Source organism: Hypanus sabinus, chromosome 2, assembly GCF_030144855.1.
Source record: "Hypanus sabinus isolate sHypSab1 chromosome 2, sHypSab1.hap1, whole genome shotgun sequence".
Lineage (NCBI taxonomy): Eukaryota > Metazoa > Chordata > Chondrichthyes > Myliobatiformes > Dasyatidae > Hypanus > Hypanus sabinus.
Genome location: NC_082707.1, coordinates 7,879,603 through 8,023,781, shown reverse-complemented (window position 1 = coordinate 8,023,781; position 144,179 = coordinate 7,879,603). Strand labels below are relative to the sequence as shown.

The following is a 144,179-nucleotide window of genomic DNA, read 5'->3' as shown; positions in this document are numbered from 1 at the left end:
TCAATCAGCAAGAGGGACACATTAGAAAAGGCCAATAAATATAATTCAGTTGCAAGCAGAGTGGCCATTCTTTCAAATATGCCAGTGTTTAGACTGGCTTTGGCTCATTTGGCTTGAGATCAGGTTTGGGAAAGTTAAATTGTCTTACAAGTGAACACACTGTGAGGTTTCGCTGCTAATGTCATGGCCTCTCTGTAATGTTCCACTGCTGAGAGAATGGTTTCTCTGTAGCAGCAATGTTTGGGTCATGACTAGAGATAACGGAGCATGCCAGCCAATGAGCGGAATGTTGTTCTTTCCTGTGTGTCTGAATTTGCGGTCTTTTGCCAGGAGAGAAGATGCAAATGGAGAGAGTTGGTAGACCACCAGGCAGACTGGTCTTGGAGCGAGGGTTCAAAGGTCAGCGATGATCGATGGAGGTCGATGGTGGACGAATGGCCTTAACAGCAAGCTCCAACGTTCGCACATTCTCACTGTTTCATGAGAATGGGCCCTTTTAACATAAGAACATTTCTCTTTTTTTGATTCTTTACTAACCATATAGTCCAATTAAGAATTACAAAGATCAATCATTTAATTGCATACTGCGTACTGTTTGTTATTTCAGTGTACTGATTTGTAACAGGGGGCACATCGCACAGCATCCACCCAAACGAGATTTCTTAAGTCTGGCCAGCCGGGGGTGACCCCCCCTATATTAAGCCGCTAGCCAGACCAGAGTTACAATTGTGGGGGCTATGGATGGGGTTGATTCCACTGGATGTTGCGTGATTACGCTGAGCATTGAACCAGGTGTTTCAAGCTGCTATTGAAGAAGTGCGTGGCTGCACTGGGCCGGATACCGAATTTAAATGAGGGTCTGTGCGGTTCGTCCAGTCAAAGTCAATGGTGGTACGGCCTGGGGAAGCAGCAAGAGTGATGGGGACACCCAAATTTCCCGGAGTGCCTGATGGTAAGGCCCTCTCAGTGGAAGACCACGATGGGGAGTTTGGATTTTCTGCAGAAGCCCTCGGTCGTACAGGCAAGCAGGGTGGCAGTGATAGTCAGGAACACTACACAGAAGGAGGTCGCCTTCAGGTGGGGGATGCCCCTTGCTCATCTGTCCCGGTGAAGATAATGTCTAGTGTCCCTGTGAGACAAGCCAGGGAAAAACTACTGGAAAAAGGAGAAAGTGACTGCGGATTCATTCAACTTTGGGGCTCCCCAGTTCCTGCAGGTTGGAAGAGGAGGTTTGCAGAAAAAATGCTGAAGCTGGAAGGTGTCTTTTCCACCGAGGAGTTTGATGTGGGTTGTTCCAAGAGCACGCGTCACACTATCCGGGTGACTGAGGACACCTCGTTCAAAGAAAGGTCATGGCGATTGGCCCCTGCAGAGGTGGAGGATGTTCCGCAGCATCTGTGGGCAGCCTGGGTTGCAGAGGGACTCTGCAGGGGAGGAAGCGGGGCTTGGCCACGGGACAGAGGGCCCCGAGTTGCAAGTGGGCATGAGTGATAGATCGGGGGAGGTCTGGCTAGGTAAACTGGAACTAACGCCAGTAGTGTCTGAACCTGAAGTGTTAGATGATAGGGTGCAGAAGTCTCAGAGAATTAGAAGACCACCGGATAGGCTGGCCTATGCAGCACCACGGGAACAAGTGAGACCCCTACCGTTTTGGGGAGCTACATATGTCACTGCCTTCTGCACCTGGGTTGGGCTTTGTGTTTTGCAGGAAGAGTTGGCGCATTATCTCAACGTCATGAGGACATGACTAAATTTGGTGGCGAGAGTGTAACACACTGTAAGGTTTCACTGTTAATGTAATGGCTTCTCTGTAATGTTCCACTGCTGAGGGAGTGGTTTCTCTGTAGCAGCAATGTTTGGGTCATGACTAGAGATACCGGGGCATGCTAGCCAATGAGTGGGATGTTGTTCTTTCCTATGTAGTCTGGGAGCCAGGAATTCGCCGTCTTTTGCCAGGGAGAGATGAGGAGAGAAGACACGAATGGAGAGAGTTGGTAGACCGCCGGACGGAGTGGACTTGGAGTGAGGGTCCGAAGGTCAGTGACGATTGGAGGAGGTCGATGGTGGACGAACGGCCTTATCAGTGAGCTCCAACATTGCACATTACACTGTTCCATGAGAATGGGCAAAGAAATGACAAATGTCGGGAAGAGTTTGCCCATGCACTTTGGAGAAGAAATTAGAGGTTTGTCTATTTCCTTACTGGAAGCGAAAAGGGACTTGGGAGCCCTTGCACAGGATTTCCTAAAGATTAATTTGCAGGTTGAGTCTGTGGTGAGGAAGGCAAATGCAATGTTGCGGTGTTAGCATTTATTTCAAGAGGACTAGAATATAAAAGCAAGGATGTAATGTTGAGACATCATGAGGTCTTACTTGGAATATTGTGAGCAGATTTGAGCCCCTTATCTTAATAAGAATGTGCTGAAACCAGAGAGGATCCAGAGGAGATTCACAAAAATGATTCCAGGTTCAAATAGCTTGTCATATAAAGAGCTTTGGATGGCTCTGGGCCTGTATTCCCTGGAATTCAGAAGAATGAGTGATGACCTCATTGAAACCTATTGAATGGTGAAGGCCTTGGTAGAGCAGATGTGGAGAGGTTGTTTCCTATGATCAGACGGTCTAAGATCAGAGGATGCAGCTTCAGGACGGAGGTGAGGAGGAATTTCTTTGGCCGGAAAGTGGTGAATCAGTGGAATTCTTTGCCACAGGCAGTTGTGAAGGCCCAATATTTCTGTAGGTTTAAAGTAGAGGTTGATAGATTGTTGATTGGTCAGGTCATGAGGGGATACGGGAAGAAGGCAGAAGATTCGGGCAGAGGGGGAAAATGGATCAGCCATGATGAAATGGCAGAGCAGACTCGATGGGCCGAATGGCCTGATTCTTTGCCTATATCTTGTGGTCTAATAGGATCAAGGATCAACTTTATTCATCATGAGAGGCATTGAAAGATGTATAAGATGATGAGAGGCATTGATCGTGTGTATAGTCAGGGGCTTTTTCCCAGGGCTGGAATGACTAGCACGAGAGGACACAGTTTTAAGGTGCTGGGGAGTAGGTATGGAGGAGCTGTCAGGGGTAAGTTTTTTACACAGAGAGTGGTGAGTGCGTGGAATGGGCTGCTGACGACGGTGACGGAGGCGGATACGATAGGGTCTTTTAAGAGACAGGTATATGGAGCTCTGAAAAATAGAGGGCTATGGGTAACCCGAGGTAATTTCTAAGGTAAGTACATGTTCAGCACAACTCTGTGGGCTGAAGGGCCTGCATTGTGCTGTAGGTTTTCTATGTTTCTATGTACACGTGGATGCGTTGAGAATGTGCCGAGGCGAGTTGGTCAGGATGTGACCTGCAACAAAACACAACATTCAACAATTATGAAGAAAAATTAATTATGTAAAATTAAAGTTAGAGTTAAAATAAAGATATGAATTAAAATATGCATAACTATATCCTTGTGTGTATTTACAACGTAAACAGTATTATAAGGAGTGGTTTAAATTGCTTACAGTGCCGTGACGGGGGTAATAGATAGAAGGGGATAGGGTAACTGGAAAGGTTGATCAGAGTAGCTGTCCAGAAAAGAAATTTTTAAGATGGTGTGAAGTTTTTGTTTTAATAGCCCTGTAGCGCATTCCCGAAGGCAGTTTTTGGAAAAGGCGGTTTGCTCGGTGGCTGGTGTCTGCAGTGACTTTTTCCTGCCCGTTTCTTTGCCCTGGACATATCCAAGTCCTGCAGAGATTATAGCCTGCAGAAGCCAGACACCTTTTCTGCTAACCTGAGAGTTTGCTGTAGGTTTTATACATTGTGAGAGGATGCTGCACCAAACCAGACAGTCATGGCTGCTGTGAGGATGCCCTCTGTGATGGCCGTGTAGAATCGCACCAGTATGTTCTGCGGAATTTTACCAGCTCCCTCTGCTGAGCCTTTTTGATATTGAAGGAGATATGCTCTCAGTGGCTTCTTCATTCAGTACCTCCTGTACTTAAAAAAGTGCCCATTAGGTGTACGTTTGTGGTCTTCTGCTGCCATAGACCATCCACTATAAGCTTTGAAGTGTGCATTCAGAGGTGAACCTCTACACACCAATGTGGTAACACATGGTTATTGTTGCCTTCCTGTCAGCTCGAACCAGATGGTCCATTCTCCTCGGCCTCTCTCATTAACAGGAGCTCACTGGATGGGTTTGTTTTGCACTGTTCTCTGTAAACTCTGGAGACCGTTGTGCGTGAAAATCCCAGATCAGCTGTTTCTGAGATACTCAAACCACCCCATTTGGCACCAACAATCATTCCCTGGTCAAAGTCACTCAGATCACATTTCTTCCCCGTTCTGATGTTTAGTCTGAAGAACAACTGAACCTCTACACCATGTCTGCATGCTGTTATGCATCGAGTTGCTGCCACGTGTTTGGCTGATTGGATATTTGCATTAGCAAGCAGGTGTAGGGGTGTACCTAGTGAAGTGGCCCATGAGTGCCGTTCTCTCATTCTGAATCCACTGATATTCATAAAGGAAAGTTCCAAGCTTGCACCACTCAGTGTGTGAAATTGTCTGCAAAGTTCAAGATGGTGCTGGCAATGTACAGTGACGTTTTGCAGACAGCTGGCAACACAAACAAAATGCTGGAGGAACTCAGCAGATCAGGCAGCATCAATGGAAGTTAATAAACAGTCAATGTTCTGGGACTGAGTGTATATTCTATGTAAGTTGTGTGTAATTTATGTTAATTCAGGCTGAGAACCTTTATCAGGACTAGAAAGGAGGGGGGAAGCAGCCGGAACAAGAAGGTGGGGAGGGAAAGGAGGACAGGCTGGGAGGTGAAGCCAGGACAGTGGGAGAGGGGTGATGAAGAAGCTGGGAATTGATTGTTGGAAAGGGCAAAGGGCTGAAGAAGCAGGAATCTGATAGGTGAGGAGAGTGAACCATGGGAGAAAGGAAAGGAGGAGTGGTGATCGGCAGAAAAGATGAAAGGACAGAGTGGAGAATTGAAGAAGAGGGAAGGGGAAGGGGAAAAAAATTAAAGAAAATTGGAGAGATCAATGTTCATGCCATCATGTTGGAAGAGTAACAACTCATGTTCTGTCTAAGTAGCCTCCAAACTGATAGCATGAACATTGACTTCTCCATTTTTCGGTAACTTTTTCCCCTTCCCCTTCCCTCTTATTCAATTCTCCATTCTGTCCTCTCACTTTTTCTGCCTCCTCCTCCTCCCCTTTCTCCTCCTCCTCCTCCCCTTTCTCCTCCTCCTCCTCCCCTTTCTCCCAAAGCTCTTAAAAGCTTTTCTAAGTATATAAGGGGAAAAGAGAGTTGAGGACCAATAGAAAATGATGCTGGAGATATTGTAATGAGAGACGCAGAGATGGTAGAGGAACTGAATGTGTATTTTGCATCAGTCTTTACAGTGGAAGACATCTGCAGTATACCGGACATTCAAGAGTGTCAGAGAAGTGAAGTTTGTTGAGTGATAATTATGACTGAGAAAGTGCTCAGGAAGCGTAATGGTCTGAGGATGGATAAATCTCCTGGGCCTGATGGAATGCACCCTCGGGTTCTGAAGGAAGTAGCTGGAGAGATTGTGGAGGCATTAATGATTACCTTTCAAAAATCAATAGGTTCTGGGATTGCACCAGATGACTGGAGAACTGCAAATGTTGCTCCGCTATTTAAGGGTGGGAGGCAGCAGAAAGCAAACTATAGACCTGTTAGCCTGACATCAGCGGTTGGGAAGATGTTGGAATCAATTTTTAGGGATGAGGTTACGGAGTACTTGGAGGCACATGACAAGATGGACCAAAGCCAGCATGATTTCCTGAAAGGAAAATCCTGCCTGACAAACCTACTGTAATTCTTTGAAGGAATTACAACAGGGTAGACAAAGGAGATGCAGTAGATGTGATGCACTTGGATTTTCAGAAGGCCTTTGACGAGGTGTCGCACATGAGGCTGCTAAGCAAGGTAAGAGCCTGTGAAATTACAGGGGAATTACTCACATGGGTGGAGCATTGGCTGGTCGGCAGAAAACAGAGAGTGGGAATAAAGGGATCCTATTCTGGCTGGCTACTGGTTACCAGTGGAGTTCCACAGGGTTGGTGTTAGGACCGCTGCTTTTTATGATGTATGCCAATGATTTGGATTATGGGATTAATGGATTTGTGGCTAAATTTGCCGATGATACAATGATAGGTGGAGGAGGTGGTAGTGTTGAGGAAACAGAGAGCCTGCAAGGAGACTTAGATAGTTTAGGGGAATGGGCAAAGAAGTGGCAAATGAAATACAATGTTGGAAAGTGTATGGTCATGCACTTTGGTGGAAGAAATAAACGGGCAGACTATTATTTAGATGGGGAGAGAATTCAAAATGCAGAGAGGCAAAGGGACTTGGGAGTCCTTGAGCAAGATACCCTAAAGGTTAACCTCCAAGTTGAGTCGGTTGTGAAGAAGGAGAATATAATGTTGGCATTCATTTCTAGAGGTATAGAATATAAGAGCAGGGATGTGATGTTGAGGCTCTATAAGGCACTTGTGAGACCACACAGAGTATTGTGTGCAGTTTTGGGCTCCTTATTTTAGAAAGGATTTACTGACATTGGAGAGGATTCAGAGAAGATTCACAAGAATGATTCCAGGAATGAAAGGGTTACCATATGAGGAACGTCTGGCAGCTCTTGGGCTGTATTCCCTGGAGTTGAGGGGGATCTCATAGAAACATTTCTAATGTTAAAAAGCCTGAACAGATTAGATATGGCAAAGTTACTTCCCATGGTAGGGAATTCTAGGACAAGAGCTCAGGATTGAATGACGTCCATTTAGAACTGAGATGTGGAGAAATTACTTTAGTCAGAGAGTGATAAATCTGTGGAACTTGATTGCCTCAAGCGGCTATGGATGCCAAGTCATTGGATTTATTTAAGACAGAGATACATAGGTTCTTGATTAGTCAGGGTATCAGAGGGTATGGGGTAAAGGCAGGGGAGTGGGGAATGACTGGAAGAATTGGATCAGCCCATGATTGATTGGTGGAGCAGACTTGATGGGTCGAATGGCCTACTTCTGCTCCTATATCTTATGATCTTATGGTCTGACAGTGACTCATTGTGGCAGAAGAGGAGGCCATGAACTGACTTGTGGGAATGGGAATGGGGTAGGAATTGAAATGGTTGGCCGTCAGGAAATTTAACTTTTTGGAAGAACCTGAAGTTCACTGTACTCGATATATTTCTCCAGAGCTGCTCTCGCTGCAACCTTTGAACTGCAGACCCGAAACTCCTGGCTGAAATTTTGACACTGTTCCAGGCTGCACAGGTTTTGAAGCTTTCTCTTGTGCTTCACAGTGACGGTGACGGGGCAAGGATTTTAATGGGGTCAAAAGGTTACTGCTTTTTTCCAAACCATGCCCCTTGTACATACCTTAAAGTTAATGATACACCAGACCTGACATCCAGCTGCAAGTGGCAAGTAAAGGCCTGAGTCAGAGATGCATTTTATTTGTTTGGTTTGCCAATCATTACTTGTCATGAGATTTTAAAAAACATTAGGTTTCTGCCTCTTTCAGCATAAAATTGGGAGTCAGTAAAGAGGCAAGAATGACATAAACAACAGGCTCTAACCTAGCAGCTTTAACGTAGCCTGTTTCAGTGGTCTCTGATTCCTGAGGGCAGAGGATCTGCTCCACTCTGGTGATGAAAGGAAATCATTGGATTTTCCTTCCTTCAGATCACCTCTTGTTCCTCGAGGCCCTCTGTTGCTCGGAGTTGACTATGGATGTCGGCCTGGCCATGTCTAATATGCAAGCCAGGCCGATACGAAACGGAGAGCAGGCAGCAGTCTCCCTTTCTCGTGGTTTAACAAGACCAGCACCCTAATTCTTGAGCCAGCGGGCCTGACCCACAGGCTCCCCTCCTCCACGCAGCCGATGAACCCAAAGGAACCACAGAGGCTGAAGCCGATTGGCACCAGCAGCGTCACAGGGGTTGCCAGTCAGCATTGAACTCACTGCCTTACGGACTCCAGCTCTGGATTTTTCCCCTGGGTATATTCTGCCCATGAGTGGGTAGCAGAGGTTTGAGATTAGAGTTTTACTTCTCCTAGATAAGTTGCCAACCATGGCAGACAAGCCCCATCTGCCCAAGGCAACTGGTTTTAAGGTGCCAGTAATCTGCCTCTGCCCCCGTCTCCCGTCAGTAGAAACGGTTCCACTGGGCTTAGTAGCTAAGCAACACGTGAAGGCCGGGAGCTGGGCTTGGTTGTCAGAAGCTATTTGAGACCAATGTTATTGACAAGTAAAGTTAAAAGTAGATTTATTATCAAAGTACATCTACATCACCATATACAACCCTGAGATTCATCTTCCTGTGGGTAATCACAGTAAATCCATGGAATAATAACCATAATAGATTCAGTGAATGACCGCACCAACTTGTGCATTCAACCAATGTGCAGAAGACAACAAACTGTGCAACTACAAAATAAGCAATGATTATCAACAACATGAGGTGAAGAGTCCTTGTAGTTAATATGTAGTAGGAGCTTATCCCCACTAACACACTCTCGCACCCCCCCCCCCCCCGTAGCGGCTGTGACAACCTGAATGATCCAGTTCCTCCATGCAGACAGCCCACAGAGATGTCCCACAGCGTCACTCGGAGGAAAAGAGTTTCTGCAAACTTCCTATATTGTCAGCAAGGAACAAGACATCGAAGAGACTTGCAGGTGAAGTTGGTGAAAAGGAAGGCAAATGTAATGTTCGCATTTGTTTGTCGGCCTAGAATGTAAAAGCAAAGAAGTAATGCTGAGGCCCTGATAAGGTGTTGGTCGGCCCACACCTGGAGTGTTGTGAGCACCCTGAGCCGCTGTCCTACGGAAGGACATGCTGGCATTGGAGAGGGTCCAGAGGAGGCTCACGAATATGAGTGCTCCCTGACCGGCACTTTTAGCACGTGTTTGTGGTGAACTACATATACCTGTCTGGACGAGCCCCCCGCTGACTGCTCCTGTGGCTCCTCCCACTGACCCCGGTATAGAGGCGACCGAGGCCTGAGCCTGGCCTCTCAGTCTCCAGGATGTAGTATGGTGGTCACTCACTGCTTGTTCCTTCTTCCAGTCAATAAAAGCCGATATCTCTCCTCACGTCTCAGAGTGAGTTATTGATGGTGCATCAGTGTTGTTCTGGGCTTCCAGCGTCTGTAGAATCTCTTGTGCTCATGTTATGAGAGATCAGTGTGCACTCCCACGGCTGAGCATTGCAAACTGTATTCCTGTGACAGCAAGGTTAATCGCTTGGGCCAGGATCTGAATATTGCTGATAAAGTCCATTCTGAGTTGCCCCTTGAAAGGGTTTTAACTCGTGCAAATATGAAGTGACTGGTTTAGAGATGCTAAACCAGGGCAGGGCCTATGCAGTGAATGGTAGGTACCGGGGAGAGACGGGAAACAATTCTGATTGAAGTGGGGGGTGGTATCAGACGGATGCCAGCTCTGCCCGGCCACTACTTGCTGTAAGACAAAACCTAACATCATGAACGGCTGTGAAGCTTCACTCCTAGCTGAGCTCTGTGCCACCTACGCACGCTTTGAAAGGGAGAATCAAACAACGAATCCCTGCAGCAGCATCCAGTGACCCTGTGATCTCTGTCTCAGGGGCCGACATCAGAACATCTTTTAAAGAGGGTGAACCCTCGCAAGGCATCAGGCCCCGATGGTGGACATAGAAACGTAGAAAATAGGTGCAGGAGTAGGCCATTCGGCCCTTCGAGCCCTTCAGTATGATCATGGCTGATCATCCAACTCAGAACCCTGTACCTGCTTTCTCTCCATACCCCCTGATCCCTTTAGCCACAAGGGCCATATTTAACTTCCTCTTAAATATAGCCAATGAACCGGCCTCAACTGTTTCCTGTGGCAGAGAATTCCACAGATTCACCACTCTCTGTGTGAAGAAGTTTTTCCTCATCTCGGTCTTAAAAGGCTTCCCCTTTATCCTTAAACTGTGACCCCTCATTCTGGACTTCCCCAACATCGGAAACAATCTTCCTGCATCTAGCATGTCCAATCCCTTTAGAATTTTATACGTTTCAATAAGATCCTCCCTCAATCTTCTAAATTCCAGTGAGTATAAGCCTAGTCGATCCAGTCTTTCTTCATATGAAAGTCCTGCCATCCCAGGAATCAATGTGGTGAACCTTCTCTGTACTCCCTCTGTGGCAAGAATGTCTTTCCTCAGATTATGGGACCAAAACTGCACACAATATTCTAGGTGCGGTCTCACCAAGGCCTTGTACAACTGCAGTAGAACCTCCCTGCTCCTGTACGCAAATCCTTTTGCTATGAATGCCAACATACCATTTGCCTTTTTCACCGCCTGCTGTACCTGCATGCCCACCTTCAATGACTGGTGTACAATGACACCCAGGTCTTGTTGCATCTCCCCTTTTCCTAATCGGCCACCGTTCAGATAATAATCTGTTTTCCTGTTCTTGCAACCAAAGTGGATAACCTCACATTTATCCACATTAAATTGCATCTGCCGTGAATTTGCCCACTCACCTATACTATCCAAGTCACCCTGCATCCTTTTAGCATCCTCCTCACAGCTAACACCGCCGCCCAGTTTCGTGTCATCCGCAAACTTGGAGATGCTGCATTTAATCCCCTCGTCTAAATCATTAATATATATTGTGAACAGCTGGGGTCCCAGCACTGAGCCTTGCGGTACCCCACTAGTCACTGCCTGCCATTCTGAGCAGTACCCAGCAGTGCTCTGATAAACCGTGACAACCAACTGGCAGGAGTTTTCAAAGACATCTTCAGTCTCTCACTGCTGCAGTCGGAGGTTCCCACCTTCACCGAAACACTGACCCCAAGAAGAGTATGGACAGAGAGGCCTGATGGTGCAAGTACTTTGTGGTTAGACAGGATTCAGGGTATTGAAGAGAGCAGCTTGCCTTCATCAACTGAGGCGCTCCGTGGATGTGATGTTCAGCAACACACAAAATGCTGGAAGAACTCAGCAGGTGAAGCAGCATCTGTGGAAATCAATAGACAGTCGATGCTTCAGGCCCAGCACCTTCACCCCAGACTGGAAAGGAAGGACGAAGAAGCCACAGCAGGAAAGTGGAGGGGTACAAGCTGGAAGGTGAGAGGTGAACCCTGGGGAGGGGAAAGGTGGGTGGGGGAGGAGGAATGAAGTAAGAAGCTGGGAGCAGATAGGTCAATGGGTAAAGGATTGAGTAAGAAGGAACCTGATAGGAGACTATTGAAGAAAGAGGAGACGGAGACAGGTGATGGGGAACAGAATGAATAAGAATGGAGCCAGAATGGGGAATGAAAACAGAGAGAAGGGTGAGCAGGAGAATATAATAAAAGTTAAAGAAATTGATGTCCATACCTTTGTTTTGACTCTGAGGAGCTTCTCCTCCAATCTGCGTTTGGCAGCAGATGAAGCCATGGATAGACGTGACGGAATGGGAAGGCACCGCGCGATCCTGCACTTTTCAGCAGACAGAGCAAAGGGACCCACAGGTCAGTCTCCCAGTGTGGGTTGGGTCTCCCATACAGGAGATGCCCCCAACAGATTCGCAGGTGAAGTGTTGCATTACCTGAAAGGAACATTTGGGGCCCTGAATGGTGGTGAGGGAGGATTCCACAGGATCCTGGCTAGACGGCACCTGGAGTGTAGCGTGCCACTCTAAGGGAAGGTTGTGCTTAACCAAGGCAGGGTGCGGAAAGAAATCACAGAAATCACTAATATGTTGCCGGGACTGGAGGGCTTGAGGTCTGAGGGACTGGATAGGCAGGCATTCTTTTCCCGGGAACAAAAGACACTTAAATTAAGCTAAAAATGGCCCAGAAAAGATTCACAAGGATATTTTCAGGACTTGAAGGCTTGAGTTATAAGAACATACACTGAGTGGCCACTTTATTGACTACCTCTTGTACCTAATAAAGTGGCCAGTGAGTGTATGTTCGTGGTCTTCAGCTGCTGTAGCCCATTCACTTTCAGGTTCAATGTGTTGTACATTCAGAGATGCTCTTCTGCACACCACTGTTCTAACGTGTGGTTATTTGAGTTACTGTCGCCCTCCTGTCAGCTTGAACCAGTCTGGCCATTCTTCTCTGACTTCTCTCATTAACAAAGTGCTTTCATGCACAAAACTCACATTTCTTCTCCATTCTGATGTTTGACCTGAACAACCACTGGACCTCTTGACCGTGTCTGCAGGCCGTTATGCATTGAGCTGCTGCCACTTGATTGGTTGATCTGATATTTGCATTAATGAGCAATGCATGTGTGTCTGAGTGTAGAACATGGAACTGTTTAGCATAGTACAGGCCCTTTGGCCCATGATGTTGTGCCAACCTATTAACCAAGATCAATTTAACCCTTCCCCCCCACATAGCCCTTCGTTTTTCTTTCATCCATGTGCCTATCTAGAATCCTTTATCTTTCCCTAATGTATCTGTTTCTACCACTACTCCTTGTAGCGCATTCCACATGTCCATCATCAAGTGAATAAAAATACCTCCCTCTGACATCCCCCTATAATTTCGTCCAATCACCTTAAAACTATGTCCCCTTGTATTAGCCATTTCCACCTTAGGGAAAAAGTCTCTGACTGTCCGCTCAATCTATACTTCTTATCTTGCACACCTCTATCAAGTTACTTCTCATCCTCCTTTGCTTCAAAGGAAAAAGCCCTACTTCACTCAGCCTATGCCCTTAAGACATGTTCTCTAATCCAGGCAGCACCCTGGTGAATCTCCTCTGCACCCTCTCTAATCCAGGCAGCACCCTGGTAAATCTCCTTTGCACCCTCTCTAATCCAGGCAGTGTCCTGGTGAATCTCCTCTGCACCCTCTCTAATCCAGGCAGCATCCTGGTGAATCTCCTCTGCACCCTCTCTAAAGCTTCCACATCATTCTTATAATGAGGCGACCAGAACTGAACACAGCTCTCCAAGTGTGGTCTAACTGGAGTTTTATAGAGCTGCAACATTACCTCGCGGCTCGTAACAGCCAAGGACGGTCTCTTTCTTCTGGAGTGTAGAAGGCTCGTGGGGCACAGATAGAGTTAAAATGTCACAATTTTTCACTGAGTCTAAAACTAAAGAACATAGGGTTAATATTTCAAACAGAAGACCATTTTAGACAAGTTCATGGTCTGTTAGAGGGTTATAGGCATAATGCCGACCAATAGGGTTAGTTTAGATAAGAAAAGGTCAGTCTATGTGAAGGGCTAACCTGAAATAGAATAGAGCTTTATTGTAATTGCTCAAGAGGACAAGATTGTGGTGCTACTCCAGTCTGTGCAAAACAGACATTTACTATGCATGTGGTATGGCTTAATTTTTAAAAAGTGAGGCAATGACTGGGGAGAGGTGAGAGAAACTAGGGAACGATAATGACAGTGATTCAAAAAGCAGATAAGACGGCCATGGATTACGCAGAACGTAAATATTGAGCATATGAGGAGCATTCAGGGTTGTATAATTCAGGGAGGGACGACCAAGTCTTCCTGAAAATGCTGAAGGAAGGCCTGAGCTCAGCCCAGCAGGAAGTTTTGTATCTGGGTATAACGGTGGAGTTGACCTTCTCTGCGATAGTTTCCTGCACCAGTGAGAGACACCGAAGGAAGTGCGAGAGAGATCGTAAAGTGGTCATAGTGGATGCAGCTGTTGTGATGTCCCAGAGGGTTTGTTTTGCTTGCCGGCAGCCAGGGCACGAAGTGAGGAATTGCTGGAATAGACATGGGAAGGTAAAGGAGTTGATGTGCTCCAGGTGCAGCCTGTTGGGACACATGGTTGGAGGCAGTGTCCAAAACAGAGGAAAGAAAAACAGGGGAATGTCACAGCAGACACACAATCTCTTTCCCCACCGGTGCCCAGTCTGACCAGTCTGACTGTCGATCAGATCATAAAGCGAGTAAAGTGGCTTCTAGGTCAGAAAAAGACGTGGTGGCGGGTCCCACTGTCAGTGCTGGTGAGCAGCGGATTTACACAACAGCAAGGTTAGGGGGACGGCAATGCAATATGTTAATGGACACGGGCATCAGTATCGATAACAGACCTACCCTTGCCAACAACCGGACAGGCCATTTGTATGAGGGGTGTCGGAGGGAAAACAGTGAAAGCAGAAAGAAGCGAGTGGCAAGTACTCGAAATCGGGGGAGTGCAGCTCCCAGTGTATTTCTGGGTATGTCCAAATATCAAGGGCACTATCCTTGGAATAGACATCCTAAGGGAAGCAGGAGCTGTTATAGATTCGGGAAAGGGAGAAATATAATGGACAAGTCAGGGGCAGCGAACACATACAACCAACAGAATACACAACCTGGCCAGCATAGTCGCAGCTGCCCCGATCCCCAGAGACTGGAGCCAGGATGGTGTGTATGGGTTAGGGCGTCAGCGGTACCCGGCAGTGTGGGCTAAACGAAAGGAAGATTGTGGTCGAGTAAAGATAAACCCAGTTAAAATAGAGGATAAACCCCAGAAGCAGTACCCTATAAAAACTGATGCACTGACCGCTGCTCAGGGTGTAGGAAAGGAACAAAAACACAGGAAAGGTGAGAGCACGAAACAGAAGGGAAATGAGTGGGCAGGTGTTGCTGTGAAGAAGGCAGCAGGGGAACCAGAGGCAATGGAAATTGCAAGGGTGCAGGAAGGAACGAGAGAAGCCAGTTTAGTAAAATTACATGAAGAGGTGGAGGCAGAAGGAAAAATGGAGGAGAAAAGGAGCAAAGGAGGGACCAGATGGGTGCTGGACAGAGGGAGGAGAGAGTCCCCATGGCCCCACCATGCATTAGGCAGATACTACTGAAGATATATCATGGGGTGAGCATGATCACAACCCTCCGGCAGGGCTGGTGGTGGCCAGGGATGGGCGGGGATGTTGAGAAATTCTGCCGCCGTTGTATCGCTTGTGCCCAGCATAACCCCGGTAAGGGCAGAAAGCTACAGCTGGCAAATCGGCCTCGGCCGAGGGGACCCTGGGAAAACATCCAGATAGACTTCACAGGGCCCCTGCCGAAAAGCATGGGGAAGAGCTACTGTCTAGTAATTATGGATCACTTCACCCAGTGCGTAGAAGCTTTCCCGACAAGGGACGGCACTGCCAGCTCTGCTGCATGGATTCTCGGTCAGGAAATCCTCCCAAGACGGGGAACCCCAGTCCAGGTGGATTCAGATCAGACAGCACATTTCACGGGGAAGGTGATGAAGGAAATGTGCCGACTGCGAGAGATTCGACAACGGTTCCACGTACCCTTCCACCCCCAGAGTTCAGGGATGGTAGAAAGGATGAACCGAACAATCAAGAATGCGTTCGCCAAAGCTATAGCCGAGACAGGAAAGACATGGGTTGATGTATTACCGGGAATCCTGGTGAGATTGCACGCAACCCCGAACCACACATTGGGTGTTAGCCCCTACAGATTACTGATGAGGCGAGCAATGGGGTAATAACGGGTTGCGGGGAGCTTGGGGATAGAACGACACAATTTCCGAAAGACCTTTGTAACCAACTTAAAGTGTTGCAGGACTGAGCGAAACAACAGCAGTGAGTCGCTGACCAGAGAGAGCCAGAGGGAAAGGACATAGTCCTCCCAGAGCCCGGCGACCAGGTCATGGTGAGGGTTTGGCCCCAGGTGGATAGGACCACAGATGATACTCTTAACCGAGGACCCATGTGTCTGTGTGCAGACTTGGCGAGGCGGCCAGTGGAAACACTGGACTCAGGTTAAAGCATACGACTCACCCTCTTGTTGCTCCCACAGACAGAGCGGGGGATCAAGTAAACCCAGTAACCATGTAATCATAGACAGCCGAAGAGAGAGACACCAGCTGGCCGTGCCAGACCTGACCACAGCTGATGAAAACATACCCGGAAGAAACGCAAAGGCAGAAGACACTGAGAGCTGTTGAAGTGTGATGATGATGGTACTCTGTAAGGAAGGCTGGTTGCTGAAGGCAGATGGTTAGTTTAATAGTACAGAATAGAAAAGTATTGGAAAATAGATGGGGAGGGATTATTAAGTTAAAGCAGAGGCAGCAAGTTCCACAACCTCGATGACGTACGGCACACGGCATCTGAATGCAGTCACCCCCAGCCTGAGGAGCTGGGCCCTTTCAGCAGTCGGGCCAGCGATCGACTGGACAGTTCGGGAGGGGGTGCCACCGGGGAGAGCTCCTTGCTGTACCCCAACTCCTTCCTGTACATCGATGAGAGGGCCTGTGGGTCTCTTGGAAAGAGGGTTTCAGTGACCAGAGAATGAAGGGCTGAAGGCAAAGGAATGTGATTCAGCTGCAATCAGCCTGCAGGGAAAGAGCTAACAGGCACACTAAAGCTGCAATTCTAAAGACTCATTCAAATTCAAACAGCCTCTCTGCTTCACATTTGGTAGGTAGCGATTAGGGAATGCTAGGGTAGATATCGAGACACTCAAAATTGAGGGGAATTTCAAGGCAGGGCGTTTTTGCAGCCTTATTTCAGTAGATGCTCCCAGGTTGGCCTTTCCGCGTACAAATTTATTTCTGTCCAGGAGGGCCAAGGGGAGGGACTGTTAGATAAATTTTTGGGTTTAGGTCATTAACACTTAGTAAATGGCTTCAGCTGTTCCTTGACAATGCATTTCCTAAAAGCTGTGAATATCAGAATCCCAGTCCATTTGTAACAACACATTCCCTAAACACTGTGAATATCAGATTCCCAGTCCATTTGTAACAACACATTTCCTAAAAACTGTGAATATCAGCCCAGACCTGCTGATGTCTGTGGGATGAATGTAATCAAGTTTGTACGTGTCTTCAAAAGAAAGCATTGTCTATACTTTGTAAATATGGAGTTGTCTTTATGTGTGTAGCAAATAAATATCGAGCCCCGCATTGGTCCACTGAAAGTGTCTCCATCCGTATGATACCTGCTGAACCCTGTTTTGTCGAATAAAGAAGCTGCTTTGTATCTACCAGTTACTCTCTCTCTGCTGATTTCATTCACACCACATCAAGTTATGAAACTTTGTGCACAGATGCCGCCTGAGCTGTTGATCTTTTCCAGCTGCTTTGTGTGATTAGATTGCAAAATAAAGTTTAGCTTTGTTTCACACCTCTACATGGAAACATGGAAGTGTACAGTGATATGCGCTGTTTGAGTCAACACAGCGTGCTCTGTCAGAGTGAGTGTCACTGTGCTTCAGGCACCAACATGGCACACCCACAATCACCAATGTCTGGACTGCGGACAGCGATGCGGTCAAACTGCTCACAGGCAGGGCGAGAATGCTCTGACATCCAGCAGCTATGGTATGCTCAAGCTGGGTGACTGGCCACTCATATTGAAGAGTTCTGGCGGGCAGGATTCAAAAAGAAGAAATAATATAAATTCTTCGATGATCTGTGTGTGAGGGGGAGGGTGGGAAAGGAATTTGTTTTACCGTTGCTGTTTTGGTTTAGCATGTCATTTTTGCTGCTTCTGTTGTTCTGCCGGGCATTGTGGACATGCTATGTTGGTGCCGGAATGTGCGGCTGCCCCCAGCACATCCTCAGGTTGCGTTGGATGTTAACGTAAATGACGCATTTGACTGCACGTCTGAATGTACTCATGATAAATAAGTGAATCTGAATCAGAATTTGATGTGCCTGTGATAAATACATCTGAATTGGAATCCAGATTTGAATCCGAATCTGAATTGAAATCGGAATCGGAATCCGAATGGGAATCTGAAGGTCTGGCCACGCACACGCTGCCTTTCCAATTGAAGATTACTGGGAATGGTGTGTTAGTCTCAGTCCTTTGACCTGCCTGTGGGCAGCCCCTGACAACCTTTGAACAACAAGAGAGCCAAAGCAAACAGATGATCTGCTGGAACACTCCAGAAGGTGTTAATTTTTAAGTGGTTTGATATTTTTGCAGTGGAGTATTCACTGTTATTTATTTAGAGATACGTTGTGGAGCAGACCCTTCAAGCCCGTTGAGCTGCTCCATCGACAACTGCTGATTTAATCCTCACCTAATCACTGAACAATGGGTACATTTAATATCAGAGAAACCTACCAACTGATTAGTAGGTTAATGACCAATTAACCTACTAACCCGAATATCTTTCAACTGTGGGCATAAACCGGGAAACCCGAGGAAATCAATGCATACGGGGAGCATGTACAGATTCCTTACAGAGGACAATGGAGTTGAACTCCAGACTCCAATAGGTGTAATAGTGTCACACCAATCGCTACACTACCGTGTCGGCCTAAATTTAGGTGTATTGTCTGAACTCATTACAAGAGAGGAATTGGTGATGCTTGGAAAACCCTCCATACCCAAAACAACTGACCCTCCCTTCCCTCCACACACCTCCCTCGATCATCAGGAGCGAAGGAGAATGAAGGATGACGATAGAGGTGTACAAGATGATAAGAGGCATAGACAGAGTGGACAGCCAGACTTTTTCCTAGGGCGGACATGGCTAATACAAGGAGGCATAATTTTAAGGTGACAGGGGGAAAGTATAGGGTGATGTCAGAGGTAGGTTTATTATCACAGAGAGTGGTGGGTGAGTGGAACACCCTGCCAGGGTGATGGTAGAGGCAGATACATTAGGGGTATTTAAAAGACTCTTAGATAGGCACACAGATGAGAGAAAACTGGAGAGTTATGTGGGAGAGAAGGGTCAGATTGGTTTTGAGGTAGGTTCAAGTGTCAGCACACATTGTGGAACAAAAGGCCTGCAGTGTGCTGTGATGTTCCATATTCTATCAGCGCACAGTGTGTACTGGTTACAAAATGCACTCTACAACTACTCAAAACCTCTTCATCCAGGATATGCCCTCTGAAGGTGCAGACACTGTTTCAGGAACAGATTCCCCACCCCTCCCCCCACATCAGAATTCTATATGGTCCATGAACCTTGAACACTACTTCACTATCCCTTGTGATTGAATTTATAACTTAGTCAATTTCTGTCTGAGCACTGTAACACTGATGCAAAACAGCAGAATTCTCTTCATATAGAGGTGCATTCCTTTCAGACAGAGATGAGGAGCAATAGCCAGAGGGTAGTGAATCTATGGAATTCATTGCCCAAATGGTTGTGGAGAACAAGACAATGTGTATATATAAAGCGGAGGTTTATATAGGTTCTTGATTAGTCAGGGTATCAAAGGTTACAGGGAGAAGGCAGGGTAATGGGGTTGAGAGGGATCTTAAATCAACCATGATTGAATGGTAGAGTAGATTTGGTGTGTTGGATGGCCTAAATCTGCTTCTATTTCTTATAGTCTTAAGTATACCAACGATAATAAACCTGATATTGTTTCAGATTCTGATAAGCTCATGTCCATGACCTCCCTGACTAAGATGGGCAGAGGCAGGGGGAACACCAGTGAGGGAGACTATCAAAGCTGGCAGCAGGATCTACGCCAGCTGAAAATACAGGCTGGAAAATAGCAGATGGAATTTCATGTAGACAAGTGTAAGATGCAGCACTTTGGAAGGAAAAAGCAGGTTAGGACTTGTAGATACTGAGGAGCATTATAGAAAAAATGGATCTAGAAAGACAGATCCTTAGTTCTTTGAAAGTGGCTGAGACTGGCTGAAGACCAGAAGATCATAAGACATCGGAACAGTATCAGGCCATTCAACTCATTGAGTCTGCCCTGCCATTCTCCTGCCTTCTTCCCGTATCCTTTGATGTCCTTATGAATAAAGAACTAAACCTCCCCTTTAAATCTACCCAATGACGGCCTCCGCAGCCGTCTGTGGCAATGAATTCCACAGATTCACCATGGGCCTCGGAGTGAAGAAGGGGAGAAGCAGGGCCTACTTGTCTTCGCTGGAGTGATGGAGGATAAGGAGAGATCTGATGGAGGTTTATAAGATTATGAGGGGCACTGATAGAATAGAGAACCAAGATTGAAATGTCTCATAGCAGAGGCTACAAACTTAAGGTTCAAAGGAGATGTGAGGGGCAAGTTTTTTTATACAGGGAGTGGTAGGTGCCCGGTTTGTGTTGCTGAGGATGGTGGCAGAGGCAGAATCAGAATGAGGTTTAATATCGGTGCCATCAGTCGTGAAATTTGTTGTTTTGCAGCGGCAGTACATAGTGTATAAAATATAAATTGCAATAAGAAATACTGTATAATACAAAGAAATAAAATAGACAGTGTAAAAGAAGAGCAAAAAAAAAAGAAAAATATATTGGGGTAGTGTTTATTTATTAATTTATTGAGGCACAACATGGAATAGGCCCTTCTGGCCATTTCGACTGCGCCCCTCAGCAGCCCAATTTAACCCTATCCTGTCACAGGACAACTGACAATGACCAGCCAACGTACTACCTATTGCGCCTTTGCACCAGAGCAGCCGGATAAAATCCATGCATCCCACATGGAGGACATAGAGAGATTCTCTACAGGCGATGTCAGAATTGAATTCAGAATTCTGATGGCCCAGGCCCCAATGGCATCATGCTTAACCACTGCACCTCCTTTATGAGTAGGTTCATTGTCCATTTAGAAATGTGGTGGCGGTTGGGAAGAAGCTGTTCCTAAAGCAGGAAGTTGCATCTAAAACACACTTTGGAAAGAGGCTCTTAGGCACATAAGTGCGCGTAAAATGGAGAGATATGGGAAATGTGCGGGAAGAATTTTAATTAGAGGTTTAATTATTAATGGGTCAAGAGGATTCCTGTAATGTACTGGTCCTGTGTTCAATGGTAACACGCCCTTTGTCCCAACTTATCTAAGTCGACAAGATCTTTATGTGAGCTAGTCCTACACTCAGTGGCCACTTTTTTAGGTACACCTGAGCATTGCTCATTATGCAAGTATCTAATCAGCCAATCATGTGGCAGCAACTCAATGCATAAAAGCATGCTGACAGGGTCAAGAGGTCCAGTCAGACCAAACATCAGAATGGGGGAGAAATGTGATCTGAGTGACCTTGACAAAGAAATGATTGTTGGTGCCAGATGGGGTGGTTTGATTATCTCAGAAACTGCTGACCTCCCGGGATTTTCACACACAACCGTCTCCAGAGTTTACAGAGAATGGTGAAAAAGACAAAAAAAAGATTCAGTGAGCGGTGGTTCTGTGGGTGAAAACTCCTTCTTAGTGAGAGAGGTCAGAGGAGAACGGTCAGACTGGTTCTGTGGGTGAAAACACCTTCTTAGTGAGAGAGGTCAGAGGAGAACGGTCAGACTGGTTCTGTGGGTGAAAACACCTTCTTAGTGAGAGAGGTCAGAGGAGAACGGTCAGACTGGTTCTGTGGGTGAAAACACCTTCTTAGTGAGAGAGGTCAGAGGAGGATGGTCAGACTGGTTCAAGCTGACAGGATGTCAACAGTAGTTCAAATAACCACACGTTACAACAGGGGTGGGCAGAAGAGCATCTCTGAATGCACGATATGTCAAACCTACAGCACCAGAAAACCATAAACATATGCTCAGTGGCCACCTCATTAGGTGGAGAAGCTATCTCATACCGTGGCACCTCACGACACCACAGCAGCATTTGCGTAAGAAACCAATCGAGTCCGAGGATGTGCTGAGGGCAGCCCACAAGAGTGGCCATACTTCTGGCACCAACATAGCATGCCCACAACTTGCTAACCTGACCTGTACATTTTTTGGAATGTGGGTGGAAATGGGAACACCTGGTGGAAACCCCTAGGGTCAAGGGGAGAATGAACAAACTCCTTCCAGACGGTAATGGGAATCGATTCTGTAACAGCATCACGCCAACTGCTACCCTAATTTTACTCAATCAGACCAAAGATGATAAGGTTCCGATTGAAGTGGCTTGTCGACACGTGCCAGCTTTTGTGTTCGTCCTTTGCTTGTACTCTGCTCTACATTCTACCAGCTCTGCTGAACCTCTCTTGATGCTTAATGCTCTGCACTTATCTTATCTTTGAGATTGGGAAACTTTTAAAAACAAATAAAAAGCAATGAAAAACGCTAAGAGGCGAAAGATGAAATGGTTCACACAAAGTACACTGCGGATGCTGGGGTCAAAGCAACACGCACAACACGCTGGTGGAACTCAGCGGGCCGGGCAGCATCCGTGGAAACGAGCAGTCAGCGTTTCGGGCTGAGACCCTTCGTCAGGACTGAAGAGGGAGGGGGCAGGGGCCCCATAAAGAAGGTTGGGAGGGAGGGTGGGAAGGAGAAGGCTGATAGGTGCCAGGTGAAAAACAAATCAGAGGAAGGATCAAGGGGAAGCGGGAAGGGGATAAGCAGGAAAGGTGAAGAAGGAATGAAAGGGGAAAGCACTATGTAGTAGAAGAAGGCAGAATCATGAGAGAAGTGATAGGCAGCTGGAGGAAGAGTGAAGGTGGGGTGGGGGAAAGGGGAGGGAGGGAATTACCGGAAGTTGGAGAATTCAACATTCATGTCAAGGGGCTGGAGGCTACCCAGACGGTATATGAGGTGTTGCTCCTCCAACCTGAGTTCAATAGCTTCATTTACTATCAAGAATGCATACAATATACAACTTGAAATATGAAGTTAAGCTAGCCAGTAATATCAAAGAGGATACCAATTGTTTGTTAAGAAATATAAAGTGAAAGAGAGGTGAGTCTAGGTGAGCTGATGAAAAGGCAGGCATAGCCCTGGACACTCATAGTGAAAATGAGACAATCTGGGCCAGGGAATGTAAAGTCATTGAAAAGATCAAGAGCATATGTGACTGCATTCCTGCACCTGCTGATATCATCAACTTTCCCTCCAACTTCCACACTGCTGTCAAGTTTACTTGGTCCTTTTCCTACGCCTTCTTTCCTTTCCTCAATCTTTCTGTAGACAGTAAATATCATTTATAAACTCACTGATTCTCACAGCTACCTTTTCCCACCCCGTCACTTGTAAAAATGCCATCTCCTTCTCTCAGTTCCTCCGTCTCTGCTGCTTCTGCTCTCGGGATGAGGTTTTCATTCCAGAACGACTGAAATGTCCTCCCTCTTCAAAGAAAGGGGTTTCCCTTCCTCCAACATCAATGCTGCCCTCACCCATATCTCTTCCTTTCCGCAACATCTACCCTCATGCCATCTTCCTGTCACCACACCAGAAATAGGGTTTCTCTCATCCTCACATCCAGCTCATAATTCTCCATAACTTCCACCATCTCCAAAGGGATCCCACCACCAAGCATGTCTTTCCCTCGCCCTCCACACTTTCTGCTTCCTGCAGGGATTGCTCCTGATGTGACTCCCTTGTCCCTACCCTCCCTACTGATCTCTCCACGGTAAAGTCATAGAGAAGTACAGCACAGAAACAAGCCCTTCTGGCCATCTAGTGCATGTCAAAACCATTTAAACTGCCTATTCCCATCGACCTGCACCAGGACCGTAGCCTCCATATCCCTACCATCTAAACTTCACTTAAACGTTGAAATCAAGCTCGCATGCATCACTTGTACAGGCAAGTTATTGCACACTCTCACGACCCTCTCAGTGAAGAGGTATCCCCTTATGTTCCCCTTAAACTTTCACCCTTAACCCGTGACATCTGCTTACACTTCCAGTAAGATGGTAGCGTGTTCGGATGCAGTGGCATCTTGGAGTCAAGCAAGGGTGTTTTTTGTAATTAAATGTGTTTTCTATGATTGTAAAACTACACTGGACTCCAAGAACTTCGGGTTCAACAGGTCTACTACACAAGTGAGCTGCTCCTTGATCAGAGTAACCAGCCAAAGTGCCAAAGGAACCAGCCGGTGTGTCGGTGAAAGAGTCGGATTGGGTTCAAAGGAGCTGCCCGCTACTTGAAAGCATCGGAGTTAGTGCATGTGACCGTGGATGATTGTCTTGGACTGATCTGTAGCAATGACAAGATGCTGTTGGACACTGATAATGTGAGATGGTGCAGGCATGCTTCCCTTGCTAGCTGGCAGACAGATGGCCCTTCAGTTGTAGTGAGGGGTAGGCCTCAAGCCGCGGATTTGCCTGCTTCTGCAGCCTAAGTGAGGAGATGCCAGAGGTGGTGCAGCGTGGCATCCGTGCTCAGTTGTGGGCCCGCTTCTTCCATGAGTGCTGCCCTCCGGTGTCTGATCAGTCAAATTACAGGCTTGACGGCATGTATCTGCAGACTGCCAACAATTTGCGGGACATGTTTCTCAGGGTCTTGGACACATAAGTGGTTTTTTTTGCTCGCTATTTTGAATATGCTGTGTATGTATTGCACCTTGGCCACAGAGGAACACTGTTTAATCTGGTTGTTTCAATGATAATTTAACTTGGCTTAATTTGCTTTGATTGATTTGATAGACCCACCCAAAACAGTGGAAACAGCCTGCTTGCAATTACCTATTGATACCCCTCATAACTTTGTAAACTCCATCAAATCTCCTCTCAATCTTTTACATTCTAAAGAATGCAGTCCTAAACTTTTCTATCTTTCCATACAAATCAGGTCCTTCAAGCTCAATGACATCCTTGTAAGTTTTCTCTACACTCTTCCAACTTTGTTTACATCTTTCCTGTAGGTAGGCAACCAAAACTGCACACAATACTCCAAATTAGGCCTCACTGACATCCTATACAAAATCAACATGACTTCCCATCTTCTGTACTCAATACTTTGATTTACAAAGGCCAACTTGCCAAAAGCTTTCTTTATGACCTTATCTATCTGTGAAATCACTTTCAATCAATTATGGAACTGTGTTCCAGATGCTTCTATTCTACCACACTCCTCAATACTCTACCATTCACTGTGTAAGACCTACCCAGGTTGGTCAAAATCTCGCACTTGCCTGCACTTGCTGCCATTTTTCCAGCTGATGCAGATCCCCCGCGAGCCATGATAGCCTTCCTCGCTGTCCACTACACCCCCAATCCAGGTGTCATCTGCAAATTTGCTAATCCAGTTAATGAGTATCATCCAAATCATTGTCGTCATCGTCATGGCTATCCCTCGAGGTCGAGGATGATGATCTTCGTTCCATTGATCTATCACAGAGCGAAGACGCCTGTGCATGTACTTGTTTAACGTGTACTTGATGTTGCACTCCAAGAAGCACACGATAATTCACAAATCAACCAACTGATTCCAATGGCATGGAAACCACGATGATTGGAGCTGATGGATTTGTTGCAGCCTTCATCCACCTTCACAGCCGTTGAGTTTGAAGTAACTTCATCCACCTGACCCAAATCATTGATATAGATGACAAACAACAAAGGACCCAGCACCGATCCCTGCGGTACACTACCAGTCACAGGCCTCCAGTCAGAGAGACGACCCTCTACTACCACTTCGGCTTCTCCTATAAAGCCAATGTCTATTCCATTTTACTACCTCATCCTGAATGTCGAGCAACTTGTTTATTCAGACAAGAGGACATGAGTTGAGAGTTATGGGGCAAAAGTTTAGGGGTAACACGAGGGGGAATTTCTTTACTCAGAGAGTGGTAGCTGTGTGGAACGAGCTTCCAGTAGAAGTGGTAGAGGCAGGTTCGGTATTGTCATTTAAAGTAAAATTGGATAGGTATATGGACAGGAAAGGAATGGAGGGTTATGGGCTGAGTGCGAGTCAGTGGAACAAGGTGAGAGTAAGCATTCGGCGTGGACTAAAAGGGCCGAGATGGCCTGTTTCCGTGCTGTAATTGTTATATGGTTATACAACTGAACCTTCTTGACCAGCTTCCCATGCGGGACCTTGTCAAGTGCCTTACTAAAGTCCATGTAGACAACATTTACTGCCTTGCCTTCATCCATTTTCCTGGTAACTTCCTCCAAGAACTCTATAAGATTGATTAGACATGAAGGACCACACACAAAGCCGTGCTGACTATCCTCCACATCCATCCAAATACTTATACAGCCATACCCTTATGTTGGGTCAGAGGGAGCACCTTGTCAGGCCCTGGGGATTTATCCACCCTGCTTTGTTTCAGGGTAGCAAGCACCTCCTCCTCTGTGATCTGTACAGGGTCCATGAAGTTGATGCCACTTTGCCTCACTTCCATAGACTCTGTGTCCGTCTCCTGAGTAAATACGGATGCAAAAGATTCTTTTAAGATCTCCTCCATCTGATTTGTCTCCACTCATGGATCATCATTCTGATCTTCCAGACGACCAATTTTGTCCCTTGCAATCCTTTTGCTCTTAACATATCTGTAGAATCCCTTGGGATTCTCCTTCACCTCGTCTGTCAGAGCGACCTCATGCCTTCTTTTAGCCTTCCTGATTTCTTTCTTCTGTTCTCTCGGATTTCTTGTACTCCATAAGCACCTCATTTCTTCCTACTTGCCTATACCTGTAATACACCTTTTTTCTCTAAACCAGGGCCTCAATATTTCTTGAAAACCATTTGTTATCTTTACTTTTTATTCTAACAGGCACATACAAGCTTTGTACTCTCAAAATTTCATTTTTGAAGGCCTCCCACTTCCCAAGTACACCTTTGCCAGAAAACACCCTGTCCCAGATCATTTCTGATACCATCAAAATGGACTTTCTCCAATTTAGGATCTCAATCCCTGGACCAGACCTATCATTTTGCTTATTTACTTTGAAACTAACGGCGCTGTGGTCACTGGATGCAAAGTGTTCCCCTACACAAACTTCTGTCACCTGTCTGTCCCATTCCCTCATAGCAGATTCAGTACCACATGCTCTCTCGTTGGGACTTCTACACACTGATGAAGGAAACTTTCCTGAATACATTTGACAAATTTTATCCCATTTCATCCTTTTACAGTATGCGGTTTCCAGTCAATATGTGGAAAGTTAAAATCACCTACTGTAACAACCTTATGTTTCTTGCAACAGTTTACAATCTTCCTCTGAATTTCACGGACTGTTGAGTGATATGTAATATTATAACCTCATTAACGTAGTCATACCTTTCTTATTCACAAATGAGAGAAAATCTGCAGATAATGGAAATCCAAGCAAAACACACAAGACTCTGGAGGAACTCAGCAGGCCAGGCAGCATCTATGGAAAAGAGTACCTGATCAGGCCCTGATGAAGGGTCTTGGCCCAAAACGTTGATTGTTTACTCTTTTCCATAGATGCTGCCTGGCTTGCTGAGTTCCTCCGGCATTTTGTGTGTAATAATTTTCTTATTTCTCAGTTCCACTCAACACCTCACTAGTCAAGTTCTCCAGTCTGTCCTTACGGAGCACTGCTGTGGTGTTTTCCCTGACTAGTAATTCCACTTCTCCTCCTTTAACCCCTCCTGCTCTCTCACATCCAAAACAGTGGAATCCGGAATTTTGAGCTGCCAATTCTGCTCCTTCTGCGACCAAGTCTCAGTAATGGCCACAACATCATAATTCTGTGTTGATGCTGATCTATTCCCTAAGCTCATTGGTCTTTTATCCTTGCACATGGAACAAGTCTCTATACCTGTCTCTATACCTCTTCCCCCACTACCATTCAGGGCCCCAAAAGGCCTTTCCAAGCGAGGCAACACTTCACCTGCAAGTGTTTTGGGGGCCATCTACTGTATCTGGTGCTCCCGTTGTGGTCTCCTGTATATCAGTAAGACCTGACAATAGATTGGGAGACCATCTTGCTGAGCACATATTCTCTACCCACCAGAAAAAGCAGGATCTCCTGGTAGCCACCCATTTCAGTTCTTCTTCCCATTCCTATTCCGATATGTCAGTCCATGGCCTCCTCTGTTGCCGCAATGAGACCACACTAAGGTGGAGAAGAAACATCTTATATTCTGTCTGGGTAGCCTCCAGCCTGATGGTATGAGCATCGATGTCGTCAACTTTCAGTAAATTGCACCACCCCCCTTTCATGATTCCCCCTCCTTCACCATACCCCATTTCCATTTCCCTCTCTCTTCTTATCTCCTGACCTTCTAATCACCTCCCTGAGGTGCTCCTTCCCTTCCCTTTCTTCCATGGTCTCCTACCCTCTCCAATCAGATTCCCCCTTCTCCAGCTCTTTATCTTTTTCACCAGTCAGCTTCCCAGCTCACTATTTCACCCCTCCCCCTCTCCCGGTTTCATCAATCACCTGCCGCCTTGCTGTTTTATTCTGAATCTCTCTTTTCAGTCCCGACAAAGGGTCTCAACCTGAAACATTGGTTGTTTACTCTTTTCCATAGATGCTAGCTGGCCTGCTGAGTTCCTTCAGCAGTTTGTGTGTGTTGCTAAAGAGAGGCAAGAGTGGGTATTGAACTGCTGGCAATGAAGCTGTAGAGTTAATAATGGTGGGTGAACTGAATAAGTATTTTGCATCAGTCTTCACTGGGGAAGGCACAAGCAGTGTGCTAGAAGTTCAAGAGTGTCAGAGGCAGAAGTGAGTGCAACTACCATTACTAGAGAGAAGGTGTTTGGGAAGCTGAAAGGTCTAAAGGTAGATAAGCCAGCTGGACCAGTTGGTGGAAACCTCAGTGTTCTGAGGGGTGGCTGAAGAGATTGTGGAGGTATTAGTAATGATCTTTGAAGAATTAATAAATTCTGGCATGGTTCTGGAGGACTGGAAAATTACAAATGTCACTCCCTCTTCAAGAAGGGAAAGAGGCAGAAGAAAAGAAATTGTAGGCCAGTTACCATGAACTCAGTGATTTGGAAGATATTGGAGATGATTGTTAAAAATGTGGTTTCAAGGTACTTTGAGGCACGTGATAAAATAGACCCAGGTCAGCATGGGTTCCTCAAGGGAAAATCTTCCCTGAGAAATCTGTTGGAATCCTTTGAAAAATAACAAGCAAGGTAGGTAAAGGAGAATCTTTAGGTGTTGACAAGGTGCTGCACATGAGATTGCTTAACAAGTAAAGAGCCCATGGTACAGAGTGCAGAGCAGTGGCTTATTGGCAGGAGGCAAAAAGTGGGAATAAAGGGAGGCTTTTCTGACAGGCTGCCGATGACAGTGGTGTTCCACAGGGGTCTGGTTGTGACTGATTCTTTTTTCATTACATGTCAATGATTTGGATGATGGAATTAATGGCTTTGTTGCAAAGTCTGCAGATGATACAAGGGGCAGGTGGGTTTGAGGGAGTAGAGTAGCTACAGCAGGACTTAGACAGATTAGGCAGAGAAATGGCAGATGGAATATAGTGTCAGAAATTGTATGGTCATGCACTTTGATAGAAGAAATAGAAGGTTTGACTGTTTTCTAAATGGAGAGAAAAGACAAAAATCAGATTTGGGATCAAAAATCACAAAGGGATTTGCAGGATTCCCTGCTGGTTACTTTGCAGGTTGAGTCTGTGGTGAGGAAGGCAAATGCAATGATAGGCTAGAATATAAAAATGAGGACAAGAGAACACAGCCTCAGAATAAAGGGTCATCCTTTCAGAATGGAGATGTGGAGGGATTTCTTTAGCCAGAGAGCGGTGAGTCTATGAAATTCTTTGCTACAGGGAGGTGTGGTGGACACATGTTTATGTATATTTAAGACAAAGTTGATAAATTCTTGATTGGTCAGGGCATGAAGGGATACAGGGAGAAGGCAGGAGATTGGAACTGAGAGGAAAATTGGGTCAGCCATGATGAAATGGCGGAGCAAGCTTGAATGGCTAAATGGCCTAATTCTGCACCTATATCTTATGATCTTATGTTGCTGTGTAGTCCTAATTGTTTAATGCTATTGTGTAGTACCTTTGGGATGATGCCAGTTGTAGATATTACTATTGGGACAAAGTATACCCTGTTCATGTTCCAAAGTCTTTCAATTTCCTCTTTTAATTCAGCATATTTCTGATGTTTTTACTTGTTGATTTTGGTATGTTGTGTGTTTAGAATGACTATATCTGTTAAATAAATTCTGCTTGCTTGATTATCCTGTATATTATATCCAGACAGTTATTATGGATTGTCCTATCTGTAATAAATATTCGGTCATAATATAATTTGTGGCATTCTGACTCTAAAACTGGATTGGGCTTCATTCGTGAGGTGTGCTTTCGTTCACGAGTCTGTATTTTAATGCAAAACTTTGATGAATACTGTTTGCCACACGATTGTGCCTGTGTAAGTAATCAGATTGTGTTAAACTGCTACAGGGTCCCTTAATGTGTTGGATTGTTTCTAGTTTTTCATTTAGCATTTTCTACGTTTATCATCTTGAATTTGTTGTTCTTCTTTTTTAATGTATTTTTGATGATTGTTGTGTTAAGCACTTGGTCCTATATTTCCACAAGCAACCATTTTGTTTCTAGGAAAAGGTCGCCAAATCTGAGCCAGGGGTTCAGTGTTTCCTTATTGACATCTGGTCTGCTCAGATCGTGGAGAGGTCTTCCCTGGAGGGCTCTACTCTTCCATTGGCTACCTTTTTCTTCAAGAGTGGTTCTGTCCTTTGTTTCAGTGACATGCTCTCATCAGAGTTAGTGGTGTGTACTTAACAGAATTGCATATGCTTGCATGGAGGGCTGAGTCCTCTTTTCATTGATGAAAGTTTAATCTGACTGTTGTGTAGGTTCTTAATGTCTGTTATTCCTCTTCCCCCTTGGTGGTGTTATTCTAAGCACAGTTGAATATGCATAATGTTAAGTGATAAGTGAAACATATCATTTCACTTTGTATTTTTCTTTGTAAATTTTCCAGATCAAAAATCATGCCAGAAGAATATATTAATATAGGGATAGAAAAAGCATTTATTGTCTTTGTCATTTTTTTACTATAGAGTTCTGTTTGGCAGCCTTGAAGTAAATTCTGTCAGAAATTTTCTCTATATCACACAACGATCTATTTTCTTTGCTTGTTGCTATCTCAGACACTTGTATGTTTGGTACGGTTGTGCTGTATCCTGCTGCTCTGTTTCGTATTCTATGAGCTCTATTGCAACTTTCTTTATGTCTCATGTTCTGCACTTATCTAGTCCAAAGTTCATGTTTACATCTTTTGAAAATAATTGAATTAATTGCTTTAGCTTAACTGATGAAGGAGCGTTCAATTTCAAATCCTCCATGTGTAGAAGGCATATTAAAGTATAGCGCATTTCGTCACTTCTGATTTGATACCCAATTTTCATCTGATTCAGAAAATTAGAGGGCTGGTTTAAAGCTCGACAGAACCAAAGTGGACTTAGAGAGTTGCCCTAGAAAATGCCTCAATTCATTTTGATAATGGTGGCTGTTCTTTTTTGGTTGTTAATATTGTGCCAGTGCTTCATCAGATGTTGCAGGAATTTCAGACAAGTAATGGGTGCAATTCATATATAGTAAGAACTTCTAATAACTATGAGTGTGGAACAGAGACTTTGGTAGCCACTACAGCGATGTGAAAGATTTTTGCTTTTCCAGAATTGCGTCATCTATTATCAGTCGTTCCTTACATCCTCTCATACCCTTTCTGCTCCTCTGTTAGTATATTGTGGTCAACTGAGTGAGTGGTGATGGGTTGCCACATATGTGACATTACAATTTCATATATAGTTTGTAAACAAGTAACAGGACAATATTTCAGAATCAGAATCAGGTTTATTATCACCAGCATGTGACGTGAAATTTGTTAACTTAGCAGCAGCCGTTCAATGCAATACATAATCTAGCAGAGAGAGAAAAAATATTAAATAAATAAGTAAATCAATTACGTATATTGAATAGATTTTTTAAAAAGCTTGCAAAAAACAGAAATACTGTATATTTTTTAAAAAGTGAGGTAGTGTCCAAGGATTCAATGTCCATTTAGGAATCAGATGGCAGAGGGGAAGAAGCTGTTCCTGAATCGCTGAGTGTGTTCCTTCAGGTTTCTCTACCTCCTACCTGATGGTAACAGTGGGAAAAGGGCATGCCCTGGGTGCTGCAGGTCCTTTATAATGACTCTCGCTTTCTGAGACACCGCTCCTTGAAGATGTCCTGTGTACTTTGTAGGTTAGTGCCCAAGATGAAGCTGACTGAATTTACAGCCCTGTAGCTTCTTTCAGTCCTCTGCAGTAGCCCCTCCATACCAGACAGTGATGCAGCCTGTCAGAATGCTCTCCACGGTACAACTATTGAAGTTTTTGAGTGTATTTGTTGACATGCCAAATCTCTTCAAACTCCTAATAAAGTATAGCCACTCTCTTGCCTTCTTTATAAGTACATTGATATGTTGGGACCAGGTTAGGTTCTCAGAGATCTCGACACCCAGGGACTTGAAGCTGCTCACTCTCTCCACTTCTGATCCCTCTATGAGGATTGGTATGTGTTCCTTCGTCTTACCCTTCCTGAAGTCCACAATCAGTTCTTTTGTCTTATTGACGTTGAGTGCCAGGTTGTTGCTGTAGCACCACTCCACTAGTTGGCATATCTCACGCCCTCTCGTCTCCACCTGAGATTCCACCAACAATTATCGTTAGAAAATTTATAGATGGAATTTGAACTATGCCTAGCCACACAGTGAGCTAAGCACACACCCCTGAGGTTAACCAGTGTTGATCGTCACCGAAGAGGATATGTTATCGCCAATCTGCACAGACTGTGGTCTTCCGGTTAGGAAGTTGAGGATCCAATTGCAGAGGGAGGTACAGAGGCCCAGGTTCTGCAACTTCTCAATCAGGATTGTGGGAATGATAGTATTAAATGCTGAGCCATAGTCGATGAAAAGCATCCTGGCATAGGTGTTTGTGTTGTCCAGGTGGTCTAAAGCAGTGTGGAGAGCCATTGAGATTATGTCTGTCATTGATTTATTGTGGCGATAGGCAAATTACAATGGGTCCAGGTCCTTGCTGAAGCAGAAGTTCAGTCTAGTCATAACCAACCTCTCAAAGCATTTCATCAGTGTCGATGTGGGTGCTACCGGGTGATAGTCATTAAAGCAGACCACATCATTCTTCTTAGGTGCTGGTATAGTTGTTGCCTTTTTGAAGTAAGTGGGAACTTCTGCCTGTAGCAGTGAGAGGTTGAAAATTTTGATGAATCTTTTGTGATTTCTCTTTTACTTTCTGTCAAAAATTCAGGTACATTGTCAGGATTTTTAAGAAAATTTGATAAATGTTAATAGGTACAGATAAAGGTGAGTAATATTTTATTCCAATAATTATGACTTACCACTTCCAGTACTTTTCCAGCTGTGGTTGTTTTTTATAACCTCTTTCAGCATAAGCATTGTAACTTCAGGTATTTGCACTTCTTCAATCGTATGAGTGCCTTCCTTTTCCTCCCTACTCCATGGTGCTCTTTGATTGTGCGTTGCCCTGTTTGTCCAGATATTAGACCAAAAGTTCATTATCTCTGTGTTTGTTGGTAGTTCTGTGCTAGGGTTGGTAACAGTTTGGCAAGTCGAATTTAGTTTCAACGTCTTGTGTAAACCTTCTTCGCTGTTCCCAAACTGATAATTCTGTGTTCTTCACGGAGTGCATTTCATGTATCTATTTAGCCTAGCTTTGCAAGTGCCCTGCATTTGTTCCACTGTGTCTGTAAACTCTACCGTGTTTTTGTCAGGTTGATCATATCGTGTATGGACCTTAGTATTTCCTTAGCTTTTCTGCTAACTCTCTTGCCCAGGTTATCCATTAGATGAGCTAAGGTTTCAAATTTGTCTTTTAATCTCTTCTGCCATTTCAATAGAATAATTTGTAATTGTTATTATTTTCTTTCATCTCTGCACATTTTGTTATCTTTTGCACTTTGGTTGTTTGTCTGTCTTAGTGTGTGCAGTCTTCAGAATCAGAATCAGGTTAATTATCACTGGCATCTGTTGTGAAATTTGTTAACTTAGCTGCAGCAGTTCAATGCAGCACACAATCTAGCAGCGAGAAAACAATAATAATAATAAATAAGTAAATCAATTACATATATTTGATAGATTGAAAAAAACATGCAAAAACATAAATACTGTATATTAAAAAAGTGAGGTAGTGTCCAAAGATTCAATATCCATTTCGGAATTGGATAGCAGACGAGAAGAAGCTGTTCCTGAATCGCTGAGTGTGTGCTTTCAGGCTCCTGTATCTCCTACCCGATGGTAACAGTGAAAAAAGGACATGCCCTGGGTGCTGGAGGTCATTAATAATGGATGTTGCCTTTCTGAGACACCACTCCCTGAAGATGTCCTGGGTACTTTGAAGGCTAGTACCCAAGATGGAGCTGACTAGATTTACGACATTCTGCAGCTTCTTTTGGTCCTGTACAGTAGCCCCTCCATACCAGACAGTGATGCAGCTTGTCAGAATGCTCTCCACAGTACAACTGTAGAAGTTTTTGAGTGTATTTGTTGACATGCCAAATCCCTTCAAACTCCTAATGAAGTATGGATGCTGTCTTGCCATCTTTATAACTATATCGATATTTGGGACCAGGTTTGATCCTTGGAGATCTTGACACCCAGGAACTTGAAGCTGCTCACTCTCTCCACTTCTGATCCCTCTATGAGGATTGGTATGTGTTCCTTCGTCTTACCCTTCCTGAAGTCCACAATCAGCTCTTTCGTCTTACTGACATTACCAGGTTGTTGCTGCGGCACCACTCCACTAGTTGGCATATCTCACTCCTGTACGCCCTTTCTCAGGTTCTACTGTGTTTCCTTGTTTTTACTGGGAATGCCTGCAAGAAAATGAAGCTCAGAATTGTATCTGGTGCTTTGATAATAGGTTTACTTTGAACCTTTAGAATCTCTGCCATTAACCGAGAATTGTTCTGATTCCAAAAGATAAATAAGGCGAGGAAGGCATAATGAGGACTGAGAACTCATCTCTTAATAATTTATCACCACCCGGGACTTTGGAACCATCTGTTTGTCCACAAAGCTGATAGTATGTTTTGCAATGAGAACAGTGATCGAAGAATTGCGTGCTTAATGTTCATGCACTCACCCGTTTGACCTCTCTGAAGCCGGCGTACTCTGGCTCTGTCTGTTCTATTTGTGCATTTCTGTAATTTTGAGATACAGCATGGTCAAGGGTCTTCCCAGCTCCGAGCCACGCCGGCCAGCGGCCCCCAATTTAACCGTAGCCTAACCATATGATGACCAATTAACCTAATAACCAGTAGATCTTTGGACCGTGGGAGGAAACCGGAGCACCCGGAAGAAATCTCTGGAAATTGCGGATGCATTGGTAATCACTTTCCAATGTTCCTTAGATTCAGGATCAGTTCCTGAGGATTGGAGAATGGCTAATGTTATCCCACTTTTTAGTAAAGGAGGGAAGGAGCAAATAGAGAACTATTGACCTGTCAGCCTAACATCAGTAGTGGGGAAGATGCTAGAGTCCATTATTAAAGATGAAATAGAGGCATATCTAGATAGCAGTGATAGGATTGGGCCGAGCCAGCATGGATTTACCAAGGGCAAATCATGCTTGACTAATCTGTTGGAGTTTTTCGAGGATGTAACCAGGAAGCTAGACAAGGGAGATCCAGTGGATATAGTGTACCACAATTTTCAGAAGGCATTTGATAAGGTCCCACTTAGGAGATTGGTGGGTAAAATCACAGCTCATGGCATTGGGGGGAAGATACTGACATGGATAGAAAACTGGTTGGCAGATAGAAAGCAAAGGGTAGCAGTGAATGGGTGTTTCTCGGAATGGCAGGTGGTGGCTAGTGGGGTACCACAGGGCTCGGTATTGGGACCACAGCTGTTTATGATTTACATCAACAAATTAGATGAAGGCATTGAGAATAACATCAGCAAATTTGCTGATGATACTAAGCTGGGTGGCAGTGTGACATGTGATGAGGATGTTAGGAGAATTCAGGGTGACTTGGATAGGCTGGGTGAGTGGGCAGATACTTGGCAGATGACGCTTAATGTGAATAAGTGTGAGGTTATCCACTTTGGGAGTAAGAACAGGAAGGCAGATTATTATCTGAATGGTGTAGAGTTAGGTAAGGGAGAAATACAAAGAGATCTAGGCGTCATTGTTCATCAGTCACTGAAGGTGAATGAGCAAGTGCAGCAGGCAGTGAAGAAGGCTAATGGAATGTTGGCCTTTATTACAAAGGGAATTGAGTACAAGAGCAAGGACCCTGGTGAGACCACACCTGGAGTATTGTGTACAGTTTTGGTCTCCAGGGTTAAGGAAGGACATCCTGGCTGTAGAGGAAGTGCAGCGTAGATTCACGAGGTTAATTCCTGGGATGTCCAGACTGTCTTACACAGAGAGGTTAGAGAGACTGGGCTTGTACACGCTGGAATTAAGGAGATTGAGAGGGGACCTGATTGTAGCATATAAGATTATTAAGGGATTGGACAAGATAGAGGCAACAAATATGTTGCAGGTGCTGGGAGAGTCCAGTACCAGAGGGCATGGTTTAAGAATAAGGGGTAGGTCATTTAGGACAGAGTTAAGGAAAAACTTCTTCTCCCAGAGAGTTGTGGGGGTCTGGAATGCACTGCCTCAGAAGGTAGTGGAGGCCAATTCTCTGGATGCTTTCAAGAAGGAGCTAGATAGGTATCTCATGGATAGGGGAATCAAGGGATATGGGGACAAGGCAGGATAGTAGATGATCAGCCATGATCTCAGAATGGTGGTGCAGGCTCGAAGGGCAGAATGGTCTACTTCTGCACATATTGTCTATTGTGTAAATCCACACAGTCACTGGGTGGAGGTAGAAACTCCTGATATAGGACATCAGAACTGAACCCCAAATTTTGCTGCAGCGTCGCACTGACCGCTGCACTACTGTGGCGCTCTGTACTGTCCCCTGTGTGGACACGATCACAGATACCACACCCTGGGTATCAATGCCATGAATATTTCAGCAAGAGCAGCCTGCATTACCAACATGCCAAGCATAAATTACAGAAACATACATTAACATTACACAACGTACATAGACTGTCCAATCCATCCTGAAACCTCAACTGTTTATTCATTTTCCTAGATGCTCTGCCTGACCTTCTGAATCTGCCCAGCATTTCTTTTGTGTGTGTTGCTCTGGATTTCCACCATCTGCAGAATCTCTTGTGTTTATACACTCAGTGGCCACTTTATTGGGTACACATAGACACCTGCTCGTTAAGGCAAATATCTAATCAGCCAATCATCTGGCAGCAACTCGATGTATAAAAGCATGCAGACATGGTCAGGAGGTTCAGTTGTTGTTCAGACCAAACATCGGAACGGGGAAGAAACGTGATCTAAGTGACTTTGACTGTGGAATGATTTTTGGTGCCAGACGGGGAGGTTTGAGTATCTCAGAAACAGCTGATCTCCCGGGATTTTCACTCACGACAGCCTCTCGAGTTTACAGAGAGTGGTGAGGAAAACAGAGAGCATCCTGTCAGTGGGCAAAACTGATAGAGGTTAGAGGAGAATGGCCAGACAGGAAGGTGACAGTAACTCAAATAACCACACGTTACAACAGTGGTGTGCAGAAGAGCATCTCTGAATGCACAACACATTGAACCTTGAAGTGGATGGGCCACAGCAGCAGAACCTATACTGGGTTGGTGGTATGGCCCTTCCTGTGTTTGCTCAGTGCTGCCCTCCACTATTCACTTGATGGACAAACAAGCTGGACAAGGAACATTTATGCACAGTCATGCCATTCAGGATTTCGGGCAAAATTATCTTTTTCTCCGTGTGACTGTTTTTCTGAAATCATAACCATATTTATGCTACGTACAGTGTGCCTTGTGCTGCTGGTAAGGCGGTTTGCACCTCAGCCCCGGAGGCACGCTGTTTCCTTCGGCTATATTCATGTATGGGTGAATGATATTTAAACTTGAACTTGAAGCTGAACTTGTGAAAGTCTCACCAGAGTGGGTGGGCTGGAGCAGGAGAAACTGGGCAGGCTGCGGGGTGGGGGAACGGAGTCAGCTGCAGACGGAATGGATATCCTACAGAAGCCAGGACGGTGGAGGACCAGGCGAAGTAGACAGAAGGGATACTGCAGACGCTGGAAATCAGAAGCAGAATCAGGTTTATACTCACCAGCGTCTGATGTGAAATTTGTTAATTTTGCAGCAGCCATTCAATGCAATACTTAATACAGATGAAAAAAAATAAAATAATAATAAATAAATAAGTTACAGGATACACATATTGAATAGATTAAATATCGTACAAAAACCAGAAATAATATATATTTTAAAAATGAGGCAGTATTCAAGGGTTCAATGTTGATTTAGGAATCCGATGGCAGAGGGGAAGAAGCTGTTCCTGAATCACTGAGTGTGTGCCTTCAGGCTTCTGTACCTCCTACCTGATGGTAACAGTGAGAAAAGTGCATGCCCTGGGTGCTGGGGGTCCTTAATAATGGACACTGCCTTTCTGAGACACCGCGCCTTGAAGGTGTCCTGGGTACTTTGTAGGCTAGTACCCAAGATGAGACTGACTAGATTTTCAACCCTCTGCAGCTTCTTTCGGTCCCGTGCAGTAGCCCCTCCATACCAGACAGTAATGCAGCCTGTCAGAATGCTCTCCATGGTACATCTGTGGAAGTTTTTGAGTGTATTTGTTGACATGCCAAATCCCTTCAAACTCCAAATAAAGTATAGCCACTGTTTTGCCTTCTTTATAACTGCATCGATATGTTGTGACCAGGTTAGATCCTCGGAGATCTTGACACCCAGGAACTTGAAACTACTCACTCTCTCCTCTTCTGATCCCCCGAAGAGGAGAAATATGTGTTCTTTCTTCTTACCCTTGACGTCCACAATCAGCTCTTTTATCTTACTGACGTTGAGTGCCAGGTTGTTGCTGTGGCACCACTCCACTAGTTGGCATATCTCACTCCTGTACGCCCTCTCGTCACCACCTGAGATTCTACCAACAATGCTTGTATCGTTAGCAAATTTTTAGATTGTATTTGAGCTATGCCTAGCCACACAGTCACGTGTATACAGAGAGAGCAGTGAGCTAAGCACACACCCCTGAGGTGCACCAGTGTTGATCATCAGCGAGGAGGAGATGTTATCGCCAATCTGCACAGACTGTGGTCTTCAGGTTAGGAAGTTGAGGGTCCAATTGCAGAGGGAGGTACAGAGGCCCAGGTTCAGTAACTTCTCAATCAGGATTGTGGGAATGATGGTATTAAATGCTGAGCCATAGTCGATGAACAGCATCCTGACGTAGGTGTTTGTGTTGTCCAGGTGGTCTAAAGCCATGTGAAGTGCCACTGAGATTGCGTCTGCTGTTGACCTATTGTGGCGATAGGCAAATTACAATGGGTCCAGGTCCTTGCTGAGGCAGGAGTTCAGTCTAGTCATAACCAACCTCTCAAAGCATTTCATCACTGTCGATGTGAGTGCTCCGGTTGATAGTCATTAAGGCAGCTCACACTATTCTTCTTAGGCACTGGTATAACTGTTGCCTTTTTGAAGCAAGTGGGGACTTTTGCCTGTAGCAGTGAGAGGTTGAAAATGTCCTTGAATACTCCTGTCAGTTGGTTGGCACAGGTTTTCAGAGCCTTACCAGGTACTCCACCGGGACCTTCCGCCTTGCGAGGGTTCACTCTCTTTCCAGACAGACTAACATCGGCCTCTGAGACAGAGATCACAGGGTCACCGGGTGCAGCAGGGATCTTCACAGCTGTACCTGTGTTCTCCCTTTCAAAGTGTGTGTAGAAGGCGTTGAGTTCATTCGATAGTGAAGCATCACTGTTATTCATGCTATTGGGTTTCACTTAGTAGGAAGTGATGTCTTGCGGACCCTGCCAGAGTTGCTGTGCATCCGATGTCGCCTCCAACCTCGTTCAAAGTTGTCTCTTCACCCTTGAAATAGCCTCCACAAATCATACCTGGTTTTCTGGTACAGGCCTGGGTCGCCAGATTTGAACGCCACAGACCTAGCCTTCAGCAGACGACGTACCTCCTGGTTCATCCACGGCTTTTGGTTTGGGAACGTACAGTAAGTCTTTGTAGGTACACACTCATCTACACAGATTTTATTGAAGTCAGTAACAACTGCAGCATACTCATCCAGGTTGGAAGATGAATCCCTGTACACAGTCCAGTCCACCGATTCAAAGCAGTCCTGTGCTTCCCTTGTCCAAACCTTCTTGGTCCTCACTGGTGGTGCTGCAGTTTTCAGTCTCTGCCTGTACTCAGGGAGTAGAAGTACAGTCAGGTGATCAGACTTCCCGAAGTGAGGGCATGGAATTAGAGCAACACACACAAAACGCTGGAGGAACCCAGTGGGTCAGGCAGCATCGATGAAAGGGAATAAAGCGTCGATGGTTTGGGCCGAGACCCTTCGACAGGATTGGAACGTTAGGGGGGAAGATGCCAGAATAAGAAGGTGGGGGAGGGGAAGGAATGCAAGCTGGAAGCTGACGGGTGAGACCAGGTAAGGGGGAAGAGGATGAGTGGGGGAGGGAGGAATAAAGTGAGAAGCTGGGAGGTGATTGGTGGAAAAAGTAAAGAGCTGAATAAGAAGGACTGTGATAGGAGAGAAGAGTGGACCGTGGGAGAAAGGGAAGGAGGAGGGGAACAAGAGGGAGATGTGCTGAAGACGAGGGGTAAAAGGGGAGACAGAATGGATAATGAAAAAGGGAAGGGAGAGAGAGGAGAAATTACTGGAAGTTGGAGGCTACTCAGACAGAAGATTTGATGTTGCTCCTCCAACCTGAAAATGTCCTCAATGTGGTAGTAGAGGGGGCCAAGTCAGAATGGAAATGGGGATTGGAAATGAAATGGATAGCCGCTGGGACATCCTCCCAGTTTGGACAGAAAGGTGTTTGACAGGATTGGAATGAGTCTTTGTCACTAACCTGTCCCCTGAGGTGAAGTGACCATTCAGAGTGAGCTAGGGCTGGCGTGGTAACTGCGTTACAGCGCTGTGTGTCAGAGTTCAATTCCCACCACTGCCTGAATGGAGCTTGTACATTCTCCCCACGACGCGTGGGTTTCCACAGGTTAGGGGTAGTAAATCGGCAGCGTGCAGAACGTGTGGCGACACTGGCGGGCTGCCCCCAGTACGTCCTCGGACCGTGTCGTCGTGACATAAATAGCACATTTCACTGTATGTTTCCACGTACAAATAAAGCACAGGTACCTAGTCTGTTCATTTAGTTTTGAGGTACAGGTCCTTCCAGACAAATGAGCCCATGCCTCACACACACACACACACACACATGTGACTAATGAGCCCACTAACCCCTACGTCTTTGGACTGTGGGGGAAACAAGAGCACTTTGAGGGCTGAAGGGCCTGTATTGTGCTGTAGGTTTTCTGTTTCTATGCCCTCTAGCAGCAGCCCCTTTGGAGATTGCTGCTGTGGACTCCCTCTGGCCCTGACAGGTACCACTTTCATGTCACTATTGACACTGCATTCTGTAGTCCTCCTCTCTGCTGACCTTTGCTAACTTGCCTGTCACAAGGGTCGTGGTGTGACTCTCCTGTTAACACTGCCAGCTCTCAGAGGCTGTGGCATACCGGGTACCTGGAACCCCAGCGCTGGGGGTGGGGGATGTCACCTCACATCCCGTACTGTACAGACCGATACAAACATACAGTACACATACACACCACCACTCTCTCTCACACACACACACACTCACTCAAGCCCAGGCACACACACATTCACAACCACGCACACACACGCACTCCACGCGCCCGCACACTCATTTGCCACTCACACACGGAGCGGTAGGAGGGACTCGGAGGTAACACGTAGTAAACCGGCCCAGTGTAGGGCGGGACAGCTCCGACAGTTAAATAGCGAGCGTTCGTCTTCCGCTCCTCCCCGCCGGCACCTGCAGCGGCTCCTCCGGCCGGCTATGGACAAGAGTGGTCAGGACAGGGGATCGCAAAAGGTAACACGGCGTTTGTCCCGCTGCGGCTGTGATCTACGCACTGCACACTGTTCCAAAGTTTCTCGAAGTTTCCTAAAGTTGCTCAGAGTTGCCTTGAGGGGCATAAAGTGTCAGCGCGCGGTTGATGATCCCGTGAGGAGAGGTATATATGGTCTTTGTCGAGGCTATAGCCCTGGATGTGGGAGCCTGCCCGTTCTCGGCGCTGGGAGACGGAGTTGCTGTCACCCGGCGCTGCCCGCAACGGACAAGCTCTGCCCTCCAACCTCCAATGAAGTGCAGGTAACGTGGCAGCTTGAATTGGGCACGGCAAGATCCCACCAAAAGAGAGGAGATGCGGCGGTTATGAGCTGGTTGATGCGGGTTGTGACGGGTCAGGGTCAGAATCTGGTTAATATCGATTAGGCTGAGGGAAACTGATAGGCCACCGGTCAGAATCAATGAAAATGAAACCTGTTGATCTGCAGCAACAGTACTACAAATTACAATGAGAGAGAGAGAGAGAGAGAGAGAGAGAGAGAGAGATATGAAAGTAAATGAGTACAGAAAGAGAGCAAAAATAAAGAAAAACAGTGAGGTGGTGTACATGGGTTCGTTGTCCATTCAGAAATCTGATGGCGGAGGGGAAGAAGTTGTTGAGTGTGTGACTTGAGGTTCGTGTATTTCCGTCCTGATGGTATCAGTGAGAAGGGGGCATGTCCTGGGTGGTGGGGGTCCTTGATGAAGGATGCCGCCTTTTTGAGTCATCACGGTTTGAAGATGTCCCAGATGCTGGGGAGGCTGGTGCCCGTGATGGAGTTTACAGCTTCCGGCAGCTTTGTCCGATCCTGTGTGGAGGCGGTGATGAAACCAGCTATCCTGGGAAGGAATGGCCTTCAATGTATCTTCTCTTCTGTTGCGGGTGGTGGGGGTGGGCGGGCAGTTGTCCATTCGGATGGGAGGCTGCGCCCCGGATAGCGAGGCGTTTCTTCAGAACAGCCCCCGTCACTGGAACGCACCCTCCACACGTGCGACGCTCCCTCGTCAATGCTCGTCCGTTGTGCGGCGCTCCCTCTATATTGTTCGTCCGCTGCGGCGCTCCCTCGACAATGTTCGTCCGTTATACGGCGCTTCCTCGGTAATGTTCGTCCGTTGTGCGGCGCTCCCTCTGTAGATGTGTCGATCTATGGAGTAAAATCCGGGACAGAGGCGAATGTACCGGGCATTATCCAGAGCGGTTGTGTGTCATGGAACATTTAAAAAATCCAGCACAGGAATACGCTCTTCACTCCACAGTAATAATAACGACATGAATGATTTATTTATAGAGTGTAATATTCCCACGTACCATGTATTTCAAAGGTGTTTTAGACCATAACCATCAGACATAGGAGCAGAATTGGGCCATTCGGCCCATCGTGTCTGCCCCGCCATTCCATGCTGGCTGATTTATTATCCCTGTAAAGCATTTTCAACGCATCATCCAGAACGTGCCCTCTTCTCACTGTTACCATCAGGAGGGAAGTAAACGAACCTGAAGACACATACTCAATGATTCAGGAACAGTTTCTTCCTCTCCCCCATCTGATTTCTGAATGGACAAAGAACCCATGTACACTACCTCACTATAACCATCAACCCCCCCCCCCCCGCCTTGTCCCCGTAACCTTTGACACCCTGTCTAATCAAGAACATATCAAAATTAGCCACCCTCCCATCAGCAGTGACTGTTCCTGAATCTATAGAACATTGGAAAATGATTACCAATGCGTCCACGATTTCTAGAGCCACCTCTTTAAGTACCCTGGGATGCAGACCATCAGGTCCCGGGGACTTATCAGCCTTCAGACTCAACAGTCTATCCAACACCGTTTCTTGCCTAATATAAATTTCCTTCAGTTCATCCTTTACCCTAGTTCCTTTGACCACTATTACACCTGGGAGATTGTTTGTGTCTTCCCTGGTGAAGACAGATCCAAAGTACCGGTTCAACTCATCTGCCATTTCCTTGTTCCCCATAATAAATTCACCTATTTCTGTCTTCAATGGCCCAATTTTGGTCTTAACTATTTTTTTTGCTATTCACATACCTAAAGAAGCTTTTACTATCCTCCTTTATATTCTTGGCTAGTTTACCTTCGTACCTCATTTTTTCTTGGCGTATTGCCTTTTTTGTTATTTTCTGTTGCTCTTTAAAAGCTTCCCAGTCCTCCGGTTTCCCGCTCATATTTGCTATGTTATACTTCTTCTCTTTTATTTTTATACTGCCCTTTACTTCCCTCATCAGCCACGGCCGCCCCTTACTCCCCTTAGGATCTTTCTTCCTCTTTGGAATGAACCGATCCTGCACCTTCTGCATTATTCCCAGAAATACCTGCCATTGTTGTTCCACTGTCTTCCCTGCTAGGGTATTGTTCCATTGAACTTTGGCCAGCTCCTCCCTCATAGCTCCATAGTTCCCTTTGTTCAACTGTAATACTGACGCATCCGATTTTCCCTTCTCCTTCTCAAATTGTAGGTTAAAACATATCATATTATGGTCACTACCTCCTAATGGTTCCTTTACCTCATGGTCCCTGATCAAATCCGGTTCATTGCACAACACTAAATCTAGAATTGCCTTCTCCCTGGTAGGCTCCAGTACAAGCTGTTCTAAGAATCCATCTCGGAGGCACTCCACAAACTCCCTTTCTTGGGGTCCAGTATCATCCTGATTCTCCCAGTCTACCTGCATGTTGAAATCCCCCGTGACAACTGTATCATTACCTTTGCGACACGCCAATTTTAACTCTTCATTCAACATTCATTACACCCTACATCCAGACTGCTTTTTGGGGGCCTGCGGATAACTCCCACTAGGGTCTTTCTACCCTTAGAATTTCTCAGTTCTATCCATACTGACTCTACATCCCCTGATTCTATGCCCCCCTCGCAAGGGACTGAATATCATTCCTCACCAACAGAGCCACCCCCCCCCCCTGCCAGTCAGTCTGTCCTTTCGATAAGATGTATATCCTTGAATATTCATTTCTGTCCGCTTGAAGCCTTGAATCCAGGCAACATCCTTGTAAATCTCCTCCGCACCCTTTCTATGGCTCCCACATCCTTCCTGTTGTGAGGTGACCAGAACTGAGCACAGTACTCCAAGTGGGGTCTGACCAGGGTCCTATTGGAACATTACCTCTTGGCTCCTAAATTCAATTCCATGATCGATGAAGGCCAATACACCATATTCCTTCTTAACCACAGAGTCAACCTGCACAACTGCTTTGAACATCCTATGGACTTGGATCCCAAGATCCCTCTGATCCTCCACACTGCCAAGGGTCTTATCTTTAATACTATACTCTGTATCATACTTGGCCTACCAAAATGAACCACTTCATGCTTATCTGGGTTGAACATCTGCCACTTCTCAGCCCAGTTTTGCATCCTATCAATGTCCCGTTGTAAACTGACAGCCCTCCACACTATCCACAACACCCCCAGCCTTTGTGTCATCAGCAAACTTACTAACCCATCCCTCCACTTCCTCATCCAGGTCATTTATAAAAATCACTAAGCGTAAGGGTCCCAGAACAGATCCCTGAGGCACACCACTGGTCACCAACCTCCATGCAGAAAATGACCCATCTACAACCACTCTTTGCTTTCTGTGGGCAAGCCAGTTCTGGATCCACAAAGCAATGTCTCCTTGGATCCCATGCCTCCTTACTTTCTCAATAAGCCTTCCATGGGGTACCTTATCAAATGCCTTGCTGAAATCCATATACACTACATCTACTGCTCTTTCTTCATCAATGTGTTTAGTCACATCCTCAAAAAATTTAGTCAAGCTCTTAAGGCATGACCTTCCCTTGACAAAGCCGTTCTGACTATTCCTAATCATATTATATGTCTTGAAATGTTAGAACCATAAAACATTACAGCACAGAAACAGGCCCTTTGGCCCTTCTTGGCTGTGCTGAATCATTTTTCTGCCTAGTCCCACTGATCTGCTCCTAGTCCATATCCCTCCAAACCCCTCTCATCCATGTACCTGTCCAAGTTTTTCTTAAATGTCAAAAGTGAGCCTGCATTCACCGCTTCATCTGGCAGCTCATTCCACACGGCCACCACTCTCTGCACGAAGAAGCCCCTCCCCCAATGTTCCCTTTAAACTTTTCCCCCTTCACCCTTAACCCATGTCCTCTGGTGTTTTTCTCCCCTAGTCTCAGTGGAAAAAGCCTGCTTGCATTCACTCTATCTATACCCATCATAATTTTATACACCTGTATCAAATCACCCCTCATTCTTCTACACTCCAGGGAATAAAGTCCTAACCTATTCAACCTTTCTCTGTAACTCAGTTTCTCAAGTCCCGGCAACATCCTTGTAAACCTTTTTTGCACTCTTTCAACCTTATTAATATCCTTCCTGTAATTAGGTGACCAAAATTGCACACAATACTCCAAATTCGGTCTCACCAATGTCTTATACAACCTCACCATTACATTCCAACTCTTATACTCAATACTTTGATTTATAAAGGCCAATGTACCAAAAGCTTTCTTTACAACCCTATCTACTTGTGACGCCACTTTTAGGGAATTATGTACCTGTACTCCCAGATCCCTCTGTTCTACTGCACTCCTCAGTGTCCTACCATTTACCTTGTATGTTCTACCTTGGTTTGACCTTCCAAAGTGCAATACCTCACACTTGTCCACATTAAACTATATCTGCCATTTTTCAGCCCATTCCTCCAACTGGTCCAAATCCCTCTGCAAGCTTTGAAAACCTTCCTCACTGTCCACTACACCTCTAATCTTTGTATCATCAGCAAATTTGCTGATCCAATTTGCCACATTATCATCCAGATCATTGATATAGATGACAAATAACAATGGACCCAGCACTGACCCCTGTGGCACACCACTAGTCACAGGCCTCCACTCAGAGTAGCAATCCTCCACTACCACTCTCTGGCTTCTTCCATTGAGCCAATGTCTATTCCAATTTACTACCTCACCATGTATACCTAGTGACTGAATCTTCCTAAATAACCTCCCATGCGGGACCTTGTCAAAGGCCTTACTGAAGCCCATGTAGACAACATCCACTGCCTTCCATTCATCCGCTTTCCTGGTAATTTCCTTGAAAAACTCTAATAGATTGGTTAAACATGACCTACCACGCACAAAGCCATGTTGACTCTCCCTAGTAAGTCCCTGTCTATCCAAATTCTTGTAGATCCTATCTCTTAGTACTCCTTCCAATAATTTACCTACTACTGACAATTTACCAGCCTATAATTTCCCGGATTACTCTTAGAGCCTTATTCATAAATCCTGCCTCTCAGGATCCTCTCCATCAACTTACCAACCACTGAGGTAAGACTCACTGGTCTATAATAGTTTCCTGGGCTATCTCTACTCCCTTTCTCGAATAAATGAACAACATCCGCAACTCTCCAATCCTCTGGAACCTCTCCGGTCCCCACTGATGATGCAAAGATCATCGCCAGAGGCTCAGCAATCTCCTCTGTCGCCTCCCACAGTAGCCTGGGGTACATCTCGGTACTGTCTGCTGAAGGGTCTCGGCCCGAAACGGCGGCTTTTTACTTTTCCTCCCCATAGATGCTGCCTAGCCTGCTGAGGTATTCCAGCATTTAGTGTTGTGTAGCAGCTGAGAAGCTGCAGGTAAGAAACTTGAGAGATGACGTGTAGATCTGGTGGTGACAGACGCGTCTCCCTGAAGGCGATCTGCTAAGGAGGGTGGGGTCCGCAATAATTTTTCCAGCTCTTTTCTTCGCTCTGGCGACGAACTGGTTTTTTAATGCCCGTAGCTGACAACCAATGATCTTGTCCGCTGAATGAACGGTTCGCTGCAGCCAGGGCTTGGAGAGGGAGGCAGCGGGAAACCAAACGGTTAGCTCCGCAGCGACTGAAAGATTATTTATATTTAAGAGACCGGCGGGAGAAGATATGAGAGCACGAACAGGATAATAAACCGAAAACGATTCTGTAATCACAAACAAGAGAAAATCTGCAGATGCTGGAAATTGCTGGAATCTGTAATCACTCCGCTCCCAGAACACTGAGAGGGTAAAAACATCGAACAGACACCACAGTGCGGTCCAGCACCCTCGGCCCACAAAGTGCTGCCAAACCAATTAAATTAATAATCAAGTGACCAATTAAACTAATCCCCTTTGCCTACACAATGTCCATATCCTTCCATTTTCCTCACATTCCTGTGCCTATCTAAACGTCTCTAATGTAGCTGCCTTTACCACCGTGCCAGGCAGTGCATTCCAGACACCCTCCACTCTCTGTGTAACAAAATGTACCCCTCACATCCTTTGAAATTACCTCCTCTCACCTTAAATGCATCCCCTCTGGTATTAGACATGCCCACCCTGGCAAAAAGACTGTCTACTCTATCTATGCCTCTCATAATCTTATAATCCCATTATGCAGCTGGTGTTTTGGGCAGCAATGAAGGTCCTCTGTCTCTCTCTGACCTTGACCAGCTTCTCTAGGATTCCTCATGGCTGTGTCCACTACAGTTTTGTTTGACCTGCCTGGCATGGTGACTCTACCAATCGCCAAAGCATAAAGCCAGCAGTCTGTAGATCTCTGGGTCATTGAGGCATGCAAGTCTTCAAACCAATTACGATAAGGTTGTTGTCCTTGATACCCTTGCTATATTGGGGCAACTAGAACTGTATGCGATACCAGGGCTGTGCAGGAGAGTTTTATAAAGCTGCAGCATAGCAAGCAAGAGAACTTTAAAATCAGTTTTAAAGATACAGGAATCTTTGTGCAGAGTGATGAAGCATTGTGCTGGGCTAATTAAAATACTCCAAGATCAATTTAACCCTTGCTTCCTGCACAGCCCTCCATTTTTCTATCATCCATGCGCCTGTTTAAGAGTCTCTGAAATACATCGAACACAAGAACAGGGACAGGCCCTTTATCCCACAAAGTTTGCTGAACTAATTAAATTAGTAATCAAATGGCCAACTAAATTAATCTCTCTGCCTACACAATGTCCATATCCCTCCACTTTCCTCACCATCATCTGCCTATCTAAACATCTGTTAAACGTCTCATGTTTCCGCCTCCACCACAGTGTGGTGAGGTATGTTGAGCTCGTGTGAGAGGTGAGGGTTTGGGAGAGGTGTGAGTGCAGAGTAGGAATCCTGCTGAAGGGTCTCGACCCAAAATGTCGACTGTACTCTTTTCCCCAAGCGCTGTCTGGCTCGCTGAGTTCCTCCAGCATTTTGTGTGTGTTGCTCGGAGTATTGTAGGGTTGTGCTGGGCTAATTAACCTAATCCCAGTTCCTTCTCTTTACATGCTATTCACATCCCTCCAGTCTCTGCACATTCATGTACCTATCCAAGAATGTCTTAAATGCCTCTTTTATATCTGCCTCCGCCACCACCGCAGGTGGCGCATTCCAGGCATCCACCACGCTCTGTGTTTAAAAAATACAACACACAAAATGCTGGAGGAACTCAGCAGGTCAGGTAGCATCGATGCAGTCAATGCCTCAGCCCGTAAGATGACTGTTTGTTTCCCTCCATAGAAACATTGGGCGTGTTGCTCAAAGTTTTCAGCACAGCAGAATCTCTTGTGTTTGTGTAAAAAATCCTTTGAATTTATTCCCTCTTATTAAATGAACACCCCTCTCAGTAAATACCCCTTTCATCATTAAAGGAATGCCCTGTAGTATTAGACATTTTGGCCCTGGTGGGACAAAGGATATGGACTGTCTACTCTATGCCTCTCTAATCTGCTAAACATCCATCAGGAGTCCACTCAGTCCCCGGCACTCCAGAGAAAAACATCCCGAGTGTGTGGAAAATTCCCTTGTGTCCAAATGACTCGCTCCACCTCCATTAGTCTGCTTGACAGTATTTCAGGCATAAAAGTGCCTCAGAAACGCACACACAAAATTCTGGAGGAACTCAGCAGGTCAGGCAGCATCTATGGAAATGAATAACCAGTTGACGTTTCGTGTAGAGACCCTTCATCAGGAGAGTTGTGCTCATAAAATGCTCCAGATTTCTTTGTGAGAGCTGCTAGGACACGGGTTTGAGTCGAGCCAGTGCTGAGATCAATCACGTAACCTAGATTACTGAAATTTATTTATTCCAAAGCAATCTATCGACAACCTTCAACTCAATCGGAATGCCACTGCTAGACTTTTAACTCAGACCAGAATGATGAAACATATCACTCCCAGTACCTCTTTACGGCCTGAGACCAGAGTACACACAGAATCGTTTTTGTTTTATAATCCTGTTCCAGATCTCAGCACTTCTTCCGATGGTCCGTTACATAAAAGCAATAATCGCTCAAAATATAATTGGTGGGCCAGCTTCTTTGAAGGATGCTTAGTGTGTCATTATTCACAGGATGTATACTAAACAGTGTCAGCATTTTCAGAGGTTCTGGGGAGTGAGTCAGTATTTACAGGGGGTCTTGGTGAGTGTGTCTGTACTTACAGGGTATGTCAGGGTTTGTGTTGGTATTTACAGGGGCTCCAGTGAGTGTGTGTGGGTATTTATTGGGTTCCCGGGGTTTGTGTCAGTGTTTTCAGGGTATCAATATTTACAGGGATTCCCAGTGAGATTGTTGGGAGGTCCCGGGGTGTGCATCAGTATTTACAGGGGTACTGAGGATGTGGGTAAATATTTACAGGAGTGTCTGGGGAGTGTGTAGATATTTACAGGGGATCCCGGGAGAGGGGTTGTCAGTATTTACAGGGGTACTGAGGATGTGGGTAAATATTTACAGGAGTGTCTGGGGAGTGTGTAGATATTTACAGGGGATCCCGGGAGAGGGGTTGTCAGTATTTACAGGGGTACTGAGGATGTGGGTAAATATTTACAGGAGTGTCTGGGGAGTGTGTAAATATTTACAGGGGCTCCCAGAATTATTTATTTTTGAGTTAGAACAGGACCGTCCAGCCCATCCTCCACACTACCCAATTACACCCATTTCACCAATTAACCTACTACCCTGCTGTGGGAGGAAACTGGAGCACTTGGAGGAAACACACTGTTAGATAATACTGAGAATATGAATTGTAGAGTCCTTGAAAGGGAGTGTGTAGGGTTGTGGTATCAGTTCAGTGTTGAGTTGAGTGAAGTTCTCCACGATGGTTCAGGATCCTGATGGTTGAGGAGTAATAACTGTTCCTGACCCTGGTGGTGTGAGACCTGATGGTTGAGGGGTACTAACTGTTCCTGACCCTGGTGGTGTGAGACCTGATGGCTGAGGGGTAATAACTGTTCCTGACCCTGGTGGTGTGGGACCTGATGATTGAGGGGTAATAACTGTTCCTGACCCTGGTGGTGTGGGACCTGATGGTTGAGGGGCAATAACTGTTCCTGACCCTGGTGGTGTGGGACCTGATGGTTGAGAGGTAATAACTGTTCCTGACCCTGGTGGTGTGGGACCTGATGGTTGAGGGGTAATAACTGTTCCTGACCCTGGTGGTGTGGGACCTGATGGTTGAGGGGTAATAACTGTTCCTGAACCTGGTGGTGTGGGACCTGATGGTTGAAGGGTGATAACTGTTCCTGAACCTGGTGGTGTGGGACCTGATAGTTGAAGGGTGATAACTGTTCCTGAACCTGGTGGTGTGGGACCTGACGGTTGAGAGGTAATAACTGTTCCTGACCCTGGTGGTGTGGGACCTGATGGTTGAGGGGTGATAACTGTTCCTGAACCTGGTGGTGTGGGACCTGACGGTTGAGAGGTAATAACTGTTCCTGACCCTGGTGGTGTGGGACCTGATGGTTGAGGGGTAATAACTGTTCCTGACCCTGGTGGTGTGAGACCTGATGGCTGAGGGGTAATAACTGTTCCTGACCCTGGTGGTGTGGGACCTGATGGTTGAGAGGTAATAACTGTTCCTGACCCTGGTGGTGTGGGACCTGATGGTTGAGGGGTAATAACTGTTCCTGACCCTGGTGGTGTGAGACCTGATGGCTGAGGGGTAATAACTGTTCCTGACCCTGGTGGTGTGGGACCTGATGGTTGAGAGGTAATAACTGTTCCTGACCCTGGTGGTGTGGGACCTGATGGTTGAGGGGTAATAACTGTTCCTGACCCTGGTGCTGTGAGACCTGATGGCTGAGGGGTAATAACTGTTCCTGAACCTGGTGGTGTGGGACCTGATGGTTGAGAGGTAATAACTGTTCCTGACCCTGGTGGTGTGGGACCTGATGGTTGAGGGGTAATAACTGTTCCTGAACCTGGTGGTGTGGGACCTGATGGTTGAGGGGTGATAACTGTTCCTGAACCTGGTGGAGTGGGACCTGATGGTTGAAGGGTGATAACTGTTCCTGAACCTGGTGGTGTGGGACCTGACGGTTGAGAGGTAATAACTGTTCCTGACCCTGGTGGTGTGGGACCTGATGGTTGAAGGGTGATAACTGTTCCTGAACCTGGTGGTGTGGGACCTGATGGTTGAGGGGTAATAACAGTTCCTGAACCTGGTGGTGTGGGACCTGATGGTTGAGGGGTAATAACTGTTCCTGACCCTGGTGGTGTGGGACCTGATGGTTGAGGAGTAATAACTGTTCCTGAACCTGGTGGTGTGGGACCTGATGGTTGAGGGGTAATAACTGTTCCTGAACCTGGTGGTGTGGGAACTGATGGTTGAGGGGTGATAACTGTTCCTGAACCTGGTGGTGTGGGAACTGATGGTTGAGGGGTGATAACTGTTCCTGACCCTGGTGGTGTGGGACCTGATGATTGAGGGGTAATAACTGTTCCTGACCCTGGTGGTGTGGAACCTGATGGTTGAAGGGTGATAACTGTTCCTGAACCTGGTGGTGTGGGACCTGATGGTTGAAGGGTGATAACTGTTCCTGAACCTGGTGGTGTGGGACCTGATGGTTGAGGGGTAATAACTGTTCCTGATCCTGGTGGTGTGGGACCTGATGGTTGAGGGGTAATAACTGTTCCTGGACCTGGTGGTGTGGGAGCTGAAGCTTCTGTATTTCCTGCTTAGTAGTAGTAATGAGAAAAGAGCATGACTTGGATGGTGTGGATCCTTAGCAGTGGATATGGCTTTCTTGTGGCGGCTGTCCTTGTAGATGTGCTTAGTTATGAGGAAGCCGACTGTGATGGACCGGGCTGTATCCAAAGCTTTTCTGTAAGTCTTTCCATTCCTGGACATTGGTGCTTCCATACCAGGCCATGAGGTAACCAGACAGGAATACTTTCCACTGTGTGTCTGTAGAAGGTTGTCACAGTTTTAGGTGACATGTCCAATCTATGCAAACTGCCTGGATTAGAGAGGGTGCAGAGGATATTCACCAGGATGCTGCCTGAATGAGAGAGGGTGCAGAGGAGATTCACCAGGATGCTGCCTGAATTAGAGAGGGTGCAGAGGATATTCACCAGGATGCTGCCTGGATTAGAGAGGGTGCAGAGGAGATTCACCAGGATGCTGCCTGGATTAGAGAGGGTGCAGAGGAGATTCACCAGGATGCTGCCTGGATTAGAGAGGGTGCAGAGGAGATTCACCAGGATGCTGTCTGGATTAGAGAGGGTGCAGAGGAGATTCACCAGGATGCTGTCTGGATTAGAGAGGGTACAGAGGAGATTCACCAGGATGCTGTCTGGATTAGAGAGGGTGCAGAGGAGATTCCCCAGGATGCTGCCTGGATTAGAGAGGGTGCAGAGGAGATTCACCAGGATGCTGTCTGGATTAGAGAGGGTGCAGAGGAGATTCACCAGGATGCTGTCTGGATTAGAGAGGGTGCAGAGGAGATTCACCAGGATGCTGTCTGGATTAGAGAGGGTGCAGAGGAGATTCACCAGCGTGCTGCCTGGATTAGAGAGGGTGCAGAGGAGATTCACCAGGATGCTGCCTGGATTAGAGAGGGTGCAGAGGAGATTCACCAGGATGCTGGGTGGATTAGAGAGGGTGCAGAGGAGATTCACCAGGATGCTGCCTGGATTAGAGAGGGTGCAGAGGAGATTCACCAGGATGCTGCCTGGATTAGAGAGGGTACAGAGGAGATTCACCAGGATGCTGCCTGGATTAGAGAGGGTGCAGAGGAAATTCACCAGCGTGCTGCCTGGATTAGAGAGGGTGCAGAGGAGATTCACCAGGATGCTGTCTGGATTAGAGAGGGTGCAGAGGAGATTCACCAGCGTGCTGTCTGGATTAGAGAGGGTGCAGAGGAGATTCACCAGGATGCTGCCTGGATTAGAGAGGGTGCAGAGGAGATTCACCAGCGTGCTGCCTGGATTAGAGAGGGTGCAGAGGAGATTCACCAGGATGCTGTCTGGATTAGAGAGGGTGCAGAGGAGATTCACCGGGATGCTGCCTGGATTAGAGAGGGTGCAGAGGAGATTTACCAGGATGCTGCCTGGATTAGAGAGGGTACAGAGGAGATTCACCAGGATGCTGTCTGGATTAGAGAGGGTGCAGAGGAGATTGACCAGGATGCTGCCTGGATTAAAGAGCATGGCTGATGATGATAGATTGAGCAACTTTAGGGCTCTTCCCTTTGGAATGAAGGAGGATGAAAGGTGGCTTGTTGCAAAAGATAAGAGGCATAATAGAGTGGGCAGGGTCCCGGCCCGAAGCGTTGAATCCTTATTCCCCTTCATCAATGCTGCCTGACTTGCTGAGTTCGTCCAGCATTTTGTGTCTGCTGCTCACAGCCAAAGTGAAGATGACTAATGAGAGAGGGCATCGTTTTAGTGTGAATGGAGGAAAGTACGTGGGATTGGGGGGTGTCACAGAGCGGTGGGTGCTCACCTTTATTATCACGTGTTGTGCAGCAGCAGTTCAATCTGATACACGATAATACAGAAAGAGCATTTAAAAAATAAATTACAGTAACTGTATATGTACTGTATATTAAATAGATTAGAAATAGTGTTAAATCAGAAATAATACATATCTTTTTAAAAATGAGGCAGTATTCACGGGTTCAATGTCCATTTAGGAATCGGGTGGCAGAGGGGAAGAAGCTGTTCCTGAATCACTGAGTGAGTGCCTTCAGGCCTCTGTACCTCCATCCTAATGGTAACAATTAAGAGTGCTGACTTGCTAGAGATGTATCAGATGATAAGAGGCACAGATCGAGTGGATAGCCTGAGACTTTTTCCCAGGGTGGACTTGGCTAATATGAAGGGTCAACTCTGGCATGTGTACTCTGCTTTCCTCCTCCCCGTGTTCATCTCCATCCTCCTGTCCTTTCTTCTTTTCTGCCCTCATTCCCATCCACTCTGATCAGTGTGCGCCTGCTGGGGCTGAATCCCTCCAGAGCCCAGGGACAAGCAGGGTTTCTGGGCTCGAGGTCAGCGGTCCGAGGTCAGTTGCCGTGTCTAGATGGTGGATCCCCGGGGACAGGAGTCAGGATAACAGGCACTGAGGTCGAAGGCCTGTGATCCCCAGGGTTCATGACCAAGGTTGGTTGGTGCACGAGGACAAAGACCAGAGGGGGTTTGGGGTGTCAGGAAGGGTTTTGTTTTGCCTTTGTTGCATCTGTCTTGTTCAATGTTGGCTCAGAGTTGTTCTGCTGACAATGTGGGCAAGCTACGTTGGCACTGGAAGCATGGCAACATTTGTGGGCTGCCCCCAGCACATCCGCAGATTGTTAGCACAAACAACCCATTGCGTACTCACACAGAATGTTGGAGGTGGTGTATGGTGACATTAAGAATATATACTTTGATAATAAATTTACTTTGTATTTTGAAATTTGAGATCTTGTGAGGACAGGATATCTCATTGGAGTTAAATCTTCATTTTCAAAAAGGCCCGGCAGGGGATGTACCTGTGGCACTTGGTAAAACTGCATCTTCCTCAGAACATAAACAAGAGAAAATGTGCAGATCACAAACAAGATTGATTTCTCAAACTTCCAATGGTGATCCCCCACCATTCCCCATCCCCTTTCCCCTCTCTTGCCTCATCTCTTCACCTGCCCAGCATCTCCCGCCGGTGCTCCTCCCCCTTTGCTTTCTTCCATGGCCTTTCTGTCCTCTCCTATCAGCCTCGCCCTTCTCCAGCCCTGCATCTCTTTCACCATTCAACTTCACAGCTTTTTACCTCCGCCTCCCCCCTCAACGTTTCACCTATCACCTTGTGTTTCTCTCTCCCCTCCCCCGACCTTTTAAGTCTACTCCTCATCTTTCTTTCTCCAGTCCTGCGGAAGGGTCTCCGCCTGAAATGTCCTGTGTGCATTTTTCCACAGCTGCTGCCTGTCCTGTGGAATTGCGTCAGCATTTTGTGTGTGTTGCTCGGATTTGCAGCCTCTGCAGATTTTCTCTTGTTTGTGAACCCATTCTGTACTGTATGGTTCAATGTGCATGTGACTAATTAATGCGTCCAGCCTGTGACTGTCCTGTGCTCTCTGCCCCCAGCCTTCTGGCCTCCTGCTCTTGTCTGTCTTCACTGCAGTACTGGGATCGCTGCAGTTTGGCTATGGAACGGGAGTTATCAACGCACCCCAGGAGGTAAGTCAGACAGGCAGCTTGTCATCACTTCAACCGGGGTCACCCGAATCTGAACCGGTTTATCACCGACATTTCACACCGAGTCTCTTTTCCGCTTTGTTTTTTTCTTTTTTTGCCACATTGGGTGTATTTTTTGAACACATTCTCTTTGTTTTGTGGCTGTCTGTGGGAAGACAAATCTCAGGGCTGTGTTCTGCAAACATACTTTGATAATAAATGCACTTTGAATCTTCATCAGGACTGGAAAGGAGGGGGAACAAAGCCAGAAAAAGAAGGTGGGGGGGGGAGGGAGGGAGGACAAACAAGGAGGTGATAGGTGAATAAAAACACAAAACGCTGGCAGAACTCAGCAGGCCAGACAGCATCTATGGGAGGAGGTAGTGACGACGTTTCGGGCCGAAACCCTTCATCAGGAGTGAAGTAACGTGGGATGGTCGAGGGGGGGATAAGAAGTGGGGGGAGGGATAAAATAGAGAGCTGGGAAGTGATAGGTTGGAGGGAAATGGGCTAGGGGGAAGGTGGAGAATTATGGGAAATAAAAGAGAAAGCTGGGGGGAGAGATTATAGTGAGGAGGGAAAAAAGAGAGAGAAAGAGAACCAGACTGAAATAATAGATAGGGATGGGGGTAAGGGTGGGGGGCAGGGGTATCAACGGAGGTTTGTGAGTTGGATGTTCATGCCGGCAGGTAGGAGGCTACCTAGGCGGGAGAAAAGGTATTGCTCCATCGACCTGCGTGTGGCCTCATCTTGTCAGTAGAGGAGGCCATGGACAGACATGTTGGAGTGGGAGTGGTCTGTGGAATTGAAGTGTGTGGCCACAGGGAGATCCCGCCACTGCTGGAGGACTGAGTGCCGGTGTTCGGCGAAACTGTCTCCCAGTCTGCGGTGGGTCTCCCCAATGTATAACTGGCCACATCCGGAGCACCAGATATCACCCCAGTTGACTCGCAGGTGAAGTGGTGCCTCACCTGAAAGGACTGTCTGGGGCCTGGGATGGTGGTGAGGGAAGAAGTGTGGGGGCAGGTGTGGCACTTCTTCCGTTTCCGGTGATAGGTGAAGGTGGGTGGGTCGATAAAGAAGTAAGAGGCTGGGAGGTGAAAGGTAAAGAGTTGAAGAAGGAATCTGATTGGACAGAAGAGTGAACCATGGGAGAAAGGCAAGGAGGAGGGGCACCAGGGAGAAAAGAAGGGATAATGAGTTGGAGGTAAGAGACCAGAGTGGAGAATACAAAAAGAGGGAAAAGGAAGGGGAAAGTACTGGAAGGAGAAATCTACGTTCATACCATCAGGTTGGAGGCTACCCAGATGAAATATGATCAGGTTTATTATCACTGACATACGTCTTAAAATTTGTTTAGTGTCAGCAGTACATTGCAAAACGTAGCAGTTTTCTGGCTGAGTTTGCAACTTTCTACAGCGTTTTCCCAATTTGGTACATTGCCAGACAGTGATGCAACCACTGAATGCTCTTCACGGTACTTCAGTAGAAATAAGCGAGAGTCTTTTGGTGACATACCGAGTCTCCTCAAACTCCTGACAAGGTGGAGCCGCCTTCTTTGTGATTGCATCATCGTGTTGGACAGTGATGCGAGGAATTGTCGGGTCTGGTCCTGCTTCTTTCGAGCACTCATCGCCTCCTTGAGTGGAGCTCTCTACAGCGCTCAAAATGCTGATGACGTGCAGCCGCACTGAAGGAAGGAAAGGTGGGACCGGATCCTGCACAGCAAGATTCCACAGTCCACAATAGCAGGCTTCAGTCAAATAACCCTGAAGAGATACTCAGTGCTTCAGGAGCAGCTCCACCATCAGACTTCTGAGCAGTCAGTGATCTCATGGCACCACTTCACTATTTTTGCAGAACTTGTGTTTTATATTTCTATATTGTACTGCACTGCTACCTCAAAACAACAAATTTCACGACATGCAGTCAATGGCCATTTACTAGCTACCTCCTGTACCTAATAGAGTGGCCACTGAGTGTATGTCTGTGGCCATCTAAGTATGCTTGTAGTCTGTTCGTGCCGCTGCTAATTTAACAATGTTCACGTCGCTTGCCGGTGATAATAAACCTCATTCTGATTCTTCTGCTGCTGTAGCCCATCCACTTCGCGGTCCGACACGTCGTGCTCAGAGATGCTCTTCTGCACACCGCTGTTGTAACGCGTGGTCATTTGAGTTACTGCTGTCAGCTTGAACCAGTGCGGCCATTCACCTCTGATCTCCTTCATTAACGGAACATTTGTCCCCACGGACCTGCTGCTCACTGGATACCTTTTGTTCCTCACACCATTCCTCGCAAATTCCAGAGACTGTTGTGCATGAAAATCCCAGGAGATACTCAAACCACCCCATCTGGCACCAGCAGTCCAAATTATATGGAGGAGTTCAAAGCAGTATTTAGACCAGAGTAACAATTATTTAATTCTCATTTGTGTACTGGAAATGAAATAAAACAATCTTGAATCTTGAATCGTGATAGAGGTGTGTAAGATGATAAGAATGAACAGCCAGAGACTTTTTCCCAGCATGGCGATTGCTAATACCAAGGGGCATAAGGTGACTGGAGGGAAATGTAGGGGGCACGTCAGAGGATGACCCCTCACCCCTGCAGCCCTGAGAGGAAAAGCACACAGACAACCCCGGTTTATGATGACCACTCGTACTAATGGACCCAGGCTTCCAAGGTCAAGAGAGTGCAGCTGTCAAGATGGGCCAAAGGGCCTGTTTCTGTGCTGTGGTTTTCTATAACTCTGTCCAGGTCTTCCAGTTTAAAAACTCTCCCCCATAGGTCTCCTGTCATTGTTGGATACAACAGACAACCAACAATCCTGAGAGAGGCTGAGAGGTGTATAAGATGATAAGAGACATAGATAGAGTGGCCTATTCCCAGGATGGAAATGGGGAGTAATTTTAAGGTGTTAAGGAGAACGTATGCAGGGTGTCAGAGGAAGGTTCGTTTTCTGCACAGAGAGTAGTGGGTGTGTAGAGTGCCCTGCCAGGGCAGACAACATAGTGACATTTAAGAAACTCTTAGATAGACACATGGCTGAGAGAGAAGTGGAGGGTTAGAGGGAAGGGAAGGGTTTGATTGATCTTAGTTAAAAGGTTGGTACAAAATTGTGGGCCGAAGGGCTTGTGCTGTCATGTCCTGTGTTACCATAATAGAGTTTGGCTTGTAACTCCTACATTATTAGAGGTTCAGTGCTCAGGGAGTATTGGCTCAGTCCTGGTCTGATCCCCTCCCCAGGTCATCGAGAGGCATTATGCCCGGATCCTCCAAGTTGACCAAAACGACACGGCGACCGGGAATCTCACACAAGCAGCGAGCCTGCAGAAGGACCGGAAAGTGGTTGTTTACTGGACCCTGTCTGTCGCCGTCTTCTGCATTGGGGGCATGTTCTCATCCTTCTTCGTCGGCTACCTGGCGGACAGACTGGGCAGGTATGCAAATAGATTATCCAATTTCATTTTATTTAGTGAAACAGTGCGAAGCAAGCCCAACGAGCTACACTGCCCAGCAACCACAGTAATCACGGAGCAATTTACACTGACCAGTGAACCTACTAACCGTCTTTGGACTGTGAGAGCACCCAGAGGAAACCGACACACATTTGGGAAAAATGTACAAACTTTCTTACAGAGGATGCTGGTATTGAACCAAGAGCTCTAATAGCATCACACCTTCACTCCTTTCCCAAATTAACCCACAGAGATTTTGGCTAAATTCACACATTCAGCATGACATCTAAAACGTTGACTAACTTCCATAGATGGAGAGTGGAGATACTCCGACTGGTTGCATTGTGGCCTGGTACGGAAACAACAATGCCAAGGAATGGAAAATCCTACAAAAAGTAATGGATAAAGCCCAGTCCATCATGGGTAAAACCCTCCCCATCATTGAGCACACCTACAAGGAACACTGTCGCAGGAAAGCAGTATCCATCATCAAGGACACCCACTACTCAGACCGTGCTCTCCTCTCACTGCTGCCATTAGGAAGAAGGTATAGCAGTCTCAGGACCCACACCACCAGGTTCAGGAACAGTTATTACCCCTCAAACATCAGGTCCCACACCACCAGGTTCAGGAACAGTTATTACCCCTCAACCATCAGGACCCACACCACCAGGTTCAGGAACAGTTATTACCCCTCAACCATCAGGTCCCACACCACCAGGGTCAGGAACAGTTATTACCCCTCAACCATCAGGTCCCACACCACCAGGTTCGGGAACAGTTATTACCCCTCAACCATCAAGCTCTTGAACCTGAGAGGATAACTTCATTCCACACAACACTGAACTGATTCCACAACCTGCAGACTCACTGTCAAGTTCTCTGCAACTCATGTTCTCAATATTTATTATTTATTTACTTTTTTTCTGTTTTGTATTTGTACAATTTATTGTCTTTTGTTTATCGGTGTTTGTCCTTGTGTGAGGTTTTTCATTGATTCATTTCAGTTTCTTTCTATTTACTGTGAATGCCCACAAGAACACGAATCTCCAAGTTGTACATAGTGACATATGAATTTTGATAATTCATTTGCTTTGAACTTTGAAACTATTTGTGTTCCTTTAAGGATTTGCCCACAGTTTCTGGGCATCTCAGAGTCTTCCAGAATTAGATTGTTAACCTTTCAAGAGAGTCAAGGCCCACTGTTCAACATGGAACCAAGGAAGGGCAACATGTCCATCTTCTGACTACGATATTAAACTTCCTGCCTGGTGGCTGGGTGCAGAAGTTCTCATAGAGCAAGATGTCCTGAACAATACTTGTCCCTAACCAACATGATAAAACAGAACAGATTTTGTACCGCCCTTTTAACCACAACTATATGCCTTAAGACAGAGGAGCAGAATTAGGCCATTCGGCCCATCAAGTCTGCTACACCATTCCATCATGGCTGATTTTTTAATCTCTCTGAATCCCATTCTCCTGCCTTCTCCCTGTGACCTTTAACATTCTTTCTAATCAAGAAACTATTAACCTGTGCTTTAAATAGACCCAATGATTTGGCCTCTACAGCCATCTGTGGCAATGAATTCCACAGAGTCACCACCCTCTGCTTAAAGAAATTCCTCCTCATCTCTGTTCTAAATGGGCATCCTTTTATTCTGAGGCTGTGCCCTCTGGTCCTAGACTACCCCAGTATAGGAAATATCCTCATCACATCACCTACCTAGGCTCTTCAACATTCGATAGGTTTCAATGAAACTCCGCCTTCATTCTTCCAAACTCTGGGAAGTACAGGCCCAGAGCCATTAAACATTCTTTATATTTTAACCTGTTCTCGTGAACCTCCTCAGGTTTCTGCCTGTGACCACAAGAGACAGAATAGAAACTGGCTCTTTGAACCATCTAGTCTGCACCAAACTATTTTTCTGCCTAGCCCCATCGACCTGTACCCGGACCATTGCCCTCCCACCCCTCCCATCCATGTACCTATCGAAACTACTCTTAGATGTTGCAGCAGGTTTGCAAATGGGCAAATAATAATGGTAATGACACAATGGTAATGGGGAACTTCATTATGCAGGGGGATGCGGAAAATCAGGTTGGTGTTGGATTGCAAGAGAAGGAATTTGTTGAATGCCTACACGATGGCTTTTTAGGGCAGCTTGTGCTCGAGCCTACTCGGGGCAAATTTATCTTTAGATTGGGTGTTGTGTAATAACTCAGATCTTATTAGGGAGTTTAACATAGAAGAACCCTTAGGAAGCAGTGATCATGATATGATTGAATTCATTCTGCAACTTAAGAGGGAGAAGCATAAGTCAGATGTATCAGTATCGCAGTGGAATAAAGGGAATTACAGAGGCATGAGAGAGGAGCTTGCCCAGGTGGACTGGAGGAGGATACTGGTGGGGATGATGGCAGAGCAGAGGTGGCTGAAGTTTCTGGGAATAGTTCACAAGGTGCAGGATGGATACGTCCCACAGGCTGTTCTCAAGTGGCAGAAGTAGATGAGGGAAGTTAAGGACTGCGTAAAAGCTAAGGAAAGGGCATAGAAGGTAGCAAAAGTGAGTGGGACATTGGATGATTGGGAAGCTTTTAAAATCCAACGAAAGGCAAGTAACAAGGCTATAAGAAGGGAAAAGATGAAATATGAGGACAGACTAGCCAATAATATAAAGCAGGATACCAAAAATATTTTCATCTATATGAAGAGTAAAAGGGAGGTGAGAGTTGATATTGGACCACTGGAAAATGATGCTGGTGAGATAGTAATGGGGGGGGGGGCAAAGAAATGGCAGATGAACTGAATAAGTACTTTGCTTCAGTCTTTGCCATGGAAGACACTTACAGAATGCCAGAGGTCCATGAGAGCAGGAATGAGTGCCATTGCTATTACAAAGGAGAAAGTGCCAGGCAAACTGAAAGGTTTTAAGGTGGATAAGTCACCTGGGCCTGATGGACTACATCTCAGAGTCCTGAGAGAGGTTGCTGAAGAGTTAACGGATGCATTGGTCAGGATCTTTCGAGAATCACTTGATTCTGGCATGGTCCCGGAAGACTGGAAAATTGCAAATGTCACTCCACTGTTTAAGAAGCGAGGAAGACAAAAGAATGGAAATTATAGGCCAGTTAGCCTAACGTGTGGTTCCAGTTCCAAATGGGGAGAAGCTTCCAGTGGTTGGTAAGTTTTGGAGTTTATTATTAAGGACGAAGTTTCAAGATACTTGGAGACTAATGATAAAATAAGTCAAAGTCAGCATTGTTATGAAAAAGGACATCTTGCCTCTCAAATTTGTTAGAATTCCTCGAGGAAGTAACAAGCAGGGTGGACAAAGGAGAGGCAGTGGATGTCATTTACTTGGATTTCCAGAAGGTATTTGATAAGGTGCCACACATGAGGCTGTTTAACAAGATAAAATCCTATGGTGTTACAGGAAAGATACTGGCATGGATAGTGGAATGGCTGACAGGCAGGAGGCAATGAGGGGGAATAAAAGGGACCTTTTCTGGTTGGCTGCCTGTGACTAGTGGTGTTCCTCAGGGGTCAGTATTGGGACCACTGCTTTTTATATTGTTTGTCTGTGATTAAGATAATGGAATTGATGGCTTTGTGGCAAAGTTTGCAGATGATACGAAGACAGGTGGAGGGGTAGGTAGTGCTGAGGAAACAATGCGATTGCAACAGGATTTAGACAAATTGGAAGAATGGGCAAAAAAGTGGCAGATGGAATACAGTGTTGGGAAATGTATGATTATGCATTCTGGTAAAAGGAACAACAGTGCAGACTATTATCTAAACGGGGAGAAGGTTCAAACACCAGAGGTGCAGAGGGACTTGGGAGTCCTCATGCAAAACTCCTAGAAGATTAATTTACAGGTTGAGTCTGTGGTAAAGAAGCCAAATGCAATGTTGGCATTTATTTCAAGAAGAATAGAATATAAAAACAAGGAGATAATGCTAAAGCTTTATGAGACACTAGTCAGGCCACACTTGAAGTATTGTTAGCAGTTTGGGGCCCCATATCTCAGAAAGGATGTGTTGTCATTGGACAGAGTCCAGAGGAGGTTTATGAGAATGATTCTGGGAATGAAGGGGTTAACATATGAGGAGCATTTGGCAGGTTTGGGCCTGTACTCACTGGAATTTAGAAGAATGTGGGGGGATCTCATTGAAACCTACTGAATGTTGAAAGGTCTGGATAAGGTGGATGTGGAGAGGATGTTTCCCATGGTGGGGGTATCCAGAACTAGAGAACACAGTCTCAAAATTGAGAGGTGACCTTTTAAAACAGAAGTAAGGAGGAGTATTTTTTAGCCAAAGAGTGGTGAATCTGTGGAATGCACTGCCATAGCCTGTGGTGGAGGCAAAGTGAAAGTTGATAGTTTCCTGATTGGTCATGTTGTCAAGAGATATGGTGACAGGACAGGTGCATTGGGTTGAAAGGGATCCGGGATCTGCCGTGATGAAATGGCGCAGCAAACTTGATGGGCTGAATGGCCTAATTCTGCTCCTATGTCTTATGGTCTTATAGTCTATAATCTAACCCGCATCCAGCACTTCCAGTGGCAGCTTGTTCCACACTCTGAGTAAAAACATCTTCCTCAGGTTTCTTGTAAAAATTTTTCCTTGGTACAAAAACTGCACTGCAGCCTGCAGGTCCAAAGCAGATCATTGGCATAGCCTGTCCGCCATCAACGACATATATATAGAAAGGTGCTGGAAAAAGGCCAGTAATATCGTGAAAGATCCCACCCACCCTGCTCATGGGCTGTCTGTCCCACTTCCATCAGGGAGGAGGCTATGTAGCATCCACACCAGGACCACCAGACTCAAAAACAGTTACTTCCCCCAAGCAGTGAGGCTGATCAACTCCTCCACCCACTGACCCACCCCTCCACACCTCAACCCACCACTACTTTATCATTTCCTAGCGGTCGTGAGGCCCTGAGAGCGGGTCCCATTTCCGCAGAGAACCAAAGTCAGGGTGTAACTCCAGGTCAGGGTCTTTAAAGGAACCTTGAAGAGGAGAAAAGAGATATCAAAGATGGAAATAAAGCTGTTTCTGAAGATGCAAGTCGTCATCATTTAGCACCATCACCTCGCTTTGCCCCTCAAAGTATCTTTTTTATTATTGTGTTCTTTATCTTACCGTGTATTTTTGTGCTGCATCGGACCAGGAGTAACAGTTATTTTGTTCTTCATTACATTTATGTTCTGGAAATAACAATCATAAGGAATCTTTGACTCTGAAGTTGCTTTCTAACCTCTGTGCTTTCTTCACTCTCCAGGCTGAAGACGATGAAGGTTCTCAACATTCTGGCAATAGCTGGTGCTCTTTTGATGGGCTTGGCTAAAATGGGCCCATCACACATCATGGTCATCGCAGGGAGAGCCATCACCGGCATCTATTGTGGTAAAGCATTGATACTCCGGAGGTTTTTGGTGGTTAGTCTCGAGCCAGGGTCACCAGTTGGCACAATGTGGTTGTGAGGAAGACATGGGTGGATGAAGGCACAGTGTAACAGATGGAGCTGTTGAACTGGAAATAGTAGCGGAGCAGTCCCAGAAACTGGAGTTTAGAACTGGCATTTGTAGATGAACATTCCCAGAAAGTGGAGTTTAGAACTGGCAATGGTAAACAAGCATTCCCAGAACCTGGAGTTTAGAAGGACAAGGCAAGAGTGAGGACACCTGGAGAATAATTCTGGTAACGAAAGGGTTAATGGATGAAGAGCGTTTGATTACTCTGGGCCTGAATTCACCAGTGTTCAGAAGAATGAGGGGGTGGGTCTCACTGAAACCTACCAAACATTGAAAGGCCTACATAGAGTGAATGTGGAGAAGATGTTTCTTACCATGGGGGGAGTCTATGGCCAGAAGGAACAGACTTAGGATAGATGGATGTCCATTTAGATGAAGAGATGAGGAGGAATTTCTTTAGCCAGAGGGTGGTGAATCTGTGGAATTCATTGCCACAGGGGGCTGTGGATTGGGTACATTTAAAGTGGGGATTGATGGGCTTGTGATTAGTCAGAGTCCCAAAGGTTACGGGGAGAAGGCAGGAGAATGGGGTTGAGAGGGATCATAAATCAGCCATGATGGAGTGACAGAGCAGACTTGATGGGCTGAATGGTCTAATTCTGCTCCTGTATCTCATGGTCTAATAAATTGGGGTTGGTGTGGGATTTATGTAAGTGGGCAGATGTTGTTGGTTCGCCTGAAGGGCCTCTCTGTGGTAAGTGCATTTTCCTTTCTCTTGTCACAGTCCAGTGGAGAGACCTCGATATCTCATGGGCACAGCAGCGTGAGAATGGCTCAGACGACTGGGCCGTGCCGGCTCGAATGTTTCAGCTGACACCAACCAAGCTCTCTGCTTCCCTTGCAGGTCTATCGTCGGGACTGGTGCCCATGTACGTCGGCGAGATCTCCCCCACCAGCATGCGCGGGGCACTGGGCACCATCCACCAGCTGGCCATCGTTACAGGAATCCTCCTGAGCCAGGTACAGTACATTGGCACACCAATGGTGCCCCACACCCCGACTATCCAAGTCTCTTGTATTTGAACAACCTCCACCATTTCCTCTGCCAGTTTCAAGATTCAACACAATCCTAATCTGGTGTGGAGGCTATGTACCTTCTACGGCTGGATTATTAGACTCAAAAACAGTTACTTTCCCCAAGCAGTGAGGCTGATCAACACCTCCACCACTAACCCACCCCTCCACACCCCCACCCAACGACTCTATCGTTTCCTGTCAGTCGCCTTATGTACAGACACTCCTGTTCTACTGTCACTTTATGGACGTACAATCAATTTATGTATATAAGCTGTCTTATGCAATTATATTCATTGTCTTTTTTAATTATTGCAGTTTTTTTTTATCTTAAAGAGTTTTTTTTTCTGCTGAATTGGATCCAGAGTAACAATTATTTTGTTCCCCTCTAAGCTTGTGTACTGGAAATGACATTAAACATCTCAAGCAATCTTAAAGAGTTTTAAAGATTAGCTTTACTTATCACATGTACAGTGCATGAAAACATCGAAATGTACAATGAATGTGTTGTCTTGCTCCACTGGCCAACACAGTCCGAGAGTGTTGTACAAGTCCCAGCACCCGTCCAGTAACAACACAGTCCGAGAGTGTGTTGTACAAGTCCCAGCACCCATCCAGTTCCAACACAGTCCGAGAGTGTTGTACAAGTCCCAGCACCCGTCCAGTTCCAACACAGTCTGAGAGTGTTGTACAAGTCCCAGAACCCGTCCAGTTCCAACACAGTCCGAGAGTGTGTTGTACAAGTCCCAGAACCCGTCCAGTTCCAACACAGTCCGAGAGTGTTGTACAAGTCCCAGCACCCATCCAGTTCCAACACAGTCCGAGAGTGTTGTACAAGTCCCAGCACCCGTCCAGTTCCAACACAGTCTGAGAGTGTTGTACAAGTCCCAGAACCCGTCCAGTTCCAACACAGTCCGAGAGTGTGTTGTACAAGTCCCAGAACCCGTCCAGTTCCAACACAGTCCGAGAGTGTTGTACAAGTCCCAGAACCCGTCCAGTTCCAACACAGTCTGAGAGTGTTGTACAAGTCCCAGGAGCCGTCCAGTTCCAACACAGTCTGAGAGTGTGTTGTACAAGTCCCAGGAGCCGTCCAGTTCCAACACAGTCTGAGAGTGTGTTGTACAAGTCCCAGGAGCCGTCCAGTTCCAACACAGTCTGAGAGTGTGTTGTACAAGTCCCAGGAGCCGTCCAGTTCCAACACAGTCCGAGAGTGTGTTGTACAAGTCCCAGGAGCCGTCCAGTTCCAACACAGTCCGAGAGTGTTGTACAAGTCCCAGCACCCGTCCAGTTCCAACACATTCCAAGAGTGTGTTGTACAAGTCCCAGCACCCGTCCAGTTCCAACACATTCCAAGAGTGTGTTGTACAAGTCCCAGCACCCGTCCAGTTCCAACACATTCCAAGAGTGTGTTGTACAAGTCCCAGGAGCCGTCCAGTTCCAACACAGTCCGAGAGTGTGTTGTACAAGTCCCAGGAGCCGTCCAGTTCCAACACAGTCCGAGAGTGTGTTGTACAAGTCCCAGGAGCCGTCCAGTTCCAACACAGTCCGAGAGTGTGTTGTACAAGTCCCAGGAGCCGTCCAGTTCCAACACAGTCCGAGAGTGTGTTGTACAAGTCCCAGCACCTGTCCAGTTCCAACACAGTCTGAGAGTGTTGTACAAGTCCCAGAACCCGTCCAGTTCCAACACAGTCTGAGAGTGTGTTGTACAAGTCCCAGAACCCGTCCAGTTCCAACACAGTCTGAGAGTGTGTTGTACAAGTCCCAGAACCCGTCCAGTTCCAACACAGTCTGAGAGTGTGTTGTACAAGTCCCAGGAGCCGTCCAGTTCCAACACAGTCTGAGAGTGTTGTACAAGTCCCAGCACCTGTCCAGTTCCAACACAGTCTGAGAGTGTTGTACAAGTCCCAGGAGCTGTCCAGTTCCAACACAGTCTGAGAGTGTTGTACAAGTCCCAGCACCCGTCCAGTTCCAACACAGTCTGAGAGTGTTGTATGCCCACAATTTACTAAGCCTAACTCGTATGTCTTTGGATGTGGGAGCAACCTGGAGCACCTGGTTGAAACCCAGATGGTCACAGGAGAACATACAAACTCCTTTTTCAAAGTTTAAAAAAATTTATTAAAATGATATACAACCGTGAGATTCATTTTCATGCAGGCATACTGAACAAATCCAAAAAAAACAATAACCATGACAAAATCAGTGAAAGACCGCACCAACTGGGTGTTCAACCAGTGTGCAAAATACAAAAAGAAAGAAATTACAACAATAAATAAATAAGAAATAAATATCGAGAACATGAGGTGAAGAGTCCTCGAAAGTGATGTGGGAGCATTTCAATGTTGGGGTGAGTGAAGTTATCCCCTCTGGTTCAGAAGCCCGACAGCTGAGGGATAATTACTGTTCCTGAACCTGGTGGTGTTAGTAGTACAGACAATGGTGGGAATCGAACCCTGATTGGAAATTGTAAAGCAAGTGCACCAACTGCTACCCTACCATGCTGCCTGCAAAAAATAATGAGTGCAGAGCAAGTTTACCAGGATGTTGCCAGGACTGGAGCGCCTGAGTTATAATGAACGGTTGAATAGACTGGGAAGATGTTCCCTAAAGCAGAGGGGAATGAGGAGATTTGATAGAGGTATACAAAATTATGAGGGGTATAGATAGGGTAAATGCCAGCAGGCTTTTCCCACTGAGAATAGACTAGTCATAGCCTGTAGGTCATGGGTTAAGAGTGAAAGGTGAAATGTTTAAGGGGTACATGAGGGGGAACTTCTTCACTCAAAGGCTGGTGAGAGTGTGGAACGAGCTCCAGCAGAAGTCATGCTTGCAGGTTCCATTTCAACATTTAAGAGAAATTTGTAAGTGGGCTACAGAGGACTGTGATCTGGGTTGGTGCAAGTTGATGAGTCTAGGCACGGACTAGATGGGCTGAAGGGCCTGTTCTGGGTATTTTTCTATCACCCTAGAGAGTGGGCTGGGAGCAGCCTGTAGGTATTGCCACACACTCCAACACCAACATGGCATGCCCACAATGTTTGCAGAACCACAGGCAGCCAACATACAAACTACAGCAGCGAAACAATCCCCTTTTCCCCACCCGGACAAACATTGACCTCTGCTCCTGTCCATGGCAGGTGATCGGGCTCAGCTCGCTGTTGGGGAACGACCGTCTGTGGCCTCTGCTTCTCGGGCTGTCAGGCGCACCCGCCATCCTGCAGGCCATCTTGCTACCCTTCTGCCCCGAGAGCCCGCGATACCTCTACATAAAGCTCGGCAGAGAGGAGGCAGCCAGGAAGGGTGAGTGATTGGCCTTGGAGGGGGGAAGGAGGGGGATGGAGGCAAGTTCAGGTCCAGGGAAAATTGATAAGTTGAGTTATCAACACAAGAGATTCTACAGATGCCTGAGATCCAGAAAAAACACACACAAGATGCTGGAGGAACTCAGCAGGTCGGGCAGCATCTGTGAAGGGGAATGAACAGTCGATGTTTCGGGTCCAGACCCTTCATCAGGGTCAGAATCAGATTTAATGTCAATGGCACATCTCATGAGATTCGTTAATTTGCTGCTTCCTCCAGCATTTTGTGTGTGTTGCTTTATATTTCCTGCATCTGCAGAAACTCCAGCATCTGGGTTTTCAATCTGCTCCCTGATTGACTGGGCAATACCTCCTGTTGTTTTCAGGCTCCGAAAGCTTGAGAATCAGAATCAGATTTAATATGTCATCAAGTTTGGTGTTTAACTGCAGCACTACATTGTAATTTTTAAAATATACTCATTGCCATCATCATTACGTGCCACATGGGTGATCATGGTCTTGAAAATAATTGCTCTTGGCAAATTTTTCTACAGAAGTGGTTTGCCATTGCCTTTCTCTGGGCAGTGTCTTTACAAGACGGGTGAACCCAGCCATTATCAATACTCTTCAGAGATTGTCTGCCTGGTGTCAGTGGTCGCATAACCGGGACTTGTGATCTGCGCCAGCTGCTCATACGACCGTCCACCACCTGCTCCCGTGGCTTCACGTGACCCTGATCGGGGGCTAAGCAGGAGCTACACCTTGCTCAAGGGTGACCTGCAGGGTAGCGGAGAGAAGGAGTGCATTACACCTCCTTTGGTATCTCCACCCTGCCAGCCTAAAGTATACTATAAATTATATTAAGAAATACATTTTAAGAAGTAATTAAGTGCTGAAAAATGAGAGAAAAGCTAATAATAATGATTTATTCCTAGCAACTGAGAGATGGGTGTGTTTGGCTTTGCCCATCCCTCATGTTTTACCAGCTTCAGCTGAGAAAGAATAAATAATAATAACTTATTTATAGAACACTTTTCATACAGACAACGTAATTCCAAGTGGTTTACAATGGGGAAGAAGTGCAAACGAAAATAAAATATAAAAAGATGTTAGTTAATAGCAAGGTAAAGTAAATACGCTTTGAGCTGGTGTTTTTAAAGTTTCAACTCTGTCTGCATCTTTATAGTTTTAGGTATTGAATTCCACAGTTTTAGGAGCGTAGTTCAAAAAAGCTCACCTGCCAGTGATCTTTTGAGTTGGATTGTTTGAATTTCGGAAACCGATAGAAAAAGAAAACTGGTGAAGGTGTTGTTTATGGGTTCAGAAATTGTTCAACCTGACAATTATTCAAGCCTGCGTGGTCATTCCCAAAGGTTTGCACTGACCTCTTGGGTCTATCTGTGGTCACAACAGGATTTTTCATGGAATAGAGAAGTGCGGGGGTGGGGAAAAGGAATTATAGTGTGATTCTAGAACACCACAACATAGTACCGGCCATTTGGTCCACGATGTTGTGCCAACTTTTTAACCTAGTCTCAGATCAATCTAACCCTTCCCTCCATGTGCCTATCTACGAGTCTCCTAAAGTAACTGTCACTACCACTGGCCCTGGCAGCGTTTTCCACTTACCCCCACTCTCTGTGCTAAAAACCTACCTCGGACATTGACCCTATACTTTCTTTCAGTCGTATTAGCCATTTCCATGTTGAGAAAAGCTCTCTGTGCAGTCCACTCAGTCTATGCCTCTTATCATCTTGTACACCTCTATCAAGTCACCTCTCATCCTCCTTCTCTCCCAAGAGATAAGCCCTAGCTCACTTGACCTATCCTCATAAGACATACTCTCTAATCCAGGCAGCATCCTGGTGAATCTCTTCTGCACCCTCTCTAAAGGACTAGAACTGAACACAAGTGTGGTCTAACCAGTTTTATGGAGTTGCAACATTACCTTGTGGTTCTTGAATTCAGTTCCCTGAGTAATGAAAGCAAACATACATACACCTTCTCAACCAGCCTATCAATGTCGAGGGATCTGTAGATGTGGACCCAAAGATGCCTCTATTCCTCTGCATCACTAAGAATCCTGTCATTAACCTAGTGTTTTCAAGTTCGACCTACCAAAGTCACACTTTTCTGGGTTGAACTCCATCTGCCAGTTCTCAGCTCAGCGCTGCATCTGGTCAACGTCCCGTTGAATCATGGAGAAGGAAAACATGGAAACGTAGTCCACATGGAACACCAACCACTTTTGTACAGGAATCTGACAGGAATCCCAGTTTTTATTCTCCCCAAATTCCTGCTACTCTCCCTAGATTGTCCCAAGCACAGACACACTAGGCAGAATTTACAGTGGTCCATTAAGACCATGATATATAAGAGTCTAATTAGGCCATTCAGCCCATCGAGTCTGCTCTGCCATTCCATCATGACTGATTTATTATTCCTCTCAACCCCATTCTCCTGCTTTCTCCCTGTAACCATTCACACCCTGACTAATGAACCCCTGCTTTGAATATACGCAATGTCTAGGCCTCCACAGTATCGGTAGCAAAGAATTCCACAAATTCAATACGCTCTAGCTAAAAAAAATCCCTGCTCATCTCTGTTCCAAAGGGATGTCCCTCTATTCCGAGGCTGTGCCCTTTGGACCTAGACTCTTTCGCTATAGAAAACATCCTTTCCACCAACCATTAACCCAAAGGTCACACCTTTCTCTAAAGAAAGCAGAATTCAGTACATCACAGAAACCGACATACCCTCTGTACTTCCTGCTTCCTCAGTAAAGCAGCCGGTTGGATTAAAGACTCCCCCCTCCCCACCCCAGACATTCTCTCTTTACCCCTCTCCCATCAGACAGAAGATACAGAAGCTTTAAATCAAATACCACCAGGCTCAAGGACAGCTTCTAACCCGCTGTTATCAGACTGCTGAAGGGATATCTTGTACATTAAAGATGATCTCCCTATTTCCCAATCTGCCACATCATGATCCTTTTATAACTTACCTGCACTGCACTCTCCCTGAAGCTATTGACATTACACTTTGCATTCCAATTTCCTTTTCTACTTCCTTGATGGACTTGAGTCTGGATGGCATCCAAAACAAAGGATTTTCACTGTATCTCTGTCCATGTGACGATAATAATTCAACTCAGAATCAGAATCAGGTTAAATACGAGCGGCATACACTGTGTAATCTGTTGTTCTGCAGCACTTTGCCAGTGATCTGGGTTCCATTCCTGCTGCTGCCTGTAAGGAGTTTGTACGTTTTCCCCGTTACAGTGTGGGTTTCCTCTGGGTGCTCTGGACATACAGTGTAGTAGGTTAGTTGGTTGTTGATCTTATCCTGTGTTTGAGTTGGGTTAAATAGGTGGGTTGCTGGGTGTTGTGGTTGTTCCGCGCTGTATCTCTGAATAGTGAATAAGTACAGAGGTGGAATACATGAGGGGCATAGATGGGGCAAATGCAGTCAGGCTTTTTCCAAGGTTGGGTGAGACTTGAATCAAAGCTCATGGTCTAAGAGTGAAAGGTTTAAGGGGAACATGGAAGTGAACTCGTTCACTCAGAGGGCGGTGAGAGTGTGGAACGAGCTGCCCTCAGAGGGTGAGAGTGTGGAACGAGCTGCCCTCAGAGGGTGAGAGTGTGGAACGAGCTGCCCTCAGAGGGTGAGAGTGTGGAACGAGCTGCCCTCAGAGGGTGAGAGTGTGGAACGAGCTGCCCTCAGAGGGCAGTGAGAGTGTGGAACGAGCTGCCCTCAGAGGGTGAGAGTGTGGAACGAGCTGCCCTCAGAGGGTGAGAGTGTGGAACGAGCTGCCCTCAGAGGGTGAGAGTGTGGAACGAGCTGCTGTGGAAGTGGTCAATGTAGGTCCGATTTTAACATTTAAGGGAGGTTTGGATGGGTACATGGATCAGAGAGGAATGGAGGGCTATGGTCCAGATGCAGATCGACTGGACTAGGCAGAACAACAGATTAGCACGGACTAGATGGCCAAAGGGCCTGTTTTTGAGCTGTGGTGCTCTATATGACTCCTTAAATTCCAGCATGTATTTACAATGTAAACAGCATTATAAAAAGTGGTTTAAATTGTTTACAGTACAGTGACAGGTGTATTAGATAAAGTAGGGGGGGTGGGACTAATTGGAAATTTTTAAGATTGTAATAGTTCTCTAGAGCTCTGCTGAAGGGAGTTTTTGGAAAAGGTACTTTGCAGAGTGGGTAGCATCTGCAATGAAATTTCCTGCCTGCTTCTTTGTCCTCGACATGTGCTAGCCCTGTAGTGATGGTAAGCTACAGCCTGACTTTTCTGCCGACCTGACAGTTTGCTGTAGTTTTTGTATCATGGGAGGATTCTGCACCAAACCAGACAGTAGTGGCTGCTGTGAGGATGCCCGCTGCGATGGCAGAGCAGAATCGCACCACTGTGCTCTGAGCACAAAATGCTGGAGGAACTCAGCTGGCCAGGCAGCAGCTATGGAAACGAGTATAGTCCACCTTTCCAACCGGGTCCCGCCGAATGGTCTCAGCCCGAAATGTCGACTGTACTCTTTTCCATTGATGCTGCCTGACCGGCTGAGTTTCTCCAGCATTTTGTGTGTTGTTTGGATTTCCAGCGTCTGCAGATTTTCAAACACACACACACACACACACACACACACACACACACACACACACACACACACACACACACACAGACACACACACACACACACACACACACACACACACACACACACACACACACACACACACACACACACAATGCTGGAGGAACTCAACCGGTCAGGCAGCATCTATGGAAACGAGTACAGTCAATGTTTCAGGCCGAGACCCTTCGGCAGGGCTGGAGAAAAGAAGCCGAGGGGGGTGGGGAGAGAGGACCACCAGGTGATAGGTGAAACTGGGAGTGGAGGAATGAAGTAAAGAGCTGGGAAGTCGATCGGTGAAATAGATACAGGGCTGGAGGGGGGGGGGGGGCTTGTTAGGAGAGAACAGAAGACCATGGAAGAAAGAAACAGGGGAGGAGCACCAGAGGGAGACGATGGGCAGGTAAGGAGATGAGGTGAGAGAAGGGAAAGGGGATGGGGAATGGGAAGGGGGGGCATTACCGGAAGTTTGAGAAATCAATCTTGTTTGTGCTCTGCAGATTTTCTCTTGTTTATGTTCTGAGGAAGATGCAATGTTACCAATGCATCCTCTGCCGGGCCTTTTTGTTAATGAAGATTTAACTCCAATGTAATGTGAGATATCCTGTCCTCACAAGACCTCAAATTTCAAAATTCAAAGTAAATTTATTATCTTTTAAGGTACATATACTTAATGTCACCATATACCACCTCCTGGTTTATTCACAGCATATAGAACAAAACAAATAATAATAAATAAATAAGCAATAAATACTGAGAGCACGAGATGAAGAGTCCTGGAAATGAGTCTATAGGTTGTGGGAGCAGTTCAGTGATGGGGTAAGTGAAGTTATCCCCTCTGGTTCAAGACACTGATGGTTGAGGGGTAAAAACTGTCCTGAACCTGATGCTTGAGTCCTGAGGCTCCTGAACCTTCTTCCTGATGGCATCAGTGAGAAGAGAACATGACCTGGGTGGTGGGGGTCCTTGATGATGGATGCTGCTTTCCTGCGACAACACTTCACGTAGATGTGCTGAGTGGTGGGGAGGGCTTTACCTGTAATGGACTGAGCCATATCCAGTACTTTTTGTAGGGTTTTCCATTCGAGGACATTGGTGTTTCCTTACCTGCCAATGTTGCAACCAGTCAATATACTCTCCACTACAAATCCATAGCTCTGCCTGCCAGGCAGAGTTTGGGTGGAAGGGCATTGTTTCTGACAGGGCAATAAGGTTATGCCCCAGGTGGCAGTGAGGGGGTAAAGTGGAACTGGTAAGTGCAGTAAGGACTGACAGTGAGTACAAAGCCGAAATGGTCCTCCGAGCATTACATAATGGCAATCAGGCTCCAGGAATACATCAAAAGCAAGTTGTTCTCTGACATGAATGTCTTGTTTCAGAACTTTGAAACTGGATTTGTGGACGTTCCCATGGCGATCGTGGGTATCCGGGTTCAGCAAGTGTGTGAATATACACAGAGTGATGAGTCACACACACTCACACCTCACGTATCCTGTGATTGGCTGAGCTTGGGGGCTTGTCTATTTATGACAGAGGGTGGGGTGCATGTTAAGTGCTGCAAGGAAACGTGTGTGTGTGTGTGAGTGGAGATGTGTCCGCGTGTGGTGCTTTAGTCCGGGTGGCTGGTTTTTATGTGTCAGTTTACGCATACCCAGTGTATACGTGTATCTCAGCATTGTCTGCATATTTGCTAATACATTTCAACGCATGTGTGTGTGTGTGTGTGTGTGTGTGTGTGTGTGTGTGTGTGTGTGTGCGTATGTGTGTGTGTGTGTCTGTCTTTCTGGGTGAGATTGCACTGGCTGTACAGCTTCTGTCTTGCCATTTGATAAGGGTGTTGTCAAGTACTTGGAGGCAGTGCAGAGAATTCAATAAAGTGAAGGTGTTGATGGACGACAAGAGGTTGAGGAAGTTGGCTCTGAATTCTGTGGAGATTAGAAGAATGGAAGATTAAAATCCTGAGGGGATTTCACAAGGTGGGGGCTGGGAGGATGTTTCTCCCGGTGGGGTTATCTAGAACTAGGGGTGGGAAAATCTACTTAAAATGGAGGCGAGGAGGAATTTATTTCTGGCAAAGGATTGGATTTGTAACTGTACGGCAGGCGCAGGAACCGCTTCAAGCAAGGCTGGGACAGGCTACTTTTGATCTCCAAGTAGTTGGACTTGGTGTTGGCTTATCATTGTTATATGTACCAAGACACAGTGAAAATCTTGTCATGTATGCTGTTCATACAGATCAAATCATTACTCAGTGATGATTCAACTTTTCACCTCATTTAGCTTCCAACCTGATGGCATGAAAATCGATTTCTCTAGCATTTGGTAATTACTCCCCCCACCCCCCTTCACTTTCTCCATTCCCCATTCTGGTTAGTTTCCCATCCCTCCTCTTCTCCTCACCTGCCCATCACCTCCCTCAGGTGAACCTCCTCCTCCCCTTTCTCCCATGGTCCACTCTACTCTCCTGATTTTTTCTTCTTCAAACCTTTTTCATTTACCATCTCCCAGCTTCTCACTTCATCTCCCTTCCCCACCCACCCACGTTCACCCTCACCTGGTCTCACCTATCACCTGCCTGGTTCACTTTATGCCCCTTCCCCACCCACCCATGTTCACCCTCACCTGGTCTCACCTATCACCTGCCTGGTTCACTTCATCCCCCTTCCCCACCCACCCATGTTCACCCTCACCTGGTCTCACCTATCATCTGCCTGGTTCACTTCATCCCCCTTCCCCATCCTCCCACGTTCACCCTCACCTGGTCTCACCTCTCACCTGCCTGGTTCACTTCATCTCCCCTCCCCACCCACCCACGTTCACCCTCACCTGATCTCACCTATCACCTGCCTGGTTCACTTCATCTCCCCTCCCCACCCACCCACGTTCACCCTCACCTGATCTCACCTATCACCTGCCAGCTTCATCCCCCTTCCCCACCCACCCACGTTCACCCTCACCTGGTCTCACCTCTCACCTGCCTGGTTCACTTCATCTCCCCTCCCCACCCACCCACGTTCCCCCTCACCTGGTCTCACCTCTCACCTGCCTGGTTCACTTCATCTCCCCTCCCCACCCACCCATGTTCCCCCTCACCTGGTCTCACCTATCACCTGCCTGGTTCACTTCATGCCCCTTCCCCACCCACCCACGTTCCCCCTCACCTGGTCTCACCTATCACCTGCCTGGTTCACTTCATGCCCCTTCCCCACCCACCCACGTTCCCCCTCACCTGGTCTCACCTATCACCTGCCTGGTTCACTTCATCCCCCTTCCCCACCCCACCACGTTTCCCCTCACCTGGTCTCACCTATCACCTGCCAGCTTGTTCTCCACCCCCCCTTTATTTTATTATTCTGGTGTCTTTCTCCTTCCTTTTCAGTCCTGATGAAGGGTCTCAGCCCAAAAGTTGGACTGTCTTGGATTGTCACAGTCACTCAAGAACTTTAATGCAGTCACTTTGAAGGAGAAGTGAGAAACAGGGAAGTTTAGGCAGAGGTTTGGGAACAGCTTCTTCCCCTTCACCATCAGATTTCTGACAGACAACGAATCAACCCGTGGACACTTGCACATTACCGTTGCTCTCTGTACGCACTGTTTATTTAATTTCACATTTATATAAACACGTTGGTCTCTGCCTTAGATACAGGAGTAAAACCCGGTTGCTGCTGTGGCCCATCCACTGCAAGTTTTAACGTGTTGTGCATTTGGAGATGCTCTTCTGCACACCACTGTTGTAAGGCAAGGTTATTTGATTTACTGTCATTTTCCTGTCGATTTGAACCAGTCTGGCCATTCTCTGATCTCTCTCATTAACACGGCGTTTTCAGCCACAGAACTGCCACTCACTGGATGTTTTTTTTCTCACACCACTCTCTGTAAACTCTAGAGACTGCTGTGTGTGAAAATCCCAGGAGATCAACAGATTCTGAGATTCTCAAACCACCCCATCTGGCATCAACAATCATCCCACTCTCAAACTCACTTAGATCACATTTCTTCCCCAATCTGATGTTCGGAAAATAAAACTTGAATCCTTATGTATGGATCAGCTGTTTCTTCTGTGGCAGACTTGAGGGTAAACTAGTACACTGAGGAGGAGAAATAGTTTGGCATGCTATCCAGACGGATAATTTCTTTATAATGGAGCGTTGAGGTAGTACAAGGTAAAACAATAACTGAATGCACAATAGCACACACAAATTGCTGGAGGAACTCAGCAGGCCAGGCAGCATCTCTGGAGAGAATGAACAGTCGACGTTTCAGGCCGAAACCCTTCATCAGCACTGGAAAGGAATCGGGATTTCCACAGCCTCTTGCATTTTCAAATGCAGAGTTAAGGGTTACAGCTACAGAGAAAGATTTGATTTCAGAGGGTTTGATGTAGACACTTATGAGAAGTTTGTTACGTACGTGGATTGAAGGGGTATGGAGGACTATGGTCATTAGAATTAGTTAGGATAACAGTTGAGAATCAGCTAGATGGGCCAAAGGGTCTGTCCTGCTGTAGTGTTCTATGACTCTGTACAGTGCAGTGCAGGCAGATTGTGAGGTCAGGAGTCCATCTTGCTGTACTAGGGAACCATTCATAACAGTGAGATAGCAGCTGGCCTTGAGCCTGTGGTGGGTGCTTTCAGACTTCTGTATTTTCTACCTGATGGGAGAGGGGAGAAGAGAGAATGCCAAGAGGGTGGAGTCTTTGGTTAAACCAGCTGTCTTACCGAGGCAGTGAGATGTGCAGACAGAGTCCATGGAGGGGAGGCTGCTTTCTGTGAGGTGCTGAGCTGTGTTTACAAACCTCTTCAGTTTCTTGTGGTCACACGCAGAGCAGAAAACTGTGATACGTCGAAAGGGGATGCTTTCTGTGATGGATTGATAACATTTGGTAAGGTGAAGAGAAAAAGCCTGAGGAAATAAAGGAGCAGCTGAGCTTTCTAGCAATCACCTACTGGCTCGAGTCTAGGGTCCCCGAGACACACCAAACAAGACACTGCCAGGAAACTCAGATGTAAGGTAGAGGGAGTCCGCCAATCAACCTCAGATTTTAATTCTGAACATTAAGGATACAACTGTGTGCTCCATCATTCTGTGCCATGTCGCATGACCTGGGCAATCATTTGCTCTTGGCAAATTTATCTATAGAAGTGGTGTGCGTTGCATTCTTCTGGGCAGTGACTTTACAAGACAAGTGACCCCAGCCATTATCAATACTTCCCAGAGATTGTCTGCTTGGTGTCAGTGTTCGCATACCAGGGCTTGTGATATGCACCGGCTGCTCATACGACCATCCACCACCTGCTCCCATGGCTTCACGTGACCCTGATCAAGGGGTTAAGCAGGTGCTACACCTTGCTCAAGGGTGAGCTGCAGGCCAGCATAGGGAAGGAGCGCCTTACACCTCATTTGGTAGAGATGTATGCCCTGCCTGGCACCCATATGACAGTATGGTACAAGAAAAATGGAGAGCTAGGTGGAGGGAAAGCATTAGACTGAGTTCAGAGCAGATTTAGATTGTTCAGAGCAGATTTAGATTGTTCAGAGCAGATTTAGATTGTCTAGAGCAGATTTAGATTGTTCAGAGCAGATTTAGATTGTCCAGAGCAGATTTAGATTATCTAGAGCAGATTTAGATTGTCTAGAGCAGATTTAGATTGTTCCGAGCAGATTTAGATTGTCTAGAGCAGATTTAGATTGTTCAGAGCAGATTTAGATTGTCTAGAGCAGATTTAGATTGTCTAGAGCAGAATTACATGTTCAGAGCAGAATTAGATTGTTCAGAGCAGATTTAGATTGTCTAGAGCAGATTTAGATTGTTCAGTGCAGATTTAGATTGTCTAGAGCAGATTTAGATTGTCCAGAGCAGATTTAGATTATCTAGAGCAGATTTAGATTGTCTAGAGCAGATTTAGATTGTTCCGAGCAGATTTAGATTGTCTAGAGCAGATTTAGATTGTTCAGAGCAGATTTAGATTGTCTAGAGCAGATTTAGATTGTCTAGAGCAGAATTACATGTTCAGAGCAGAATTAGATTGTTCAGAGCAGATTTAGATTGTTCAGTGCAGATTTAGATTGTTCAGAGCAGATTTAGATTGTCTAGAGCAGATTTAGATTGTTCAGAGCAGATTTAGATTGTCTAGAGCAGATTTAGATTGTTCAGTGCAGATTTAGATTGTCTAGAGCAGATTTAGATTGTCCAGAGCAGATTTAGATTATCTAGAGCAGATTTAGATTGTCTAGAGCAGATTTAGATTGTTCCGAGCAGATTTAGATTGTCTAGAGCAGATTTAGATTGTTCAGAGCAGATTTAGATTGTCTAGAGCAGATTTAGATTGTCTAGAGCAGAATTACATGTTCAGAGCAGAATTAGATTGTTCAGAGCAGATTTAGATTGTTCAGAGCAGAATTAGATTGTTCAGAGCAGATTTAGATTGTTCAGAGCAGATTTAGATTGTTCAGAGCAGATTTAGGTTGTTTAGAGCAGATTTAGATTGTCTAGAGCAGATTTAGGTTGTTTAGAGGAGATTTTGTGGGCTATAAGCACTGCACCGTGCTGTGCAGTTCTAGGCTTTTAATGCACCCTTAGACCCACCATGTCTGTGCCAACCATAGCAGTAGGCAGCTGGTGATCACGGGTTTTTGCCTCTGATGGACTGTGCCCTCTCCAGGGTGCAAACCTAGCTGGGAAGATTTGAAGAACCAACTGTTGCCCATGCAGCAGGTTCCCCCTCTCCACGTCACTGATGTCGTCCGAGGGAAGGGCAAGTGCAGATACAGCTTGGCACCAGTGCCGCCACAGAGGTTGTCAGAATATAGTTGTAAGCAACATCAAACTGCCTCAGGGACCCCGGCTGGCAGCGGAGGTTTAAAATCTGAGTTTTCCTTCTCTTTGGCGGGCTGCCGGCCGAGGTTGACAAGCCCCACCTGCCTGAGGCAACTGGTTTTGTGGTACCAGTGGTCCACCTCTGCCCCTTCTCTTATCAGTAGAAATGGTTCCACTGGACCTAGTAGCGAAGCCACACGTGAAGGCCAAGTGTTGGACTTGGTTGTCAGAGGCTGTTAGTGACGCACACCATTTGGAGCACTTTATAGGTAGTGGGAGCTTCTCCCCACTGCCACCCCCGGCTATGACAAGCTTAGGAAGCATGATGCCATTTTAAACATGATCCCATCTGCCAGCTCATGGTCCATGTCTGTCCATCTGTCTGTCTGAATGCCTCTTAAACATTTCTAGCTAGTCTAGAAATTACTTTTCAGGATGACAGCAGAGAAACCAGCCAGGATTCTGATTTATCTGAGCGTCACGGAGAGGGAGTGATGTGCAGTGGGGAGTGGGCAGGAGATTTAACATCTATATCCAATGTGAAGCCAAATATTGCAGCTACTGGCAAGAAAAGCAGGAAAAGCTGTTAACACTCAAGAAGTCAGGAAGCATCTATGGAGAAGCCAGGGTAGTATAGAGGTAGTGAACACAAATATTTACAGTACCAGTGACCCGTCAATGTCTAAGGAGTTGGAACGTTCTCTCCGTAGCCATGTGGGGTTCCCCTGCGTGCTCTTGTTTCCACCCTCAGTCCAGTGACATATCACTTGGTAAGTTGTAAACTGTCCGGTGATTGGGCCAGAGTTAAATTGGGGGTTCCTGGGTGGTGCAGCTCGAAGGACCAGCAGGGCTTATTCTGTGCTGTATCTCAATAAATAAAGAAAAAAATAATTAATATAACTAAATAAATAAAAGGAAAGTGCTGAACATTTCATCGAATGAAACACAACATAGAACGTTACAGCACAGTACAGGCCCTTCAGCTTAACCTGCTCTGAGGTCAGCCCGACCCTTTCCTCCTACAAGAGAAAAGCTGCAGGTGCTGGGAATTGAATTTACTTCCTTCATCCTTTACATCTTTCATATACATGAGAAATAAAAAATCTTTACATTATGCCATTCAATTGTGCAAAGTGCAATTATAGTAATTTATAATAAATAGTATGTACAACAGGACAGTCAGTATAACATAGAAATGCAGTTGTATCAGCATGAATTAGTCGGTCTGATGGTCTGGTGGAAGAACCTGTCCCAGAGCCTGTTGGTCTTGGATTTTATGCTACGGTTCCATTTCCCGGATGGTAACAGCTGGAACAGTTTGTGGTTGGGGTGACTCGGGTCCCCAGTGATCCTTTGGGCCCATTTTACACACCTGTCTCTGTGAGTGTCCTGAATTGTGGGAAGTTCACATCTACAAGATGCGCTGGGCTGTCTGCACAACTCTCTGCAGAGTCCTGCAATTGAGGGAAGTACAGTTTCCATACCAGGAACTGATGCAGCCAGTCAGGATGCTCTCAATTGTGCCCCTGTAGAAAGTTCTTAGAATTTGGGGGCCCATACCAAACTTCCTCAACCGTCTGAGGTGAAAGAGGTGTTGATGTGCTTTTTTCACCACACAGCTGGTGTGTACAGACCACATGAGATCCTTGGTGAAGTTTATGCCAAGGAATTTAAAGCCATTCACTCTCTCAACCCAAGATCTATCCATTGATGTCAATAGGGTTTAGCCTGTCTCCATTCCTCCTGTAATCCACAACCAGCTCCTTTGTTTTTGTGACATTGAGGGAGAGGTTGTTTTCTTGACACCACTGTGTCAGGGTGATGACTTCCTCTCTGTAGGCTGCCTCATTATTATTTGACTTTGGGCAACACAGATAAAATGCTGGAGGAACTCAGTAGGCAGGACTGCCAAAGAGTCTTTGCCCAAAACGTTGACTGCGCTTTTATCCATAGATGCTGCCTGGCCTGCTGAGTTCCTCCAGCACTTTGTGTGTGTTCCTCCCACAAATGCCTTGATCTTTCTATCATCCATGTGCCTAGGAGTTTCTTGAATATACCTGATATATCTAGCTTTGCGAACATCCAACACCCTCAGTGGAAAAGTTTAATTCAATTGGTTCTGCACAACATTTTGGGTGAAAGGGCCTGTACCTGTTCTGTACTGCTCTATATTCTTTCCATGTGCCTATCTAAGAGTCTCTCAAATGTCCCTAATGGATCTGCCCCTACCACCAGTCTGCATTCTCCAAAGTTCAAACTGAATTTAGATAGATTCATTTCATTGGCCAAAATGGTGAGTTGGTATCTCTCTCTGCAGATGCCGCTTGACCTCCTGAGTATTTGCAGAATTTTCTGTGCCTGGTCGGATAAAATTCCTGGCTCCCTCTTGACGTGGTTGGCAGAGGCCGCAGGGAGCTCTTGGCATCTGTTGAAATGAGTGACTCATTATGTGCAGGAAAGAGGGCGGATAAAACTCATCAGGAAATCACTTGGGGAAATAACCCAGAACATGTCTGATCGTTTATTGATGGCAATTGCTCCTCCATAATCTATAAACAGCAATTATCCCTTCTATATTCAACCATTCTTTTCAAACTTTAAATCTGTGCTGGTGGCAGTTGCCATGGCAATCACGTGGGCCTGGTTAAACTGAGTGCTCCAACAGTACGTCATACTAAACAGGGCAGATTGGTTAGTCATCAGGTTCTCTGGTGACCTGCCATCTTAGCCCCGATTGGTGGAATATGGGGGCTTGTCAAAGGTGAGGGAAAGGGTGGGGCACACCTCATGAAAAGAACTGCCCTCAATTAACGTGTGAAAGCATGAATTGGAATGTGTCTGATTTTTCTGTGTTTGTGAATGCGAGCTTTTGTGTGTCGTGCCAAGACTTTATCGGGCACTGGTCAGACCCCACTTGGACTATTGTGAGCAGCTCTCAGCCCCTTACCTAAGAAAGGATGAGCTGGCAATGGAGATGCTCCACAGGAGGTTCATGAGAATGATTCCAGGAATGAAAGAGTTAACATATGAGGAGTGTTTGATGGCTCACTTTTTTTAAATACACAGTATTTCTGTTTTTGCACATTTCAAACAATAGGCAATAGACAGTAGGTGCAGGAGTAGGCCATTCGGCCCTTCTAGCCAGCACCACCATTCACTCTGATCATGGGTGATCATCCACAATCAGTACCCCGTTCCTGCCCCCTCCCCATATCCCTTGACCCTGCTATCTATAAGAGCTCTATCTAACTCTCTCTTGAATGCATCCAGAGACTTAGCCTCCACTGCCTTCTGGGGCAGAGCATTCCACATATCCACCACTCTCTGGGTGAAAAGGTTTTTCCGCATCTCTGTTCTAAGTGGCCTACCCCTTATTCTTAAACTGTGGCCTCTAGTTCTGGACTCACCCATCAGCGGGAACATGCTTCCTGCCTCCAGTGTGTCCAATCCCTTAAAAATCTTATATGTTTCAATCAGATCCCCTCTCATCCTTCTAAATTCCAGTGTATACAAGCCCAGTCACTCCAATCATTCAACATATGACAGTCCCGCCATTCCGGGAATTAACCTTGTGAACCTACGCTGCACTCCCTCAATAGCAAGAATGTCCTTCCTCAAATTTGGAGACCAAAATTGCACACAATACTCCAGGTGGGGTCTCACCAGGGCCCTGTACAGCTGCAGAAGGACCTCTTTACTCTTATACTCAATTCCTCTTATTATAAAAGCCAGCATGCCATTAGCTTTCTTCACTGCCTGCTGTATCTGCATGCTTACTTTCATTGACTGATGTACAAGAACACCTAGATCTCATTGTACTTCCCCTTTTCCATTTAGATAGTAATCTGCCTTCCTGTTCGTGCCACCAGTGGATAACCTCACATTTATCCACATTAAACTGCATCTGCCATACATTTGCCCACTCACCCAACCTGTCCAAGTCACCCTGCATTCTCATAACATCCTCCTGTCATTTCACACTGCCACCCAGCTTTGTGTCAACAGCAAATTTCCTAATGTTACTTTTAATCCCTTCATCTAAATCATTAATGTATATTGTAAATAGCTGCGGTCCCAGCACCAAACCTTGCGGTACCCCACTGGTCATAGCCTGCCATTCCGAAAGGGACCCGTTAATCACTACTCTTTGTTTCCTGTCAGCCAGCCAATTTTCAATCCATGTCAGTACTCTGCCCCCAATACCATGTGCCCTAATTTTGTCCACTAATCTCCTATGTGGAACTTTATCAAAAGCTTTCTGGAAGTCCAGGTTCACTATATCCACTGGCTCTCCCTTGTCCATTTTCATTGTTACATCCTCAAAAAACTCCAGAAGATTAGTCAAGCATGATTTTCCCTTCATAAATCCATGCTGACTCGGACTGATCCTTCTACTGCTATCCAAATGTGTCGTAATTTCCTCTTTTATAATTGACTCCAGCATTTTTCCCACCACTGACGTCAGGCTATAATTCCCTGTTTTCTCTCTCCCTCCTTTCTTGAAAAGTGGGACAACATTAGCCACCCTCCAATCAGCAGGAACTGTTCTTGAATCTATAGAATATTGGAAAATGATTACCAATGTGTCCACGATTTCTAGAGCCACCTCTTTAAGTACCCTGGGATGCAGACCATCAGGTCCTGGGGACTTATCAGCCTTCAAACTCAACAGTCTATCCAACACCGTTTCTTGCCTAATATAAATTTCCTTCAGTTCGTCCTTTACCCTAGTTCCTTTGGCCAATATTACATCTGGGAGATTGTTTGCATGTTCGCTAGTGAAGACAGATCCAAAGTACCTGTTCAACTCATCTGCCATTTCCTTGTTCCCCATAATAAATTCACCCGTTTCTGTCTTCAGTGGCCCAATTTTGGTCTTAACTTTTTTTTTGCTATTCACATACCTAAAGAAGCTTTTACTATCCTCCTTTATATTCTTGGCTAGTTTACCTTCGTACCTCATTTTTCTTGGCGTATTGCCTTTTTTGTTATCTTCTGTTGCTCTTTAAAAGCTTCCCAGTCCTCCGGTTTCCCGCTCATCTTTTCTATGTTATACTTCTTCTCTTTTATTTTTATACTGCCCTTTACTTCCCTCATCAGCCACGGCCACCCCTTACTCCCCTTAGGATCTTCCTTCCTCTTTGGAATGAACCGATCCTGCACCTTCTGCATTATTCCCAGAAATACCTGCCATTTTTGTTCCATTGTCTTCCCTGCTAGGATATTCCATTGAACTTTGGCCAGCTCCTCCCTCATAGCTCCATAGTTCCCTTTGTTCAACTGTAATATTGACACATCTGATTTTCCCTTCTCCTTCTCAAATTGTAGGTTAAAACATATCATATTATGGTCACTACCTCCTCATGGTTCCTTTACCTCGAGGTCCCTGATCAAATCCGGTTCATTGCACAACACTAAATCTAGAATTGCCTTCTCCCTGGTAGGCTCCAGTACAAGCTATTCTAAGAATCCATCTCGGAGGCACTCCACAAACTCCCTTTCTTGGGGTCCAGTACCATTCTGATTCTCCCAGTCTACCTGCATGTTGAAATCCCCCATGACAACTGTATCGTTACCTTTGCGACATGCCAATTTTAACTCTTCATTCAACCTACACCCTACATCCAGACTGCTGTTTGGGGGCCTGTAGATAACTGCCATTAGGGTCTTTCTACTCTTATAATTTCTCAGTTCTATCCATACAGACTCTACACCCCCTGATTCTATGTCCCCCCTCGCAAGGGACTGAATATCATTCCTCACCAATGGAGCCACCTCACCCCCTCTGCCAGTCAGTCTGTCCTTTCGATAAGATGTATATCCTTGAATATTCATTTCCCAGGCCCTGTCCGCTTGAAGCCATGTCGCTGTTATTCCCACAACATCGCACTTGCCAATCTCCAACTGAGTCTCAAGCTCATCTACTTTATTCCTTATTCTTTGTGCATTCATATATAATACTTTTAATTCATTACTCCCCTCTCCTTTCATATCAATTCCTATTCACTTGGCCACACTGTATGATCTCTTCTTGAGCTTTCTACTCCATTGATTCTGTTGTCCTTTTTAACTTTTCTTATTTTTACTTTTCCTTTAACTCCATCCTTATATTTCCAGTTCATCCCCTCCCCCCCCCCCCCACTACTTAGTTTAAACACATCCGTGTTGCAGTGACAAACCTGTCTGCCAGAATGCTGGTCCCCCGCCTATTAAGGTGCAACCCGTCCCTTTTGTACAATTTATCCCTACCCCAAAACAGATCCCAGTGGTCCAAGAATGTAAATCCTTGCTTCCTGCACCAGTTTCTCAGCCACACATTCAGATCCATTATCTCTCTGTTCCTGCCCTCTCCAGCACGAGGAACTGGAAGCAAACCAGAGATAACCACCCTGGAAGTCCTGCTTTTCAGCCTTCTTCCGAGTTCTCTGAAGTCCCGCTGCAGAATGTCCTTCCTCTTCTTCCCAATATCATTTGTGCCGACATGCACGACCACTTCCGGCTGTTCACCTTCACCCTTGAGGATTCCCTGCAATCGGTCCGTGATGTTGTCCTGGATCCTCGCACCAGGGAGGAAACACACCATCCTTAAATCTCGCCTGTTGCCGCAGAAACCCCTTCCGGTACCTCTTACTATGATAGATTTTAAAAATCTATTTTAATCTATTTGAATAAAATCTATTTTATTTTAATAGATTTTAATAAACCTATTATAATAAAAATCTGTTTTAAATAGATTTTTAAAATCTAGTTAACATATGTAATTGATTTACTTGATTATTTATTATTATGTTTTGTTTTATTTATTATTATTATTTTCTCTCTGCTACATTATGTATTGCATTGAACTGCTGCTGCTAAGTTAACAAATTTCACACCACATGCTGGTGATAATAAACCCGATTCTGATTCTCTGGGCCGGTCCTCACTGGAGATCCGAAGAATGAAAGAGAATCTCACTGAATCCTATCAAGTATAGGTAGTCCTCGAGTTACGAACGTCCAATTTACGGTCAACTCGTCCTTACGAACTGGAGAAGGAGAACGGCGTCCATCATTTTAAGTTGGATCGTGATGCTGTCCGCCATTTTAAGTCATTGCTGTTGACACTGTGTTGAGTGTTTAACTTTGTATTTGGCTTAAATTTTTCTTAGTAAGATTCACCCTGACCCTGCCCCCCACCCCCCCAGTTCTGGTCGGATGGTGACACAATGAAATCAGCACTGGGCTCGAGAACGGAGATTCGATCCAGTGACAGTCCACTCCTGTGCCAGGTTGATGTCGATCCAGTGACTCCCGTACCATCCGTGCCCGGTTGATGTCGAGCTCGCAACTCGACTTCATTAAAAAAAACACTGCCACCTCCAGTTTAAATTCCTACACGGAATACTGTGGAGGATCAAATACCCAAACCCAGCACAGCCCCCACTTGTCCCATTTAACCTGTCTCAGTGTGGTGGTCCTTAGGACCCAGCGGACCTCGGGAGCCGGCGGAGTTCAGGATCCGCCACCCGCAGTGTTTCTGTTCCATTGAATTGAAGTGATCACAATTGAAAATAAAGTGGAAATAATAAAGCATTTGGAAAGAGGTGAAATGCCATCGGTCATTGGAAAAGCGTTAGGCTACAGTTGGTCAACAATCAGAACAATTTTAAAGGATAACGGATAAAGTGAGAATAATGGAGCATGTGAAAGGCCCTGCCCTGATGAAAGCTACAATTATCACTAAGCAAACCAGTGGTTTAATTTTTGGAATGCAAATGTTTCTTAAGTGTTATATATGCATAGAAAGGTAAAATATATAACATATACTAAGACAAACGTTTGACTAACTGATGCTAAATAATACTGGATGTACGTGTTCCAACTTACGTACAAATCCGACTTAAAGACGGACTCAGGAATGGAACTCGTACGTAACCCAGGGACCGCCTGTCTTGGAAGGCCGAGATAGTGTGGAAGTGGAGAGATTCCTCTATTGCGGGAGTCTAGGACCAGTGGGAACAACCTGAGAACAGAGACGAGGAGGGGTTTCTTCAGCCAGAGAGTGGCGAGTCTGTGGAATTCATTGCCACAGACTGCTGTGGACGGCAATCATTAGGTATATTTAAAGCAAGGTTCTTGATGCGTCAAAGGTTCCTAGGAGAATGCATGAGAGTGGGCTTGAGAGAGTAAATAACTCAGCCATGGTGGAGCAGACTCGATGGGCCAAACGGCCCAATCCTGCTCCATTATCTTCTGGTGTTTTGGTGTGTGGCCACAGTAACATGCACTCTGTGGCCAATTTATTAGGTACACCTGCTCATTAATGCACATAAATAATCAACCAATCATGTGGCAACAATTCAAAACATAAAATCTGGCAAACAGGAAGTAATGAGGAACAAAGAAATGGCAGATGAACTTGATGAGTACTTTGCATCTGTCTTCACTGTGGAAGACACTAGCAGTGTGCCAGAGTTCTGTGTGTGTCAGGGAGCAGGAGTGAGTGCCATTGCTATTACAAAGGAAAAAGTGCTAGGCAAACTCGAACGTCTTCAGGTAGATAAGTCCCTGGGCCAGATGGACTACATCCCAGAGTCCTGAGAGAGGTTGCTGAAGAGATTACAGATGCATTGGTCATGATCTTTCAAGAATCACTTGTTTCTGGAATGATCCCAGAGGACTGGAAGATTGCAAATGTCACTCCAGTCTTTAAGAAGGGAGGAAGGCAAAAGAAAGGAAATAATGGTCAGTTAGCCTAAACTCAGTGGCTGGGAAAGTGTTTGGAGTCTATCATTAAGAATGAAGTTTCCAGGTACTTGGAGACTAATGATAAAATAAGTTAAAGTCAGCACAGTTTCTATGAAGGGAAATCTTGTCTGACAAGCCTGTTAGAGTTCTTCAAGGAAGTAACAAGCAGGGTGGACAAAGGAGAGGCAGTGGATGTCATTTACTTGGATTTTCAGAAAGTGTTTGATAAGGTGCCACACATGAGGCTACTTAACAAGAAAAAATTCAATGGCATCACAGGAAAGATACTGACATGGATGGTGGAATGGCTGACAGGCAGGAGGCAGCGAGTGGGAATAAAAGGGGCCTTTTCTGTTTGGCTGCCAGTGGCTAGTGGTGTTCCTCAGGGACCGCTACTTTTCACATTGTTTGACAACGATTTAGATAATGGAATTGATGGCTTTATGGCAAAGTTTGCAGATAATACAAAGACAGATGGAGGGGTAGGTAGCGCTGAGGAAACAATGCAATTGCAGCAGACAAATTGAAAAAATGGGGAAAAAAGTGGCAGATGGAATATAGTGTTGGGAAATGTACGATGATGCATTTTGGTAAAAGGAACAATAGGGCAGACTATTATCTAAACAGGGAGAAGGTTCAAACATTAGAGATGCAAAAGGACAGGAGTCCTCATGCAAGACACCTAGAAGGTTAATGTACAGCTTGTGTCTTTGGTAAAGAAGGCAAATGCAATGTTGACTTTTATTTCAAAGGGAATAGAATATATAAAAATAAGGAGATAATGCTGAGCCTTTATAAGACACTAGTCAGGCTGCATTTGGAGTATTGTTAACAGTTTTGGCCCCAAATCTCAGAAGGGATGTGTTGTCATTGGCGAGTCCAGAGGAGGTTCATGAGGATGATGCTGGGAATGAAGGAGTGAACATATGAGGAGTGTTTGGAAGATTTGGGCCTGTGCTCACAGGAATTTAGAATAATGTGTGGGGATCTCAATAAAACCTGCTGAATGTTGTGTGGACTAGATGGGGTGGATGTGGGGAGGATGTTCCCTCTGGTGGGGCTATAGGTACAGCCTCAAAATTGAGGGGCAACCCTTTAGAACAAAGGTAAGGAGAATTTTTTTTAGACATTGAGTAGTAAATCTGTGGAATGCTCTACCACAAACCGCGGTGGAGGCCAGGTCGGAAGTTGATTGTTTCCTGATTGGTTGAGGCACTAAAGGATATAACCATATAACCATATAACAATCACAGCACGGAAACAGGCCTAACTCTCAAATCATGTCCTCTCGTTTTCATGGATGTGATGAGAAGGTAGGTGTATGGGGTTGAGTGGGATCCAGGATCAGCCATGATGGAATGGTGGGGCAGTCTCAATGGGTTGAATGGCCTAATTCCCCTTCTATGTCTTATTAATTTGGTCAAGAGGTTAAATTGTTCAGACTAAACATCAGAATGGGGAAGAAATGTGATCTAAGTGACTTTCAATCTGAAGTGATTGTTGGTGCCAGACGGGGTGGTTTGAGTATCTCAGATGCCACTGATCTGGGATTTTCATGCACAACAGTCTCTAGACGTTACAGATAATGGTGCAATAAAAAAAAATCCAGTGAGGGGCAGTTCTGTGGGTGGAAACACCTTGTTAATGAAAGAGATCAGAGGAGAATGGCTGGACTGACAGGAAGACAACTGTAACACAAATGACCACACGTTACAACAGTGGTGTGCAGAAGAGCATCTCTGAATGCACAACACATTGAACCTTGAAGTGGACAGGCTACAGCAGCTTTTGTCCCAGCAGCTGTTGTCTGAGTGGACGTCGTCAGAGTGGTGATCTTGAGGCTTTAGCTCCTCGAGGATTCTCTAAAGAGGGGCTTCACTCAGAGAAAGTAAAGGAAAGAAAATCTCAATTTTTTTTTCAGTCTGTTCTTTATATCTGCTCAGTTAGGACGGTAGATATGTCATGGAATGCTCCTTATAGAGTGTGGGGAGGCAGGGAGACCTCCGGTGTCCCTGACAACTACAACTTCAAGAAGTGCATCCAGCTGCAGCTGCCAACAAACCACGTTGAGGAGTTGGAGCTGGAGCTGGATGAACTAGGCGGCCTAATTCAGCTCTGTATGGTCTTATGGCTTCTCCTGTGAAGCTAATTTACTACCTCATTCTGACTGATTTTCAACATGACCAATTTTGTCTCTTGCTAACGTTTTGGTCTTAAAATAGCTGTGTATGTCTTGTGTTTGAAAAGGATATTAAGTAAATGTCAGAACAGACTTGATGGGCTGAATGGCCTAATTCTGCTTCTATGTCTTATGACTTCATGGCATGAATTCGCTTTCAGCTTGCTTGATGATTCTTTTAGAATCAATATCAGGTTTCATATCACTGGCATATGTCGCTAAGTTTTTGGATTTGTCTTAGTTTTAAAAAAAACCTTCTTAACCAGGTCCTCAATATCTCTCAAAGAAAAGGGTTCTCTAAACTTGTTGGCCTTTGTCTTTATTCTGACAAAAACATACAAACTCAGTACTTTCAATGTTTCAAGATTTTGAGTTGCTGAGAGCAATTCCAATATGCCTGCAAGAGAACGAATCTCAACAGTTTATGAAAAGCTGTGCATAAAGAAAGACTGACTAACAAACAGTACGCAAAAGAAGACAAACTGCAAAAAATACTGAGAACATGAGTTGTAGGGTCCTTGAAAGTGAGTGTTGAGGCCAGTGAAGTTATCCGCGCCGGTTCAGGAGCCTGATGGTTGAGATGTTGGTTTCACTACCTTGCAGGTCTGTGCAGACTGCTGGGGACCTCTGACACTGACAAGCAAATTGCAGAGATGCAGAAGGAGAAGGAGGAGATCGAGAAGGAGCCAAAGGTCTCCATTGCGCAGTTATTCTGCTCCTCCAGTTACCGACAGCCCATCACTGTGGCACTGATGCTGCACATCTCCCAGCAGTTCTCCGGTATCAATGCGGTGAGTGAGCTTGTCTCCGGAACCCCAACATCCATGCATCCAGGACTCCGGGTGTGCAGGCTCTTTATCTGATGTGTCTAACGTTGGGTCCGTAAGATATAGGCGCAGGATTAGGCCATTCAGTCTATCGAGTCTGCTCCGCCATTTGATCATGGCTGATCCATTTCCCTCTCAACCCCATTCTCCCGCCTTCATCCTATAACCTTTCACGCCCTGACTAATCAAAAACCTACCAACCTCTGTCAAAAGTACACCAAATGACTTGGCTGTCTCAGCTGCCCATGGCAATCAATTGCAGATTCACCACCCTCCGGCTAAAGAAATTCCTCTTCATCTCTGTTCTGAGGTTCTAAATGGGCTTCACTGTATTCTGACGCTGTGTCCTCTGGTCCGAGACTCTCTTCCTATAGGACACATTCTCTCCACATCCAATCTATCTAGTCCTTTCAACACTTGATAGCTTTGAATGAGACCCCTCCTCATTCTTCTAAATTCCAGTGAATAGAGGCCCAGAGCCATTAGATCTTCATATGATGAGCCTTTCATTCCAGAATAATTTTCATGAACCTCCTTTGAACCCTCTCAAATGTCAAAACATCCTTTCTTAGATAAAGGGCCCAAACCTGCTAACAATACTCAGAGTGAGGCCTCACCAATGCCTGACGTTCGATCTGCCCTGTACCAGACGTTCGATCTGCCCTGTATCAGACATTCGATCCGCCCTGTATCAGACGTTCGATCCGCCCTGTATCAGACGTTCGATCTGCCCTGTATCAGACGTTCGATCTGCCCTGTATCAGACCTTCGATCTGCCCTGTATCAGACGTTCGATCCCGCCCTGTATCAGACGTTCGATCTGCCCTGTACCAGACGTTCGATCTGCCCTGTATCAGACGTTCGATCCCGCCCTGTATCAGACGTTCGATCTGCCCTGTACCAGACGTTCGATCTGCCCTGTATCAGACGTTCGATCCGCCCTGTATCAGACGTTCGATCCGCCCTGTATTAGACGTTCGATCCGCCCTGTACCAGACGTTCGATCCCGCCCTGTATCAGACGTTCGATCCGCCCTGTATCAGACGTTCGATCCGCCCTGTATCAGACGTTCGATCCGCCCTGTATCAGACGTTCGATCCGCCCTGTATCAGACGTTCGATCCGCCCTGTACCAGACGTTCGATCCCGCCCTGTATCAGACGTTCGATCCGCCCTGTATCAGACGTTCGATCCGCCCTGTATCAGACGTTCGATCCGCCCTGTATCAGACGTTCGATCTGCCCTGTATCAGACGTTCGATCCGCCCTGTATCAGACGTTCGATCCGCCCTGTACCAGACGTTCGATCTGCCCTGTATCAGACGTTCGATCCCGCCCTGTATCAGACGTTCGATCCCGCCCTGTATCAGACGTTCGATCCCGCCCTGTATCAGACGTTCAATCCCGCCCTGTATCAGACGTTCGATCTGCCCTGTATCAGACGTTCGATCCGCCCTGTATCAGACGTTCGATCCGCCCTGTATCAGACGTTCGATCTGCCCTGTATCAGACGTTCGATCCGCCCTGTATCAGATGTTCGATCTGCCCTGTATCAGATGTTCAATCCGCCCTGTATCAGGTGCTTGGACCGTACACAATATCTGGTGTAGGATTCAAGTTCCAGCCCATCCTATCCTCATTCCTGATGTTGAAATCACCATTCTGGTTCTGTTCCCACCTCCTTTAGAAATTAAAGATGAGCTTTATTCATCACATGTTCATCAAAAGACACTATGGAGTATACCAACGACCAACACAGTACAAGAATGTGCTGGAGGTTGATAGGTTCTTGATTAGTTGGAGGTTCATAGGTTAAGGAGAATGAGGTTGAGAGGGAAATGGATCAGCTATGATGAAATGGTGTAGCAGACCTGATGGACTGACTGGCCTAATTCTACACCTATGTCTAATGGTCTTCTACTCCACTGTGCCCGGTTTCTCAGTCTCTTGTGAGCTGTTGATGTTGTCTACGTGGATTTTAGTCAGGCATTTGACAAGTTTCCTCTTGGGAGGCCAATCCGTAACATTAAGTTGCATGAGTTCCACTAGAGAACCTGGGAGAGGCCCACGTTGTCACAGGGAAAAAGTGCAAACTCCACTTGAACTATGTCAAAGGTCTGTATTGAGCTCAGAGGTCCTAAAACTACTCTCTGAGCCACTATTTGTCTGGGGATCAGTCTTTCCCCCTCACTCTCCATCTCTCCCTTTCTCTCTCTCTTTCACTCACTCACTTCCTCTTTCCTTCTCTCCATCTCTCTATCTCTATCCCTCTCTCCCCCCTCTCCCTCCCTCCCTCCCATTTGGAAACTGAGCCGATCAACAGAGTGGGAATTGCTTGAATTAATCATTGCCCACACACAGTTCTGACACTTTTTCCCCTTTCTTTCACTCTGTTAATGCAGAGTGGATCGGCTTCAGAGCTCAATCCCAACCTCCACCACTCTAGGTGTAGAGTTTGCACTTTCTCCCTGTGATAACGTGGGCTTCTCCTGGGTTCTCTAGTGGAACCCATGCAACTTCCCAAGAGGAAACTTGTCAAATGCCTAACTAAAATCACAAGAATAAAAGGCATGAAGCTATGAGGAAGAAGTGGGGTGGGGAGGAAGGGTCCCTGTGTCTAATTGGTTGTGTTGGCACCGATAAACTGAACTCTGAAAACTTGAACTCATTCCTCAAGCACACCTCATTTACTTGTGCACAAGGAGAACAGCAAGCACCCTGTCACTAAACTGTTCTGAAGTTTGAACACAGAAAGACTATTTTATACAGTAGTGACTAATTGGATGCAGATACTGACTGATTGGTAACATTGTGTATGTTCCAATTCCTTATTAGTGCAATCAATCACTGAGACACTACTGTGTTCATAGTCAATAGAATCTCCACATTGAGGCACTCAGTAGGTCAGGATCAACCATGGATGTTGCACACCACCTCTCTAAGTAACACACAAGCCAGTATGCAAAGTAGTATCCCTGGCTGGGGTGGTCTTTTTTTCCCTCTTGGGTGGGGGGTGGGAGGTCTTTTTCTAAATCTTAAGTTTCTTACATCAGTTTTTCTCAGTTTTTTCATTTGGGCTGATTTTGAACTACAAAAATGTCCGCGATGCCGTCACTTCTGGGTCTGCTCCTTATTTTTGTTCCTCTTCCGGGTGCATGAGTTCATAATTTGGTTAACCCTTTATTTACCAAAGGGTTGATTTCAGAAATATGGCTCAGACCATTAATTTTGTCTCTTGGGATACTAATGGCTTAAACCATCCAGTTAAATGGAAAAAGATTTTCAAAATATTCCAAAGACTTAATGCTCATATTATTTTTGTACAAGAAACTCATGTGAGGAAAGAGGATAATTATCGCTTTTTTAGGTTTTGGTGGGGTCAACAGTACCATTCGAATTCGAATGCAAAAGTAAAGGGAGTTTCAATTTTTATTGACTCCTCTATTGCATTTGTCCAACATGATATCTTTTCAGATCCAAATGGTAGATTTTTGTTAATTACTGGCTTACGTTTTAACAAAAAGGTTGCTATGGTTAATGTTTATGCTCCAAATGTGGATTGTCCTGATTTTTTTAAGTCCTTATTTACTTCTCTACCTAATCTAAATGAATATAAGTTAATAATGGGTGGTGACTTTAATTGTTGTTTAAATCCTCTGATGGATAAATCTTTATCTATTCAGACTTTACCCAATAAGTCGGCCACTTGTATTAACTCTTTTTTGACTGATAATGGAATTTTTGATATTTGGAGATTTCGGCACTCTAAGGACAAAGAGTTTTCTTTTTTCTCACATGTTTATCACTCCAACTTGAGAATTGATTATTTTTTTATTGACTCTTGTTTTATTCCATCGGTAATTGGTTGTAATTATGATATTATAGCCATCTCTGACCATGCTCCATTAAAACTTTCTATTAAATTTATGGATACAGCTTTTAATGCTAGACAATGGCGATTTGATTCTACCTTACTGCAAGATCTGGATTTTATTAAATTTTTGAAGGAACGGATTTATTTCTTCTTTTCAACTAATTCCACGGATGATATTTCCTGTGGAACAGTTTGGGACACTTTTAAAGCATATATACGTGGACAGATTATCTCTTACTCTGTTGGTCTGAGAAAACGCATTAAGAAGGAAACTCTTTTATTGGTTGATAAAATTAAAGAGATTGACAAGAAATATTCGATCACTCCTAGTAAGGAGCTTTACAAACAAAGGGTTGAACTTCAAATGGAACATAGTTTATAACTTACATCTTCGATTGAAAATCAATTAATGAAAACCAGATCTGATTTTTATATACATAGTGATAAATTGGGTAAACTGTTAGCTAGTCAATTGAAGAATGTTTTGGTTAAACGTCAAATTACTAAGATCCGTCAGCAGAATGGGGATTTGACAGTTAACCATGATGAGATAAATAAATCATTTCAAGATTTTTATACCTCCCTGTATCATTCTGAATTCCCTCATGATCATATTACCATGTGTGATTTTCTTGGGAAATTGAATTTTCCAAAATTATCATCAGATGATCTTTCAATATTAGAAACTCCTATTACGGATGCAGATATTAAAGGGGTTATTTCCTCCATGAATTCTGGGAAAGCACCAGGTCCAGATGGGTTTACAGTAGAATTTTTTAAATGTTCTTCTGCTACTCTTTCTCCTTGGTTATGCAGGGTTTTTGAAGAAGCAATTAGATTGGGCAATCTGCCACAATCTTTTTATAGAGCTTCCATTTCTTTAATATTGAAGAAAGATAAAGACCCTACTGACTGCGCATTCTATAGACCAATATCTTTATTGAATGTAGATTCCAAGATCTTTTCCAAGTTACTGACATCCAGGCTGGAGAAGGTATAACCCCAAATTATTTCGGAAGATCAAACCGGTTTTAATTAAAATCGCTATTCTTTTTTCAATGTTAGGAGATTATTGAATATTGAATATCGAATACTCCTTCACATAGCACTTCAGAATGTGTCATTTCATTAGATGCGGAGAAAGCACTTGATAGAGTTGAATGGCCTGAATGGCCATACTTATTTAATGTGCTGGAGAAGTTTAACTTTAGTCCGACATTCATTTCCTGGATTAAACTGATATTTCATACTCCAGTAGCCTCGATGCTTACTAACAATCAAAGATCTCCCTTTTTTCGTTTATTTTGGGGCACTAGACAAGGCTGTCCTCTTAGTCCATTATTATTTGATATTGCTTTAGAACCCTTGGCAATTGCTATCAGAGAATCACAGAATATTTTTGGCATTAATCGTGGGACAGATATACATGTTATCATTATATGCAGATGAATTATTATTATTTATTTCTGATCCTGAGAAATCCATTCCTGCAGTTTTATCATTGTTGGTTCAATTTAGTGATTTTTCCGGGTATAAATTAAATCTTAATAAGAGTGAATTGTTTCCTTTAAATAGACAGGTTCCAATTTATGGAAATTTACCTTTTAAATTAGTTAATGACTCTTTTATTTACTTAGGGATTAAAATCACAAAAAACTATGAAGGCTTATTTAAGGTTAATTTTTTACCCTTGATTGATCAGATTAAATGTTTGTTTACTAAGTGGTCACCACTATCTTTATCTCTGATAGGTCAGATTAATGCTATTAAGGTGGTTATTTTACCCAAGTTTTTACATATATTTCAAGCGGTACCAATTTTTATTCCGAAATCTTTTTTTGCTAATGTTGATTCAAAAATTTCCTCATATATATGGCAGAATAAAAATCCTAGGTTAGGTAAAAAATATTTACAGAAGGCAAGGAAGGAAGGTGGATTGGCATTGCCTAATTTTAGATTTTATTATTGGGCAGTTAATATCCGATATTGGTTGTTGGTTAAAGGATTGGGATTTATTGGGTGAACCTGAAAATTAAATCTGTACAAGGATTTGCATTGGGTTCTATTTTAGGGACTTCTCTTCCCTTTGCTCTTTCTAAATTGCCAAAACGAATTGACAACCCAATAGTTAAACATACTTTACGTATATGGTTTCAATTTCGGAAATTTTTTGGGTTGACTCAGTTTGTTTTAAATATTCCTATTGTATCCATATGCTTTTTTTATCCTTCTATTATAGACCAAGCTTATTCAGCTTGGAAGACTAAAGGATTACTATGATTTTCCAATTTATTTTTGGATAATTGTTTTATGTCTTTTGAGCAATTATCTAATAAATATAATTTGCCTAGATTTCATTTTTTTAGATTTTACAGATTAGGAATTTCTTAAATACTGTACTTCCTACTTTTCCAAATTTTGTGTCCAGGTATTTTGGAGAATTTGTTTGAACTAAACCCTTTTCAGAAAGGGCTAATATCAAAATTTTACAATATAATTATGAAGATACTTTCAGAGCCCTTTTATAAGACTTTTTTATAAGATTGGGAAAGAGAACTTAACCTTACTATCCCTATTGAGAATTGGGATAAAATCCTTCAATTAGTTAATATATCATCTATATGTGCTAAACATTCATTAATACAGTTTAAAGTTGTGCACAGGGCTCATATGTCCAAGGATAAATTGGCTCATTTTTATTCCTATATAAATCCTATTTGTGACAGATGTCATTCTGAGATAGCATCTTTAATTCATATGTTCAGGTCGTGTCTGCTTTTGAAAAAATATTGGAAAGATATTTTTGATATTATTTCTGCGGTATTGAACATTGATTTACAACCTCATCCTATTACTGCAATTTTTGTTTACCAACGATGGACTCAATCCATTTATCTTCTTCCGCTTGTCGAATGATTGCATTTCTTACTTAAATGGCTAGAAGATCTATTTTGTTGAATTGGAAAGAAATTAATCCTCCTACCATATTTCATTGATTTTCTCAAACTATGTTATGTCTAAATTTAGAAAAAATTAGAAGTGGTGTATTTGATACTTCTATTAAATTTGAAAAGATATGGAGACCATTTATTCAATATTTTCATATGATGTAATATGACCCTGTTCCAAGCCTATTTGATTTTCCAGTGTCGATTTATATATGTTGAGAGGAACGGAGTTGACCACACTGATGATTTTGTATTTTTGTGAGATATTATAAACAACCCTTTTTTTTTCTTTTTCCATTTTCTCTTTTTCTCTTTTTGCTTTTTTTTGTTTTTTTCCTTATTAGTTACTAGATTATTAGATTAGTTTTTTTGCATAATTGTTTTTTTCTTTTTCTTTTTTCTGTTTTTTTTATTATATATTATGATATACCTAGGTTTGCCTTGTTTATTTGTAAATTGTATCGTCCATGATTTGGGAATACCCATTTATACTGTAATCATTGCTTATGTATTCTTTCATGTTCAGTTGAAATGTGTATGTTTGTAATCCCATTATCTATGTATCAATTTTATTTCGTTGATATTAATAACAATAATAAAAAGATTGAATAAGTAAGTATGCAAACCAGTTACAAATTTGATTAGGGAGCTTAAGGTAAAGGCATTCTTAGGAAGCACTGAAATCACCCTACAGTTTAAAATGGAGAAGATAAAGTAAGATGTATCAGTATTACAATGGAATAAAGGGAATTACAGAGGCATGAGAGGAGGAGCTAGCCAAAGTTGATTGGAAGGGAACACTAGCTGGGATGGTGGCAGAACAGCAACGGAGTTTCTGGGAGCAACTTGGAAGATGCAGGATGGATACATCAAATATGAAGAAATGTTCTAAAGGCAGGATGATGCAACTGTACTGACAATGGAAGTCAAAGTCAAGATAAAAGCAAAAGAGAAGGCATATAATAAAGCATAATTTAGTGGGAATTTAGAGGATTGGGAAGGTTTAAAAATCCAACAGAATGTAACTTAAAAAGTTATACAGAGGGAGAGGATGGAATACAAAGGCAAGTGAGCCAATATTATCAAAGAGAGTACCAAAAGTTTTTTTCAAATATATAAAGAGTAAAAGAGAGGTGAGATTAAATATCAGACCACTGGGAAATTATGCTAGAGAGAGAGCAATGGGGGGCAAGGAAATGGCGTATTTTGCATCAGTCTTCACTGTGGAAGACGCTAGCAGTATGCTGGAAGTTTGATTGTGTCAGAGGGCAGAAATGTGTGAAGATGCAGTTACTAGGGAGAAGTTGCTTGGAGACTGAAAGGTCTGAAGGCAGCTAAGTCACCTGGACCTGATGGACTATGCCCCAGGGTTCTGAAGGAGGTAGCTGAAGAGATTGTGGAGGCATTAGGGATGCCTCCAGAATCTCTTCAGAAATGATCTTTCAAGAATCACTAAATTTCGGCATGGTTCCAGAGAACTGGAAAAGTGCAAATGTCACTCTTCTCTTCAAGAAGGGAGGAAGGCAGAAGAAAGGAAATTAAAGGCCAGTTAGCCTGACCTCAGTGGTTAGGAAGATGTAAGAGTTGATTGTCAAGGATTTGGGTATTTGGAGGCACATGATAAAACAATAGGACAAAGTCAGCATGGTTTCCTTAAGGGAAAATCTGGCCTGATAAACTTTATGGGATTCTTTAAGGAAATAACAAGCCAAATAGACAAAGGAGGATCGGTAAATGCTGTGTATTTGACAAGGTGCCACCCCGAGGTTGCTAACAAGATGAGAGCAGCTTAACAGGAAAGATGCCAGCATGGATTGGCTGATTGGTAAGAGGCAAAGAGTGGAAATAAAGAGAGTCTTTTCCGGTTTGGCTGTGGTGACTAGTGATGTTCCACAGGGGTCTGTGTTGGGACCGCTTCTTTGTACATTACATATCAATGATTTTGATTATGGAATTGATAGGAGGAGAAGCTTACATACAATATGAAGATAGGAGGAGATTCAGGTAGTTTTGAGGAAGCAGAGAGGCTACAGAGGGACTTAGACAGATTAGGAGAATGGGCAAAGAAGTGACAAATAGAATACAGTGTTGGGACGTGTATGGTCATGCACTTTGGTAGAAGGAACAAAAGCATAGACTATTTTCCAAATGGGGAAAAAAGTTCTAGAATGTGAGGTGCAAAGGGATTTGGGATTCTTCATGCAGGATTCCCTAAAGGTAAACTGGCAGGTGGTGAGGAAGGCAAATGCAATGTTAGCATTCATTTTGAGAGGACTAGAGTATGAAGGCAAGGTTGTAATTCTGAGGCTTTATAAGGCACTGGTGAGGCCTCACTTGGAGTAGTCTGAGCAGTTTAAAGACCATAGGAGCAGAATTAGGCCATTCGGCCGATCAAATCCACTCTGCCATTTCATCACAGCTGATCCTGGATCCCATTCAACCCCATACACCTGCCTTCTCACCATATCCCTTGATACCCTGACCAATCCAGAACCTATCAACTTCTGCTTTGAATAAACTACAGATTTGGCCTCCACTGCAGTCAATGGCAATGCATTCCACAGATTCACCCTCTTTGGCTAAAAAATACTCCTCCTTACTTCTGTTTTAAAAGGTCACCTCTCAATTTTGAATCTCTGCCCTCTAGTTCTGGGTACCCCCACCAAAGGAAACATCCTCTCCACATCCAACTTATCTAGTCCTTTCAACGTTCGGTGGTTTCAATGAGAACCCCACACATTCTTCTAAATTCCAGTGAGTACAGGCCCAGAGCTGCTAAAGGACTCCTAAGTCCCTCTGCACCTCTGATGTTTGAAGTTTCTCCTCATTTATATAATAGTCTGCACTATTGTTCCTTTTACCATACATTTCCTAATACTGTATTCCATCTGCCACTTTTTTGTCCATTCTTCCAATTTGTCCAGGTCCTGCTGCAATTAACGCACTACCTATCCCTCTACCTAGCTTCATATCAACCACAAACTTTGCCACAATGCCATCAATTCCATTATTTAAATCTTTGACAAACAATGTGAAAAGTGGTGGTCCCAATACTGACCCCTGAGGAACACCACTAATCACCAGCAGCCAACCAGAAAAGCCCCCTTTATTCCCACTTGCTGCCTCCTGCCTGTCAGCCATTCCACTATCCATGTCAGTATCTTCCCTGTAACGCCATAGATTTTATCTTGTTAAGCAGCCTCATGTGAGGCACCTTATCTTCTGAAAATCTAGGTGAATGACACCCACTGCCTCTTCTTTGTCCACCCTGCTTGTTACTTCCTCAAACAACTCTAACAGATTTCTCAGGCAAGATTTCCATTGACAGTAACCATGCTGAGTTTGACTTATTTTATTATCAGTCTCCAAGTACCCTGAAACCTCGTCCTTAATAATGGACTCCAACATATTGTCAACCTCTGAAGTTCGGCTAACTGGCTTATAATTTCCTTTCTTTTGTCTCCCTCCCTTCTTAAAGAGTGGAGTGACATTTGCAATTTTCCAGTCCTCCAGGACCATGCCAGAATCAAGTGATTCTCAAAAGATCATGACCAATGCATCCGTTAACTCTTCAGCATCATCCCTCAGCATTCTGGGATGTAGTCCATCAGGTCCAGGTGACTTATCCACCTTAAGTCCTCTCAGTCTGCCTAGCCCTTTTTCCTTTGTAATAGCAATGGCATTCACTCCTGCTCCCTGACACTCACAGATCACTGGCACACTGCTAGTGTCTTCCACAGAGAACACTGAAGCAAAGTACTTATTAAGTTCATCTGCCATTTCTTTGACCCCCCCCCCCATGTCTACCTCACCAGCATCATGTCCAGTGGTCCAATATCAACTCTCACCTCCCTTTTATTTTATGTAACTGATAAAAACTTTTGGTATCCTGCTTTGTATTATTGGCTAGTTTGCCCTCATATTCCATCTTTTCCTTCTTATAGCTTTTTAGTTGCCTTTTGTTGGATTTTAAAAGCTTCCCAGTCATCCAACTTTCCACTTACTTTTGCTACCGTATCTGCCCTTTCCTTGGCTTTCATGCAGTCCTTCCCAGTTAACCCCTGCCATTTGAGAACCTCTTTTTCTGTGGGACATGTCTAACTTGTGAACAGTTTTGGGCCCCTTATCTGAGAAAGGATATGCTGATATTGGAGAGGGTTCAAAGGAAGGTCAGGGAAATGATTACATGAATGAAAGGCTTATTATATGAGGGGTATTTGATGGCTCTGGGCCTGTAATCACTGGGATTTAGAAGAATGAGGGAGTTTCACATTGAAATCTATCAAATGGTGAAAGGCCTAGATCGAGTGGATATGGAGAGGATGTTTCCTATCGTGGGGGTGTCTGGGACCAGGGGGCACAGCCTCAAAATAAAGGGATGACCATTTAGAATGGAGATGAGGAGGAATTTCTTTAGAAAGAGTGTGTGAATCTGTGGAATTTGTTGCAACAGGTGGCTGTGGAGGCCAGATTATTTGGTATTTTTAAAGTGGAGGAAGATAGGTTCTTGATAAATCAGTGCATGAAATTTGAACTGCATCAGATCTGGAGTAACAATTATTTTGTTCTCATTAATACTGGTGTATAGGAAATGATATTAAACAATCTTGAATCTTGCATTAATAGTTTAGAATTAGTTAATTGACTGACCAATAGTAAGTGTCACTCCAGTTATATCCTTATCCGGGATTGGCATGACAAATGGCTCCTGTCCCCAGCTGTGTAAACGGAACCTATGCTCTTCCTAGTCCTCACATACCTGGGCTGACCACAAACTATATGTTAACTATCTTGCTCCTTCAACCTTCCTTCACGGGTAAAGCCCTCCCCACTGCGGGGCAGCTCTACACGAAGCAGTGTCACAGAAAAGCAGCATCCATCATTAAGGACCACTCACCATCCAGGCCGTGCTCTCTCTTCTCACTGCTGCTGTCAGGATGGAGGTCCAGGAGCCTCAGGACTCATGCCACCAGGTTCAGGAGCAGTTATTACCCCTCAATCATCAGGCTCCTGAACCAGAGGGAATAACTTCACTGACCTCAACCCTGAACTTTCAAGACTCTGCAACTCATGTTCTCAATATTATTTATTAGTATTTTTGTGTTGTACAGGTTGCTGTCTTTTGCACATTGGATAGTTGCCCTTCCTGTTGGGCAAGGTCTTTAATTAATTTTGTTGTGTTTCTTTGTACCTACTGAGAGTGACCACAGGACAGTGAAACTTCAGGCAGTATGTGGTGACGTAAACGTACTGTGATAACTCCAACACTTTGGAACTTTGATGGACTGAATGGTCTCTCCTCTGTCAAATCATTCTATCGGGCTTCTGAGAACAATCCTCGGACTGTTGCTGCATACTATGGACCTGCCCCTGTCTCGTCAGGTCCCTGTTAGATGGGTAACCTCTTTGCACGTTTACAGTCTGCTACGGCACCCGGTTTCTCTTCCACTCTGTAAGCGTTTGTCGTTCTTTACCCTCCAGATTTTTTACTACTCAACCGCCATCTTCCGCCAGGCCGGGCTCTCTCAGCCAACATACGCCACGATTGGGGTGGGGGTCGTCAACACGGTCTTCACCGTGATCTCGGTGAGTAACCAGGAGTGATAATTTTGTGGGATATGGTTATTGGGTTAATGGGACATGACAGCTGAATTAGGCCATTCGGCCCATCAAGTCTGCTCCACCATTCCTTCATGGCTGATTTATTATCCCCTTCAACAACATTAGGACCGTAAGACCAGTCTGCTCCACCATTCAATCATGGGGTGATCCAATTCTTCCAGTCATTCCCACTCCCCTGCCTTTTCCCCATATACCCTTTTGGTGCCCTAGCCAATCAAAAAACTATCTATCTCTGCCTTAAATGCACCCAGTGACTTGGCCTCCACAGCACTAGTGGCAACAAATTCCACAGATTTGCCACCCTCTGGCTAAAGTAATTTCTCCGCAAGTTGTGCCCTCTTGTCCTAGACTCCCCTACCATGGGAAATAACTTTGCCACATCTAATCTGTTCAAGCGTTTTAACATTCGGAATGTTTCTATGAGATCCCCCCTTCATTCTCCTGAACACTGGGAATACAGCCCAAGAGCTGCCAGACGTTCCTCATATAGTAACCCTTTCATTCCTGGAATCATTCTCGTGATTCATCTCTGAACCCTCTCCAAAGTCAGTATATCTTTTCTAAAATAAGGAGCCCAAAATTGCACACAATACTTCAAGGGTGGTCTCACGAGTGCCTTATAGAGCCTCAACATCACATCCCTGCTCTTATATTCTATTCCTCTAGAAATGAATGCCAACATTGCATTCGCCTTCTTCACCACCGACCCAACCTAGAGGTTAATCTTTAGGGTATCCTCCCGAGTCCCTTTGCACTTTGTATTCTCTCCCCATCTAAATAATAGTCTGCCCATTTATTTCTTCCACCAAAGTGCATGACCATACACTTTCTAACATTGTATTTCATTTGCCACTTCTTTGCCCATTCCCCTAAACTATCTAAGTCTCTCTGCAGGCTCTCTGTTTCCTCAACACTACCACCTCCTCCACCTATCATTGTATCATCGGCAAATTTAGCCACAAATTCATTAATCCCATAATCCAAATCATTGACATACATCATAAAAAACAGCAGTCCCAACACTGACCCTGTGGAACTCCACTGGTAACTGGCAGCCAGCCAGAATAGGATCCCTTTATTCCCACTCTCTGTTTTCTGCTGAGCAGCTAATGCTCCACCCATGCTAGTAATTCCCCTGTAATTTCACAGGCTCTTACCTTGCTTAGCAGCCTCATGTGCGACACCTCGTCAAAGGCCTTCTGAAAATCCAAGTGCATCACATCTACTACATCTCCTTTGTCTACCCTGTTGTAATTCCTTCAAAGAATTGCAGTAGGTTTGTCAGGCAGGATTTTCCTTTCAGGAAACCATGCTGGCTTTGGCCCATCTTGTCATGTGCCTCCAGGTATTTCGTAATCTCATCTCTAAAAATTGATTCCATCAACTTCCCAGCCACTGATATCAGGGTAACAGGTCTATAGCTTCCTTTCTGTTGCCTCCCATCCTTCTTAAATAGCGGAGTAACATTCTTCTGCCTTCTCCCCATAACCTTTGATCCGCTGAGTAATCAACCTCCACTTTCAACATACACAATGACTTTGCCTCCACAATATTCTGTCATTAAGAATGTCACAGATTCACAGCAGTTTCTGAGGTACTCAGACCACCCTGTCTGGCACCAACAAACATTCCACAGTCAAAGTCACTCAGATCACGTTTCTTCCCCATTCTTTGGACTGAACAACAACAGAGCCTCTTGACCATGCCTACATACCTTTGGCATTGAGTTGATGCCACGTGATTGGCTGATTAGATATCTGCATAAACAAGAGTTGTACAGCCCCTCTCTCGGGAGGAACCCATTCCAGGGCGCCCTGCCCTTCACAAAGAAAAGAGAACTCTTCCCGGGGCTCCCGCCGGCTTCTCTGGGATCGTTTGCGTTACCGCACTGGACGCCGCGAGGCGCCCGTCTCCGCCACTCCGGATTCGGGGATCTGAACCCGATTCCCTTTCGATCGGCCCAGGGCAACGGAGGCCATTGCCCGTCCCTTATATATACTGAATGTGTATATATTACCCATTGTAACTTACAGTATTTCATGCCTTTCACTATATCAGTGCCGCAAAACAGCAAATTTCAGAATCAGAGTCCAGTTCAATATCACTGACATATGCTGTGAAATGTGTTGTTTTGTGGCAGCTGTACAGTGCAATTCATAATGATAAAAAAACTGTAAATTACAATAAGTATATATAAAAGTTAGATTCAGTAAGTCATGCAAAAAGCATGAAGAAGTGTTTTTGTCTATTCAGAAATCTAAAGGCAGAGGGGAAGAAGTTGTTCTGAAGCCTACAGGCTCCTATCTTCACCTTCCCATTGGTGCAGGGGGTACTGAGGCGTGGGCAATCAACACTACTGTTGCCTGTGAAAGAATAAATGAAGGGAAAGGCGTGTGCCTCCAGCTGCTTGAAGTGACATGTGTGCGTCTCTCTCTAGGTCTTCCTGGTGGAGCATGCTGGCCGCAGAAGCCTCTTCATAGTGGGCCTGGCTGGGATGTGTAGCTGTGCCATTCTCCTGACGTTCGGCCTGGCTCTGCAGGTGAGCGACCACTTGGCGCTAAAAATTCGGACCCCGGGAATGCGAGGCCATGCTCTCTTCTTGCTGCTTCCATCGAGAAGGAGGTACAGGAGCCTCAGGTCAAGGAATCGTTAATACCCCTCGGCCATCTCTGGCTCTTGAACCAGAATGAATAACTTTCACTCACCTCAACATTAAACTGAATGCTTAACCTTTGGACTCACTTTCAAGGACTCTCCAACTCATCTTCTCAACATTATTCTATTTTTTGTATTTGCACAGTTGGTCCTCTTGTGCACGTTGGTTGTTTGTCCATCTTTGTGTGTAGGCTTTCATTGATTCTGTTGTGTTTCTCTGTATTTATTGAGTGTTCACAGGAAAATGAATCTCAGTGTGGTGTATGTTGACATTTATGTACTTTGATAATAAATTTACTTTGAAGCCAACTCAGCACCGTGGGAGCAAATGTCAAAGTCTCAGTGGAGGTCAGACAGAATCGGGTTTAGTATGACTGACAAGTGGCGAAGGTGCAGAGGAGATTTACCAGGGTGCTACCCGGATTAGAGAGCATGTTTTAGGATGACAGGCTGGGCAAACCAGGGCTTCTCTCTTTGGAGCGAAGGAGAATGAGAGCTGACTTATTTGAGGTGTGCAAGATGATAAGAGGCGTAGATCGAGTGTGCAGCCAGAAACGTTTTCCCAGGGAGGAAACACCTACTATGTGGGGAGATAATTTTAAGGAGATTGGAGGGAAGTATAGGGGTTTTCAGAGGTAGATTTTTTACACAGAGAATGGTGGGTACATGGAACGGGGGTCTGGTAGAGGTAGATAGATTAGGGACATTTAAGAGAGTCTTAAATAGGCACATGGATGATAGAAAACTGGAGGGTGATGTGGGAGGGAAGGGTCAGATTGATCTTGGAGTAGTTTAAAAAGTCAACACAACATGGTGGGCTGAAGGGCTTGCACAGTTCTAACTTCATAGTGGCAGATGGGAAGCCATCTCCCCCATCTCCTCCAGTGTGAGTCCCTGTCTCTGCTCTCTTCCTACAAGGGTAAAGACCCAGCGTCATGATTGTTTTTCTTTAACCCCTGGTGTCTCTGAGGCCTTCATGACCATCTCCCTCTCCTCTCTCCCTCCCTCTCTCAGCACACGTACACCTGGATGAGCTACGTCAGCATGGTGGCCATCTTCCTCTACGTCGCCTTCTTCGAGATCGGGCCGGGCCCGATCGCCTGGTTCATTGCGGCCGAGCTGTTCAGCCAGGGACCCCGGCCGGCGGCGGTCACCATCGCCGGCTTCTGCAACTGGACCTGCAACTTCCTGGTGGGCATGTGCTTCCCCTACATCGCGGTAAGTCTCTGTCGATCACAGCCGTACCTGACCCGTGTTCGAGCCCCATTCCTGCCCAGGCACAATGAGGACCAACCGAAAGGCAAAGCGGCTTAACTTGAAGGAGATTGGAGGAAAGGATGGGGGGATGTCAGCGAGTGGGGGCTGTATGGAACACACTGCCAGGGCTGCTGCTAGAGACAGATCCATTAGGGACTTTTCAAAACTCTTAGACAGGATGATAGAAAATAGAGGGCAAGAGTTTGATTGATCTTAGAGAACATTATAAGCTCAGTACACCATCATCAGGCCCAAGGCAGAGTTGTTATACAGGATGGAATGATGGAGCAGACTCGATGGGCTGAATGGCCTGATTCTGCTCCTATGTTTTATGATCTTATGGTCGAAGGCCTGTACTGTTCCATGTTCTAATGGAGCACAGTAAAGTAGAGGGCTATGGGCAACCCTAGGTGATTTCTCATGTTCAGCACAGCTTTGTGGGCCAAAGTATCTGTATTGTGCTGTAGGTTTTCTATATTTCTATATATAGTTAATGAAGGTTGTCATAGCCCGGGGGAGTGGGGTTGGAAGTGGGGATAAGCTCCCACTACCTATTAAATGCTCCCAATGCATTCATCTCAAGTAAACTCTGACACCCAGGTCCAGCTCCTGGCCTTCACATTAGGCTTAGCTACTGAGCCTGGCGGAGCCGATTCTAACAACAGGAGAAGGGGTAAAGGCGGGTTAGTGGCACCTGAAGAACAGTAACTTCAGGCAGATGGGGCTCGTCAGCCACGTTGGCAGCTCATCTGGGAGAAGGAAAGCTCTGATCTCAAACCTCCGCTGTACACACCCATGGGGAAGGCTTTGGGAGTAAACCCCGAGGAAAATTCTGGAAATGGAGTCACGAAGGCAGTCTTACGTTGAGTTCAACACTGCCTGGCATCTCTTGCAACGTTGCTGGTGCCAAACCATATTGGTGTCTGCCATTGCTTTGAATTCGTCAGTTGAGTGGGGGGGGGGGGGGGGGGGGTGGGGCTGCTACAACTTGCTCTCCGTATCGTACTGCCCTGGCTTGTACATCGTAAACAGCCAGGACACAACACCGTGGTCAACCCCAACCGATGGAGGGCCTCTCTCTATAGCTACGCTCCCAAAATCCATCGTACCCAGGACTTTCCTGGGGTTGGACGTAAAACACAAAACATAGACATACAGTATGCAGCAGGACAGTGTAGCATGCTTTACACGACCAGCGATCAGGGTTTAAAACCCCTCACTGTGTGTAAGAGTTTGACCGCATGGGTTTCCTCCTACACTCCAAATATGAATGGATTCGGGTTAGTAAGTTGTGGGCAAGCCATGTTATCACCTGGGGGCTGTGGTGAACTATGTGCCTGTCGGGACACGCCCCTGCTGACTGCTCCTGTGGCTCCTCCCACAGGCCCCTGTATAAAGGAGACCTGCGGCCTGAAGATCGGCCTCAGTCTCCAGGACCTTGTATGATAGACACTCACTCCTGGTTCCTTCTTCCAGTCAATAAAAGCCGATATCTCGCCTACGTCTCAGTGTGAGTTATTGATGGTGCATCAATTTTATTGACTGGAAGTTTTAAAACATGGAACCCGTTTTGCGTCCGGACCGGTTGGATTTGGACCCTCAAGACCCTGACGCAGCTCTCGCTTTTGAACACTGGCTTGCATGCTTCCAATCGTACTTGGCGGAGCTTCGTGCGACTGAACCCGCCGTTATGCACAGAATCCTACTCTCGAGGGTCTCCTCCAAAGTTTACTCCTTTATCCGGGACCTGCCGACCTACGAAGGGGCACTGGACGCCCTCAAATGACAGTACCTGCGGCCGGTGAACACCGTCTACGCAAGACATCGCTTAGCTACCCGGCAACAGCGGCCTGACGAATCGTGCGCTGAGTTTCTCCGAGCACTACAGACACTCGTCCGAGCTTGTGACTGCAAGACGCTCACGGCAGAACAGCATGCGGAGCTGCTGGTGCGAGACGCCTTTGTGACGGGACTGAGGTCAGTGTACATGCGCCAGCGGCTGCTGGAGAACTCGGATCTTACCTTAAGCTCGGCGATAGAGAAGGCCAACGCTCTAGAAGCTGCGCGGCATAACGCCGACGCTGTCCAGTCGCGCGATTCCCCGCCGGTTTCGTGGACGCCTCAGACCCCGCCACCGCCGGCTCCCGGGAGCGAATTCGCCAACGCCGCCGCCAGTCGCGATTCCACGAGCTCCCCGACCCAGACCACGGCTGTGGCCCGTAAGAAACTCGTGCTTTGTTATTTCTGTGGCCAAAAGAAACATCCTCGACAACGCTGTCCAGCGCGAGAAGCGACCTGCTCCAGCTGCGGAAAGCGGGGCCACTTCGCCAAGGTCTGTAAGTCTCAACCTCGAGCGGAGTGCAGCGCTGCGGGTGAAACGTGGGGGCCGCCATCTTGCATGCCGGGATGTGGGCGGCCATCTTTGTCGACGTCAGCACGCCCCGCCCCCGACCCTCCGATGCTGACCGGGTACCCCGGATGTGAGCGGCCATCTTTGTCGGCGTCAGCATGCCCCGCCCCCGACCCTCCGATGCTGACCGGGTACCCCGACGGCGACCCAACTCTGGCCACTGTGACTCTCGACCAAAGCGCCCCACACCAGCTTGCAAGATCCATGATGGACATCCAGGTGGAGGGGCACTGGACTGGATGCCTGTTTGACACGGGCAGCACTGGGAGTTTTATTCACCCGGACACAGTGCAACGCTGCGGACTTGCAACGCGGCCGGTCAGTCGGAGGTTCCATTTGGCCTCTGGGTCGCAGTCCGCAGACATCCGGGCGGGTTGTGTAGCGACTTTGGTGGTGCAAGGCACAGAATATCGGGACTTTGAACTGCTGGTCATGCCTAATCTGTGTGCACCTGTGCTATTGGGGCTGGACTTCCAGAGCCATCTCGAAAGTGTGACTATGGTATACGACGGGCCCCTCCCACCACTCACTGTCGAGAATCCTCAGTTTTGTGGGACTTCTTCACATACCCCGCTACTGACTACACACACACACGGACACACACATCCCATCCAGAACCAGGCCAACAGCTGCGCTACCGACACTTGCAGCCTCTCCACTCTCAAGATCCCTCCCCCACCGCTGTTCGCCAACCTGACCCCCGACTGTAAACCTGTGGCAACCAAAAGCAGGAGGTACAGCGCGGGGGACCGGGCCTTCATTCAGTCGGAGGTGCAGCGGCTGCTCAGGGAGGGGATCATTGAGCCAAGCTCAAGCCCTTGGAGGGCCCTGGTGGTTGTTGTTCGGACTGGGCAGAAAAATAGGATGGTGGTGGACTATAGTCAAACCATCAATAGGTTTACGCAGCTTGACGCGTACCCCCTACCCCGCATCGCGGATATGGTCAACCAGATTGCTCAGTATAAGGTGTACTCGACAATAGATCTGAAATCCGCTTATCACCAGCTCCCCATCTGCCCAGAGGACCGCCCCTACACCGCCTTCGAGGCGGGCGGCCGGCTCTATCACTTCCTGCGCGTCCCTTTCGGTGTCACGAATGGTGTCTCTGTTTTCCAGAGGGAAATGGACCGGATGGTGGACCAGTACCAACTGCAGGCCACATTTCCCTATCTGGATAACATCACCATCTGTGGTCATGACAGGCCAGATCACGACGCCAACCTCCAACGGTTTCTCCAAGTGGCCGCAGCTCTGAACCTTACTTATAACAGGGACAAGTGTGTTTTTGGTACCACCCGCCTTGCTATACTTGGGTATGTCGTGGAAAACGGGGTTATTGGGCCTGATCCCGAACGTATGCGCCCCCTGTTAGAGCTCCCTCTTCCCACCACTCTCAAGGCCCTCAGACGGTGCCTGGGGTTTTTTTCCTATTACGCCCAATGGGTCCCCCATTACGCAGACAAGGCTCGCCCCCTGGTCAAGTCTACCTCGTTTCCCCTCTCTGCTGAGGCCTGCGCGGCCTTCAACTGCATTAAAGCGGACATTGCCAAAGCTACGATGCTTGCAGTGGACGAGACCGCTCCCTTCCAAGTGGAGTGTGATGCCTCCGATTTCGCTCTGGCTGCTACCCTTAATCAGGAAGGCAGACCAGTAGCATTCTTTTCTCGCACCCTCCAAGGCTCTGAAATTCGGCACTCCGCGGTGGAGAAAGAAGCCCAGGCCATAGTGGAGGCTGTTAGGCACTGGAGGCACTATCTTGCTGGCAAAAGATTCACTGTGCTGACCGACCAGCGCTCGGTTGCGTTCCTGTTCAGCAACCAACAGCGGGGCAAGATCAAAAATGATAAGATTTTGCGGTGGAGGATAGAACTCTCCACCTACACCTATGATATCCTGTACCGGCCTGGCAGACTCAATGAGCCCCCTGATGCCCTATCCCGGGGAACATGTGCTAGCACACAGCTCGACCAGCTGTACGCCCTTCATGCACAACTTTGCCATCCGGGGGTCACCCGATTTTACCATTTTGTGAAAGCTCGGAACCTGCCGTACTCCCTGGAGGACATCAGGACGATGACCAGGGACTGCCAAATTTGTGCCGAGTGCAAACCGCACTTCTACTGTCCTGACACGGCACAACTTGTCAAGGCCACCCGCCCTTTTGAACGCCTGAGTGTTGACTTTAAGGGCCCCCTTCCCTCCACTGACCGCAATGTCTATTTTCTCAGTGTTATTGACGAGTTCTCACGGTTCCCCTTTGCCATCCCCTGCCCCGACACCACTGCCACGTCCGTCATAAAAGCCCTGCGCCAGCTCTTCACTCTGTTCGGGTATCCCTGCTATATCCACAGTGATAGAGGGTCCTCCTTTATGAGTGAGGAGCTGCGCCAGTACTTGCTAGCTAGGGGCATTGCTACCAGTCGGACCACGAGTTATAATCCCCGGGGTAATGGCCAGGTGGAGCGGGAGAATGCCACAGTGTGGAAGGCCACACTTTTAGCCCTTAAGTCCAAAGGGTTGCCGGTCTCTCGATGGCAGGAGGTCCTCCCTGAGGCACTGCACTCTATCCGCTCTCTGTTATGTACGTCCACCAATGCCACCCCTCACGAACGCCTATTCTCTTTTCCCAGGAAGTCTGTCACTGGGACCACCCTACCAGTTTGGCTGACGTCCCCGGGGCCAGTGCTGCTCCGGAAACATGTGAGGAGCAATAAATACTCCCCGCTGGTGGAGAGGGTTCACCTTCTCCATGCGAACCCCCAGTATGCTTACGTGGTCTTACCTGATGGGCGGGAGGACACAGTCTCCATCCGCGACCTGGCACCCGCAGGTGCAGCAGACCACTACCCTGAAGGCTCTCCGGTAACTGTGAACCCTGCACCAGAGGTGACACCGTACTCACCAGGCCCTACACAGACTCCTCACGACACTTGTATACCGGGCGTTTCGTACGCATTTATACCAGGCGCCTCGCACATGCATGAGGGATCACCGGCGCCTAGTGGGCAAGAACACGCGCAACCCCCGTCCCCTGTGCAATCGCCAATGTTGCCGGCACCTATGCGGTCACAGCCGGTGCTACGTAGATCGCAGCGACAGATTCGACCGCCTGATCGGCTTGACTTGTAAGAACCTTCGCTACATGAGGACTTTTTCAAACGAAGGGGGGGTGAATGTGGTGAACTATGTGCCTGTCGGGACACGCCCCTGCTGACTGCTCCTGTGGCTCCTCCCACAGGCCCCTGTATAAAGGAGACCTGCGGCCTGAAGATCGGCCTCAGTCTCCAGGACCTTGTATGATAGACACTCACTCCTGGTTCCTTCTTCCAGTCAATAAAAGCCGATATCTCGCCTACGTCTCAGTGTGAGTTATTGATGGTGCATCAGGGGCTGCCCCCAGCACATCCTCAGACTCTGGTCAATTTCACTGTATGTTTCGATGTACATGCCACTAATAAAGACAATCTCTCTGTTTATTCTCTCCAACAGTGAAACAGGAACAGGCCCCCAGCTCCTGAACTAAATAAGTTAGTGACATGTAATTAAACCAATCCTTTCTTCCTGAACGTGATCCATACCCCTCCCTTTTCGGCATACTCTGCTTAAAAACTTCTCAAATGGCTCGATGATATCTGCCGGTACCACCACGCCTGGCAGTGACAGCAACTAAAGGAATTCCTCCTCCCCTCTGCTCCAAAGGGCTGTCCTAGCATTCTGAGCTTGTGTCCACCACTATAGGAAACATACTCTCCGCATCCACTCTACCTAGGCCTTTAAATATTCGGTAGGTTTCAATGAGATTCCTATTCTTCTACACTCCAGAGAGTACATGTCCAGAGTCATCCAACACTCCTTTTGCAGTACATCAAACCTGTCATTCTTGGAATCACTGTTGTGAATGTCCTCTGGACCTCCTCCAATGCCAGCATATCCTTCCTTAGATAAGGGGTTGAAATCCAAGCAGCCTGGTAAACCTCTTCTGCAGCCTCCCCAAATCCTCAAACCCTTCGTATGGTGGGACGATCAAACTGTATTCAATACTCCGGATGTGATCTAACTGGGGTTTTATAAGTTACAACAAAACTTCAGGACTTTTGAATTCAGTGCCTCGACTACTAAAGGAAAGTGTGCCATTTGCTTCTGATGTTTTTAATCTTCTTTCTTCAGAAGTCAAGAAAGAGGCACAAATTTTGTTACTTCATGATTATTTTATTGTATTAATAGAACAAAAGAGTTGAACAGAGTGATCGAGACTACTAAACAAAGAGAGAGAACTAAGATGGCATGTAGCATAGAACAGATTTTTTTTATACCCACGGATAAGGTAAAATTCCATTCGAATTTATGGATAGAAGTTAACTAATTGGAAAGTCATTATTCAAATAATGCTGTACAAAGAAGCTTCCAGAGTGTTAAAGAATTCCCACAATTAAGGACATTTACACTACACGCTGCAACCACAAAGCAAACAGCATTATGAAGGACCCCATGCACCCCTCATACAAACTCTTCTCCCTCCTGCCGTCTGGGAAAAGGCACGGAAGCATTCGGGCTCTCACGACCAGACTATGTAACAGTTTCTTCCCCCAAGCTGTCAGAATCCTCAATACTCAGAGCCTGGACTGACACCAACTTGCTGTCCTGTTTATTATTTATTGTAATGCCTGCACTGTTTTGTGCACTTTATGCAGTCCTGTGTAGGTCTGTAGTCTAGTGTAGCTTTTCTCTGTGTTGTTTTTTTACATAGTTCAGTCTTGTTTTTGTACTGTGTCATGTAACACCATGGTCCTGAAAAAACATTGACCCATGTGTACTGTGTACTGTACCAGCAGTTATGGTCAAAATGACAATAAAAGTGACTTGACTTATACTGTGTATAACAACTATGAGGCTCTCCATTGGTCAAGGTCGACCATGGATATTGTGTAATTGCTGTGACACGCAAGCCAGGGCAGTACGATATGGAGAGCAAACCGTGTAGCAAGCTCCCCCTCTCCCCACACCTAATGAACCGAAAGGAACTGCAGAGACCGATACAGTTTGGTACCAGCAGCATCACAGGAGTTGTGAATTCAATGTAAGACTGCCTTAGGGACACCAGGTTTTCCCTCGTTTACTCTCTCGGCCTCCGTCATGAGTGGGTGTAGCCTCAAGGCAGCAGAGGTTTGAGATCGGTTTTCCTTCTCCTCGATGAGCTGCCGACCACGGCTGACGAGCCCCATCTGCCCAAGGTGACTGGTTTTAAGGCAGGGGTAACCCCTCCTTCTGTAAGGAGAAACAGTTCCACCAGGCTTAGTAGCTAAGCCACACGTGAAGGCCAGGAGTTGTGCTGATTGTCAGAGGGTATTAAAGACGAGTGCCATTGGCAGCGAGAGCTTGTCCCCACTACCTCCCTTGGCTATAAGAGCCTGAAGGAACCTTCAGAGGCACATTAAACTTGCATGTACATATTGTAGCCACTAGGAAATAGTTACCTGTATATAAGTGATTATATAAAATGCAAACAGATATTTAATTTTAAAACTGCAGTTAAAACATCAATTAAACAGTCTAACCTAGAGTTCAAGAGTCTGATCCAACACTGTAGCCAGTGTCAGGGAGCAATGGACTGCAGTATCCCTCTGTACCTTCACACTGTTCACTGTTATTTCTGTTCATATTTCAACACATTATTTAGATGCTACACAGTATTATAATATATTTCCAAATGAACTAATGATGTTTAAAGTGATTGTGGGAGCTGGTGCCGGTGTTTCACGAGAGGGTGGAAATAGCTGGGGATAAAGAAAGTTGGAGCTTGGAATAAGGAAATCATATCCCAGGCACAAAACACAGGGAATGTTGAATCATTAACATAATCCAAAACCCTGGAGAGAGAACGGAGCTGTGGGGAGTGATATCGAGTGGACTGTGGGGAGAGAGTGGGACAGAGGGATTAGTTTGGGGACTGATACAGGACTGTGGGGAGAGAGTGGAATGGTGGGATTAGTTTGGGGACTGATACAGGACTGTGGGGAGAGAGTGGGACAATGGGATTAGTTTGGAGACTGATACAGGACTGTGGGGAGAGAGTGGAATGGTGGGATTAGTTTGGGGACTGATACAGGACTGTGGGGAGAGAGTGGGACAGAGGGATTAGTTTGGGGACTGATACAGGACTGTGGGGAGAGAGTGGGACAATGGGATTAGTTTGGAGACTGATACAGGACTGTGGGGAGAGAGTGGAACGATGGGATTAGTTTGGGGACTGATACAGGACTGTGGGGAGAGAGTGGGACGGGGGGATTAGTTTGGGGACTGATACAGGACTGTGGGGAGAGAGTGGGACAGGGGGATTAGTTTGGGGACTGATACAGGACTGTGGGGAGAGAGTGGGACAGGGGGATTAGTTTGGGGGCTGATACAGGATTGTGGGGAGAGAGTGGGACAGTGTGATTAGTTTGGGGACTGATATGGGACTGTGGGGAGAGAGTGGGACAGGGGGATTAGTTTGGGGACTGATACAGGACTGTGTGGAAAGAGTGGGACAGTGGGATCAGGAATGCTACAAGACAAAGGGAAGAGACCAGGGCAGTGGGATTAAGATGAACTACTAGAATTGATCTGACAGTGAACGAGATTATATTATTGAACCCCCGAAGCATTTGATTTAAAAGATGGACTGGGATTCGGCTTCAGGCTGCTTGTCCCATTGAACTTATCTAATACATTGACACTGTCTGCTTTCTTTTCCATTCAGGAGCTGTGCGGCCCATACGTATTTGTCATTTTCGCCTGCCTGCTCGTTGGCTTCACCTTGTTCACCTACTTCAGGGTGCCCGAGACAAAAGGCAAGACGTTCGAGCAGATCGCAGAAGGTTTCCGGCGCAAGAAATCCTCGTCACGAAAGCCAAAAGCCTCCGCTACTGAACTGGAACACCTGGGCAGCACAGATGCTTAGAGGAGAGGAGGAGCCTCCAGGCTTGTTCTCGAGCAGAGTGCGGCCTGGAGCAGGAGCAGTTCAGAGAGAGACTTGGCAGAGAGCATGTTGCTTTCAAGCTACTGTTTACAATATTCCCTTGCCTCTGTGAACGACCTGCCTTGACTGCTTGTTTTGCGTGAAGAAGTACCTGATTGAAGACACTGGGGCAAGAAGACATTCCGTTCTGCCAGAGGTCTCAGTCATCAAGATGGAGCTTGGTTTGTCCAGGAATTCAAACGTGACCTCGGGGAAAGTCCTGATGAAGGATCTCGGCCTAAAACATTACCTCTTCATTCCCTTTCATAGATACTGCCCGAGTTCCATGAGCATTTTGTGTGTGTTGCTCTGGATATCCAGCACCTGCAGAATTTCTTGTGTGCAGGGGAAGCCCTGTCATTTCTTAGGCTCAGTTTACGATGTCTTTGGAGAGAGCGAGTGACAGACAGCTCAAGTATCTTTCTCAGGTCTTTAAGGACACTCTGTGTTTCACTGTGGACAGTGAAAAATGCTCACGCTTCTGAACGAGAGCTCAGTGTTGTCTCCATTGACCTTGTGGCACATTCAGATTCACACTCACTTACTTATCACGTCTACAGTGAAACGCTTCATTTGCATTACCAACCGACACAGCTGATACACGTGTCACTTGTATTGTTTACAAAGTAAGGTCCTTGGACCTGTCTCTGATAGGCAGAAAGATCCAAGCTCCAATTATCTGGTTAGAATGACAAAACTTTTTTTTTATTAGGACAGAACATTGCAACCATGACTTTATCGCTGTGTGTATGGACCCCCCCCCCCACCACCACCTCCCAATCTGCTGATCTGTGACCATTCCCTTTCATAACCAGCCCGTTAGTGAGGGCTCGAGGAACTGCCCCCAAGCCCCCCACCCCGAATGCTCTATTTTATACCCTCTCCACTGATATGAAATGCTGCTGTGAACGAACCATTACCTAACCATCTCAAACCAGCAAATTAGAACAATCATAACTAGTCACGACTCCCACCCCTGTGTTCCACTAACCTCCAGCCTCCCTCAGTTCTTCCCTCACTCGCTTAAGCCCATCACTCACAGTAACGTGGTGCTGAGAGCCACGCAAGTAAAGCTGAGGGTTTTCCGGAGGTCAGCGTTCAATCCCGGTGCCGTCTGTAAGGAGTCTCTGTCGGTCCTCCCCATGAAGTCTGTGGGTTTCCTCCGGGTGCTCCGGTTTCCTCCCACTGCCCAAAGTCGCACCAATTAGCAGGTCTTTGTACAGTGTTCGACGGTGAAGCTACGGTTAAATTGGGGGTTGCTGGGTGGTGCAGCTCGAAGGGCTGATTCTGTGCTATATCTCACTGACTTTTAAAAGAATGTTATTCTGCTAGTCCCAATGCTCTGCACCCAGACCATGTCCCTATCCAAATTTCTTTTAAATATTGAAATCCAACCCACATTCACCACTTCCACTAGCAGCTGGTTCCACACTCTCACCACCCTCATGTCCTTAAACATTACACCTTTCACCTCTGGTTCTAGTCTCTCCCATCCTCCATGTTACCCTTTCTATGCCCCTCTTATTGGGAATATGCCACACATGAGGGCCAGGAGCTGGACTTGGTTGTCAGAGGCTGTTTGAAATGCACGTAATTGGGAGCATTGAATAGGGGGTGGGAGCTTATCGCCACTACCTCTACCCTGCTATAACAACCTTATGAAACATTCCTCTGTTCATCCTGTAACTGTCAGGAACTGCGCTTCCAACCAGCTGGGGTTTATTGTGGTCATGGAACCTTGAACTATTCTCCTTAATCATTGCTTGTATGAAAAATACAAATACCTCCAGCCAATCAAAGGGGGGTTTCCATCGATTGTCAGTCCAACACTATTATCTTATGGTCTCCCATCCCATTATTACACCCTTGCCTGGTGTGGGTGGTGGGGGGGTGGGATTGGTTAGTGAGGTTGGAGGAAGGAGCGGGCCGGGGAAGGAGCGATTTCCTTCCCCTGCAACCCCTCGGTCAGGTGGTTCACTTGTGCCTGCATGGCGGACACGGGTACCCCACTAGTGTAAGACTATTAGAGCTCGGTGTTCAGATTTCAGAGTTCAATCGTGGCATCCCCTGTAAGGAGTTTTTACGTCCTCCCCATGGAACCGTGTGGGTTTCCTGCAGGTGCCCTAGTTTCCTCCCACAGTCCAAAGACGGGCAGGTTAGTAGGGTAATTGTCCTGTGGTTAGGCTGGGGTTAAATAGGTGGGTTGCTGGGTGGCACAGCTCAGGGGCTGGACAGGCACTGTTCCTCTCTGTGGTTCTAAATAAAAACAAACTGAATGAAAACATCAGGGTAGGTGCAAGGGACAACACGGGGGCATCAGGTGTTCTAGTCCATCCCTTCTCTCCGAACCCTGCACCATCTCTCCGGTAGCTACACTAGCAGAGGACACACTCCTGTGAAACTCTAGTCGGTGGGACTGTGGGTGGTGGTGGGGGGGGGGTGGGAGTGTGATGGTAGAGAGCCTCCGAGCTGTCTCTGTGTTCACGTCCTTTGTCTCCCTCCCCTCTGGACGGTGAGTGCTTGCCACACCAGGAACAGTGATGGGGAAATCCCTTTGGCCCGCAACCTCTCACCTACTCTAAAACCAAAGGCAATCCTTCCCTCCCACAGAGCCCACCATTTCTTTTCTTTTATCCATGTGCCCAAGAATCTCTTAAATGTTCCTAATGTATCTGCCTCTACCATCACCCCTGGCAGGGGTTCCACACCCCCCCCCCCAGCTTAAAAAACCTCTGACGTCCCCTTACTCTTTCCTCCAATCACCTTAAAAATTATGCTTCCTCGTATCTGTCTGGGGAAAAGTCAATGGCTGTCCATTTGACCTATGCATCTTATCATCTCGTACACCTCCATCAAGTCTCCTCTCATCCTCCTTCACTCCAAAGAGAAAAGCCCTAACTCGCTCAACCTATCCTCATAGTATCACTCTAATCCAGGCAGCATCCTCATAAATCTCCTCTGCACCCTCTCTAAAGCTTCCACATCCTTCCCATAATCAGGTGACAGAGCTGAATCCTATATTCTGATACTACAGATAGAGTATTCCAAATATATTCCCAGTAGTATCCTCACACATGTGGCCCCCTTCCAGCCTGTATCCCATCTGCTGAGCAGATGTTTGTACCCTGCCACAGGCCCACATTTCACACACCCGGTTTTATTTTAAGAATTAAAACGTCTAATTTTATTTTATTAAATAATTGAAATTTCGTAATGTAAATCAGTGGATTTTTCTGAAAGAATTTTGATTTCAATAAAGTGTTCTTTGACAGAGAAGATCTCTTGAAGAACTTTTATTCCACACCTAGGAAGGTGAGGTCAGAGGTTGAGACACGGGTTTGCTCCCATCTCATACACAAAGGGGCACCATGGTAACGTCACAGCTAGATGACGCTATTGCAGCTCAGGGCATTGGAGTTTGGAGTTCAAATTGCTGTAAGGAGTTTGTGTGTTCTCCCCTGACCATATGGATTTCCTCCATGTGCTTCAGTTTCCTCCTACCAGTTAGTAAGAGGAGAGCATTCCGATAGACTGCATAACCATCTGGTATGGGGGGCTACTGCAAAGGATTAAAGTAAGTCGCAGAAAGTTGTAAAATTAGTCAGTTCCATCATGGGTACTGGCCTCTGTAGTATCCCAGAATCTTCAAGGAGTGGTGACTCAGGAAAGCAGCGTCCATCATTAAAGACCCCCACCACCCAGGACGTGCCCTCCTCTCGTTGCTACCATCAGGAAGGAAGTACAGGAGCCTGAAGACACACGCTCAATGATTCATGAACAGCTTCTTCCCCTCTGCCAACAGATTTCTGAATGGACAATGAGCCCATGAACATTACTTCAATACTTATTTTTAATTTCTGTTTTTGCACTACATATTTTGACTGAACTATTTAATATACATATATATAATTGCTGTAATTCAGGTTTTTCTATATTTATCATATACCACTGCAGCAAATTTAACACATTTCACAACGTATGCCAGGGATGTTAAATCTGATTCTGACTCCTGGGTAATGATGGATGTCGCCTTTTGAGGCATCTGAAGGGGTTCTCGATGGTGGGGAGGCTAGTGTCCATGAGCCTACAACCCTCTTCAGTTTTTGTCCAACACTTTGCATTGGCATCTTCATACTTCATATCTTTTGTACCACTAAGTGAGCTTTAAGATGGATAGGTCCCAGGGCCTGATGGGATTTACCTTACCTTCCTGAAGGAGGTAAGAGACAAGATTGCCTGGCCCCTTATCAGTACTTTTGTGTCCTCTCTAGCTACAAGCAAGGTCCCAGAGGATTGGCGATTGGCTAATGTCGTACCTCTAGGCACAGAGTGGGATAAAGGAGGCCTTTCTGGTTGGCTGCTGGTGACTAGTGATGTTCCACAGGGTTCGGTGTTGAGACCACTTCCTTTTATGTTGTATGGCAATAATTCGGATGACAGAATTGATGGCTTCGTGGCCAAGTTTGTGGATGATATGAAGATAGGTGGAGAGGCAGGTGATGTTGAGGAAGCAGGGAGTCTGCAGAAGGGATTAGACAGACTGGAGAATGGGCAAAGAAGTGGCAGATGGAATATAGTGTAGGAAAGTGTATGGTCATGCACTTCAGTAGAAAGAATAAAGATGTAGAGCAAAGGGGGAGAAAATTCAAAATATCAGGTGCAAAGGGACTTGGGCGTTCTCATGCAGGTTTCTGTAAAGGCTAACTTGCAAGTTGAGTCAGTGGTGAGGAAGGCAAATGAATTGTCGGCATTCATTTTGAGAAGACTAGAATATAAAAGCAAGAATGTGATGCTGAGTATTGACAGCATTCTGGGCCTGTTATCTCAGAAAGGGAGTACTGACATTGGACAGGATCCGAAGGAGGCTCATGAGAATGATTAGAAACATAGAAACCTTACAGCACAATACAGGCCCTTCTGCCCACAAAGCTGTGCCGAACCTGTCCCTGCCTTAGAACTACCTAGGCTTTACCATAGCCTCTATTTTTCTAAGCTCCATGTAGCCTTCCAGGAGTCTCTTAAAAGACCCTATCATTTCCGCCTCCACCACCGCCGCTGGCAGCCCATTCCACGCACTCACCACTCTCCGCGTAAAAAAACACCCCTGACATCTCCTCTGTACCTGCTTCCTAGCTCCTTAAAATTATGCCCTCTCGTGCCAGCCATTTCAGCCCTGGGAAAAGCCTCTGACTATCCACACGATCAATGCCTCTCATTATCTTGTACACCTCTATCAGGTCACCTCTCATCCTCTGTTGCTCCAAGGAGAAAAGACCAAGTTCACTCAACATATTCTCATAAGGCATGCTCCCCAATCCAGGCAAAGTCCTTGTAAGGACATTGTCAGGGGTACTCCTTGTTAGGGGCAAGTTTTTTTACACAGAGGGTTGTGAGTGCCTGGAATGACTTGCCAGGGATGGTGGCGGAGGCTAAAACATTAGGGGTATTTAAGAGTCTCTTGGACAGGCACATGGATGAAAGAAAAACGGAGGGTTATGGGGTAGTGTGAGTTTAGTACTTTTTTTAAGGATTATATGGGTCAGCACAACATGGAGGGCTGAAGGGCCTGAACTGTGCTGTAGTGTTCTATGGTTCTATGGTTCTAAAACTCCTCTGCACCCTTTCTATGGTTTCCATGTCCTTCCTGTAGTGAGGTGACCAGGACTGAGCACATTAATCCAAATGGAGTCTGGCCAGGGTCCTATATAGATGCAACATTACCTTTTGGCTCTTAAACTCAATCCCACGATTAATAAAGGCCAATGCACCGTATGCCTTCTTAACCACAGAGTCAACCTGCGTAGCAGCTTTGAGTGTCCTATGGACTCGGACCCCAAGATCCCTCTGATTCTCCACACTGCCAAGAGTCTTGCCATTAATGTTATATTCTGCCATCATATTTGACCTACCAAAATGAACACCTCACACCTATCTGGGTTGAACTTCATCTGCCACTTCTCAGCCCAGTTTTGCATCCTATCAATGTCCCGTTGTAATCTCTGACAACCCTCCACACTATCCACAATACCCCCAACCTCTGTGTCATCCGCAAATTTACTAACCCATCCCTCCACTTCCTCATCCAGGTCATTTATATAAATCACAAAGAGTAGGGGTCCCAGAACAGATCCCTGAGGCACACCACTGGTCACCAGCCTCCATGCAGAATATGACCCGTCTACAACCACTCTTTGCCTTCTGTGGGCAAGCCAGTTCTGGATCCACAAAGTAATGTCCCCTTGGATCCCATGCCTCCTTACTTTCTCAATAAGCCTTGCATGGGGTACCTTAAAAATGCCTTGCTGAAATCCATATACACTACATCTACTGCTCTACCTTCATCAACGTGATTAGTCACATCCTCAAAAAATTCAATCAGGCCTGTAAGGCACGACCTGCCCTTGATGAAGCCATACTGACTATTCCTGATCACATTATACCTCTCCAAATGTTCATAAATCCTGCCTCTCGGGATCTTCTCCATCAACTTACCAACCACTGAGGTAAGCCCCACTGGTCTATAATTTCCTGGGTTATCCCTGCTTCCTTTCTTGAATTAGCAAACAACATCCGCAACCCTCCAATCCTGTCCTCACTGATGATGCAATGATCATCGCCAGAGGCTCAGCGATCTCCTCCCTTGTTTCCCACAGTAGCCTGGGGAACATCCCGGTGACTCATCAAACTCGATGCTTTCCAAAAGATCCTCTTCCTTAATATCTACATGCTCAAGCCTTTCAGCCCACTGCAAGTCATCCCTACCATCGCCAAGATCCTTCTCTGTAGTGAATACTGAAGCAAAGTATTCATTAAGTACCTCTGCTATTTCCTCCGTTTCCATACACACTTTTTCACTGCCACCCTTGACAGGTCCTATTCCCTCATGTCTTATCCTCTTGCTCTTCACATACTTGTAGAATGCCTTGGGGATTTCCTTAATCCTGTCCGCCAAGGCCCCATGGACCTTCTGGCTCTCCCAATTTCATTCTTAACCTCCTTCCTGCTAGCCTTATAATCTTCTAGATTCCTATCATTACCTAGTATTTTGAACCTTTGGTAAGCTCTTCTTTTCTTCTCGACTAGATTTAGAGCAGCCTTTGTACACCACTGATCTTGTACCCTCCCATCCTTTCCACGTCTCATTGGAACGTACCTACTCAGAACCACAAGCAAATATCCGCTGAACATTTGCCACATTTCTTCCATACATTTCCCTGAGAACGTCTGCTTCCAATTTCTGCTTCAAAGTTCCTACCTGATAGCCTCTTATTTCCCCTTACACCAATTAAACATTTCCCAAACTTGTCTGTTCCTATCCCTCTCCAATGCTATGGTTAAGGAGATGGAATTGTGATCACTATCTCCAAAATGCTGTCCCACTGAGAGCCCTGTCACCTGACCAGGTTCATTTCCCAATACCAGATCAAGGACAGTCTCTCCTCTTGTAGGCTTATCTACACATTGTGTTAAGAAACCTTCCTGAACACACCTAACAAACTCCACCCCATCCAAACCCATCACTCTAAGGAGATCCCAATCGATACTTTGGAAATTAAAATCTCCCAGCACAACAACTGTTATTATTACTCCTTTCCAGAATCTGTCTCCCTGTCTCTTCAGGAATGGGAGGGTTTATATATGAGGAGTGTTTATAACATATAACAATTACAGCACAAAAACAGGCCATCTCGGCCCTTCTAGTCTGTGCTGAATGCTTACTCTCACCTAGTCCCACTGACCCGCATTCAGCCCATAACCCTCCATTCCTTTCCTGTCCATATACCTATCCAATTTTACTTTAAATTACAATACTGAACCTGCCTCTACCACTTCTACTGGAAGCTCGTTCCACACAGCTACCACTCTCTAAGTAAAGAAGTACCCCCTCGTGTTACCCTTAAACTTTTGCTCCCTAACTCTCAACTCATGTCCTCTTGTTTGAATCTCCCCTACTCTCAATGGAAAAAGCCTATCCACGTCAACTCTATCTATCCCCCTCATAATTTTAAATACCTCTATCAAGTCCCCCCTCAACCTTCTACACTCCAAAGAATAAAGATGTAACTTGTTCAACCTTTCCCTGTAACTTAGGTGCTGAAACCCAGGTAACATTCTAGTAAATCTTCTCTGTACTCTCTCTATTTCAATCTCCTTCGCCTTAGTGAATACCGATGAAAAGAAATTGTTCAAAATCTCCCCCATCTCTTTCGGCTCCACACATAGCTGTCCACTCTGATTCTCTAAGGGACCAATTTTATCCCTCATTATCCTTTTGCTATTAATATAACTGTAGAAACCCTTCGGATTTATTTTCACCTTACTTGCCAAAGCAATCTCGTATCTTATTTTAGCTTTTCTAATTTCTTTCATAAGATTCTTCTTACATTCTTTATATTCCTCGAGCACCTCATTTACTCCATGCTGCCTATATTTATTGTAGATATCTCTCTTTTTCCTAACCAAGTTTCCAATATCCCTTGAAAACCATGGCTCTCTCAAACTTTTAACCTTCCCTTTCAACCTAACAGGAACATAAAGATTCTGTACCCTCAAAATTTCACCTTTAAATGACCTCCATTTATCTATTACATCCTTCCCATAAAACAAATTGTCCCAATCCACTCCCTCTAAATCCTTTTGCATCTCCTCAAAGTTAGCCTTTCTCCAATCAAAAATCTCAACCCTGGGTCCAGTCCTATCCTTCTCCATAATTATATTGAAACTAATGGCATTGTGATCACTGGACCCGAAGTGCTCCCCAACACATACCTCCGTCACCTGACCTAGTTCATTCCCTAACAGAAGATCCAACACTGCCCCTTCTCTAGTTGGTACCCCTATGTATTGCTGCAAAAAACTATCCTGCACACATTTTACAAACTCCAAACCATCCAACCCTTTTTACAGTATGGGCTTCCCAATCAATGTGTGGAAAATTAAAATCTCCCACAATCACAACCCTGCGCTTACTACAAATATCTGCTATCTCCTTGCAAATTTGCTCCTCCAATTCTTGCTGCCATTAGGTCTATAATACACCCCTGCAAGTGTTACTACACCTTTCCCATTCCTCAGTTCCTCCCAAATAGCCTCCCGAGCCCTCTAATCTATCCTGCCAGAGCACCACTGAAATATTTTCTAAGCAACACAACATCTCCCCCTCTTGTCCCTCCGATTCTATCACACCTGAAGCAACGAAATCCAGGAATATTTAATTGCCAATCACACCCCTCCTGCAACTATGCTTCACTAATAGCTACAACATCATATTTCCAGGTATCAATCAATGCTCTAAGCTCATCCACCTTTCTTACAATGCTCCTAGCATTAAAATAGATGCATTTCAGAAATTCTCTACCTCTTCCTCTCTGTTTATCTCTTAATGGTATAGAGAACTGTCTTCTTTCTCTTCCTTCTCCCATACATGTGTTCCTACACTCTGCTTCCCCTACCCCCTTGTATCTAGTTTAAATCTACTGGAGCCTCTCTAGCAAACCTGCCTGCAAGAATATTTGTCCCCCTCCAGTTCAGATGTAAACTGTCCCTCCAGAACAGGTCCCACCTTCCCTGGAAAACTGCCCAATTATCTATAAATCTGAAGCCCTCCTTCCTGCACCATGTCTTCAGCCACGTGTTGATCTGCACTATCTTACTATTTCTAAACCCTCCTGCACGTGGCACTGGAAGCGATCCTGAGATTGCTATCCCGGAGGTCCTGTCCTTTAACTTGACACCTAGCTCCCTAAACTCACCTTTCAGGACCTCCTCACTCTTTCTACCCACGTCATTGGTCCCTACATGGTCCATGACATCCGGCTGCTCACCCTCCCTCTTGAGAATACTGAGACGATCCGAGATATTGCAGGCCCTGGCACCAGGGAGGCAACAAACCATCTGGGATTCTCAATCTCTTCCACAGAACCTCCTATCTGTCCCCCTAACTATCGAATCCCCTATCACTACTGCTCTCCTCTTTTCCCTCCTTCCCTTCTGAGCTGAGGGTCCAGTCTCGGTGCCAGAGTCACAACCACTGCAACTTGTCCCTGGTAGGTCATCCCCACCAACAGTATCCAAAACGGTATACTTATACTTAACTCCCGTCTATTTCTGCCTCGGCCTCCCGAATGATCCGAAGTTCATCCAGCTCCAGCTCCAGTTCCCTAACATGGTTAGTCAGGAGCTGCAGCTGGATGCACCTTTTACAGGTGTAGTCATCAGGGACAGCTGTGCTCGCCCTGACTTCCCACATACTGCAAACGGAGCACTCAACTGCCCTAACTGCTGCCCCCATTACCTACTTAATTACCTATTTAATTAATCTAATTAGATTAATTAAAGGAGTTTACCCGGCCTTACCTCACCTGAATTTTGATTTCTCTGCTCTTGTACTCAGTGGAGATTAGAAGAATGAGGGGTGATCTCATTGAAACCTTATTGAATGTTGAAAGTCCTAGCTCCAGTGGATGTGAAGATGATGTTTCCTGTAGTGGGTAAATCTAGGACCAGAGGATGCAGCTCCCAAATAGGAAAATGTCCATTTAGAACAGAGATGGAGGAATTTCTTTTGCCAGAGGGTGGAGAATCTGTGAAATTCATCGGCTGTGGAGGCCAAGTCATTGGGCATATTTTAACCAGAGGTTGACAGGTTCTCGTTTAATCAGGGTGTCAAAGGTTACTGGGAGAAGACAGAATAGGGTTGAGAGGGATAATAAATCAGCTATGCTGGAATGATGAAAGAGACTTGATGGGCTGAATGGCCTAACCCTGATCCTTTGCCTTATGGTCTAAAGTCCTGTGTAGGATCTACACACTATCGCCATGAACTTCTGTCCTGAAGAAAATTCAATTCCTAATCTCTGTCAGTTTGCTCCTTGGCCTTTTAGTTCAAATGGCTGATAAAGTTGCAGACATTAACTTAATCTATTTATGATTTATTTACATGCACTTTGAACAGGACACGAGAGCAAACTCAACATTTCACAAGCAAAATGGACATTCAGACTTGCAAATTCCAACACACTGCCTCGCTGACGATAAACACAAGGGATTCCGCAGGTGCTGAAGGAAATCATCAGGTCAGGCAGCAGCCATGAAAATGAATAAACTGTCAACGTGTTGAGCTGAGACCTTTCTTCGGGACTGGAAAGGAAGGGGAGAGATGCCAGAATAAGAAGGTGGGGGAGGGAAAGGAGGGCAAGGTGATAGATGAGACCAGGTGAAGGGGAAGGTGGGTGGTTGTCAGAGAGGGGATGAAATAAGAAGCTGGGAGTTAATGGGTGGAAAAGGTAAAGGGTTGGAGAAGAAAGAATCTGATCAGGATAGTGAGCCACGGGAGAAGGGGAGTCAATGAGAGGTGACTGGCAGATGAGGAGAGGTGAGAGGGGAGCCAGGATGAGGAATTGAAGAAGAGGGAAGGGGGAGAGGGGAGAAACTACCGGAGGCCTGAGAAATGAATGTTCATGCCATCAGGTTGGAGGCTACCCAGACAGAGTATAAAGTGTTGCCCTCCCATGATCCGCTCTCCTCTCCTATCAAGTTCCATTGTCTTCAGCCCTTCCCCTCTTCCACCTATCACCTCCCAGATTCTCACTTCATTTCCCCCCCCCCAAATCATCTGGTTCCACCTATCACCTCCCAGATTCTCACTTCATTCCCCCCCCCCAATCATCTGGTCATCTGGTTCCACCTATCACCTCCCAGATTCTCACTTCAATCCCCTCCCACTCACCTGGTTCCACCTATCACCTGCCAGCTCCTCGCATTGTCCCTCAGTGTGGCTTCTTCCCCTCACTGATTAGCTGGCAAATGGTTGAAACTGAAAATCAGCATGAAGTACATTTGGTAATTCTGAGAAATTGTTCCCATGTACTGGGCATTGTGGCAGTGTGGCAGCAGGAAATTTCAGTCCAGAGCAGGTCTCAGGGGCCCTTGCTGAGCTGGTGGTATCTGCCATCTAGAGAACTCTCTGCTGAAAATATGCTGATCTTGCCGTGCAGGGAGATGTCACTTGTACATTGAAACATGGCGCAAGACAGTGGTGTGGCAGCCCCCATACTAAACAGTGACACAGCTGGTTAGAATCCTCTCCATGGTACGTTTGTAGAAATTCACCGGTGCCTTTGGTGATATACCAAATCTCCTCCAACTCCTAATGAAACAGCCTTTTATGTAATTGCATTAATATGTTGGACCCAGGATAGATCTTCAGGACTGTTGACAACCAGGAATTTAAAACTGCTCACCCTTCCAACACAGACCCCTCAATGAGGACTGGAGTGTGTTCCCTCAAATTCCCCTTCCTGAAGTCCACAATTAATTTCTTGGTCTTACAGATGTTGAGTGCAAGTTTTCAAGTTTGTTATTGTGACCCCACTCAATCTGCTGATCTATCGCTTTCCTGAATGCCTCCTCATTGCCATCTGAGATTCTGCCAACAACCGTTGTGTCGTCAGCAAATTTATAGATGGAGTTTGAGCTGTGCCCAGCCACACAGTCATGGGCGTAGAGAGCAGAGCAGTGGGCTTAGCACACACACCCCTGAGGCGTGCCGATGTTGATCGTCAGTGACTGTGGTCTCCCAACGAGGAAATCAAGGATCCTCTTTCAGAGGGAGGTACAGAGGCCCACATTTTCATGTTTCTGAACTGCAGGCCACTAAAACAGGATAAAGGCTCTGCTGCTGATCATTTTGCTGATGGAATTATGTTGTTTTAAATTTGTATTTCAGCATGGCTTTACCTCAATTCAACATGCTATGACCTCTATCAGGGTTAAATACCTGGATGGAATTCCTCCTCCACAATATCATGGTCCAATTATCCTGTGCAAAATGGTTCAATTGGTTTATTACTGTCACATGTACTGGAATACAGCGAAAAAATTGTTTTTCTTGCAACCCTGACAAATCATTTCATTACAATACTCGGTACGGCAACTGTAACTGCAAGAAACTGCAGAGAGTTGTGGGCACAGCTCAGCACCTCAAAGAAACCAGCTTCTCCTCCATGGACTCTGTCTACACTTCCCACTGCCTGGGTAAACCAGCCAGCATAATCAAACACCTCACCCATCCCAGGCATTCACTCTGCTTTCCTCCTCCACCAATCTTGAAAACACGTACCTCCAGGTCCATCCCACTGTTACCAGACCATAAGATATAGGAGCAGAATTAGGCCATTTGGCCCATCATAGCTGATCCAATTTTCCTATCAGGCCCAATCTCCTGCCTTCTCCCCATATCCCTACATGCCCTGACCAATCATAAGTTTGTCAATTTCTGCCTTAAATATACATAAAGATCTGACCTCCACAGCTGCCTCTGGCAAAGAATTCCACAGACCCTCTACTCTCTGGCTAAAGAAATTCATCCTCATTTCTAAAAGGATAAACCTCTATTCTGAGGCTGTGCCCTCTGGTCGTAGACTCTCCCACCACTGGAAGCATCCTCTATCAAGGCCTTTCAATAGGTTTCAATCAGATCAGACCTCATTTTTCTGAATTCTAGTGAATACAATCCCAAAGTCATCAGACACTCTTCATATATGACAAGCCATTCAATCCTGGAATCATTTTCATGAACCTCCTTTGAACCCTCCCCAGCTTCAGCACATCCTTTCTAAGAGGCCCAAATACTCCAAGTGAGGCCTCACCAGAGCTTTATAAAGTCTCAACATTATATCCTTGCTTTTATATTCTAATCCTCTTGAAATAAACGTTAACACTGCATTTGCTTTCCTGCAAATTAACTTTTAGGGAATCCTACACAAGGACTACCAAGTCCTCTTGCACCTCAGTTTTTTGTACTTTCTCTCTACTTAGTAAGTAGTCTACCCTTTCATTTCTTCTCCCAAAGTGCATGACCATACACTTCACAACACTGTATTCCATCTGCCATTTCTTTGCCCATTCTCCTAAACTGTCTTAAGTCCTTCTGTAGCCTCTCCAAGTCCCCCAGACAACCCGTCCCTCTACCAATCTTCATATTGTCTGCAAACTTTGCAACAAAGCCATCAACTCCGTCATCCAAATTATTGACATATAATGCAAAAAGAATCGGTCCCAATCCAGACCCCTATTGAACACAACTAATCACCGGCAGCCAGCCAGAAAAGGCTCCCTTTATTCCCACTCTTCTCCTCCTGCCAATGAGCCACTGCTTTATTCATGCTAGACTCTTTCCTGTAATACCATGGGCTCGTAGTTTGTTAAACAGCCTCATGCGTGGCACCTAGCAAAGGCCTTCTGAAAATCAAAGTACACAACATCAGCCGATTCTCCTTCATCTATTCTGCTTGTTATTTCTTCAAAGAACTCCAACAGATTTGTCCAAGTATCACAAGACCTCATCCTGAATAGTCGACTCCAACATCTTCCCAATCAGAGGTCAGACTAATTCACCTATAATTTCCTTTCTTCCACCTCTCTTTCCTCTTGAAGAGTGGAGTGACATTTTCAATTTTCCATTCTTCAGGAACCATTTCGGAATCTAGTGATTCTTGAAAGATCATTACTAATGGCTCCACAATCTCTGGGTTATACACCATCATGACCTATCTACCTTCAGACATTTCAGTTTCCCAAGAGCCTTCTCTCTGGGTTACAGTAAAACTTCACACATTTCTTGCCCCTGACACTTGGAACTTCCACCATACTACTACAGTGAAGCCTGATGCAAAATATTTATTCAGTTCATCCACCATTTCCTTGTTCCCCCATTACTACCTCTCCAGCATTGTTTTCCAGTGATCTGATATCCATTCTCACCTCTCTTTTACACCTATTGTATCCTCTTTAGTGTTATTGACTAGCTTACTTTTGTACTCCACCTTTACCTTCTTAATGACTTTTTCAGTCTTCTGTTAGTTTTCAAAAAATGCCCAAATCCACTAACTTCCCACTAGTAGTCGCTCTGTTGTATTCCCTCTCTTTCGATTTTATGTTGCCTTTGACCTGTTGTTAGCCATGGTTGTGTCATCTTGCTTTTAGAATATTTCTTCTTCTTTGCGATGCATATATCACATATATTCCCAATTGCTTCCACAAATTCCGGCCATTACTGCTCTGCCATCATCCCTGCCGGTGTTCTTTCCCAATCAGTTCTGGCTGACTCCTCTCTCACGCCTCTGTAATTCCCTTTACTCCACTGTGATACTGATACATCTGACTTTAGCTTCGACGTCTCAAATTTCAGGGTGTAGTTGATCATATTGTGATCACTTGGCATTAGGTGTTTTTAACAAAAGCTCTCTAATCAATTCTGGTTCACTGCACGACACCCAATGCAGAATAGCTGCCCCCATAGTGGGCTCAACCACAAGCTGCTCTAAAAAGCCAACTCTTAGGCTTTCTGGAAAATCCCTCGCCTGGAATCCAGCACCACCCTGATTTTCCCAATCTACCTGTGTATTATAGCCCACATGACTATTGTAACGTTGGCCATTTGCCATTCCTGCAGTTCCCCACACACTTTCCTGTCTGTCCTTTTGAAACAATGTGTGTCCTTGGATATTAAGCTCCCAGCTGTCAGCCATGATTCAGTGATGCCTACAACATCATACATGCCAATCGGTAACTGTGCTACATGTTTATTTATCTTATTCCCTATACTGTATGCATTGAAATATAACACCTTCAGTCCTGTATTCACTCCTGATTTTGTCTCCTTTTACGTTGCAACTCATCCTGCTGACTGCAATTTTACCCCATCGTCAGCCTCTCGGAGTCTCACTGCACGTTGCCTGTTTGTAAACGAACTCCCTCATCTTCAGCACGATCAGTCCAGTTCCCAACCCCTGCCAAATTCATTTAAACCCTCCCGAACAACTCTAACCAACCTGCCCAGAGGGATATTGGATCTCGGTTTTAGGTGTAACCCGTCCCTTTTGTACGGGTTGTCCATTTCCCAGAACAGATCCCAATGAGCCATAAATCTGAATCCCCGCCCCCTGTACCAGTTCCTCAGCCACGCATTCACCTGCCAAATCATCCTATTCTTACCCTCATGTGGCACAGGCTGATTACTGCCCTGGAGCTCCTGTTTCTCAGCTTTCTGCCCTGCCCCCTGTACCAGTTCCTCAGCCACGCATTCACCTGCCAAATCATCCTATTCTTACCCTCATGTGGCACAGGCTGATTACTGCCCTGGAGCTCCTGTTTCTCAGCTTTCTGCTTAGCTCCCTACTTCCACCATACAGCTAGTGTCTTCCACAGTGAAAACTGCTGCAAAATACTTATTCCGTTCAGCTGTCATTTCCTTGTCCCCTATTACTACCTCTGCAGCATTGTTCTCTAGCAGTCCCATATCCACTCTCAGCTCTCTATTACACTTCATGTATCCGGAGAAACTTTTACTATTGTCTTTAATATTATTTGCTGGTTTACTTTTGTATTCCCTCTTTACCTTCTTAATTACTTTTTTGGTTTCTTTCTGTTGGTCTTTAAAAACGTCCCATTAATTTTTGCTCTATTATATGTCCTCTCTTTAGCTTTTATGACTTCTGTTGTTAGTCATGGTTGTATCATCTTGCCTTTTGAATACTTCTCCCTTTTTGGGATGCACATATCCTGTGACCTCCAAATTGCTTCCAGAGATTCCACCCATTGCTGCTCTGCTGTCATCCCTGCTAACTCAGTTCTGGCTAACTCCTCTCTCATGTCTCTGTATTCTCCTTACCCCACTGTAATACTGATCTGACTTTAGCTCCCTCTCAAACTTCAGGGTGAATTTGATTATATTATGATCATTTTCCCTAAAGGTTCTCTTACCTTAAGCTCTCTAATCAGTTCTGGTTCATTGCACAGCCCGCAATCCAGGATAGCTGATCCCCTAGTGGACTCAACCACGAGCTGCTCTAAAAAGCCATCTTGTAGGCACTCTAGAAATACCCCTTCTGTAGTCCAGCACCAACCCAATTCTCCCAATCTGCCTTCATGTGGAAGTCCTCCACGCCATTGGAACACTGCCCTTTGGCATGCTTTCTCCATCTCCCATTGTAATGTGTAGGCCACATCCTTACTACTGTTTGGGGTCTGTATACAACTTCCAGCAGGGTTTTTTACCCTTGCAGTTCCTTAGCTCTTTTCACAATGATTCATCACCTTCCCACCCTATGTCACCTCTTTCTAATGATTAGATTTGATTTGATTTCTTACCAACACATATTAGCCATGTATTAAAATGTATTATCGTCCCAGTTCTGGCCTCACTTGCACATGGCATAGGGAGCAATCTTGAGCTCACAACCCTAGAGGCCCTGCCCTGTAGTTAGCACCTAACTCCCTGAACTTCCGATGCAGAACCTCGTCACTCGTCCTTCCCACGTCATTGCTGTCCTATCTATCACCCCCTCAGCCTCCCAAATGATCTTCTCTGTGGATTATCATCTTGTCGTGGTGGAGAAGCTTGTGTGGTCCTGAGATCCCAAGAGCGATGCCATCTGGAGCTATGCTCCTGGTAGGGTCACCCATGGCGGTAAGGTCGAGGGTGAGGTCCCTGACAAAGAACAATCCAACCAAGACCTCAACGGTGGAACAGGCAGATGAAGTTACTTCGAACTCAACGGCTGTGAAGGCGGATGAAGGCTGCAACAAATCCATCAGCTCCAATCATCGTGGTTTCCATCCCAATGGAATCAGTTGGTTGATTTGTGAAGTATCGTGTGCTTCTTGGAGTGCAACGTCAAGTACACGTTAAACAAATAACATGTGGAAACAGAACAAAGCCCATTATCCTCGACCTGGAGGGATAGCCACTATGACAATGACAATGATCTGGAGTTCATCCAGTTCCAGCTCCAACTCCTGAACATGGATGGTTAGAAGCTGCAGCTGGATGCATTTCTCGCAGTTATAGTTGTCTGGAACACTGGCAGCCTCCCTGCCTTCCCACATCCTGAAAGAGGAGCATATCACTGTCCTGCCTGAAATCTCCACTGTCCTAGCTGAGCAGATATAAAGGATATTAAGAAGAGAAGGAAGAAAACTGGAGCTTTTCGTTCTTTTGCTTTCTCTGACCGAAGCCTCTCCTCACAGAAGTCTCAACATAACCACTCTGATTTTGTCCACTCATATGATGGCCGCTGCGACAATTGCCCCTGCACTTGCCCCTGCCTTCATTAATTTGCTCTTACTAATCAATCCCAAACACCGTTTGGTCACTAGTCAAAGCTGATTGAAGTTCCTTCCTCTCCAAACTTCTGATGTCAGGATTGGCTGTTGGTCAAAGCTCTTGTCTAGCCAATTCTGGATCCACATGCCTCCTTACTTTCTGAAGGAGTCTTGCATGGGGAGCCTTGTCAAATGCCTTACTGAAATCCACATGCACTGCATCCACTGCTCTACCTTTATCAATGTGTTTTGTTACATTCTCAAAGAATTCAATCAGGCTCGTAAGCACGAACCTGCTCTTGACAAAGCCATGCTGACTATGTCTCTCCAAATGCTCATAAATCTTGCTTCTCAGGATCTTCTCCAACAACTTGCTCACCTCTGAAGTCAGACTCACTGGTCTGTAATTTCCTGGGTTATCTCTACTCCCTTTCTTGAACAAGGGAACAACATTTACAACCCTCCAATCCTCTGGTACTTCTCTCGTCCCCACTGATGATGCAATCCTTCCATGTTCCCTCATCTAACCCTTCCTGAAGTCCACAATTAGCTCTTTCATTTTGAGTGCAAGGTTGTTGCTATGACACTACTCCACTAGTTTGTATGTCTCACTCCTGTACGCCCTCTCATCTCCATCTGAGATTGTACAAACAATGGTGATATCATCAGCACATTTATAGGTGGTATTTAAGCAATGGGTTTAGGCCACACAATCATGAGTATAGAGAGAGTAGAACAATGGGCCAAGCATACGCTCCTGAGGTGCGCCAGCATTGATCGTCAGCGAGGAGGAGACATTATTATCAAACAGCACAGATTGTGGCCTTCTGATTAGGACGCTGAGGATCCAGTTGCAGGGGAGGTACAGAGGCCCAGGTTTTGATACATATCGATCAGGATTGTGGGAATGATGGTGTTAAACGCTGAGCTACAGTCAATGAACAGCATCCTGATGTAGGTGTTTGTATTGTCCCAGTGATCTAAGGCCGTGTGAAGAGATTGTGTCTGCCATAGACTAATTGTGACGATAGGCAAATTGCAGTGGGTCCAGGTCCTTGCTGAGGCAGGAGTTCATTCAAGCCATGATCAAACTCGCAAAGCATTTCAGCACCGTAGGTGTGAGAGCTACTGGGTGATATTTTCCACTCAACAAAATAAACCAGTTAGATCCAAACTCCCCCCTGCTTCACACAGGCTCAGGAATACCTGCGAGTCTGCAGGACATGTTGTTCAGGATTGGTTAAGAAGCTCAGTAAGTGGGCATTTCGCTTCAAACAATGGTCTTCCACTATGTCAAATTCACTGCAAAAATACTGTCATGAATGCCCATTTGGAAGCTTGGTCCTGATGAAGTGTCCCAGCCCAAAAAATTCACCGTTTATTCTTTTTGTAAATGGTGCCTGACCTACTGAGTTTCTCCAGCATTTTGTACTGTGCTAGAATTGTCTCCTGGAGATATTACGTTTGCAACAGGGCATCACTGGACTTGAGCATTAAAAGGTGGTAGAGAAGGGAAGGATTTAGAGCTGATTATCTGGCTCTCTGATCTCTTAGACGGCAGCTGAAATTCCACCCCAGCATATTTCCCAGGAGGAGAATGCCAGACAACCTCCAACCCTTAAGGAAAGAAATTTCTCCTTGTCCCCCACTTATTCTAGCAGAAAGCATCACTCGCACCACCCACCATGCAAGAAAAAGCAAAACCCCAAAGAGAGATCCCAACAGTTGTACGTTCCTCTGGCACTCCCTCTCACTAACAAGGCAGAGAGATATCACTCCTTGCTTCCACTGCAAGAGGGGAGGCAAGCAGTCACTGTTTCCATGTTACAGTCTGTAGCGCCGCCTTTATTTTGAGTTTCCCTGACTTGAGAATCAGCTGCAGACTCTCACTCACCAACGAGAGAGAGATAGAGAGGCTGAGATCACCTGAGACACTCACTGTCTCGATGTTACCCCCTCTCACAATCACACTCACTGTCTCGATGTTACCCCCTCTGACAGTCACACTGTCTCGATGTTACCCCCTCTCACAGTCACACTCACTGTCTCAATGTTACCCCCTCTGACAGTCACACTGTCTCGATGTTACCCCCTCTGACAGTCACACTCACTGTCTCAATGTTACCCCCTCTGACAGTCACACTGTCTCGATGTTACCCCCTCTCACAGCCAAACTCACTGTCTCGATGTTACTCCCTCTGACAGTCACACTCACTGTCTCGATGTTACCCCCTCTCACAGCCACACTCACTGTCTCGATGTTACCCCCTCTGACAGTCACACTGTCTCGATGTTACCCCCTCTCACAGTCACTCTCACTGTCTCAATGTTACCCCCTCTCACAGTTACACTCACTGTCTCGATGTTACCCTCTCTGACAGTCACACTGTCTCGATGTTACCCCCTCTCACAGCCACTCTCACTGTCTCAATGTTACCCTCTCTGACAGTCACACTGTCTCGATGTTACCCCCTCTCACTGCCACTCTCACTGTCTCGATGTTACCCCCTCTCACAGCCACACTCACTGTCTCAATGTTACCCCGTCACAGCCACACTCACTGTCTCAATGTTACCCCCTCTCACAGTTACACTCACTGTCTCGATGTTACCCCGTCACAGCCACCCTCACTGTCTCGATGTTACCCCCTCTCACAGCCACACTCACTGTCTTGATGTTACCCCCTCTCACGGCCACCCTCACTGTCTTGATGTTACCTCCACTGACAGTCACACTGTCTCGATGTTACCCCCTCTCACAGTCACACTCACTGTCTCGATGTTACCCCCTCTCACAGTCACACTCACTGTCTTGATGTTACCCCCTCTGACAGTCACACTGTCTCGATGTTACCCCCTCTCACAGTCACACTCACTGTCTCGATGTTACCTCCTGTCACAGTCACACTCACTGTCTCGATGTTACCCCCTCTCACAGTCACACTCACTGTCTCGATGTTACCCCCTCTCACAGCCACACTCACTGTCTCGATGTTACCCCCTCTCACGGCCACTCTCACTGTCTTGATGTTACCCCCTCTCACGGCCACACTCACTGTCTCGATGTTACCCCTTCTCACGGCCACTCACAATGTCTCGATGTTACCCCCTCTCACAGTTACGCTCACTGTCTCGATGTTACCCCCTCTCACAGCCACACTCACTGTCTCGATGTTACCCCCTCTCACAGCCACACTCACTGTCTCGATGTTAGCCCCTCTGACAGTCACACACACTGTCTCGATGTTACCCCCTCTCACAGCCACTCTCACTGTCTCGATGCTACCCCCTCTCACGGCCACTCACACTGTCTCGATGTTACCCCCTCTCACACTCACACTCACTGACTTGATGTTACCCCCTCTCACGGCCACTCTCACTGTCTTGATGTTACCCCCTCTCACACTCACACTCACTGACTTGATGTTACCCCCTCTCACGGCCACTCTCACTGTCTTGATGTTACCCCCTCTCACAGCCACTCTCACTGTCTCGATGTTACCCCTTCTGATAGTCACTCTCACTGTCTCGATGTTACCCCCTCTCACAGCCACTCTCACTGTCTCGATGCTACCCCCTCTCATGGCCACTCTCACTGTCTCGATGTTACCCCCTCTCACAGTCACACTCACTGTCTCGATGTTACCCCCTCTCACAGCCACACACACTGTCTCGATGTTACCCCCTCTCACAGCCACTCTCACTGTCTCGATGCTACCCCCTCTCACAGCCACACACACTGTCTCGATGTTACCCCCTCTCACAGCCACTCTCACTGTCTCGATGCTACCCCCTCTCATGGCCACACTCACTGTCTCGATGTTACCCCCTCTCACAGCCACACTCACTGTCTCAATGTTACCCCCTCTCACGGCCACACTCACTGTCTTGATGTTACCCCCTCTCACAGCCACTCTCACTGTCTCGATGTTACCCCCTCTCACAGTCACACTCACTGTCTCAATGTTACCCCCTGTCACAGTCACACTCACTGTCTCAATGTTACCCCCTGTCACAGTCACACTCACTGTCTTGATGTTACCCCCTCTCACAGTTACACTCACTGTCTCGATGTTACCCCCTCTCACAGCCACTCTCACTGTCTCGATGTTACCCCCTCTCACAGCCACTCTCACTGTCTCGATGTTACCCTCTCTGACAGTCACACTCACTGTCTTGATGTTACCCCCACTGACAGTCACACTGTCTCGATGTTACCCCCTCTCACAGTCACACTCACTGTCTCGATGTTACCCCCTCTCACAGTCACACTCACTGTCTCGATGTTACCTCCTGTCACAGTCACACTCACTCTCTCGATGTTACCCCCTCTGGCAGTCACACTGTCTCGATGTTACCCCCTCTCACAGTTACACTCACAGACTCGATGTTACCCCCTCTCACAGCCACACTCACTGTCTCGATGTTACCCCCTCTCACACCCACACTCACTGTCTCGATGTTACCCCCTCTCACGGCCACTCTCACTGTCTTGATGTTACCCCCTATCACAGCCACACTCACTGTCTCAATGTTACCCCCTCTGACAGTCACTCTCACTGTCTCGATGTTACCCCCTCTCACGGCCACTCTCACTGTCTTGATGTTACCCCCTCTCACGGCCACACTCACTGTCTCGATGTTACCCCCTCTCACAGCCACACTCACTGTCTCGATGTTACCCCCTCTCACGGCCACTCTCACTGTCTTGATGTTACCCCCTCTCACAGCCACTCTCACTGTCTCGATGTTACCCCTTCTGATAGTCACTCTCACTGTCTCGATGTTACCCCCTCTCACAGCCACACTCACTGTCTCGATGTTACCCCCTCTCACAGCCACTCTCACTGTCTCGATGTTACCCCCTCTCACAGTTACACTCACTGTCTCGATATTACCCCCTCTCACAGCCACTCTCACTGTCTCGATGTTACCCCCTCTCACAGTTAAACTCACTGTCTCGATGTTACCCCCTCTCACAGCCACTCTCACTGTCTCGATGTTACCCCCTCTCATGGCCACTCTCACTGTCTCGATGTTACCCCCTCTCACAGCCACTCTCACTGTCTCGATGTTACCCCCTCTCACAGCCACTCTCACTGTCTCGATGTTACCCCCTCTCACAGTTAAACTCACTGTCTCGATGTTACCCCCTCTCACAGCCACTCTCACTGTCTCGATGTTACCCCCTCTCATGGCCACTCTCACTGTCTCGATGTTACCCCCTCTCACAGCCACTCTCACTGTCTCGATGTTACCCCCTCTCACAGCCACTCTCACTGTCTCGATGTTACCCCCTCTCATGGCCACTCTCACTGTCTCGATGTTACCCCCTCTGACAGTCACACTCACTGTCTTGATGTTACCCCCACTGACAGTCACACTGTCTCGATGTTACCCCCTGTCACAGTCATACTCACTGTCTCAATGTTACCCCCTGTCACAGTCACACTCACTGTCTCGATGTTACCCCCTCTGGCAGTCACACTGTCTCGATGTTACCCCCTCTCACAGTTACACTCACAGACTCGATGTTACCCCCTCTCACAGCCACACTCACTGTCTCGATGTTACCCCCTCTCACACCCACACTCACTGTCTCGATGTTACCCCCTCTCACGGCCACTCTCACTGTCTTGATGTTACCCCCTCTCACAGCCACACTCACTGTCTCAATGTTACCCCCTCTGACAGTCACTCTCACTGTCTCGATGTTACCCCCTCTCACGGCCACTCTCACTGTCTTGATGTTACCCCCTCTCACGGCCACACTCACTGTCTCGATGTTACCCCCTCTCACAGCCACACTCACTGTCTCGATGTTACCCCCTCTCACGGCCACTCTCACTGTCTTGATGTTACCCCCTCTCACAGCCACTCTCACTGTCTCGATGTTACCCCTTCTGATAGTCACTCTCACTGTCTCGATGTTACCCCCTCTCACAGCCACACTCAGTCTCGATGTTACCCCCTCTCACAGCCACTCTCACTGTCTCGATGTTACCCCCTCTCACAGTTACACTCACTGTCTCGATATTACCCCCTCTCACAGCCACTCTCACTGTCTCGATGTTACCCCCTCTCACAGTTAAACTCACTGTCTCGATGTTACCCCCTCTCACAGCCACTCTCACTGTCTCGATGTTACCCCCTCTCATGGCCACTCTCACTGTCTCGATGTTACCCCCTCTCACAGCCACTCTCACTGTCTCGATGTTACCCCCTCTCACAGCCACTCCCACTGTCTCGATGTTACCCCCTCTCACAGTTAAACTCACTGTCTCGATGTTACCCCCTCTCATGGCCACTCTCACTGTCTCGATGTTACCCCCTCTCACAGCCACTCTCACTGTCTCGATGTTACCCCCTCTCATGGCCACTCTCACTGTCTCGATGTTACCCCCTCTGACAGTCACACTCACTGTCTTGATGTTACCCCCACTGACAGTCACACTGTCTCGATGTTACCCCCTGTCACAGTCATACTCACTGTCTCAATGTTACCCCCTGTCACAGTCACACTCACTGTCTCAATGTTACCCCCTGTCACAGTCACACTCACTGTCTCGATGTTACCCTCTCTGACAGTCACACTCACTGTCTCGATGTTACCCCCTCTGACAGTCACACTGTCTCGATGTTACCCCCTCTCACAGTTACACTCACAGACTCGATGTTACCCCCTCTCACAGCCACACTCACTGTCTCGATGTTACCCCCTCTCACACCCACACTCACTGTCTCGATGTTACCCCCTCTCACGGCCACTCTCACTGTCTTGATGTTACCCCCTCTCACAGCCACCCTCACTGTCTTGATGTTACCCCCTCTCACAGCCACACTCACTGTCTCAATGTTACCCCCTCTGACAGTCACTCTCACTGTCTCGATGTTACCCCCTCTCACGGCCACTCTCACTGTCTTGATGTTACCCCCTCTCACGGCCACACTCACTGTCTCGATGTTACCCCCTCTCACAGCCACACTCACTGTCTCGATGTTACCCCCTCTCACGGCCACTCTCACTGTCTTGATGTTACCCCCTCTCACAGCCACTCTCACTGTCTCGATGTTACCCCTTCTGATAGTCACTCTCACTGTCTTGATGTTACCCCCTCTGACAGTCACACACACTGTCTCGATGTTACCCCCTCTCACAGCCACTCTCACTGTCTCGATGTTACCCCCTCTCATGGCCACTCTCACTGTCTCGATGTTACCCCCTCTCACAGCCACTCTCACTGTCTCAATGTTACCCCCTCTCATGGCCACTCTCACTGTCTCGATGTTACCCCCTCTGACAGTCACACTCACTGTCTCGATGTTACCCCCTCTGACAGTCACACTCACTGTCTTGATGTTACCCCCTCTGACAGTCACACTCACTGTCTTGATGTTACCCCCTCTGACAGTCACACTGTCTCGATGTTACCCCCTCTCACAGTCATACTCACTGTCTCAATGTTACCCCCTGTCACAGTCACACTCACTGTCTCAATGTTACCCCCTGTCACAGTCACACTCACTGTCTTGATGTTACCCCCTCTCACAGTTACACTCACTGTCTCGATGTTACCCCCTCTGACAGTCACACTCACTGACTTGATGTTACCCCCTCTCACAGCCACACTCACTGTCTCGATGTTACCCCCTCTCACGGCCACTCTCACTGTCTCGATGTTACCCCCTCTCACAGCCACACTCACTGTCTCGATGTTACCCCCTCTCACAGCCACACTCACTGTCTCGATGTTACCCCCTCTCACAGC

At 46.1% G+C, this 144,179-nt stretch overlaps 2 protein-coding genes across 5 annotated transcripts in view; both read left to right on the top strand.

Moving 5' to 3' along the window:
- LOC132406278 (traf2 and NCK-interacting protein kinase-like) overlaps positions 1–576 on the top strand; it is a 268,579-nt gene extending 268,003 nt beyond the window's left edge. Inside the window, exon 32 of the transcript XR_009516121.1 lies at positions 331–576. The gene's annotated coding sequence lies outside the window, so the exon portion shown is untranslated. The remainder of the gene's footprint in view (positions 1–330) is intronic.
- A 40,845-nt stretch (positions 577–41,421) lies between these two features.
- On the top strand, positions 41,422–121,582 carry slc2a2 (solute carrier family 2 member 2). Of its 4 annotated transcripts, XM_059991668.1 has the most exons (12): positions 41,422–41,574; positions 55,942–56,034; positions 59,281–59,474; positions 64,785–64,909; positions 65,882–65,997; positions 69,189–69,351; positions 92,322–92,509; positions 104,847–104,951; positions 107,425–107,526; positions 108,657–108,860; positions 112,426–112,622; positions 113,944–114,074. In XM_059991668.1, exons 1-12 carry the CDS (start codon positions 41,539–41,541, stop codon positions 113,975–113,977), a joined length of 1,557 nt encoding a protein of 518 aa, XP_059847651.1. In that variant the 5' UTR covers positions 41,422–41,538; the 3' UTR covers positions 113,978–114,074. The 4 variants fall into 4 exon arrangements, with proteins under 4 accessions (XP_059847651.1, XP_059847660.1, XP_059847642.1 ...); XM_059991677.1 differs by lacking the exons at positions 112,426–112,622; positions 113,944–114,074 and adding an exon at positions 118,049–121,582; XM_059991659.1 differs by lacking the exon at positions 112,426–112,622 and having other exon boundaries at positions 113,944–114,453.
- Positions 121,583–144,179: the final 22,597 nt, after the last annotated feature.

Bases quoted from the DNA above. Each gene is read 5' to 3' on its own strand.
- slc2a2 (XM_059991659.1), top strand. From the start codon at position 41,539: ATGGACAAGAGTGGTCAGGACAGGGGATCGCAAAAG. The intron at 41,575-55,941 runs GTAACACGGCGT...CTCTGCCCCCAG, and splicing joins AGGACAGGGGATCGCAAAAG to CCTTCTGGCCTCCTGCTCTT. The intron at 107,527-108,656 runs GTGAGCGACCAC...TCCCTCTCTCAG, and splicing joins CGTTCGGCCTGGCTCTGCAG to CACACGTACACCTGGATGAG.